General features: G+C 44.9%; 2 protein-coding genes across 3 annotated transcripts in view; both read left to right on the forward strand.

The window, feature by feature from the left end:
* Positions 1–10317: 10317 nt before the first annotated feature.
* rasgrf1 (Ras protein specific guanine nucleotide releasing factor 1) lies at positions 10318–112385 on the forward strand. 2 transcript variants are annotated; one of them, XM_043677099.2, is made up of 27 exons: positions 10318–10767; positions 45367–45473; positions 51101–51248; positions 52866–52958; positions 55206–55459; positions 57585–57664; positions 62047–62240; positions 76721–76830; positions 78801–78919; positions 79200–79360; positions 81175–81238; positions 82676–82812; positions 85649–85731; positions 86918–87166; positions 89470–89840; positions 91798–91923; positions 92958–93128; positions 93685–93791; positions 98405–98517; positions 99345–99405; positions 99500–99594; positions 100423–100507; positions 103032–103229; positions 103327–103406; positions 104721–104838; positions 106987–107055; positions 110806–112385. In XM_043677099.2, exons 1-27 carry the CDS (start codon positions 10492–10494, stop codon positions 110896–110898), a joined length of 3762 nt encoding a protein of 1253 aa, XP_043533034.1. In that variant the 5' UTR covers positions 10318–10491; the 3' UTR covers positions 110899–112385. The 2 variants fall into 2 exon arrangements, with proteins under 2 accessions (XP_043533034.1, XP_043533035.1); XM_043677100.2 differs by having other exon boundaries at positions 10319–10767; positions 89470–89696.
* Positions 112386–138469: 26084 nt separating this feature from the next.
* Positions 138470–144179, forward strand: part of ctsh (cathepsin H) — a 40787-nt gene continuing 35077 nt past the window's right edge. Inside the window, exon 1 of the mRNA XM_043677101.2 lies at positions 138470–138644. Within this exon, the coding sequence (XP_043533036.1) occupies positions 138566–138644 (79 nt within the window). The 5' untranslated portion in view covers positions 138470–138565. The remainder of the gene's footprint in view (positions 138645–144179) is intronic.

Below are 144179 nucleotides of genomic sequence, written 5' to 3' on the forward strand. Positions count from 1 at the left end.
TCAAGTTTTTCAGGAAAGGAAAATGGTGATGGGATGGTGATGTTGGTTAAGGAGCGTATTGCAGTATGGCAAAAAGAGATGTTCCAGAGGGTTTGTGGGTAGAGTTGACTTGGCTAAAACTAAGGAACAAAAGAGGTGCAAATATGTTGTTTCACTATAAACCTTTTACTAGTGAGATGGATGGTGAGGAACAAATCTCCAAGGAAATTACAGTGAGCGGCAAACACCATCAAGTAATTATACTGGGGGTTATTAGTTATCAGAATGTTGACTGGGATCACGGTGGTGTAAGGAACAGTAAGGGGGAAGTGTTCTTAGATTGCTGCAGGAAATTCTCCTGAACACAATGTGGGTCCTATCCAATGAGAGAGGAGTTACTGCTGCATCTGGTTGTTGGGAGTGAGCTGGGCCAAGGAAGATCACATGTCTGTGGAGGAACATTTAAGAGACATTGATCATCGTAAGGTTTAGGAAGACGGTGGAAAAGAACAATGGACAATAACAGGCAGAGAGTTGACTTCAATGGGGAAAGAATGGGACTCATCTGGATAGCGTGGAGCCAAAGGTTGGCAGGAGAAACTGCAGTGAAAAGAAAGGGTTACATTTAAAGAAAAGATAATTTTGGATACCACCACTTTCTCAAGGGCAACTAGAATCACAATCCATAGAGTGTGGAAGCAGGCCATTCAGCCCAATGAGTCACACTGACCCTCTGAACAGCATCCCACTGGGACTCACATCACTAGCCAATCCCTGAAACCCTGCATTTCCCACGGCTAATCCATGATGTTGTGCCAAACATTAAGCCAAATTAAACCATTCCTTGTGCCTGTCCTTGGCCCATATCTCTCCATTCTTTGCATATTTGTGTGTTTATCTGAAAGCCCCTTAAATGTTCCTATCCTCTCTGCCTCCACCAGCACCCCTGGTAGCACATTCCAGACCCCTACCAGTCTCTGTGTAAAAACAAAACGTGTCCCTCGCATCTCCTTTGAACTTTTCCCTCTCACCTTAAATGCATGCCCCCTAGAATTAGGTATTTCAGCTCTGGGAAAAAGATTCTGACTGTCAACCCTATCTATGCCTCTCATAATCTTATAGATTTCTATTCAGTCTCCCCTCAGCCTCTGCCACTCCAGAGAAAACAACTCAGTTTTTTCTAACTGCCCCTTATAACTCATGGGCCTTAAAACAGCGTCACAATTCAGTGATTCTGTGCTTGCTGAGATGCAAGGTAGGAGTTCTATCAAACATTATATTTCAATGGTTTTATCAGAAATTGGATAATAATTATGAAAAGCCCCAAACATATATAATTGATAACATGGTGACTTAAACAGGAAACCCTGAAAATTATTTTTACAAACTGGAGACAAGATGGTTCGGGGAAATGTAAAACTGAACTGCAGGGAATAGGAGAGAAATAACTAGAGCTTCAATATGTTTGAAAGAATGTCAATTCCACTGACTGAAGTGGTCTGCAAAGTTTAAAGATGTCAAGCATACTTGAAGGCCGTAAGGAGCTGACACAAGCTGATATTGATGGATGATGACTGGGTTAGCCTTCATTTCAAATGCAAAGGGGTTAGTTCCTTCAAGCACCTACTGTGTCCATCTGCAATTCCAGATTAACCACTTTCCGAATTCACCAAACAACAACTCTCAAGGAGTCCGTGATTAAAGAGTCTCTGATCTTAATGGTCATGGAATTTGTGATTCCAAAAAGAAGCAACTGCTGTTTCTGTGAAAATGATCAAAAGACAGTTGTCACACCCACCAAAATGAAAGTTTAAGGAAAATTAAGAATGATGAAAAACTTCAAGGTAGCTTTTAACTCTATATAGTTTAAATTAAAAACTCCCTATATCATTGGGCATTGCAGGTTTTGACAGAACAGAAAAGGCCCCTATTAACAGAATCTCCATACCCAACTGGGAAAGGAAAGTATAACAATTATTGTAAAGAATAATTGGGCTCTGCAATCAAACTCGAGTGATTGAACCTATCAACCAGAACTGAAAGTTTAACCATTAACTCCTCTAGCTTCGGTGGATTGTGTGTATTCCTCGATGAGATTCGTTGTGAGACTGTTGGTGTAAACTCTTCTGTCTTGAATCTGTTTTCATGAACTTACCACTTTGATTCGATGTATATTTGCGTGATTTGCCAATATCTCAAAATTCCTGCTTTCAACCTGAAATAGGTGTGACCTGAGGAGAGAGGAGTGACATTCCCAAGGATGTTTCAGTGGTTGCAAATCTCTCTCTGATTTGAGGTTATGCTTTCAATGTTTGTGTTTCCAGTTGTTTACCACCCATGGATAATTCATTCCCTCTGAAAGGACAGAGCAGTTGGAATATTGTTTAATATGTGATCCATTCAGAATGATTCTCCAGCTGTTCAGTGGTAATATTTTATTTAATATTTTCTGGACTCCAACACTCAAGTGCAATGCTGTACCTCGCAGTGAGACAGGAACTATATTTAAGGGGTGAGCAGCAGTGCCAGTGCAGAGGATCACAGCCTCGTGTGCAGGCTGCACCTAATCATTGCACAAATATGCAATTTACAGAAAGCCTCACCGTTGTAACATTTGATTTACCTTGAAATGTGACCACATGTTGTCCCATGGCAGGAACTAATGTGCAAACATTGCCTCAGATAATATTTGTTTCTGTCTTTCCTTTAATCCTCTCGCCATTGAATGGTGAGCTTTTCTGGTTTTGTTTAGTTCTGTTTAAGAACAGTGTAAACATTTAGAGTACAAAAGGTACTTTTTGCACATTGAATATTCCAATAGGCAAAATTTCCAAGGAATTAAAATTGCAAACCTCTGGATGTTATCTCCATGTCTGGAATTGTCCTTTTTTAAATAATTTAATTATCTGTATTTAGTTTTCCTTCACATTTTCAAACCTATCCCAGCTGGTTATTCATTCTCCTCATTTTTAAAGTCCCTTCCCACACAGCAACTAACTCTGAGAGAATACATTTATACTTATCTGTAACCTAGTGTGAAGCCTGATTGTTTTGTTTAAATGTCCTTGATTCTCATAATTATATTTGAAATTAGTAATGCTTTATTATTAACAATTAGCTCATTTTTCTAATAACAGCAATTTTATTATTGCTTTAAAGTCTATTGAAAGACAAGAAAGAATTGACATTTTCCAACAAAGCAGCTAATTCAACATCAAAACGCTTTGCCATCCTGTGATTACTGTGTGAATAAACAACATATATGGACAGAAAATGACCAATCACTCTCACAGCTGGCCCACATCCTCGGACAACAGAACAAAAGCACTACAGCCCTCCCTTCCAATCCTTCCTTCCACCCCTATAGCCTGTGAGAGATTTCAAAAACGTAGATTATAAGGGAGAAAATGGGAAATGAGAAACTCAGCAAGTCAGGCAGTATCTATGGAGAGAGAAACAGACCTTCTGCTTGAAGCTGAATATAATGCTGCTTCAGAGCCATGTGAGACATGAAATGGTAACTCTTTATCTTCTTCCACAAAAGCTGCCTGCTCTGCAGATTGTTCTCAGCATTTCCTGTTTTTTAATCTTGACATTTTTAAAACCCAGACATTGCTGGAGAAACTCAGCAGATTTGGCAGCATCCAGGGAGAGAAATCAGTACCAACATCTAGGGTCTTCAGAACTGGACACAGGACCTGAAACATTAACTCTGTTTTTTTCTCTCCACAGATGCTATCAGATCTGCTGAGTTCTCCAAGAATGTCTGTTTTTGTTTCAAATTTCCAGCAAGCAGTCCAGGAGATCACATTAATGAGCCTAATCCTATCAGCCTATATGTGAAGTGATCCTAGATCCTGAAATATCTTTATGTCTCAATCCCAATTTCACAATTTTAACTTGTCCTCCAACCTGAAGATTAAGGGTTTATACTACGGTGCACTCTGTTAAAAGTAGGCATGATAATACACCAGCATACAGATGCTGAGTCTGGTTCAAGAGGTGCAGATCAAGTGGTTTGTCCTGGATAGTGCTGAGCTTGGTTGTAGTGGGCAGTATTCCCTCACACTTTGGACTTGCATCATGGAGAAAGACAGTTTGATCATTTCAGAAGGTCATTTCAGTATTCCAGAGGAGGCCACACTAAGGTCATGTATAACCTCAACATGACATCCCAACTCCTTTACTCAAAGGTCTGAGCTATGAAGGCAAGCATGTTAAAGGCCTTCTTAACCACTCTGTCTACATGTGACTCAAATTTTGAACAATTATGTCACTGAACTCCTAGGTCTCTTTGTTTGATAACACTACCCAAGGCCCCACCATTCACTGTATAAGTCCTACCCTTGTTAGTTTTACCAAAATACAATACCTTGAATTTATCCAAATTAAACTCCATCTGCCACTTCTCAGCCCATTGACCCAATTGATCAAGATCTCATAGTAATCTTAGATAACCCTCTTTACTGTCAATTTGGTGTCATCCACAAACTTACTAAACATACCTCTTATACTCTCATCCAAATCAGTTATATAAATGGCACAGAAAAGTGAACCCAGCATTGATTCCTGCGACACACCGGTGGTCACAGGCCTCCAGTCTGAAAACCAACCCTCCACCCACCACCCTCTGTCTCCTACCATAAAGCCAATTTTGGATCCAGTTGACAAGTTCACCCTGAATCCCATGTGGTCTAACTTTATGAAATAGTCTATCGTGCGAAACCTTGTCAAAGGCTTTACTGAAGTCCAAGTAAACGATGTCCACCACTCTGCCCTCATCAATCTTTTGGTCACTTCCTCCAAAAACTCAATCAAGTTTGTGAGACACAATTTCCCTCAAACAAAACCATGCTGATTATCCCAAATCAGTCTTTGCTTCTGCAAATGCATGTAAATCCTATATTTCAGAATCACCACCGACATCAGGCTCACAATTCCCAGGTTTCTCCTTACATCTTTTCTTAAATAAAGGCACAACATTAGACACTGTCCAGTCCTCCAGCACCTCCACTGTGGTTATAGATGATACAAGTATTTCTGCTAGGAGCCCCACAATTTTCTCCTTAATACACTTGACCAAGTTCTGGAGATTTATCCACCTTTATGTTTTCTCACGCCTCCAGCACTCCCCCTCGAGAACATGAACTGTTTTCAAAATATCAATATTTATTTCCCTCTATTCCTTCCTCAACAGTAAAAAGTGACACAGAATATTTATTCAATATCTCTGCCATCTCCTGAGGTTCAAAGACAATCTCATTGACCTTTAAGGGGCCTTCCTTCCTCTCTCTCGTTGCTCTTTTGCTCTTAGTGTACTTGTAGAATCTTTCTGGATTATCTTTAATGTTATCTGCCAACGCTATCTCATATCCCCTCTTTGCCTTCCTGATTTTCCTCTTCAGAATGTCCCTACATTTTTCAGACTCTTCAAAAGACTTATCAGATCCCAGTTGTCAATATCTAATATATAATTCTTTTTCACTCTTGACCAGAACCTTAATATCTTTATTCATTCTTTGTTCCCTACTCTTCCCAGCCTTACCCTTTCACTCTAACAGGAACATAGTGCCTCTGAACTCTTGTTATCTCACTTTTGAAAGCCTCCCATTTGTCAGTCATCCCTTTAACTTTGAACAGTCTCCTTCAATGAACTTTTCAAAGTTTTTGTCTCCTACCATTAAAATTTGCCTTACTCCAATTAACAACTTGAACTTTTATTACGAGTTTTTCCATAACTATTTTAAAACCAGCAGAATTCTGATCACTAGTGCCAAAGTGTCCACATACTAACAGTTGAGTCACTTTCCCTGCTTTATTTCCCAAAAAAAGGTCAAGTTTTGCTCCTTCTCTACTGGGAATTTTTGCATATCAATGAAGAAATTTTTCTTGAATACATTTAACAAATTCCTCACCGTCCAAACATTTAACGCTATGGCAGTTCCAGTCAATGACTGGGAAATTAAAATCCCCTGCTTTTACAACATTATTATTCTTACATCTTTCTGAAATCACTGTATATATTTGCTCTGCAATTTCCCTCTGCCTATTGGGGAGCCGATACCACAAAGCCATCAACCCATTTCAACCCATTTATTTTCACTGGATGATGTCTCAGAAATATCCTCTCTAAATACAGTAAGAATTTTTTCCTTAATCAAAAATGCCACTCCCCCTTCTCTCTTGCCTCCTGTTCTACCCTTCCTTTAGCATCTAAAACCCAGAATTCTGTCCTGCCTTCAGCCAAGTTTCTGAAAAAGCTATGATGTCCCAGTCCCATGTTCTGATACATGCCCTGAGTTCACCAGCCTTACCTGTTAGACCCCTTGCATCTAAATAAATGGTTTAATTCTTCAGAGTTACCTTAATCTCTGACTTGCTTTTGTCTGTCTTTTCTAATGAACTTGTTATTTTCTGATTCCAAACCATCGTCCCCCATCTTTCTATTTTCAATTAAACTTAGGACCCCCCCCCTCTCCACTCCTCTCTAATAATTTACATCCTCTAGAAATAGAACTAGCAAATCTCCTGACCAGGACATTGGTCCCTTTCCAGTTCAGGTGAAACCTATCCTTTTGCACAGGACTTTTTGACCCCAGAAGAGATCCCAAAGATCCAAGAATCCGAGTCCCTACACATTGTGCTGCCTCTGCAGCTGTTAATTTATTTGTCCTGTCCTTTTATTGCTTCCTCCAGTAGAGGTTGGTACCAGGAGTAAACCAGAGGTTACATTATTTTTGTTCTGTTTTTTAACCTTCTACCTAACCTCTTATATTCACTCTCAGTGATATTTCTGCATCTCCCTCTCCCTTCCCCATGTTATTATGAAAGCTACATTCTATCCTAGATTTACACTCACTGCTACAGAACCTCCCGCCTGTGCCCCTGGCAGGAGAGTCCCCTATCACATTTATTCTTTTAAATCTTGACAAGTCTTTACCTGAAGTCTTTACCCGAGGGCTGTAGAAACTCAGTCATTGAGTTCAAACCAGAAGTTGATGGAATTTGAGTAATTAATCACATTAAGGGTGATGGTTAGTGCAAGGAGATGGTTTTGAGGTAAATGTTCAACTATGATCTAAACTGGCAACATAGGCCCCATGGACTATCATGCTCACAATTTTTTTTTTAATCTCTCCTCACTCTGTCTCTCTCTCTCTCTCTGTCTACCTCTTGCTCTTTAGTCCTTTCTCCATTTCTCTCTCTCACCCTCTCTATCTCTCCCTCTCTATCCACCTTTCTGTCTCTATTTCTCCCTTATTTTCAGTCTTTCCCTCTCAAGGGAGACATAGAAAGATAGAGAGGGAAAGACAGAAAATACCTTTCCCTCTCTGCCCCTATTGCTCCCTCTGCATTCTCCTCCCTGTCTCTCTCTCTCTCTCTCTCTCTCTATCCCCCACTGTCTCTAATTCTCTATCTCTCCACCTCTATATCTCCCTCTCTATCCTTCTCTCCCTTTCTAACCTTCTCTCCTTCTCTCTGCCTCTATCTCTCACTCTCTATGTCTCTCATTGTCTCTCCTTCTCTTTCTCCCTCTATCTCTCTCACCCTCTCTATTCCTCTCTCCCTCCCTATGCCTGTGTCTCTCCCTCTCTATCCCATCTCTCCTGCTCCCTCTCCCTATTCTCCTCCCTGTCTCTCTCTCTCTCTCTCTCTATCCCCCACTGTCTCTAATTCTCTATCTCTCCACCTCTATATCTCCCTCTCTATCCTTCTCTCCCTTTCTAACCTTCTCTCCTTCTCTCTGCCTCTATCTCTCACTCTCTATGTCTCTCATTGTCTCTCCTTCTCTTTCTCCCTCTATCTCTCTCACCCTCTCTATTCCTCTCTCCCTCCCTATGCCTGTGTCTCTCCCTCTCTATCCCATCTCTCCTGCTCCCTCTCCCTATGCATCTATCTCTCATTCTCTATCCCTCACCCACTCTATTTGTCCCTCTCTATCCCTCTTCCCCTCCACCTCCCTCTCTCTCCTTCTCCCCAACTCTATCTCTCCGTCTCTATCCCTCACTGCCTCTATCTCTACCTCTCTATCCCTCTCTCTCTCTCCCCCTCTCCCTCTCTATCTCTCCTTTCTCCTCTCCCTCCATCTTTCCCTCTCTATCCCTATCACCCTCTATCTCTCCCTCTCTATCTCTCTCTTTTCCCATTCTGCCTTTATCTCACCTCTCACCCACCCTCTCTATCTGCCTCCATCTTTCCCTCTCTATCCCTCTCCCCTCCCTCTTCCCCTCTATCTATCCTCTCTCTCTACCTCTCTATCCCTCACCCCCTTTATCTCTTCCTCTCTGCCTCCATCCCTACCCCTCTCCCCATCTCCCTGCCTCTCTCTCTCTCCTCTCTCCCTCTCCCTCTCCCCATCTCTCCCTCTCTATCCCTCTCTTCCTCCCTCTCTCCCTCTCTATCCCTCTCACCCCACATCTCTCCCTCTCTATCCCTCTCTCCCTCCCTCTCTCCCCATCCCTCCCTCTCTATCCCCCTCTCCCTCACCCCTCCCCATCCCTCCCTCTCCCATCCCTCCCTCCCTCTCTCCCTTTCTCCCTCCCCCTCTCCCTCCCTCTCTCTCTCCCGACCCTCTCTCCCTCTCTATCCCTCTCTCTCCCTCTCTCTCTCCCTCCCTCTCTATCCCTCCCTATCCTTTCCCTCTCTCCCTCTCCCTCCCTCTCCCTCCCTCTCCCTCCCTCTCCCTCTCTCACTCCCTCTCCATCCCTCTCTATCCCTCTCTATCCCTCACTCTCCCTTTCCCTCCCTCTCTCCCTCTCCCTCCCTCTCCCTCCCTCTCCCTCTCTCCCTCCCTCTCCATCCCTCTCTATCCCTCCCTCTCCCTCCCTCTCCCTCTCTCCCTCCCTCTCTATCCCTCTCCCTCGCCGCCTTTCTCCCTCCCTCCCTCTCCCTCCCTCTCCCTCCCTCCCTCTCCCTCCCTCTCCCTCCCTCTCTCTCTCCCGACCCTCTCTCCCTCTATATCCCTCTCTCTCTACCTCTCTCCCTCCCTCCCTCTCCCTCCCTCTCCCTCCCTCCCTCTCCCTCCCTCTCCCTCTCCCTCCCTCCCTCCCTCTCTCTCCCTCCCTTCCTCCCTCCCTCTCCCTCCCTCTCCCACTCTCTCTCTCTCTCCCGACCCTCTCTTCCTCTCTATCCCTCTCCCTCTCCCTCTCCCCTCTCCCTCCCCCTCTCCCTCTCCCTCCCCACTCTCCCTCTCCCTCTCCCTCTCCCTCTCCCCCTCTCCCCTCTCCCCCTCTCCCCTCTCCCTCTCCCCTCTCCCTCCCCCCTCTCCCTCTCCCTCCCCCTCTCCCCCTCTCCCCCTCTCCCCCTCTCCCCCTCTCCCCCTCTCCCCCTCTCCCCCTCTCCCCCTCTCCCCCTCTCCCTCTCTCCCTCTCCCTCTCCCCCTCTCCCCCTCTCCCCCTCTCCCCCTCTCCTCTCTCCCTCTCTCCCTCTCCCTCTCCCTCTCCCCCCTCTCCCCTCTCCCCCTCTCCCTCTCCCCTCTCCCTCTCTCCCTCTCCCCCTCTCTCCCCTCTCCCCTCTCCCTCTCCCCTCTCCCCTCTCCCTCTCTCCCTCTCTCCCTCTCCCCCTCTCTCCCCTCTCCCCTCTTCCCTCTCTCCTCCTCTCACTCTCCCTCTCTCCCTCTCCCCTCTCCCTCTCCCTCTCTCCCTCTCCCCTCTCCCTCTCCTCTCCCTCTCTCCCTCTCCTCTCCCTCTCCCCTCTCTCCCCTCTCCCCTCTCCCTCTCTCCCTCTCCTCTCCCCTCTCCCTCTCCCTCTCCTCTCCCCCTCTCTCCCCTCTCTCCCTCTCCCCTCTCCCCTCTCCCTCTCCCCCTCTCCTCTCCCTCTCCCCTCTCCCCTCTCCCCTCTCCCTCTCCCCTCCTCTCCCCTCTCTCCCTCTCCCCTCCTCCCCTCTCCCTCTCCCCTCTCCCTCTCCCTCTCCCCTCTCCCTCTCTCTCCCTCTCCCTCTCCCCTCTCTCCCCTCTCTCCCTCTCCCCTCCTCTCCCCTCTCCTCCTCTCCCTCTCCCTCTCCCCTCTCCCTCTCCCTCCCCTCTCCCCTCTCCCTCTCTCTCCCCTCTCCCCTCTCCCCTCTCCCCTCTCCCCTCTCCTCTCCCCTCTCTCCCTCTCCCCCTCTCCCTCCCTCTCCCCTCTCCCCTCTCCCCCCTCTCCCTGTCCATGGTGCTGAAATTAACTTGCAGCCTGTGCCACGTGATGCGCCGAGCCAGCCCCAGGGACAGGGGCTGAGCTGGAGTTTGGAGGCGCTTCAGTGAAAGCGGTTTCTGTTCAGTTTATTCTTGGAGCAGGAAGGGCCCCGGGCCGGGGGGGTGGGGGTGAGGGTGAGGGAAATGCTTGAAGAGCAAGAGACGGCCACCATGTAGAGACTGGACTTTGAGGAGGGGAGCGCAGCGCTTGGTCTGCAGAGACCTTGATTGTTGGAAGTGGCTGGGGATTGAATTCGAGTTTGTGTCAGTAAGTTCGTGTTGCAGCTGAATCGGGGAGACTGAGGGAGATGTGAGGATCGGGACTGTGGCTGCGGCAAAGATGCAGAAAGGAATCCGGCTGAATGATGGGCACCTTTCCTCCCTGGGGGTTCTGGCCAAGAAAGATGGCACCAGGAAGGGCTACCTGAGCAAGAGAAGCTCGGACAACACCAAATGGCACAACAAGTGGTTCGCCCTGCTCCACAATATGCTGTTTTATTTCGAGAATGATTGCGCCAGCAAAGCGTCTGGTCTGTACTTACTGGAGGGGTGCGTATGTGAGCGGGCACCATCCCCCAAACCATCGCTTACAGCCAAGGAATCCCTGGAAAAGCAGGTAGGACAGCCAGAGCCAGAGTGTCCAGTCACCAATATCCAGTGGCCAGTCTAAACGTTCACCCAGATCTCCCCCGACCTGTGTTATTTTAATTAAAAATGCGCCCAATCCTCAAATGATAAATCAAAGAGCGGTCTTTCTTTGATCTATTGGAACATCCACGCCTTGGTCACACCGTTTGTATTTAATAAATCCCAGCGCAAGGACAGACCAATCTCACCAAGTAAACAGGAGGGAAAACGGTGCAAAATGCAACATTTTTGGTGCATTGGGAAATCAGGAATCGAATCTCGGAGTAAAATCCCCGCGGTGATAAAATTACTATCGATGTCACCATTAAAACCTACTTTTGTTTTATGTTGATCCAAACCTGCCTTATTTTTCTCCTATTTTGGTGGAATCTGTTGATGCTGAAATTATTAATCGGTAGTTGGGTTTATTAAGACGATGTGTGATTCTATTTTTAACAGTTAATCAGTCACAGCAGGAACCTTTACAAAAGGGCGAGAGAGAGACACATTTCTGCCTCTCAGATTTGAACAGATCATTGTAATAAAGTCGTTTCTTGCAGAGATGTCAATTTCACGGATTCGCAAAACAATAAATTATGCAACATGCCAGATGCATTGGTTTATGAAACTAAATAAAGTTATTTAACCGTTGCATAGACAGTGTGGCTGGAATGACAGCAGTGAGTGAAGCGGTGAGATCTCAGGGTTATTTTTATAACGTGGAGAAAGCTCTGGTCCAGGACATTCTGTACTCAGTGTCTCCGCCCCACGCATCGAGAGGGAACTGCAAGCCCCCTCACACTCCAGTTATTTCTGACATTCAACGCTTTAATTATCTTTAACTCCACAATTGCTTTGTTTCTAGTCTTTTTTACTGACATGAAAACACGTAAATCAAAAGCAAAGGCAGTTTTTTTTAAGTGGGCGAATTTCTGCGGTTTATTTAGGCAGAGGGAATATCTTAATGTCAAAATATGCACTGTATGGAAGTGGATTGATCCCCAGATACCCACAAATCCAGATGCAAGTCCCTTTGTCACAGATTAGATATTACTGATGCCCTAGCATCATGTTACTAAGTGTGCAAATGGCTTCCTGAATGAATCGTTCTTTTCTCTGCTGTCTATCATTCTTTATATAATCTCCTTATTTCATCCTACAACATTTATGTCAATATCTGACCCATTAATGTCCCGCAGTATCAATGCAATAGTCAAACTACCTCCTGCACCATCTGCCACTCAACAACTGCGCTGACTCACTCGTCACTCTCATACAACTCAAGATTTTTTTAAAAATCTACTGGACTCAACTTGTACATGTTTGTAAATAAATCCAACTGCAATATTTGAATGTGAAAACCAATGGGCATGAGGATTTCTGGCAAATTGGCTGTAGGGAGACTTCAGATCACTGCTGGAGTATCCCACTGCCTGTGAAACAGTCCTGAACAATAATCAGCAAAACAGGGTAACATCTTCCTCTCCGAGGGACTTTTAAACCATACATACCCATGCACATTCACTACCATCGAACTCACAGACAGGTATAAACACGCATTCATAGACATACACACACACTTATACACATACACAGAGAACATGTGTACACACACACTCTCAGACAGATATACACGCTCACTCACTCAGACATGTATACGTACACACACATACACACACATGGACAGTCCCGGTGCTATTGTGTGGCCTGTATTAAACCAGTTGAGCTATAAGGAATGCTGCAGGTTGCTGTTATCTGAGTATGGAGTCTCTCCTTCTATCTTCAGGGTCAGGGCTCAGTACCTTGCATTTTTGGAGGGGAGGGAACTAACTGGAATGTCCCTGGCCCTGGGCATGATCCTGGGAGTGAAAAATAGGACATTCCCCAATTATTGCAATGTGTGAAATGTACCAGAGAAATAAACCTGGATTTCTTTGCAACAACACGGAATTTGAAAATCTGGAAAAAATGTCTGAGCTGAGGATGTGCTGGTCTGAAATGGGAGCTGGGAAAGTGGGCTTGTGGGGAATGGGAGCTGGGAATATGGAGGTGGGTATAGGGTCTGTGCTCAAGGGTATGGGATGCAGGAATGTGCGAACTGGGGCGTGGGATGGTGGGGGGGTGGTCTGGGAGGTGGGAATATCAGGGATTTGGGAAGTGGGAGCTGGGATTATCTGGGATTTGCAGTCTTGGAGCTGGGAATGTCAGGGTGTGGAATCTGGGAGCTGGGAATGTCAGGGTGTGGGGTCTAGGAGCTGGGAAGTAGGAGTTTGGGATCTGGGAGCTGGGAACGTCAAGGTGTGGAGTCTGGAAGCTGGGAATGTCAGGGTGTCTGGTGTGGAAGCTGGGAATGTCAGGGCATCTGGTCTGGCAGTTGGTAATATCAAGGTGTGGGGTCTGGGAGTTGGGAATGTCAGGGTGTGGGAATTGGGCTTAAAAATGTGTTGCTGGAAAAGCGCAGCAGGTCAGGCAGCATCAAAGGAGAAGGAGAATCGATGTTTCGGGCATAAGCCCTTCTTCAGGAATGAGGAAGGTTCCTAAAGAAGGGCTTATGCCCGAAACGTCGATTCTCCTGTTCCTTTGATGCTGCCTGACCTGCTGCACTTTTCCAGCAATACATTTTTAAGCTCTGATCTCCACCATCACTTTCTCTGTGTGGGAATTGGGGACTGGGAATGTCAGGGTGTGGGATCTGGGAGCTGGGAATGTCAGGGTGTGAGAATTGGGGACTGGTAATATCAGGGTGTGGAGCCTAGGAGCTGGGAAGTGGGGATTTGTGTTTTGGGAGCTGGGAATGTCAGGGTATGGGGTTTGGGAGCTGGATAGTGGGTGTTTGGAGTCTCAGAATTGGGAATGCGGGGATTTGGAGTTTGTGGTGATGGGGACTAGGGTAATGGATTGAGAAATGAAATTCAAGAACGTGACTGGGACAGTATCAAGGGAAGACCTTAGGACAGAATCCACTTTACTGTAGATTCTTTCTTTGTTCTTATTCTGTGGGCCCCACTGGAAAGGCCAGTACTTATTGCCCATCCCTAAATGGCCATGAGAAGATACTGGGAGGCCATCCTCTTGAACCACTGCTGTCCAGAGTGCACTCACAGTGCTGTTAGCAAAGGAGTTCCCTGGGGTAGCACCCACCCCAGTGAGGGAATATTTCCAAGTCAGGATGGTGAGCGGTTGGAGGATGATGTTCCTATGTACAGGCAAATGGAGTGAGTTCAGTTTAGGAACATCGTCAGGATGGATGATGCTATGACTCTATCTGCAGCCCATTTCCTTCTGGATAGTGGAGGTCACAGTTTGAAAGATGCTGTTGGAGGACCTTACTGAATTTCTGCAATGCATCGTGTAGATGGTACCCACAATTGCCTCCATAAATCGATGGTGGATGTTGTGCCAATCAAGTGGGCTGGTTTGTCCTGGATGGTGTCGAACCTCTCGAGCATTGTTGCAGCTGCACCCATCTAGACAAATAGGGAGTATTCCATCACACTCCTGACTAGTGCCTTGTATGTGATGGACAGGCTTTGGGGAAACAGACAGTAAGTTACTTGCTGCAGGATTTCCTGTTTCTGACTTGCCCTTACTAACGCCTGCATGACTACTGAAAAATAAACTTATATTTATTTATGCAACAAGTTACTGTGGCAAGAAATTTCTAATGTATCCACTTGTCCTTCATTTGCTTACAAAGAAGTTTATTATTCCCCCCATTTTCCCAATTGCATCCACATTGTTGAGAATGGAGGTGAATTAATTAAGGTGTGAAGATGATTGAAGGGAATGATAGGGTGAACAGAGACTAACTGTTTGGGACTCCTGAACTATACAGCTACCCTTTAACTTAGAGCATGGCCATCCAGAATCAACACTGGGAAGCACTTCTTCACACCAAATCCTGATTCCTTATCCCAAAAAAACTGAAGCTGGAAATTAATTGAAAATTTCAAAACAGAGCTTGATAGATTTGCATCGGCAAGGACTTTCAGTGTGATGGAACCAAATTAGTAAAATGGAGTTAACAGACAGATCAACCATGATTTAACTGGGTGATGGAACATACTCCAGGGGCTGAACAGCATCTTCTCCTTTCACTGACACATGGGGTTCTACTGGGGCCCATGCTGAGCACAGCCCATCCCCCTGGAGCTGTCATGGGTTAGTAGCTGGCAGTGAAAGGCTCAGTTGTTCCCTGTTCTCCTTCCCAGAAAGGTCATTGAGGCCCATTACAGTTCCCACATTGCTTCAGCTGGGACCAGGAGCTCAGCCAGATCTGCACCAGCCTGAGCTTTGTCTGATAGAGCCAGAGTTACCGGGGCACTCCAAACCAACCGTGGGGATCAATGTTTGGAGGAGTGAGTTCTCCCGTGTCCTGGCCATTAGTTAGCCCTCAGCAAATACCTCAACCAAATGACATGTCCGGAAGTGCATCAGTGTTTGTGGCAGCTTGCTGTGCACAAAACAACAGCTGTGCTTCTTGCAGTGAATGACAGTGACTGCAATTCAAAGAATACATTATTGGCGTTATAGCAATTTGGGACATTCTGAGGTCTGGAAAGGTGACAGTGAATTGCAATTCTTCCTTAGATTTTTGTAATTAAACATGGTAAGAATTGTCAAATAATAAACAATTTACATTTATGTGGAAACTTAATGTAGTATTATAATCCAATGCAAATATAATAATGGAATATAGTGAATAAGAAGAGCAGTACTTGCTGAAACAGGTAACGGGAACGATATACCAATGCACAGAGGCAAGTAATTCTTCATCACGGACTCGCTTTCCAATAGCATCAACAAGACGTGGGAGAAACAAAATATTTCCAGGCTCCCAGTTTCCATCCTCAATATTCAATGCTTGCAGGGAACCTTTAAAAGTCAGAATCAATACCTATGATGTGCTGGTGCGTTAACACATTTTGTAGCTTAGAAGGGATTTTTTTATAAATGCATTTCCTTCATCATGAATCAGAGTGCAGGAGACATTTACCTGAAGGTATTGGGGAATTTGAGACCTGTGTTAGCTACAAGACTGGGGAAGCTGCTCATTTGGTTCAAAATCATCAGGAACTTTAAAGGAAGTGAATAAAGAGAAGCTGTGTCTAGCGGCAGGAGGGTCAGTAACCAGTGGGACTCGGATTTGAAGTGATTGTAAAAGTGCCAGAATGGAAACATTAGGGTTGGAGATTTTGTGTCTGAAAGGCCTGAGATTCAATCATAGTTTTTGAAGGAATTTGGAGATGTACACTGGATTGGAGGAATCAAAAGCCACACTGCCCATCGACTCATTAATTGATGCACAGGAATGTTGGATATGGGTGTACAAAATCAGGTGGCCAACTTGATACTGACCATTTTACAAAGTCACAAAAAGTTCAAATTAGCAACCACATCTTTTAAGCTTTCCAGCAATGTGTTTGCATCAACGGTAAAATGTGACTAACTTTCATCTAAAAAACAAATGAAGATGTTTTATTTTCAATTTCAAGAAATGATGATGTTGAATATGATCAATGGCCATGATGTGAATTCTGTTTATGAAATCAATGCAACAGGGAATGATGTGAATCCTGCGGGTTCCCCAAGGTTCTGGGCTGCAGGTAGCCTCTGCTCGAAATGCTTGCAGTCTCTGTGGCCTGATTGCTTCTAATCAAAACACAGAACAGAAGCGTTGAGCACCCTTATGTTTAGGAATTAAACTGATCAACAACTCATCAGAGGTACAACATCTCGGGTGAAGCAAAGCGAGACTCTTATTCAATACACTCTCCTAATAGATGGAAGATAATTACAAAAGATAATGGCAATAATTTGACTTTAGGCAATAATATCTTTAATAAAAATGGTCCTGCAGAGAGGTTTAAACAGACAGCTGAAGGGTGTTCTATCTCATTGGCTAAGTCAGAATTATTCGGACTGAATGTTTGACATGGACAGGACAATTTCCTTCAGACCAGAACATGGTCAGCAGCACCAACCGTACAAAACCCAACAACACGTGGCACTTCTTTACGCCTCTTCCAGTTTCTCTGTCTGTCTGTCTATCTGTCTATCTGTTTGTCTATTTCTTACTTTCTTTCACTCTCTCGTACATAAAGGAATTACCACTCCTCCGGGATTGTGCTGTCCTCTCCAGGAATTAGAGATTAGTCTCCAAGACACTGTTTTGAGCAAAAAAATGTCACTGGAAGATAACGCACAGGGTTATTAAAATAAATTGCGTGGGATTTGTTCCCTCAATTTTTCTGAACAATTTTGTTTATTAGTTTTAGTACATATTGAAAGGAAAAGGAAAAGCTGTCTAACTGATTTGGGTATTGGAGGTGGGAGTTCCTGTTATGAAACCTCCAGGAATATGTCCAGTCAGAGTGTGCATATCTTATTAGTTTCCTCCCTTGGATATTTAAGATGTCTGAAGTTAGGAGTGTTCTTATTGTAATGTCATTCTCATATACTATTATACACAACACAGATTAATGGTGAATTGTAACCATATCTCACATTATTTGCATGTGCAACTAAATGTTCATTAAAGGCTTTCCCCTCTGTCAGGCAGGTGTTGGAGACAAAAACTGTGTCAGACAGTGTTCTTACAACAATCTGATGTCATGGAGTTATCTTGGGGGCTGGTCGGGTGACTTATATATTTGATGGTAAGGTCCTGGGGAGTGTTGCTGAATACAGAGACCTTGGAGTGCAGGTTTGTAGCTCCTTGAAAGTGGAATCTCAGGTAGATAGGATAGTGAAGAAGGCGTTTGGTATGCTTTCCTTTATTGGTCAGAGTATTGAGTACAGGAGTTGGGAGGTCATGTAACGGCTGTACAGGACATTGGTTAGGCCGTTATTGGAATATTGCGTGCAATTCTGGTCTCCTTCCTATCGGAAAGATGTTGTGAAACTTGAAAGGGTTCAGAAAAAATTTACAAGGATGTTGCCAGGGTGGGAGGATCTGAGCTATAGGGAGAGGCTGAACAGGCTGGGGCTGTTTTCCCTGGAGCATCGGAGGCTGAGAGGTGACCCTATAGAGGTTTATAAAATCAGGCATGGCATAGATGGGGTGAATAGATAAGGTTTTTTCCCAGTGTAGGGGGTTTCAAAACTAGAGGGTGAGAAGGGAAAGATTTAAAAGGGACCTAACGGGCAACTTTTTCACACAGAGGGTGGTGCATGTATGGAATGAGCTGCCAGAGGAAGGTACAACTAAAGCATTTAAAAGGCATCTGGATGGGTATATGAATAGGAAGGGTTTAGAGGGACATGGGCCAAGTGCTGGCAGATGGGATTAGATTTGGTTAGGATATCTGGTCAGCATGGTTATGTTGGACCGAATGATCTGTTTCCATGCTGTACAGCTCTATGACTTCTATGAATTTAAATACCTGGAAGTTTTTCATGAAGATCTCAGGACTATCCATGTGCCAAGGCCACCTTGCATATTGACCAGGAAGCAAATCCATGATTCTACAAGGCCCACCCAGTGCCATTTTCCTTATGGGCAGAAGTAGAGGCAGAAACCACAAGACTGGAAAGTGAAGGAATGATCAAACCAGTCCAGTATGTGGAATGGGCAGCACTGTTCATACCAACTGTGAAGCCCTATGGGTGGGTTCGTCTTTGTGGGGGTTTTATACAAATGGTAAACCGTTTATCACAGCTGGATAAATACCCAATCCCTTGCACAGAGGATTTATACAGCGAGCTGGCAGGGGGCTGTCCTTCATGAAGCTGGAGATGAGCCACATTTACTTGTGATTGTGATTAGATGAGGATTCCCTGAAATATGCTACAATTAATACCAATAGGGTTTGTGCCAAATATATAAGGCTGCCATTTAGGGCATCGTCAGCCTGTGCAATTTTTCAGCAGATGATGGACAACATTTTACAAGGTCTACACCAGGTCACTATTTATTTGGACAAGTCAACAAGCCCAGGTTATACCCATCTGAGGCTAAAGTGAGGACAATCAAAGGTGCCCCAGCTCTCACATCTGTACTGGAGCTTAGGTCTTTCCTTGGATTAGTGAATTACGATGGAAAGTTCATACAGAACCTGGCCTCCATCCTGGCACCTTTGCCTTAACTCCTAAAAAAGGGTCAGCCTTGGAAATGGTCACGTAGCCAAGCCATAACTTACTGGGAATTGAAGAAACAGCTGTCATCCTCTAAGGTGTTGACACACTATGATCCAAGGCGAGATCTGGTAGGGGTAATATTAACTCGTAGGTGATCCAATGGAGAGGAACGCTCAACAGCATATGCAACCAGGACTTTGGCTAATGCAAAATGTAAATGCATCCAGATAGAGAAGGAAGGTTTGGCGGTCACATTTGGAGATGGAAATGTGTTGCTGGAAAAGCACAGCAGGTCAGGCAGCATCTAGGGAACAGGAGAATCGACGTTTCGGGCATTAGCCCTTCTTCAGGAATGAGGAAAGTTGGTCCAGCAGGCTAAGATAAAAGATAGGGAGGAGGGACTTGGGGGAGGGGCGTCGGAAATGTGATAGGTGGAAAGAGGTCAAGGTGAGGGTGATAGGTCAGACTGGGGTGGGGGCGGAGAGGTCGGGAAGAAGATTGCAGGTTAGGAAGGCGGTGCTGAATTTGATGGATTTGACTGAGACAGGCTGGGGGGAGGGGAAATGAGGAAACTGGTCACATTTGGAGTCAGGAAGTTCCACCAATATCTTTGTAGATGTAAATTTGTAATAATAACGGACCACAAACCACTGCTAGGTCACTTACAGAGGACAAGGCAGTGTTGCCCATAGCGTCAGGCTGCAGTTAGTGTTGGGCATTTAATTACAAGTTGGAACACCATCCAGGAGGCCAAGTAGCCAATACAGATGCATTGAGCTGCCTCCCACTGGCAGATACACCACTGGGGGTACTCTCACTGGAAGAGTCTGTAATGGCTTTACATTTTCTGGACACACTTCCAGTCACAGCTGACAATTTCGGACTTTGGAAGCAGAAAGATCTGGTCCTGGCTAAACTGAAACAGCTGGTGGTGATGGGGGAAGCGAAAGGGCCATCACAACCAGAAGTGAAACCTTTCTGGAGCCTGAGAGACCAGATCACAGTAAACAGGAGTGAGAGAGGTTCTGTTCACTCTGAGAGCTGGCTCTGAGGGGGCTGGATCATTGTCAAGGACACTCCATGTGTAAGGGGGAGTTTGTGACAGGATACCGGCCTCGGCGGAGTTATTTTGAGGAAGAGATTGGAAATACAGGTAAAAGAGTGTTTTTCTTCAGCTTTTTCACGTGCCCTGTCTAAGTGAAGGAAACAGGAGTCTATCCAGATATGGTCAGCTTAAACTTTAAGATGATTGAAAATGATCAAACGTTGCAATTGACAGAACAATGGGAGAAATGTAAGAATATAATCTGAGGACTGAGGAGGTAGTGAGACTGAAGGTGGGGAGATGGGCAGGCTCATCCCAGACTGGAGGAGATTGAGAGTTAAATTGATAAGAAATTATAGCACTGACGTTGACAAAGACATGAAGTCAATTTCCAATCCTGTAAAAACACAGACTCCAAATGTCATACTGACACTTTAAAGGTTTGTGTGTTAATTCAGCAATCAGTGATTCGAAAGGTGAGATTCTCATTCCTCCATCAAATAGGGAAATCAAGAGAGAAATTGCAAACAAAATCATCGAGAGTAAACAGCTGGGATATCAACATTTCAAAAGAGAAAATGCAGCAAATATTCCAACTAGATCCTTCACTGGAAACTAAAGGAGTGAACCTTTCAGATTTGGAAGTAACTGGTTCAGCATTCCCAATTTTGACTTTGTGTCTCACTGGGTAAAGGAATTGGTCAAAGGTGAGGCTTATCACTGTTGGATTTTACAGGTAGAATTCCCTTGAAGTGCAGATATTGCCTGTAACTAGGTTACATTTGCGGTTTGTGCACTGCTTTCGCTGCTATAAACGAGACATTGTGTGACTTGTTTGCTGTTCCACCAGATGGTGTTCTCTTCAGTGCTGAATCTCACCCAATCTGTTTACTCCTCCTCCTGAAAAGGACTTGTTTTCAATTAACACAATCCTACAACTTGTCACTGAACACAAATCTCCACTTGCTGTCTTCATTTCCTTTGACCTTTCTCTCCTTCCCCTTTCTCCTTTTTAAAGACTAAGTCTTTGACATGGCTTCACAAGTGTTGGCTAGTGTTGCCAAAGCTCCAGGATTACTCTTAAAATTAAAGATAAATCACTAGGATGGCATCTGTTAGCATAGAAAACACTGCAAGAAAATCACAGGAGAATGAAAAATTAGTCGTGTTTTTCTTTCAATTTTCTTTGAACACCTTTGTTGATTAGTTATAAACATTTAGGGATGTAGGGAGAAAAGACTGATAGACAGTCAATAGTTCTCCAATCACTTCAAACAGTGTCTGTTAACTTTCTAATTGGTTGTAGCCAAGAGTCACTGTGAGGATCAGCCTATCTCCTTCATGACAATCATCAATCAGTGAAGTGGCCATCATTCAGAAAATGACATCTCCAAACAGGAATTACAAATTGTGATGATACTGAATGGGATATGGGTATCACGGTGGCTCAGTGGTTAGCACTGCTGCCTCACAGCGCCAGGGGCATGGGTTCGATTCCAGCCTCAGGTCACTGCCTGTGTGGAGTTTGCACATTCTCCCCGTGTCTGCATGGGTTTCCTCTGGGTGCTCCAGTTTCCTCCCACAGTCCAAACCTGTCCAGGTTAGGGTGGATTGGTCCTGGTGTAGAATAATGTGCAAGGTTATGGAAATAGGTTAGGGAGATGGGTCAGGATGGTATGCTGCTCAGAAGGTCAGTGCAGACTTGAGGGGCTGAATAGCCTCTTGCTGTAGACACTTTTTGATTTTATGCAAGTCTACAGAAGGCCAGTCTTGCAGATGGCCTGCCATCACTATAGACAGCTGGAGACAATGTGTTGCTGTGATAACTGGCCTTATCCAGTGCTGTCTGTTCTGATCATGGACTAAAACTTTGAGTGGTAGGAATTTCCTGGTGCATTGCTTTAGTTTTCACTATGCTAATCAAAAGACTAAAGTTCTTACACAGATTGAAGGACAAACACATGCTGTATTCGTGGTAAAAACAATGACTGCAGATGCTGGAAACCAGATTCTGGATCAGTGGTGCTGGAAGAGCACAGCAGTTCAGGCAGCATCCGAGGAGCAGTAAAATCGATGTTTCGGGCAAAAGCCCTTCATCAGGAATAAAGGCAGTGAGCCTGAAGCGTGGAGAGATAAGCTAGAGGAGGGTGGGGGTGGGGAGAAAGTAGCATAGAGTACAATGGGTGAGTGGGGGAGGGGATGAAGGTGATATGTCAGGGAGGAGAGGGTGGAGTGGATAGGTGGAAAAGGAGATAGGCAGGTCGGACAAGTCCGGACAAGTCATGGGGACAGTGCTGAGCTGGAAGTTTAGAACTAGGGTGAGGTGGGGGAAAGGGAAATGAGGAAGCTGTTGAAGTCCACATTGATGCCCTGGGGTTGAAGTGTTCCGAGGCGGAAGATGAGGCGTTCTTCCCCCAGGCGTCTGGTGGTGAGGGAGCGGCGGTGAAGGAGGCTCAGGACCTCCATGTCCTCGGCAGAGTGGGAGGGGGAGTTGAAATGTTGGGCCACGGGGCGGTTTGGTTGATTGGTGCGGGTGTCCCGGAGATGTTCACTAAAGCGCTCTGCTAGGAGGCGCCCAGTCTCTCCGATGTAGAGGAGACTGCATCGGGAGCAACGGATACAATAAATGATATTAGTGGATGTGCAGGTAAAACTTTGATGGATGTGGAAGGCTCCTTTAGGGCCTTGGATAGAGGTGAGGGAGGAGGTGTGGGCGCAGGTTTTACAGTTCCTGCGGTTGCAGGGGAAAGTGCCAGGATGGGAGGGTGGGTTGTAGGGGGGCATGGACCTAACCAGGTAGTCACGGAGGGAACGGTCTTTGCGGAAGGCGGAAAGGGGTGGGGAGGGAAATATATTCCTGGTGGTGGGGTCTGTTTGGAGGTGGCGGAAATGTCGGCGGATGATTTGGTTTATGGGGCATTCTGTCCTTGTTACGGTTGGAGGGGTGGGGTCTGAGGGCGGAGGTGCGGGATGTGGACGAGATGCGTTGGAGGGCATCTTTAACCATGTGGAAAGGGAAATTGCGATCTCTAAAGAAGGAGGCCATCTGGTGTGTTCTATGGTGGAACTGGTCCTCCTGGGAGCAGATACGGCAGAGGCGGAGGAATTGGGAATATGGGATGGCATTTTTGCAAGAGGTAGGGTGGGAAGAGGTGTAATCCAGGTAGCTGCGGGAGTCGGTGGGTTTGTAAAAAATGGCAGTGTCAAGTCGGTCGTCATTAATGGAGATGGAGAGGTCCAGGAAGGGGACGGAGGTGTCAGAGATGGTCCAGGTAAATTTAAGGTCAGGGTGGAATGTGTTGGTGAAGTTGATGAATTGCTCAACCTCCTCGCGGGAGCACGAGGTGGCGCCAATGTAGTCATCAACGTAGTGGAGGAAGAGGTGGGGAGTGGTGCCTGTGTAATTACGGAAGATCAACTGCTCCACGTAGCCAACAAAGAGACAGGCATAGCTGTATTCATACCTGGCTGTAAACCAGCACGGTCAGTGACAAGCAGGAATTTCCAATACTCAGCCTGGAGAGTTTGGCCTTTACTTAGAGCTCTCAGTTTGAACAGCTTCCAGCACGCTCCATTTCAGATTTCATAGAATGGCCAAGCTATTGTGATGGATTCCTCAGGACAAATGGTTTTCTCTATTACCTTCCAAAGGTAGGTAATCATAGCATAATTTTTTGATGCATTGTGAAGATTTCCTTCACAGTAAATTTGTAGCATTTACCTCACGATTGTTGACTGGTGATTGGCTTGTAGTTCTCTTTCTCTCTCTCTCTTCCCTTTTTTAAAAAGTGGTATATTATTTGCCATTTTCCAAATTGGGGAAGGACCATTCTCAAATCTGAGGAATTTTGGGAAATCACAGGCAGCACCCAATCTCTTGGCAGCTCTCTCTTGTAGAGCAGCAGAGTGTAGCTCACCTGGTTCTGGGGATGTGTGGGATTTTAGCTCCATACATTTCTCCAAAACCTTTGCTCTGTTGATATTAATTTCTTTAATTTCCTCAGTCTTTTTCAGCCACAGGTTGTCAACTATTTCTGGAATGAAACTTATTTTGTGAAGACAGATACAGTTTGTCAATGCTTTCTGCCATTTCCACATCGCCTGTGAACATTTCGCCATCTCTGTCCCTCACAGCTGACAGGGACAGAAGCATTGCTCAGGCCGGTGAACGTGGTGCTGAGCTCCATATCTGTCTAATGGCATTTCTCCTGGAGCTGTCTAACTGCTAACTCCAGATCAGCAATTCCTTGATCTCTTCTGGAACTGTCCTGAGTGTCTGGGAGCAGATCCTGAAACATGCAGCAATGTGGTAGTGAATGGGTTTGCTCAGCTGCACCATAGGGTGTTCAATAGAAAATCCTGGCTATTGTTAGGACTGGACCGACCTTTGGAAGGGTATCAGGAGGCAATCATCTGCCCATGATGTGGGGCAGGTACAGGGCAGAGTGACTCCATTACAATAAACTTGCTGATTTGCTGCCAAATGATCAAGTTGGACAACACTGGATTGAATCAGGCTGTTGCCATGCAGGGTTCCTGTACATGTTTCACCATAGCAACCACAATGACATGGATTTCACTGTACTGGATGTAATTAAAATAAACTAGTCAGATTAACATTCTCACCACGGAGCGCTGGTTAATACTGCTCTGTTAGCACAATGGTTATGAGATTGAAATTACTGTGGGGACAGATATTCAAAAGTTTCTCAGTTTTTTTGGCTCTGAAGCCTATTTTCAAAAAGGAGAGTTCAGGTTGGAATCCTCCAGCTCTGATGGAGGCCATTCAGCCCATTGTAACTCTCTGATAGAGCTGTCAGTCTGTCCCACCTCCCTCCTGCCATAGCAGTCTCCAGGGTTCCTGCTTCCAATCCAAAAATCAAACACTGCCGGAAATGGCACTCTCCAATTGCAGATAATGACAGTTTTATTTCTATAATACCTCTCCAGTAATAAAAATGACCCAAAGTGCTTCACAGCAGTACTCACCTTCCGAGAAAACCTGCTGAATTTCACAGCAGTTTACTGAGAAACAGCATGGGAGGCCATTCACCCCATCATGCTTGTGATAGCTCTTTGAAGACATCCTATCTTTTGCCCTTTCCCTGCAGCCCTAGAAATGTTTCCTCTTCAAATATCTATCCAACGTCCTCACTGGATCTGTCTCCACCAGCCCTTTAGGAAGTGTGTCCCAGATCATCTTCCCTCCAAACCTCTTAGATCATTACCTTCTAGTAATCCAGTAAAACATCCTCTGCACCCTCTCCAAGACCTTGATGCCCTTCCTAAAGAGTTAAGATACATCAGAAAGGGCAGTGTAAAGACCCCTGAGGGGCCACCGTGTACACGCCTGAAAAACGTCCCTTAAAAACAACTACCGCCTCATTTATTAGAATTTTATTCTATTTATGAAGAATTAGTTTTGCTTGATAGAGCTTCAAAAAAAACAACAAACCGTTTTGTGTAACTGTCAGTTTAAATCCACATTAATTACAGTGTTTGGAGTTCCTGTAGGTCTCCCCTCCCCCTCTTTGACTCCACTGGTTTTTATATAAATAAAAGACAAAGAATGCAGCTTCGCATTGCCAAAGACGTGTGTTTTAATCTTGGAACTCCTGGGACAAAAGAGGAAGTCTTTGAGGAAGGATTGTGTAGAATAGGCTGGGGCAGTATAAGAGGTAATCTCATTGAAATACATCAGATTCTGAGATCTCCTGACAGAGCAGGCTGTTTCTTCCTGTGTAGGAGAGTCTAGAACAAGGGGCAAAGATTCAGGAGAAAGGGACAGTTTGGTTGGACTAAGATGAGGTAGCTTAAAAATGTGTTGCTGGAAAAGCACAGCAGGTCAGGCAGCATCAAAGGAGAAGGAGAATTGACGTTTCGGGCAGAAGCCCTTCTTCAGGAATGAGGAGGGTGTGCCAAGCAGGCTAAGATAAAAGGTAGGGAGGAGGGACTTGGGGGAGGGGCGTTGGGAATGTGATAAGTGGAAGGAGGTTAAGGTGAGGGTGATAGGCCGGAGAGGGGGTGGGGGCGGAGAGGTCAGGAAGAAGATTGCAGGTCAAGAAGGCGGTGCTGAGTCTGAGGGTTGGGACTGAGACAAGGAGGGGGGAGGGGAAATGAGGAAGCTGGAGAAATCTGCATTCATCCCTTGTGGTTGGAGGGTTCCTAGGCAGAAGATGAGTCGCCCTTCCTCCAGGCATCGTGTTGCCATGGTCTGGCGATGGAGGAGGCCAAGGTACTGCATGTCCTTGGCGGAGTGGGAGGGGGAGTTAAAGTGTTCAGCCACAGGGCGGTTGGGTTGGTTGGTGCGGGTCGTGGCTGAACACTTTAACTCCCCCTCCCACTCCGCCAAGGACATGCAGGTCCTTGACCTCCTCCATCGCCAGACCATGGCAACACGACGCCTGGAGGAAGGGCGACTCATCTTCCGCCTAGGAACCCTCCAACCACAAGGGATGAATGCAGATTTCTCCAGCTTCCTCATTCCCCCTCCCCCCACCTTATCTCAGTGCCAACCCTCAGACTCAGCACCGCCTTCTTGACCTGCAATCTTCTTCCAGAACTCTCCGCCCCACCCCCTCTCTGGCCTATCACCCTCACCTTAACCTCCTATCGCATTCCCAATGCCCCTCCCCCAAGTCCCTCCTCCCTACCTTTTATCTCAGCCTGCTTGGCACACCCTCCTCATTCCTGATGAAGGGCTTATGCCTGAAACGTCGATTCTCCTGCTCATTGGATGCTGCCTGACCTGCTGCGCTTTTCCAGCAACACATTTTTAGCTCTGATCTCCAGCATCTGCAGTCCTCACTTTCTCCTAAGATGAGGTAGAATTTCATCACTCTGAGTGAATTCTCTCCCAGTCAGTCTGAACAAAGTTACTCAGCATTCCCACTGACGGCATCATGGAAGCTGGAGATGCTGAGAATAAAACTCTGTTTGGAGGTGTCACGGAGACCTGAGAGAACCAGTCCATGCTCCACCTGATGTGGGAGCACGTGCTGCCATTTGTTTGTTCCCTCTCCTTTTCTCACTGTGTAAGGGGAATAGCAGCAGGCCATTCGGCCCCTCCAGCTGGCTGCAACATTCGATTAGATCCTGGCTCCAAACTACAATCCTGCCCTATCCCTTTGACCATCCAGAAACCTTTCAATCCTAGCCTTGAATCTACTCAACATCTGAGCACCCACCTGGTAGCAACTTTCACAGATTCACCAGGCTCTGAGCGAAGAAAATCGTCCTCAGCTCAGTCCTACAGAACTGACCCCTTCTCCTGAACCTTTGCCCTGTCTTCTTGACTCTCCTACACAGGGAGACAGCATCTTAGAGTCATAGAGTCCTACAGCACGGAGACAGCCCCTTTGGCCCAAACTGGTCCATGCCGACCAAACTATCTGCCCACGCTAACCCCATTTCCCTGCACTTGGCCCATATCCTTCTAAATCTTTCCTTTCCATGTATTTGTCCAAATGCCTTTTAAATGTTGTTAATGTACCCACCTCAACCACTTCCACTGGCAGCTCATTCCATATGCCTACCATCCTCTGTGTAAAAAAGTTTCCCCTCAGGTTCCCTTTTATTCTTTACCCTCTAACCTCAAACTGATGCCCTCTGGTCCTCGATTCCCCAACCCTGGGAAAAAGACGGAGTCCATTCACCCTATGCCTGCCTCTCATGATCTTATACACCTCTATAAGTCTCCCTTCAGGTTCCTACCCCAAAAGAAATAAAGTCCAGCTTGTCCAACCTCTCCCTGTAACTCAGATCATTGAGTCCAGGCAATATCCTTGTAAATTTATACTGCACTCTTTCCAGTTTAATAACATCCTTTCTATAACAAGGTGACCAAAACTGAACACAATGCTCCAAGTGCAGCCTCACCAACGTCCTGTATAACTGCAACATAACTTCCCAACTTCTATACTCAGTCACCTGACTGATGAAGGCCAGTGTGCCAAAGCCTTCTTCACTGCCCTGTCTACCTGGGACTCCACTTTCAGAGAACTGTGCACCTGAACTCCAAAGTGCCTCTGTTCCACTACACTCCTTAAGGCCCTACCATTCACCATGAAATTCCTATCTTGATTTGACTTTCCAAAATGCAAGAACTGACACTTATCTATATTAAGCTCCATTTGCTATTTCTCGACCCACTTCCCCAGCTGATCAAGGTCCTGCTGCAATTTCTGACAACCTTCCTCACTGTCCACGATATCATCTATCTTAGTGTCATCTCCAAACTTACTAATCATGCCTTGTGCATTTTCGTCCATATGATTGATATAAACACTAAACAATAATGGGCCCAGCACCGACTCCCGAGGCACTAGTTACAGGCCTCCAGTCCGACATCTTGGCATCTACTGTCAGGAGATCTCTGAATCTGGTATGTTTCAATTAGATCACCTCTCATTTTCTCTAAGCTTACTTTATAATCCTTTCTCAAAGACAGTCTTTTACCTCAGGAGTTAATGTTATAGTGACATGTGGAGACCATTCATTCTGGGCTTTAACCCTCTCTGTTGTTTAATTAGATCATGGCTGATCTGCTTCATACCCTTGGATATCCTTACAATTAAAATCTGTTTCTCCACATCTGCAGTCCTTTGGGGGTGAATGTTCCATAATTTCGTATTGATGCTGCCAATGAACAAACTAAAATATATCAACAGGGTGACAGTATGAAGGTATTGGCGATAAATCTATATAAAATGTTTTGTACTCATTATCAAACACTAACAACAGCTCCAGAAGTGAACAGGAATACCAGTCTGTTTTGATCAGCAGTTGTGACTGGTTTTGCCAGAACCACATGCAAGTGATGGGAGAGCTCCAAAACATTGGGAGAAAACAGGTGATATTTCTCCTCCCCTTCATTAGCTGCTTGTCGAGTGAACTTGTTTGTTGCCACACCTCCAGACAGGACTCAGCTTAGGGTGTCCCCAGGGATGAGGAACTCCTCCAGTCACTACCACCTCATCTTGATGGTACAGATACAGAGAGATCATTACCCCATTTGGGGCACCCCAGAATATTGGGTGGGGTGGGCACAGTCTCAGGATGATGGGCTGTCTCTAAATAACAGATGTGAAAGTGTCTGTAGACATCACTAGCCAGCATTTATTGCCCGTCCATAGTTGCCCTCAGGAAGGTGGGGGTGACCTGCCTTCTTGAACCACTGCAGTCCATGAGTGCAAATAGACCCCACAGTGGCCTTAGGGAGAAAATTCTTGGATTTTGTCCCACTGACATTCAAGGAACAATGATATATTTCCAAATCAGGATGGTGTGCCTTGATGAAGATGGTGATGTTCCCCTGTATCTGCTGTCCTTGTCCTTCTAGGTGGAAGTGGTCGTGAGTTTAGAAGGTGTTGTTGAAGGATCTTTGGTGAATTTCTGCAGAGCACCTTGTAGATAGTACACACTGCTGCTACTGAGCGTTGGTGGTGGAGGGAGGGGATATTTGTCGATCTGGTACCAATCATGGGGGCTTCTTTGTCCTGGATGGTGTTCAAACGTTTTGAGTGTTGTTGGAGCTGCACCCGTCCAGGCAAATGGGAAGTAGTGTTTCTGCCTTTGAGCCAGGAGCTCCCATTCCATCTCTGCCCTGGGGCTTGACAGCCAAGGAAGGTGCCATTGTAATGTGGACCAAATTGATTGAGTATCGACATACCATTCTTTCCAACACATAGCAGTCAGAATGAGGGAGGATCTTGGTCAGCTATTTGGTGGTGAGAAATCGGAATTTCTATCTCCATAATGCAGAGTTCCAAACATCATTGAAACATTCAAGATTATGGAGTGGTGCATGGCAGAGTAGATACTGAGAGATCATCACCCCATTTGGGAGAAACTAGAATACGGGTGGGGGGGCACGGTCTCAGGATAATGGGCTGTCTATAAATAACATCAATGAAAGCGTTTGTCACCACAGTGCCGCAGACCTGGTGGGGTAAGTTGGATCATTCAGCTGGATGCTGGTGGCGGTCAGATTGATGGCAACAGCATGGTTTCGGTTCCTGTTCTATATGCTCAGAGTTCAGGCCCTGGTGCCTTTTCCCCTTGCTGTGGTGGAGATCATGGGACTGCACCGTTGCAAACAGACCTCAAGGAGAAGCTCGATGACATTCTGAATAGGGCTCTTCAAAATAACAATGGGACTTGACGAGAGAAATGGTTTCATTTGTGGGGGAGACCATCACTATGAAACTGTCACAAATAAGTCCCAGTGAGCAAGTGGTGACAATGTGGAGCACATTCCCACAGGAAGCAGCTGATATGCAAAGCCATGATGTGTTGAAGGGAGAGGTGAAATAAACACAGGAAGAAGGAAGGACTAAAGGATATAACACTGCGTTAGTTGAAATCATTTACAAAGAAGCTCATGTGGAGCAGTTGGACTAGCATTGACTTGTTGGGTCAAATAGTCTATTCCTGAACTTAACTTCAATACAAAACGCCCACTGCCGATCAAATCTCATACAGGAGCAAATTCAGTGTGAAGGAGAGGAGTGCAGGGATATGGGTAACTCTCAAATGCTTTTCCTTGCTTCCCAGTAGTTATTAGAACAGTGAGCCATCTCCAAGGAGCTGGTCAAATTCACAAGGATGCCCTGTAATGCTCAGGAGCCAATGGCTGATTCCTGTCAGGGTTTCCAAGGCTGGCCCCTGGACTGAGAGGATTAGATTACCTACAGTGTGGAAACAGGCCCTTCGGCCCAACAAGTCCACACTGACCCTCCGAAGACTAACCCACCCAGACCCATTTCCCTCTGATTAATGCACCTAACACTATGGCCAATCCACCTAACCTGCACATCTTTGGATTGTGGGAGCACCCGGAGGAAACCCACGCAGACACGGGGAGAATGTGCAAACTCCACACAGACAGTCACCTGAGGCTGGAATTGAACCTGGGACCCTGGCGCTGTGAGGCAGCGGGGCTAACCACTGAGCCACCATGCCACCCCTTGTTGTCCTATGAAGACAGGCTGAATTATTTGGGTCGACATTCCCTGGAATGTAGCAGAATGAGCAGCAACTTTGCTGAAGCATTCACAATTACAGAGTGGTGAGAATTTCTTCAGTGAGAGGATTGTGACCGTTTGGAATTTTCTACATCACAGCTTTGTGGATAGAGTCATAGAGATGTACAGCACGGAAACAGACCCTTCGGTCCAACCTGTCCATGCCGACCAGATATCCCAACCCAATCTAGTCCCACCTGCCAGCACCCGGCCCATATCCCTCCAAACCCTTCCTACTCATATACCACACAATACTGAATATATTTAAGGCTAAGACAGACGGATGTTTAACAAATAAAAACTGCAATTGCTGGAGGAACTCTGCTGGTCTGGCAGCATCTGTGCAGAGTTAGCGTTTCAGGTCCAGTGGCTCTTTGTCAGGGATCTGAAATGTTAACTCTGTTTCTCTCTCTGCAGATGCTTCTCCAGTAATTTCTGTTGTTGTTTGTTTCAGACCTTTAGCATCCGCATTGCTTGGTTTTATTACTGGCAGATTTTCGCTGTCTCAGAGAATCAAGGGATATACAGGATGGTGGGAAAGTGGAACAGAAGCCTGTGTTCGGCCTTGGTCATGGACATATCGAACGGCAGAGTGAGTGTGGTCGACTCCTGCTCCGATTCTTGCATTTCTTAAATTTTTGCGCTGCTGTTTCGTAGGCAGGCACGATAACCAATCTGTGCACAGCAAGATCCCATAAACAACATGGCCAACCAATCACTTTTTGATGATGTTAAGTAATGGTCAAATATTTGCCAAGATGCTGGGAGAATGCTTCAGTGACCCTTCAAAGAGTCACCACCTGTGTTTATACTGAACAATTACAGAGGGTCTCAATTTATCAGCTCACCTAAAAAGTGACATCCTACAGTGCAGCACTCCCCCAGCACTGACCCTCCGACAGTGCGGCACTCCCTCAGCACTGACCTTCCGACAGTACAGCGCTCCCTCAGCACTGACCCTCCGACAGTGCAGCGCTCCCTCAGCACTGACCCTCCGACAGTGCGGACTCCCTCAGCACTGACCCTCTGACAGTGCAGCACTCCCTCAGCACTGACCCTCCGACAGTGCAGCGCTCCCTCAGCACTGACCCACCAACAGTGTAGCACTCCCTCAGCACTGATCCTCCGACAGTGCGGCACTCCCCCAGCACTGATCCTCCGACAGTGCGGTACTCCCCCAGCACTGACCCTCAGACAGTGCAGCACTCCCTCAGCACAGACCGTCCGACAGTGCGGCACTCCCTCAGCACTGACCCTCAGGCAGTGCAGCACTCCGTCAGCACTGACCCTGTGACAGTGCGGCACTCCCTCAGCACTGACCCTGTGACAGTGCTGCACTCCCTCAGCACTGACCCTCAGACAGCATCCGAGGAACAGGAGACTCGACAGTTCGTGCATTAACCCTTCATCATGTAAGGCAATATTGCCAACTGCCTGGATGGGTGCCGCTCCAACAACATTCAAGAAACTCAACGCTACCCAGAACAAAGCAGCCCGCTTGATTGGCACCACATCCACAAACATTCACTCTCTGCACTGCTGATGCTTAGTCACAGCAGTGTGTACCATTGACAAGATGCACGGCAGAAACTCACCAAGGCTTCTCTGACAGCACCTTCCAAATTTATGACCTCAATCATCTCCCTCAATACTGACTCTTATACAGTACAGCACTCCCTAACTATTGACCTTCCACTAGTGCAGAGCTCCTTCAGTACTGCCTGTCTGACAATACCATGTTCCCTCAATACTACCCTCTGATAATGCAGTGCTCCCTCAGTACTGACCAGAAGACTAGAAGATATAGGAGCAACCCTATAATTTTTATCCCCCTACTAATCAAAAACCTAACTGCCTCTGACTTAAATACACTCAATGACTTGGCATTCACAAATTCACCACCCTCCAACTGAAGAAATCCCTCCCTTAGTGGGCGGCACGGTGGCACAGTGGTTAGCACTGCTGCCTCACAGCGCCAGAGACCCGGGTTCAATTCCCGACTTAGGCGACTGACTGTGTGGAGTTTGCACATTCTCCCCGTGTCTGCGTGGGTTTCCTCCGGGTGCTCCGGTTTCCTCCCACAGTCCAAAGATGTGCAGGTCAGGTGAATTGGCCATGCTAAATTGCCCGTAGTGTTAGGTAAGGGGCAAATGTAGGGATATGGGTGGGTTGCGCTTCGGCGGGTCGGTGTGGACTTGTTGGGCCGAAGGGCCTGTTTCCACACTGTAATGTAATCTAATCTAATCTAATCTCCTCTTCTCAGTTTGAAAGGGTCATCCTTTCACTCTAAGGCTGAGTCCTTTGGTCCTAGTCTCTCCTGCTAGTGGAAACATCATTTCCACCTGACCTCTGACAGTGAAGTGATCTCAATACTGTACAGTACTTTGTCACTCTGAATTACCCATTCAAGTCTTCATTTTGTAAATGGAAGCTTCTAGAATTTGGACTAAGCAGTTTGAGTGAACACTATCATTTAAATAAGTCAGATTAAAGATGATTTGTGGATAATCTAATGCTTTGATCCAGAAAATGCTGAATATAAATACTGGCTTATGTATTTAAAAATAATATCATGTCGATTCGCCTTAGTCTGAACAATATGAGAGAAAGTCAGGACCGTTCAGTCTAGTGAAAGTATTCTGTCCTAACATGTCCCACTTCCATCAGTGAAAATGAATCATCATTATCTGATTTTGTGGAACATTCTATCAATATTATTCAATTAATAGGACCCAGAAGAACACACTCCATTACAAGAAAGTACATTTAAGAAATCTTTAATTGGTTACCAGGGAAACCAATCATCAGCTCTATAATTAGCTAGAACATCATGTAACTGAAATAAATAAATTGTTTTGAACCAACCTGCTCATTAATATTTGCAGAACTACAGGAAGTAGTCTTCACATTTTTTTTAGAATAGGGAGAAATTACTTGAAGAAGTTGCAGTTTGGAATTTGGTCTCTGGAATGCTTTGCCTATTGCAGGACACAATCAGAGTGCTGAATCACAGGCTCGGGGTGTGGAAATGCTAGCCCAGCTCACCTAAAAAATGACATCCTACAGTTCCTTCCTGAAGAAGGGCTTATGCCTGAAACGTCGATTCTCCTGTTCCTTGGATGCTGCCAGACCTGCTGCGCTTTTCCAGCAACACATTTTCAGCTCAGTTTCAGACCACATCCAGGACTAGAAGTGTGTGTTTAATGTCACACCACGATGGAGTGTATTATAGAGGGAGAACAATGTTGTCAGAGTTCTGGTCTAGCTGTATGTGTCAATGTTAAAGTTTATAATGGAAGGGGGTTGGACTATCTGTGTTCAGGTAGACAGATGTTAGCTAAAGAAATCTTCATCTGATCTTATCAATTATACACGTACCCGTGCCTGCAGAGCTTGCACTGGGTGAAGTTAGACAAGCTTGATTCTCTGAGAATTGGTACATGGCCTGACTTCAATGTACACACACTCTCACACATAAAATACAGTGGATGCAGTAGGCTGGAAATAAAACAAAGTGCTGGAGAAAATCAGCAGAGCTGAAAATGTGTTGCTGGAAAAGCGCAGCAGGTCAGGCAGCATCCAGGGAACAGGAGAATCGACGTTTCGGGCATAAGCCCTTCTTCAGGAATGAATGAAGAAGGGCTTATGCCCGAAACGTCGATTCTCCTGTTCCCTGGATGCTGCCTGACCTGCTGCGCTTTTCCAGCAACACATTTTCAGAAAATCAGCAGGTCTAGTAACATCTGTGGATAAACTAACAGAGTTAACATTTCAGTATGAGTCTTCTTAGGAACTGAAAAAAAGAGGGAAGACTCATGGATTTGATATGAAACAAAAGGTCAACAAAGAGAAACAAATGGACCAGAATGGGTGCCTGAAGCAAAAGACAAAGGGAGTGTTCATGGTAGCAGAGAACAGATACAGAGGAAGACTAGGTGATATTAATAGGTGTTAATAGCAGGAGATAGGTCAGCTCTGTTGACAGCAAATTCATTCAAACATTGCAATGATGGGTGGGAGTGGGAGAGGGTCTAATCAACATGGAGGACAGAGTTCATGTTCTGAGGTTGTTGAAATCAACGTTGAGCTGAAGCACAAGTTGAAGCCCTGACATCAACCCCTGTGGAACACCAATTGTTATATCCTGCCATTCTTAAAACGACCAATTGTTCCCTCCTACAGTGTGGAATCCGGCCCTTCAGCCCACTAAATCCACACCAACCCTCTGAAGGGCCACCCTCCTACGGTTCCCATGGCTAATCTGCCTAACCTACACATTCCTGGACACTATGAGCAATTTAGCATGGACTATGGGAGGAAACCATAGCACCCGAAAGAAACCCACACAGACACGGGGAGAATATGCAAACTCCATATAGACAGTCACTCGAGGTTGGAATTAAATCCAGGTCCCTGATGCTGTGAGGCAGCAGTGCTAACCACTGAGCCATTGTGTATTGTTTGTATTCTGTTAGGCAGCCAAGCTTCCATTCCTGAAGAAGGGCTCAAGCCCGAAACGTCGATTCTCCTGTTCCTTGGATGCTGCCTGACCTGCTGCGCTTTTCCAGCAACACATTTCCAGCTCTGATCTCCAGCATCTGCAGTCCTCACTTTGTCCAAGCTTCTATCAATGCCAATATGTTACCTCCTACACTGTAAACATTCATTTTTCACAATAAACGCTGATGTGATGTTATGTCAAATAATTTTTAGAAATTTAAGTACAGATCATCCATCAGTTCTCTTCATCCAAAGCACATGTTATTTCCTCAAAGAATTCCAACAGATTGGTCAAATATGACTTACTTTTCACAAACTCATGTCAAATCTGCCTGATTATCTGAACTTATGATTAGCCTGCCAAAATTTCTTTAAAAACACCTGTTAATAATCTCCCTCTGAAGGATGTTAAACTCGGTGACCTATAGTTGCCTACTCTCTGTCTTGTACTCTTTTTGAATAAAAGAGTTACATCATTCACTCCATTCTGATCGAAGAGGGGAATTCCTGAATCAAAGGAGCTTTGAAAAACTAAAATCAATGCATCAACGATCTGACTAGACACTTCTTTTAAGACCCGAGGGTGAAGTCCTGCAGAACCTAGGCACTTGTTGGTCCACAGGTCTAACAATTTACTCTGTCCCACTTGTCCAATGATTGTGATTTTCCCGAGTTCCTTTCGCCCTTCCCTGAATTATCACCTGCTTCTGGCAAGTTACTTTTGTTCTCAACTGTGAAGACTGTTATAAAATACCTCTTCAATTCATCTGCCATTTCTTTATTTTCCATTATTCATTCTCCGGTCTTACCTTTGCATTGTTAACTCTATTTATTTTAGAAACAATAACAGAAATTCATTATTTGCATTTATATTTCAGGTTAGTTTTCTCTCAAACTCTAATGTTTCCCTTCTTTCTGGTTTTTTGGTTATTCTTTGCAGTTTTGTACAGTCTGTCCAATTTTCTGGTTTGTGACCTGTCTTTCCTTTTCCTTTTCTTTAACGCTGATACTATCTTTACCACAAATAGTAAGACTGTCCCTTGGAATCTTTCTTACCTTTTGAAATGTATCTACTCTTTATATTTTGAAATATCACGGTGGCTTAGTGGTTAGTACTGCTGCCTCACAGCATCAGGGACCCGGGTTTAATTCCAGCCTCGGGCAACTGTCTGTGTGGAGTTTGCACATTCTCCCCCTGTCTGCGTGGGTTTCCTGCCAAAGTCCAAAGATGTGCAGGTCAGGTGAATTGGCCATGCTAAATTGCCCATTAGTCAGAGGGAAATGGGTCTGGGTGGGTTACTCATCAGTGGGGCTGAAGGGCCTGTATCCATACTGTAGAGAATCTAATCATCTCAACTCATCTGTCGGATTTTGAAGGTTACATGCATTCAGAAACAAACTCTTTAGAGTTATCCTTTTATTCTTTTTGTAACTTCTAGTCTTATCTGTTAGCCTTTTCTTAGATTTGCACTCTCTATTTCTTCCTGCCACTTTCTTTTTATCATTTCTCATATGAATAACTATCTCTTTAGTCTTAACTCCGATTTACTATATCATTCCAGACTTGATCCCTTGCCTCCAGTATAGTTTAAAATCCTATCTAGCTCCTTATATATTGTGGCAGAGACTATCCCATCAGTATAGATCCCATTGTCACTATTACTGGGGTCAGTGTCTCTCAAACCAGAACTTACTTCACCCATGACAATCTTTAAACCACACTTCATCTCTCTAATCTGATTTGCAAATATCCCCATGGCTCAGGAATAATCCAGAGATTATAATCATTGAAGTTCTGCTTCTCAATTTGGTGCCTGGCTCCTCATAATAGCTACATAGAAGCACTTTCTGTGTCATGCCTATGACATGGGTATCTATATTCACTATGATGACTGGATTCTCTTTCTCCCACTGCAAGTTCCTCTTCAGCCCTGAGCAAATGTCCCAAAACCTGACACCTGTAGGAACATAATGAGTTCCCCTTGCTATACTTTTCCTTTTTATTCACTTATGGGACATAGATGTTGCTGGCTGGGCCAACATTTATTGTCCATCTCTAGCTGCCTTTGAGATGGTGATGGTGAGCTGTCTTCTTGAACATCTGCAGTCCATGTGCTGTAGGTAGATCAACAATATACTGTAGCTGAGGAGTGAACTCCAGACTTCTGACCCAGCAACACTGAAGGAACAGCAATATATTTCTGTTAGGATGGTGAGTGGCTTGAAGGGGGTGGTCTTCCCATCCATCTGCTATCCTTGACAACGGAAGTGGTCATGGGTTTGGAAGGCACTGTCTGAGGATCTTTGATGAGTTTCTATAGCACATCTTATAGAAGTTGGTGAGGCCGCACTTGGAAGTATTGTGTTCAGTTTTCATAGAATCCCTACAGTGTGGAAACAGACCATTTGGCCCAACAAGTCCACACCGACCCTCCGAAGTGTATCCCACCCAAACCCATTCCTTATTACTCTACATTTCTCCTGACTAATGCACATAACCTACACATGCCTGAACACTATGGGCAATTTAGCATGGCTAATTCGCCTAGCCTGGACATCTTTGTGACTGTGGGAAGAAATCAGAGCACCTGGAGGAAACCCATGAAGACATGGGGAGAATGTGCAAACTCCACACAGATAGTGGCCTGAGGCTGGAATCAAACCCAGGCGCTGTGAAGCAGCAGCACTAACCACTGAGACACCACAGTGGTTACCTTGTTATAGGAAGGTTGTTATTAAAGTGGAACATGTGCAGCAGTTACTTACAAGGATGTTGCCTGAACTCAACAGTCTGAGTTATAGAGAGAGGTTGGACAAGCTGAGACTTTTTCTTTAGAGTGTGGGAGACTGAGGGGGGATCTTATCAAGGTGTATAAGATCATGAGAGGCATGGATAGGGTGAATACACTCAGTCTTTTCAAAGGGTTGGGGAATTGAGGACTAGAGGGCATCAGTTTGAGGTTAGAGGGAAAAGAATAAAAGGGAACCTGAGGGGCAACTTTTTTACACAGAAGGTGGTACGCATATGGAATGCACAACGGAAGTGGTTGAGGTGGGTACATTAACAACATTTAAAAGGCAAATACATGGGTAGGAAAGATTTAGAAGGATATGGGCCAAGTGGAGGGAAATGGGATTAGCGTGGATGGATGGACACTTTGGTCGGCATGGACAAGTTGGGCCAAAGGGCCTGAGTCTGTGCTGTAGAACTCTATGACTAAATACATACTGCTGCTACTAAGCGTTGTTGGTGGAGGGAATGGATTTGGTGCCAATCAAGTGGCTGCTTTGTCCTGGATGATGTTGAGCTTCTTCAGTGTTGTTGGAGCCGTACTCATCCAGAACAAGTGGGGAGTATTGTGCCTTGTAGATGGTGGACAGGCTGTGGGGAGTCAGGAGATGAGTTATTCACCACAGTATTTCGAACCTCTGACCTGCTGGTGCAGCTGCTGTAGTTATATGATTAGTCCAGTTCAGTTTCTGGTCACTGATAACAGCCAGGATGTTTATGGTGGAGGATTCAGTGACACAGGGAAAGATTATAGCTGTTTCCAATAATTGGTATGGTAAGCCAGGCTACAGCGGTGTCGGGAAGTGAATGGGTAAATGGTAGATAATCATTTAAGGGTAAGCCAAATAAATATGTGAGGAAGATAGTGCTAAGATGATATGCTGGTAGGTTGAGATGAACATTTGTGGGAGAACACTGGGGTGGAGTATAAGCATCAGCATTGTCTGGTTGGGCTGAATGGCCTGACCTGTGCTCTAATTACTTCATAAAATGCAAAAGCAGCATTAATTCCAAAGTGTTTCCAAAAGCAGAGTTAATTCCGCTATTGGATCGATGTGGTACACAATTTTTGTGCAGAAAATGTCAGTTTGGATTCAGGCCAGTTGTTGAGTTACCTTCCTTTGTGAGTAGAGTTTATTAACTCCTCAGTCTTTCTGCTCCTTCCACACACACCAGTTCCACCCTTCCCTCATTAATATTGACCCAATCAATTCACAAATCATTTAACCTGAATCTCCTGCTTAACTGCTTGCTATGTTACAATAAAATTCTCCATTTTTGTTTAAAAAATAAAAACTCCTGAAGATATACAAACAATCTTTGAACAAAACTAATGAAAAGTAAACATTTGTTTCCTTTACACCTAAGGGTCCCTGAAGTCTCAATTGCAATCTTTTTTGGTTTAATTATCAAGTCACAAATTCAATGGGACCACCCACAGAAAATCTTTGATATTCATCGTAAATATCCTTCCAGTTTCTCATTCTGATACCAGTAGAATGTTGAAGGGCCTGCTTTAAGCTGAATTCACCTTACTTTCAGTAAGTCAGACCTAATTGAGAATTGCCAAACTCTGACTGCATCGTTCAATCTTTAAACATCTTTGTATAATTTCCATGGTTTCACTTCTATATCACCTGCTGCTTGAGGTGGTTTCAAAAGTGGTTCCCTTTGAAATGTTCCACCCTGAGAAAAGTGCAGCTTTTATATTCATTCACTTACCTTCCCAGGAGTATGTTTCTAAATGAACTAAGAAGTACTTCCAGATGGGTGGCACAGCACCTCACAGCATCAGGGACCCAGGTTCGATTGCAGCCTTGGGTGACTGACTGTGTGGAGTTTGCACATTCTCCCCATGTCTGTGTGGGGTGCTCCGGTTTCCTCCCACAGTCGAATGATGCGTAGGTTAGGGTGGATTGGCCATGCTAAATTGCCCATAGTGTTCAGAGATGTGCAGGCTAAGTGGGTTAGCCATAGGAAACACAGGGTTACAGGGATGGAGTGGGTCTGGGTGGGATGTTCATCAGAGAGTCAGTATGGACTCAATGGGCTGAATGGTCTGCTTCCATTCTGTAGGGATTCTATTCTATGATCACTTTTCCTGCATCTTGATGAGTAAATTTTTTTTTCAAATCCCATGTCTAGTCTGGTGTTAGCCACATGCTTCAAATCCAGCAGGACTTTCTCTCTGTGTGTTCCCATCTGTATAATAGGGTGGCCTGCTCCTGTCTAGTACCTCAGTATAGACACCAAATTCTTTTCAGTTCTTAGACTCATTTTATTTTGCATCTTTTATCGAGTTGTCTTCTAATTTCTTTCTAGCAGCCAACTCACTTCAATGTAAAGGCTTCTCCTACTTTGTTAGAATCCCAACCTGTCGCACAGTTCCTGTTTATATCAAACCATGAGCTCCTGTCATCCTCTTATCTCCTGCTGAGACATGATTATACTCAGGAATACTGCTTTAAACTTTCCCCTGTCTCTATAAGAATTCCTTTCGCAGATTTGCAGTCTTTCCTTGGGGATATATTCTCTTCCAGGTCCATTTTCAGAACCTGTACAATGTTTTCAGGCCTTCCACACCTTTACCTTCATTTGCTAATCAATGCTTCTTACCTCATGTCCCTCACCTTGTACATTGAGTCAATGTTTGTTTCTGCTAATGGCTTTCCCTGCTCTCTCTATAATGGTGACATTTCTCATGTCGTGGCTCCTTCTGGAATCTATGTTACTCTGGTGTTAATTCTCAGCTGTTGCCCTGTGGGGCAAATAGCTTTGTCCAAACAGCACTGGCATATTTAGCCAGCCCTTCATCTGCCAAACTCTGGTGCTCAAACTTGACCAACATATGCATTTACAAAGTGTCTCATTCCTCTTTACTTTCTATAACATTTTAAAATTAATTTTGGGATGTGGGCGACACTGGCTGGGCCAGCATTTATTGTTGCGTGGAATTTTCCACAAATGACTATTGTTAAATGATGGAAAGGCAATATCCTATTCCCGCCTCAGGCAACTGTCTGTGTGGAGTTTGCACATTCTCCCCGTGTCTGCGTGGGCTTCCTCTGGGTGCTCCGGTTTCCTCGCACAGTCCAAAAATGTGCAGGTTAGGTGAATTGGCCATGCTAAATTGCCCGTAGAGTTAGGTGCATTAGTCAGGGGTAAATGTAGAGGAATGGGTCTGAGTGGGTTACTCTTCGGAGGGTCTTGTGTAGACTTGTTGGGCCGAAGGGCCTGTTTCCACACTGTAAGTAATCTAATCTAATGGTATTATTGCTAGACTAGTAATCCTGAGGAAGGGCTTATGCCCGAAACGTCGATTCTCCTGTTCCTTGGATGCTGCCTGACCTGCTGCGCTTTTCCAGCAACACATTTTCAGCTCTGATCTCCAGCATCTGCAGCCCTCACTTTCTCCCAGTAGTAATCCAGAGACTCAGGTAATATTTTAGGGACATGGTAGATGGTGGAATTTAAAAGCAATAAAAATCTGGAATGAAGAGTCTAATAGTGAGCATGGAACTCCTGCCAATATTGAGGAAAATGCTATCTGGTTCACTAATGCCCTTTAGGCAAGTACATGTTGTCCTTACCTAGTCTAGCTACATGTGACTTCAGACCCACAGCAACGTGGTTGACTTTTAATTGCTCTCTGCGTAATTAGGAATGGGTAATAAATGTTGGCCTAGCCAGTGATGCCCATATCCGTTCAATGAATATATTTTTAAAATTATAGCAATGATTGTAATGATACAAGAGTAATAGATACTGGTCAAAAAGCCAGAGAATTGCAGATGCTGGAAATCCAAAACAAAAACAGAAATTGCTGGAGAAACGTAGCAGGTCTGACAGCATCTGTGAAGAGAAAAACAGAGTTAATGTTTCAGGTCCATTGACCCTTCTTCAAAACAGGTTCTGAACAGTTCTGAAGAAGGGTCACTCGACCTGAAATGTTACCTCTGCTTTCTCTCCACAGATGCTGCCAGACCTGCAGAGCTTTTCCAGCAATTTCTGTTTTTATTGTAATAGATTTGGCTGCTGCTGATGAGGAAATATAAACCAATAAAATCACTTTATCCATTCATAACTTCTTTCTTTTTGTACACTTTCAGCTCACAAGATGTGTAGCCTTGTGTTATAAATATGATCTGCCTTGACTGAAATCTGCTATTATCACTTTCTGTAAAAAGCCCTGCTAGCATTTTTATTTCCACTATGAAGTAGTGCTCACTTTGTTGATGAGAAAATAACACATCTCTGAATGCTAGACCAACAGTTTCGTCAATAATGTGCGTCCCACATATTCTCATCTCGCAGCACTATTCTACTTTCTCACACTCCAAATTTGGAAATGCTTTTCCTCCCCCTTTCTCTCTCTGCTTGTCTGCTGACTTTCTTGGGGAAAGAATTATATTGGCAGAATTTTTTGTCCTAGTTTATTTAAATGGATTTCAATGATGGCTGAATGGAAAAATGTAAATTCTAGGTTAACAGGAGCTCTTTCAAGGTGTGCCAAGGTAACTATTGGGAAGCCTCCATGAGAGTTTGAAATCGTAGATGAAAACAGCCACAGATTATCTTTCTTCCCCATTGCTGTAACCTTGTCCAGACCCATAATGCTTCAAGAATTCCCGATTCTTTCAATCCTGGTCTTCTCTGCATCATCATTTTTATTTGCTTCACTGTTGGGAATTGTAGTTTCTTGCCAAAGGCATTCCCTCCTGAATCCTCCCCACCCCTCTATCCCCATGTAAGTTGGTCTTTAAAACCTTTCTCTTTGACCAAACCTCTAGACACCAGTCTGAATATCATTTTATGTGGCTTGGTGTCAGATTTTCTCAGTGTATACTGCTGCAATGTGTCTTGAGATGTTTTGACTCAACTAAAGTTGCTATATAAATCCAGGAGATTTCCCTCCACAATAAACACAATGATGGGCACTTGGATAAAATGTGACAATCACCAACAAAACTCATTTCTAGGGAGGCAGGAGGACTTTCCTGCTCACTCCCCAAGGAACAATGTCACTTGAATGAAATAAGCAGGTCAAGGAGGTAAGAGTATCAGTGCTCTCACTCACACGACATTCCTGATGAAGGGCTTATGCCCGAAACATTGACTCTCCTGTTCCTCGGATGCTCCCTGACCTGCTGTGCTTTTCCAATGCCACACTTTTTGACATGGAATACATGTCCATCATGTGATTTCCTGCAGTACCTAACGGGTTACTGTCAATAGTGGGTGACCGGTATTTTTGGTTTAATACAAGTTATGTTTTTCTTTCAACTTAGTCTGAATTTTTTCTTCCATTCCAGAATAAGATAGCATCCATTTTCTCCAAATGACATTCTTTAACTAAACTTAAAGCAATTCAATCCACAAAGTGGTGACTTCATACAGTCCAGGTTACATTTTCTAACAACTACTTATGCAGAAACGTTTCTCAGATAAAGCTATTTGATATCCTGCAGCACCGACCCACTTTCTACATCCACTCTATCCAGTTCAATCGATTTCTTTCTGTTTGATTTAATAGAGTCCCTCTCTCCCTCTGTCTGATTGGTTTTAGGTGAGAGTTTCCTGATGCTTTGGTCTTGCAGGTGCCTGAAGTTGTCCAACGAAGAGCTGTTAGTTGTAGGATCACCTTTGGTGCCACATGCTCTGTAGCTGAGAGTCTCCTCTGATGGATCTGTGTTGATGAATGCTGAGAATAGAATCCTTTACCCATGACCTGCCAGAGGATAGAAAGAGACTGGCTTTGGTGTGGGATGGCTCTTTGTGTACATCTCCTCTACAGTTCAGTTATTCTGTAATGACGGGAAATCCATTTGAATGACCTTGTGTCAGCTTCCATTTCCCAGTTAGTTTCCTCTCCTGGCTTAGAGCTCTGTCTTCATATCTGCTTTAACACACACATTGCATCTGTACAGGAAGAGCTGATCCAGGCTGGGGGACAGAGAGAATGAGAGTTTGCTTTGGGCAGTAACACTTTTGTAAGATTCGACTTTCGACCAGTTCAAAACAGCACCACCATTAAGAGAATGGAACCACACTGGGTGACTTGGTTAACCTAGTAATAGAATTTGCCTCTGACTTCACCCCAAGGTTGTAATTGTTTCCTGAACCTACTAAGACTGCATGCTTCAATGGATTTCTGTGGGAATTATTTTGCATTTCCACCACTTGGTGAGTTCCACTGAAATGTTCTTCTCATTCCTGCTTTGGTTGCTTTGATCTCATTGGATTGCTGTGCTAATCCTTCCAGTGTTCCCAGCCCTCCAGGACTGACCTGCAGTTCACAGCTAAAGGTTAAGTTCTTGGATAATATTGTAAGCAATAGCCCTGAGACAAAACCAGAAATTGCAGGAGAAACTCAGCAGGTCTGGCAGCATCTCTGAAGAGACAGTCACAAAGTTTTGGATCCAGTGACCCTTCTTCAGAAGAGGTACAGGGGCATTAACTAACATTGTAAGCAATTCCTTTCATGTTTGCAATGAACAGTTTTGTTTATTAATCATAAACAAATGGAAACAAAGGAGGGACAAGAAAGCACATGATCAACAATAGACAATAGGTGCAGGAGTAGGCCATTCTGCCCTTCGAGCCTGCACCACCATTCAATATGATCATGGCTGATCATCGTTAATCAGTATCCTGTTCCTGCCTTATCTCCATAGTTGAAACTTTATTGCTGGAACAGCACAGCAGGTCAGGCAGCATCCAGGGAACAGGAGATTCGACGTTTCGGGCACAGGCCCTTCTTCAGGAAAAAGAAGGGCCTGTGCCCGAAACGTCGAATCTCCTGTTCCCTGGATGCTGCCTGACCTGCTGTGCTGTTCTAGCAATAAAGTTTCAACTTTGATCTCCAGCATCTGCAGACCTCACTTATCTCCATAGCCCTTGATTCCACTATCCTTGAGAGCTCTATCCAACAGTTGAGAATCATCTAATCACTTTATGAAGAGATTGCCCACTTTCTGATTGGCTGTGGTAAGACAAATCACTGTGGGGATTGGTGTATCAGGTGACCAAGGGTGAGTGTGTGGGGATGGCGTTGGAAGGTTATGCTTTGAAATCACCTCCAATATATCCAACAAATAGCAGTAGACAATGACTGCGTTTAAGAGTTATGTGATTTTTATGTTTTGACAGTATTACTTCACAATAAACTTTGGCCATGATGCTCAGAAAGCCCTGGACCTGAGGACAGAGGATGTGAAAGAATGTGATGACTGGGTTGCAGCAATTGGTCATGCAAGGTAAGGCTGGGCTTAACTATTGTAATACATCTTTAGCAAACCTCACCAAATACAGTCTTGGTAAACTTGAGTTTATCTTAGTCTTTGCTGTCTGTACCCTGACTTCACAGAGTCCTATTCACTCATACCTTTCCATGCCCATTGATCTACATTAGTCTGCAATCTAGCAACACCATCAACAGGGGGCTGAGTTAGATGATCAGCCATGACCAGCCATATTGAATGGTGGAGCAGGATCAAAGGGCTGAATGGCTCCACCTGTTTTCTACGTTTCCATGTTTTATTGCTACCTGCTCAAGACCCTGGGGATGGAAAATGAATACTAGCCTTGTTAGTGGAGCCAACATCAAGAATTCATCTAAATATTTCATTCTCAACACATTTAGATTTGACGATTCCCATCCTTGTTTCTGATTCCCTCCACGGCTTTGTTTCTCCTGATGTCTGCAATCTCCTCCAGTCCTACAACACTCGGAGATATCAGCTTCACTCCAATTTGTCCCCCTTACCAGCCTGGAGCGAGGTTACCTATCCCCCCTCACCCCTGGGGTCAGCGCACACCCAGTGTCCGGAGGAATGCCCAGCGTCTGCAGGAAGAAGATCAACGTCCTTCTCCACTCCACCAGGGTAACTGGCACCATCTTCTCCCCAATACCTCACCCTCACTCTCTCTCTCTGCCCCTTTACCCACCTCCCACCGAGCCTCATGCTCTATCCCTGTCCCTCTCTTTCATGCTCTTCAACCCCATCACAGTCCTCAGGCCTTCCTCTACACCTCCCCCTGCATTGCCCTCCCTGACCCCAATGTGCCCTCCCCTCCCCTGACCTTGACACCCTCACCCTTTTTGACAGTGATTTCTCTTCCTTCTCCACCCAATCCTCTCCCCCCTCCCCCACCCCTGCCTCGAGAGATACACCTCTTGCCCATCCTGATGAAGGGCTTTTGCCCGAAACGTCGATTTTGCCTGTCCTCGGATGCTGCCTGAATTGCTGTGCTCTTCCAGCACCACTAATCCAGAATCCATCATTGCACACTCCCCGCCCCATGATTAACAGAGGGCACCCACCCCCACTCCTCCCACAGGACTGTATTCAGCTCTGACCGATTGCAAGTAGCCTCTGGATATGAGTGACCAGAGCCTGACTACTGTCCCTAATGATCCCACTCGATGTCCCTGCACTGTTTCTGATGGCCAGACACAACTGACCACTGCCCAGTCCCCAGATCCCCCTGACCATGAGTGGACCAGCTACCATCTAACTGCAGTGAAGCCACTGGTTGGTTTGAAAATTGTGCCTGTGATTGACAGTACCAGGAGCTCCTGACTATCAGCTTCACAATTCCCCCCACCTGAACCCCTTTCCCTTTCACCGGACTAAGGACTAAACCCGTTTACTTTCTGACGTGACTGTTAGGTTGAATAGACACAATGTGTTGCCCATGTATACAGTTGGCACATACTGTAGCTGTCCAATTAGTCCCACTGCCCTGTATAATCTGTGGACATGTAATTATCTAACTCCCCTTTTGAAAGATCCCATTGAATCTGCTTTCACTGCTCATTCCTTCTGCATGTCCCAGATCACCACCACCTGCTGTGCAAGCAATTGTCTCCTCATTCTCCCTCAATCCACCAATCGTTTTTGCCAATGCAGGAGTTTGTAATGTTTAGCAAAACAGACAGAAGGAAATCTCTCTCGGGGCGTTCGCTGGGTTTGCAGAGTCAGTCGGGCATTAGTCACCAGAGAGAGGTTTCCTCTCGTTCCACTTCAAGAAGATCCCTCTGGGAAGATTATGGTTTGTTTAAAAAGTGATGTCTTGTTGGCTTCTCCTGCAAATCGACTACAAGTAAGAACATTAACAACAGTCATTTGGGATATTTGAACGAGGTGGCAATCCTGCTCAGGTGTGAGAGTGACCGGAAATGCATAGTCTCTGTCCCAATGTTTCACAATGACCCCAGTGTGTGGTACTGGAGGGTTGTTCCCCTTTAAAGAGGCGACAAGGATGGCTGGTGTGCAAGTTTCCTGAAGAGGTCACCAACGGTGTTATAAATGACAACAGACTGGACAAGAGGAAGCTTTTCGGTGCATCTCTGCCCCATGAGAAATTAATCAAAAGGTGCTTGATACTCTAACCCTTTTGTGTTTGTGTTTTTATTGCTGTCAGTCAAGCAATTCACTTAAACCTCTGCAATTTTTATCTCAATAGTTCAACGCTAAGCCCTGCCTCTTGAAAGACATTAGACCCTGCAGAAAGCTGTCACAAAGCTGAGTGCTCCAGCCCGCTGGTTTAGGCAGAAAACCCCTTGACGTGTTTATGAAATTGTGAAGACCTACCTTGGGGACCTGACCTTGATAACCTCTGGTTTCCATAGCTACTAAAAGCATTTTTGGATATAGTTAGTCATGTCTGAAAATAATTGGCCACTTGACTATATAGAGTACATTTCCAAGAGAGAAGCTGGAGCTGACCTTGAGGCTTGACTTTAACGCTGTGTGTTCATAAACTCTGTTCCTTAAACCTTTGCTTAAAGCTACTTAACTTGATGAACGTCATTAAACAAATTCTTCAATATGTGTTAAGAATGAAATATTGAGATGAGTTCTGGGTGTGAGCTTCACTGGTGAGGCTGCCATAATCCACCCCCAGAGACCCCAGCAGGTAGCCATGAAACAGAAATAGAGAAACTCGGAACAGGGGTAGGCCATTCTGCCCATTGAGCCTGCTCTCCCATTCAATATGGTCATGGCTGATCATCCAACTCGGTTCCCCGTTCCCACTTTTTCCTTTGATCCCTTTTATTGTTAGGATCTACATCTAACTTCTTCTTGAAATCATTCAATGTTTTGACCCCAACTGTTTCTGACAGATGGTTCCACAGGCATGCCACTCTCTGGGTGAACATATTTCTCAGCCGTTATCCTGAACTGCTTGTGAGAATTGGCTTGCCAGGCTAATTCACAGGGTCAGTTGGGACTGGGGTCACATATACACCTGGACCAGGTAAAACTGACTGATTTCCTCCTGGGAGATATCAGCGAGTGAGGGGAAAGGATGATCATGGGGGTTTACTGCTGCACCGTCAGGAGGGGATGTAATTCGAAAGGAAAGACACTTTATTGAGCATCAGTGACAGCAATCCAGCAGGTGGCAGGATGATTGCACCATATGGGTCGTTAATGTGCCAATACTGTCTGTATGAGGTTTATAATTAGCACAATTAATATTTGTGTGAATTTGATTACTAGCCTGGGAGCAGCTATGAATGCAGCTACCAGTAGGTGTAAATGAGATGACAGTGTGAGGATGGCAGTGTTATAATGAGGTGATGTGTTGCTCTGCATATTTCTGCTTGGCTGTTTGTACCCTGCCATAGAGAGTAATTGCTGGTTTAACACAACATTGAAATTACTAGTCAAAGAAAAGCCAAAGTCCATCTATCATCCTAATTGGATAGTTTTTTTATAGAGCCAGTACCGGCACTGTGCCCAAGTGGCCTCCTCCTTGCTGAATTTAGTCGGTTTCTATCCTGACCGTCATGTGGCTAACAGCCACAATGGAGTTGTTGACTGATCACAATGATCAATTTCTCTATGAATCTATAACAGACACATGAGAAGGGAGAAAGCCCCCCCAGTGATGGACAGCTTTCAAAACCCCAGGCCCGAAACTCACCTTTTGGTCTCAGATACGTCATATCTCAAATTACTCTCATACCAAATTCCAAGGTGTCATTCCCTGAAAGAAATCAATGTAATCAGTGTTTGAATGGATCAATACTGTCTGCTTTCACAGCTGCCCTTGGGGCCTGTCCACTCATTGAAGTTCCTGTAGATTCACTTTGTTACCACCCCAGTGAGAATAGCTCATGTCTCCTGGATCAACTGCTGCAGACAAGGTATCATAGCTCATTCAGACAATATTTATCCTTCAGTCACTTTATTTTAAAAATACTACATTTCATCATTTACATAAATGACTTGGATGTGAACCTTGGAGATATAGTTAGTAAGTTTGCCGATGACACCAAAATTGGAGGTGTAGTGGACAGCAAAGAAGGTTCCCTCAGATTACAATAGGATCTTGATCAGATGGGCCAATGGGCTGAGAAGTGGCAGATGGAGTTTAATTCAGATAAATGCTAGGTGTTGCATTTTGGGAAAGCAAATCTTAGCAGGTCTTATACACTTAATGGTAAGGTCCTAGGGAGTGTTGCTGAACAAAGAGACCTTGGAGTGTGGGTTCATAGCTCCTTGAAAGTAGAGTTGCAGGTAGATAGGATAGTGAAGAAGGTGTTTGGTATGCTTTCCTTTATTGGTCAGAGTATTGAGTACAGGAGTTGGGAGGTCATAGTGCAGATGTATAGGACATTGGTTAGGCCACTATTGGAATATTGCGTACATTTCTGGTCTCCTTCCTATTGGAGAGATGTTGTGAAACTTGAAAGGGTTCAGAAAAGATTTACAAGCATGTTGAACTATCGGGAGATCTGAATAGGCTGGGGCTGTTTTCCCTGGAGCATCAGAAGCTGAGGGGTGACCTTATGGAGGTTTATAAAATCATGAGGGGCATGGACAGGATAAATAGATAAGGTCTTTTCCCTGGGGTGGGGGAGTCCAGAAATAGATGGCATAGTTTTAGGGTGAGAGGGGATATAAAAAAGATCTAAGGGGCAACGTTTTCCACACAGAGAGTGGTACGTGTATGGAATGAGCTGCCAGAGGAAGTGGTGGAGGCTGGTACAATTGCAACACTTAAAAGGCATTTGGATGGGTATATGAATAGGAAGGGTTTCGAGAGAATTGAGCCAAGTGCAGGTAAATGGGATTAGATTTGTACACCCCAGTTCAACACCGGCATCTCCAAATTGGGATTAGATTAGGTTGGGATACCTGGTCGGTATGGATGAATTTGACCGAAGGGTCTGCTTCTGTGCTGTATATCTCTATGACTCTATGACCTGTTGAGGGCAAACCTGGCTGGGTAGCATTTATTGCCCATCCCTAATTGCCCAGAGGGCAGTTAACAGTCAACCACATAGCTGTGGGTCTGGAGTAACATGTAGACCAGATCAGATAAGGATGGCAGTTTCCTTCCCTGAAGGGTGTTAGTGAACTAGGTGGGTTTTTCTAACAATCAACAATGGATTCATGGTCATCATTAGACTCTTAATTCCAGACTTTTTCCTTATTGAAATCAAATTCCAACAGAGATTCAAACCCAAGTACCCCGAGCATTACCTGGGTCCCTGGATTAACAATTCAGCGATTAGGCCACTACGCCATTGCTGTATGTGGGAACTTGCTGATTAGAATTTGGTTGCTGTGTTTCCTACATTGTAAGTGACTACACTTTGAAAGCCCTTTGTTAACCATAAAGCATTTTAAGGCGGGGGAAGTGGTACTGGGGACGTAAAAAAAAATTATTGAAAGTACAAGTCTTTCTTTCTCCCCTATGACTTTGCGAATGATAGAAGGCAAACAAAATGGACTTTCGTTTTGTTTTGTGTCTAGTGCATCCTCACTGAGCCGTCCTGACGTCTCTGTTTGAGATGAGAAACTCGAGCTCTACTCTCTGCTTTTTTAAATCAGTCGATGGGTAAACAGTTATATTTTTGGAACAGTTACAGGAACCTGGCGACAGAACATGAGTCCCTGATGCAGAAATATCTGCACCTACTGCAGATTGTAGAGACAGAAAAAACAGTTGCTAAACGACTTCGACACCAAATTGAAGACCAGGAAATTGAAGTGGAGCGGCTCAAATCTGAGGTAGGATAATGTGCGAAGCAGGTCTGATCCTTTCCATTTAGATTGAAGTGAGGAGGTCACCCTGGGAGGGGGTGTGGGGTCATTAATCCAGGGCTATACTGAGGGGGACTTAAAACAGTTTATTTACTAGAATTTCTCCCCAATTGCAGGGAATAGTTTCAATCAGAGGTGAAATCAGGAATCTATTCCTGGGACAGTAAGATGTATTCAGTGATCCTGCACTGTACTAGAGGGACCAATCTGTGTGGGAGAGGGAGCTCCTGCACTTTGAGCTCCATTCCGAACTTCTCCTAGTGAGGCTCCTAACCCCGAGCCTAGGAGAGCCGTGAATTCACCCCAACGCATTTCCCCGGGGGGAGCAGAGACGTGAGAAAGGGACTCAAATTGCAAAGAGCTCTTATCGTCGTTTACCTTTTATTCATTAATATTCATAAGGAAGTGGGGACCTCTGGGGCATGAAAGGGCGATTTGTCTCACCAACTCCACTCCATCCAAACAGAGACTATTCTAGAATCGACTTCACTGTCCTGAGCACTCCATCCAGGAACCCTGCACTACCCCTGTCCCCTGCCCCCAGGAGGACTGTCCATTCTAAACCTGTTGTTTCCCAGTTTAAGGAACTCTAGATTGTAAAACTCTGATGCTGGTGGATGAGTGTTTCCATCCTAGCTGCATTTCCAGGGATGGATTGCTGATTGTTTTGGGTGGTTTTGTTGACATTCTCCCATCCACAAGAAACAATGGGCCCACAGCACCCACTCCTTGGAAATGGACATGAAGACATAGAGTCTTCCCAAGCTGCTCTGTCGCTGTGAAGGCCTGTCTAGGAGAGCCATAGTGTTACTCGGGAAGTTGTCGACTGACTTCACAGTTTGCTGTTTATGGCCTTGGTTAAATTGCTGTCGCTCCTGGTTGCCATGGTGGTGGATGTCAGGCAAGCTTCACCATTTCCCACTTTCATCAGCAAGTAACTCCCAGGAACGTGTGAGTCGGTATTTCCGGCCTTCCTGCAAGGCTTGCACATGTCCTTGGGTACTCCCCCCTACCCCCTCCGACCCCACCCTGTCACCTGGCTCCAGTTGCCTGCCTTCACCCAGAAGGACAGGATGTGACTGCTTTCCATTCTCTGGGTGTGTCCAAATCCCCAGAGCCAGCCAACCCCCTTTGGAAGCTCTGCCTTTGGAAGGGCCTGCCACATTTGTCGCTTGATGCTGTGGGCATTTGCCTGAAGTGTGTCAGACAGCAATGAGAGGAACTATTCAGCTTCTTTCCCCAAGATTGCAGGCACCCAGTGAGGTGCCAGGAAGATCGATTTCAGAAGGTTCTAAGGGTCAGCTTGATGGTGCTGCACAAACACTTGGTGAGTCAGCCGAAGGGTTTTGAGTGAAATTGAAACCAAGTCCTGGAGGCTGTTGCATTGTCTTTTAAAACTGAACCAGTTCCCGAATCCCTTCCCAGGAATGGAGGTTACTGGCTATACCCAGTCTGACCTGTAAATAACATCAATCAGTGTGGAGCTGTGTAACTGTGACTCCCGTGAGCTCACTCCACTCTCTCTGAATGCACCTCTGTGTCAGCAGAACAGGACACTGAAGATATCCTCTTTATTTTAAACAGATTGCTTCACTGCTGAAAAATAACGAACGTATCCAATTAACACAGCCTGCAGCACAAAACGATGAAGACGTTGACATAAGGAAAATCAAAAAGGTAAAGTCAACATGCAGATGAGACACTAGCAGCACTGAGACACCCAGGCCTACACTTCCCAGAGCTGATAAACTTGGTCTTTCCTTTGCACCCTTTGGGTAAAACTGTTGTGCCTCGTGCAAAAGATGGGGGAACCTTCCAATGTTCAGTGCAAACTCTGGTTTCCATGATCTTTTGGGCCAGTTAATGAACAAACAAATCCTAACCACAAACTCTCTATCTGAATTCCTAAACTCTGATTGCACTTGTTTGTATCATTTAGGGAGCGTCCACACAGGGGACCCTGACTCACAAACACAATCCCAGACAGGGCTGTAATTTTTACAATCTGGGACCTGGGCAGAGGAAGGGTGGCAGGAAGGAGGGAGCTGTACATGGGGAGGGGGGCAGGAAGGAAGGAGCTGCACACGGGGAGGGGGGCAGGAAGGAGGGAGCTGTACACGGGGAGGGGGGGCAGGAAGGAGGGAGCTGTACACGGGGAGGGGGCAGTAAGGAAGGAGCTGCACACGGGGAGGGGGGCAGGAAGGAAGGAGCTGCACACGGGGAGGGGGGCAGGAAGGAGGGAGCTGTACACGGGGAGGGGGCAGTAAGGAGGGAGCTGTACACGGGGAGGGGGGCAGGAAGGAGGGAGCTGTACACGGGGAGGGGGCAGTAAGGAGGGAGCTGTACACGGGGAGGGGGCAGTAAGGAGGGAGCTGTACACGGGGAGGGGGGCAGGAAGGAGGGAGCTGTACACGGGGAGGGGGGGCAGGAAGGAGGGAGCTGTACACGGGGAGGGGGGCAACAAGGAGGGAGCTGTACACGGGGAGGGGGGCAACAAGGAGGGAGCTGTACACGGGGAGGGGGGGCAGGAAGGAGGGAGCTGTACACGGGGAGGGGGGCAACAAGGAGGGAGCTGTACACGGGGAGGGGGGCAACAAGGAGGGAGCTGTACACGGGGAGGGGGGCAGTAAGGAGGGAGCTGTACACGGGGAGGGGGGCAGTAAGGAGGGAGCTGTACACGGGGAGGGGGGCAGTAAGGAGGGAGCTGTACACGGGGAGGGGGGCAGGAAGGAGGGAGCTGTACACGGGGAGGGGGGCAGGAAGGAGGGAGCTGTACACGGGGAGGGGGGCAGGAAGGAGGGAGCTGTACACGGGGAGGGGGGCAGTAAGGAGGGAGCTGTACACGGGGAGGGGGGCAACAAGGAGGGAGCTGTACACGGGGAGGGGGGCAACAAGGAGGGAGCTGTACACGGGGAGGGGGCAGTAAGGAGGGAGCTGTACACGGGGAGGGGGCAGTAAGGAGGGAGCTGTACACGGGGAGGGGGGGCAGGAATGAGGGAGCTGTACACGGGGAGGGGGGCAGTAAGGAGGGAGCTGTACACGGGGAGGGGGCAGTAAGGAGGGAGCTGTACACGGGGAGGGGGGGCAGGAATGAGGGAGCTGTACACGGGGAGGGGGGCAGTAAGGAGGGAGCAGTACACGGGGAGGGGGGCAGTAAGGAGGGAGCTGTACACGGGGAGGGGGGCAGTAAGGAGGGAGCTGTACACGGGGATGGGGGCAGTAAGGAGGGAGCTGTACACGGGGAGGGGCAGTAAGGAGGGAGCTGTACACGGGGATGGGGGCAGTAAGGAGGGAGCTGTACACGGGGAGGGGCAGTAAGGAGGGAGCTGTACACGGGGAGGGGGGCAGTAAGGAGGGAGCTGTACACGGGGAGGGGGGCAGTAAGGAGGGAGCTGTACACGGGGAGGGGGCAGTAAGGAGGGAGCTGTACACGGGGAGGGGGCAGTAAGGAGGGAGCTGTACACGGGGAGGGGGCAGTAAGGAGGGAGCTGTACACGGGGAGGGGGGCAGTAAGGAGGGAGCTGTACACGGGGAGGGGCAGTAAGGAGGGAGCTGTACAGGGGGAGGAGGGCATGTTCCCATGGGAACTATTTCATTGAACAGCAGTTCTCCTTTAGCTCAGTCTGTTTTCAGGGATTCTGGTTCTTTTGACTGTTTTTGTGGGATCTTGTTGTGCACTCATTAAATACCGTGTTTGCTACCAGAACAGAAGTGACTAGTTTTGAAAATGATTCTATTGGCTGTAAGGTCCCTTAGCATGTGCTGGGGCTGGCAATGCTATGGTATTAAGGGCACGTCCTCCTTTCTGATAAATGGCATGACCAACAACCCAAACCGCCTGCCAATGTGGGAATGGCTTTGCTACGGGCCTGTCCAGCAGGATTTTGTGAGGTTGGCTGACCGTGTGATTTTTGCCCAAACTAGGTGCAGAGCTTCTTGCGAGGCTGGTTGTGCCGAAGGAAATGGAAGACGATAATCCAGGATTATATCCGCTCCCCTCATGCCGAGAGCATGAGGAAGAGGAACCAGGTGGTGTTCAGCATGCTGGAGGCTGAAGCAGAGTACGTGCAGCAGCTCCACATCCTCGTCAATTGCTTCCTACGGCCCCTGCGTATGGCAGCCAGCTCCAAGAAACCTCCCATTGGCCACGATGATGTCAGCAGCATCTTCCTCAACAGGTATTAGCACCAGCTCGGTCACTCCTCCAATAGCATGGCCACTCCAATTCACCGTAACATCTCTCATTGCGAATTACTTTAAGATATTTCTGAGATGCATATGTGTCAGACTTTAATTATGTCATAAAGGTATAATCCTCTGGATGCTTGAGAGAGGTGTATAACATGATAAGAGCAAATAGTCAGAGACTTTTGCCCAGGACAGAAATGGCTGTCACAAGGGGTCATAATTTCAAAGTGATTGGAGGGAGGTATAGGGGAGATGTCAGAGCTGGGCTCTTTACACAGAGAGTGGTGGGTGTGTGGAATGCACTACCAGCAGTGGGAGTAGAGTCAGGGACATTAGGGACATTTAAGTGACTCTTGGATAGGCCCATGGATGACAGTACAATGAAGGGTGTGTACGTTAGTCTGATCTTAGAGTAGGATAAAAGGCTGACACAACATCGAGGGCCAAAGGGCCTGTACTGTGCTGTACTGTTCGATGTTCTATGCTGGGAATTTGAAATAGAAACAGAAAATATTGGAGAAATTCAGCAGGTCTGGCAGTGTCAGACAAACAGCTCTTGAAAGGAAAAATCAATTGAAACCAATTAAAAATAGTAATTGTGTGTTAACTGCCTTTAGTAGGATTAACTAACTGAAAACCTTCACTGAATCCCATACAATCACTACTCAGGGAATTATCATAGACGAGAACCTGAACTGGCCTCACCATATAAACACAGGCTACAAGGGCAGATCAGAGAAATCCTGCAGCGAGTAACTCACCTCCTGACTCTCCAAAGCCTGTCCACTGGACCAGGCACAAGTCAGGAGTATGTTGGAATACTCCCTACTTGCTGGGATGGTTGCAGCTCCAACAACACTTGAGATGTTTGAAACCATCCAGGAGAAAGCAGGCCACTTGATTGGCATCGCATTTATCATTTTCAACACGCAACCCCTTCACAATGGCACTTTCAGCGAGTTCTACCTTCTAGAAGGACAAAGAATGAGAACACCACCCCCTGCAAGTTCCCCTCTAAGTCAGCCACTGAAGGAATGGTGTCACTGGATCAAAATCCTGGAATTTCCTTCCAACAGCATAGTGGGTCAGCCCATAGCACATGGACTGCAACAGTTCAAGAAGGCAGCTCACTAACACTGTCTCCAGGGCAACTGGGGATTGGCAATAAATTTTGGCCCAGCCAGTGACACTCATATCCGATGAATGAGAAAAGATTGTGTCAAGCAGACAACCAAGTGAGCAACTGGGAAATCCAAAGAAAAATCATTTCATCATGTTTCAAGTTCAATACAACAGAGTTTTTCCAGCTCTTTGTTTCTATTTGAATAGGTCACATTTGGAATGTTGTGCATACGTTTTGAGCATCTGTTATGTTTCTGAGGCTTTCAATTTCTTCAATTCCTTATTCTGTTCAAGACAGAGATTTGGATATGAAGGGAATCAAGGGACATTGTGACAGGGTAGTTAGGTGCTCTGTAACACGTGAGTGTGAACTAGATGGAGGAGGAGGCTGCTTGACCCCACTGCCTGCTTCATCAATTGGTAAGGTCATGCCTGATCTGATTGTGCCTCAGCTCCCCATTCCTACCCACACCTTCGAATCCTTCATCGGTCAAGAATCTCTTTAGTTCTGCCTTTAATGTTCAATGATCTTCCTCAATCTAGCTCACTCAGCTTGAAATCTGTTTTAATGACCGGCACTGCTCAGTGGGGGAGATGGTGGTGTGCTGCCACTGAATTAGTAATCCAGGGGCCCAGTGCTCTGGGGACACAGTTTCAAATCCACCACAGTTAATAAATTAGAGATTGAAAGCTAGTATCAATAATGACAACAATTAATTATTGCAAAAACCCCATCTGGTTCAGTAATGTGAAGGAAGGAAATCTGCCATCCTTCCGTGGTCTGATCAGGCCCATGTTGACTCGAAACCACCCTCTGTAATGGGTTAACAAGGTTCTCAGTTCGGGGGGGGGGGGTGTTAAGGATGAGCAACAATTGCTGCATGCATTCTGAGAATGAACAGGTAAGAAAAGGGACAAGTATAAGATAATTATACATATAAATGCACATTCTATTCAATCTTTCTATATTTAATTTTGTTTTCTCTCTTGCAGTGAAACAATCATGTTTTTGCACCAGATATTTTACCAGGGACTGAAAGCTCGTGTTTCCAGCTGGCCCACGTTAGTATTAGGTAAAGTATGAAGACCCCATCACTAGTCACTGTACAGCCAGAGGAAGGTCAGTGTTAAACCAGTTAGAGGCTCCTTTCCAAGGGTGTGGAAGCTATTTGACATTTGTTGTGTTGTTAAGATGGAACCATATGTTTTTCAGAGTCGGAAGTCAAGTCATTATCTGGCAAAAAAAGCTTCATTTTTAAAAAAACGATTTATTTTACAATAAACCAACAGCGGTACACTATCTAGAAAAGTGAACATCAAAAAAACCCAACATAGACAAAACTATACTCATGTACAAGATAAACAGTCCAGTAGCAGAAATAAATAAATAACACTTCTCAGTGCCACAAAACAATAGCTCCAACCTTCAAGAGCATTGAATATTACACCCGCATTTATATGGAAATCTTCCTCTCGGGGTATCAAGTTCGTGAAATCAGATCGTCATGGCGACACAAAAGCCCTAATTAAAATGGCAGACAAATCTGTGCCTAGGTAATCCAAATAAGGCTACCATGTCTTATAAAAACTTTCAGTTTTTTTGGTTCCCCATATTTGTAAGAAAGTCCAGGGGATATGTCCCATGATTAGCTTACACCAACCCAAAGCTTTGTTTTAATCAGAACTCAGTTGTTCTTCTGAACAAAGATCTGCACCAAGGGTGAAATGTGCTTTATAGAAACACAGATGATAGGAGCAGGAGGAGGCCATTCGGCCCTTCGAGCCTGCTCCACCATTCATCATGATTATGGCTGATTGTCCAACTTCCTGAAGAAGGGCCTGTGCCCGAAACGTCGAATCTCCTGTTCCCTGGATGCTGCCTGACCTGCTGTGCTGTTCCAGCAATAAAGTTTCAACTTTGATCTCCAGCATCTGCAGACCTCACTTTCTCCTCGAAGTGTCCAACTCAATAGCCTCATCGTGTTTTCTCCCCATGACCTTCGATCCCATTCGCCCAAAGTACTGTATCTAGCCCCTCTTGAATACATTCAATGTTTTGGCATCAGCTTCCTGTGGTAATGAATTCTACAGGCTCACCACTCTTTGGGTGAAGAAATATCCCCTTGTCTCCATCCTAACTGGTTCACCCCAAATCCTCAGACCATGACCCCTGGTTCTGAATGCATCCACCATCCAGAATATCCTCCCTGTATCTCCTCTGTCCAGTCCTGTTAGCATTTTATAAGTCTCTATGAGATCCCCCCCTCATCATTCAAACTCCAGTGAAAACAATCCTAACCTGGTCAATCTCTCCTCATTCATCAGTCCACCATCCCCGGAATCAGTCTGGGAAAGCTTCACTGCATTCCCTCGAGAGCAAGAGCATCCTCTGTCAGAAAAGGAGACCAAAACTCCACACAATATTCCAGGCGTGCCCTCACCAAGGCCCTGTATAACTGCAACACATCCCTGCTCCTGTACTCCAACTCCCTCGCAATGAAGGCCAATATACCATTTCCCTTCATTACCGCCTGCTGCACCTTCATACTTACCTTGAGTGACTGCACAAGGACACCCAGGTCCCACTGCACACTCCCCTCTCCCAATTTACACCCATTCAGGTAGGAATCTGCCTTCCTATTTTTGCTTCCAAAGTGAATAACCTCACATTTATCCAAATTATACTGTACCTGCAATGATTTGCCCACTCAGCCAACCTGTTCAGATCATACTGAAGCATCTTTGCATCCTCATCACAGTTTACCCTCCCACTCAACTCGGTATCATCTGCAAACTTGAGATATTACATTTTGAAGATGAGGTAACAATTAAGAAACCATTAGTACAGGGAATGGTGGAATGTGGTCACATGGATTTAGGCTGAACTTTGAGGAGAAATCAAAGAGCAGCTTTAACAGAAGCATTACCCAAATGGAATAATCTGGTCAATAAGCCTTCAAAAGCAATGGCAGTGTGGTTGCTCGGTGATTAACACTGCTGCCTCACAGCGCTAGGGGCCTGGGTTTGATTCCAGTCTCAGGCAACTGTCAATGTGTGGAATTTGCACATTCTCCCCGTGTCTGCATGGGTTTCTGCTGGGTGTTCAGTTTTCTCCCACAGTCCACTAAGATTAGGGTGGATTCGCCATGGGAAGGGCTGGGTCTGGGTGGGGTGTTCTTCAAAGGGTCAGTGCTACCTTGATGGGCCAAATGCCCTCTTTCCACACTTTGGGGGTTCTGAGATACTTCAATGATACAATGTGTTGGGATTGCTTACCTATATGAAAATGATTAGGGTTTAGAAATGTTTAAGGACAGAGCAAAGCATCCTGCTTACACACCTGCCCAGGAGCTGTCTGGGTGAGTAATGAATGCTGGCCTTGTCAGCAATCCTCATATCCCATTAAAGAATTTTTTAAAATCTGGGGAGTGTCAAAGTGAGCAGAACTGTAGTACAGAGATAAGTGATGGGTGGCAACTGCAATTCTCTGTAAATAAATCTGAAGTAATAGAGATGGACATATGTTTTGGGGAAACAGTACTCTTTAAATGACAAAATGTTTTTTAAAAAAATGCAATTCGTGTTTTTGCACAGAACACAAAACCAAGAGGTAATGTTGAATTTGTACCAAACCTTAGACAGGCCACAGTTGGAGTACTGTGTGTCGTGTTTGTCACCAGTATGGGACTAATGGAGAAGTTGCAAATGAATTCATTACAACATTAACCAGGCTTGACGGATTACAGTTAAGCTAAACAGTGATAGTTGAGAAAATACCACTGAGGTCGGGATAAATTCAAAGTGTTGTAGTTTGCAGTTGAAGATGACCTGGAGCCTACATGGATTGGTGTCGTGATAATATGATTAGGCCAGTAATTCAGAGGCTCAGACTAAAGCTCTGGGAAACCCCACAGGTTCCGATCCCACCATGGCAGCTGATGAAATTTAACAACTCAGGCTGGTTAGTACTTGGATGGGGATCACCTGGGAATACCTTGCAGTGCATGGGAACAGGAAGAGGCCATTCAGCCCCTCAAGCCAATTCTACTATTCAATGAGATCATGGCGAACATATGGCTGATTCTAGAACTAGGGAGAATTAGGGCCAGACCGTTCAGGAGAGATGTTAGGAAGCACTTGCACACACACAAAGGGTGGGAGAGGTTTGGAACTCTCTTCCACAAACAGCAGTGGGGGCTGGATCAGTTGTTAATGTTAAATCGGAGATGGATAGATTTTGGCCCATGTCCCTTAAATATTTGCTGAACAAAAATATTATCTTCAATCTAGTTTATCTTTAGTTTATCTTTATCTGCCCTGTTTTTTCCTGTTAATACCTTGAAGACGTCAATCAGATCACCCTTTCACCTTCTAAATTCTACTGAAAACAAGCCAAATTTGCATAATCTCTCCTCATCTTGAACTTCAAGGGCAAGCTTTCATTCTTGTAAACCCACATTGTCCTCCCTCCAAGACCAATCTATCCTTCTGAAAGTGTGGTGCCCAGATCTGCTCACGGTGCTCCAAGTTGGGTCGAACTGGGGTTTTGTAGAACTGCGGCATCACTTGTCCTCCAATCCGCTGCATATAAAGACCAACATCCCATTAGCTTTCTCGGTTATTTTCTGCTTCGGAGCTTGTGGAGGTGTGGTACATAAGATCAGGTAGGAATATGGGTGTGTTGCAAAGATGGCTGGGAGTTCAAGACACCCCGTCACTGTAGACTCTACCTGACAAACAATGTTAATGCTGACCATGTACCCATCCTGGTGGTTTGCTATTTATACCGAATTAACGTTGGTCAAGTTTTTACAAGAATTTTTCAATGCTCCAAAGGTTGATTTTATACACTGACATCTACCGTAATCCGAGAGAGATTAGAAAGAATGGTCTTTATGCAGAGTGCTTCAAACGGAGCTCCAATTCTTTGCTACATAAGAATGGAGTGTTAACCTCCTGGCTGGACGAAGAGCTGCCCCTACCAGGCAGGAATGCTACACTGTCAAAGGCACCCTACTTCAGATGAAGGGTTAAAGCAAGGTCTCCTCTGCCCCCTCAGGTGAATGGAGAAGATCTTGTGTCCATGTGAAGGATAACAGGAGAATTTCCCCAGTCTCCTTGCACCAATATTTAGCTCCAAAACTAATGTCATTCTGATGGATCAGCTGATCCCTTTCTCTGTATGGAGGATTTTGTATGCAAATTTGCTGTCACATTCCCCACATCATACCAGTAATTACCTCCCAAAGATACTTTGGCTGTAAAAAGCTTGGGGCTGCCATTTAATCATGAAAGGTGCTACATAAATTCAATTATTTCTTTTTATCAATTCAGAGATAATCCTTTAATCTGACGTGTAATTATGTGGAAGCCATAATAAGAGTTTTAACCCCTTCCCTCCTGTGGAGATGCTAGTTCCAGGTGTTGACCTTACTTGTTCTGAACCTTCTTCCAGCTGACCTGTTCGACATTCTCCTCCCAATGTTGAACATCTACCAGGAGTTTGTGAGGAATCACCAGTACAGCCTGCAGATCCTGGCCAGCTGCAAGCAGAACAGAGACTTTGATAAACTCCTGAAGCAATACGAAGCGAAGCCGGACTGTGAAGAGAGAACGCTGGAGACCTTCCTGACCTACCCAATGTTTCAGGTGAAGCAGCAGGACTCCAGATTGGAGTCGGGTCACAGTAACGTTTAGGAGAGTGTTCACATCTTAATGCTACTTTCTGATTGGATTACTGTCTACTGTTGAGGTTGATCAGTGTTTAAGCATGGTCTTCATTTCCCAACTCTGTCAGCGATGGAGCAGAGATCTGATCTTCCACCAGTTCACCAGTTGTGAGTTGGTCGAACCTTGACTCGGTTGTAAGACTGGGGAAGGTTTGTCTCCAGGTGGACAGCAGCTCCCTCAGAGGGAAGCCACTATAACACAAACAGGACAAAAGGAACCGAAGGAAATGACTGCATTTCTGACCTTTTTAAAGATGCTAATTGGTGAATGGTTTAATTTTTTTCGCTGTTTCATCAAAATGAAAGATGAGTCAAATGTAGATGTTATAAAAACAGAATGCTGGAGAAACTCAGCAGGTCTGGAAGCTTCTGTAGAGAGAGAAATAGAGTTAATATTCCAGGGTGACTCTTGAGAACAGATAGATAACAGGTATTTATAATGCTCCTTGTTATGACCAGTGAGATTTTGAAAAATGGTTACAACTAGGTAGGGGGTCATTGGTTCCCTTCTCTTTAAACCCTATCTCAGTCAGTCACAGTAAACATTTTTAAGCATGAACATACAAATCAGAAGCAGGAGAAGCTATTTCAGAACATCACACCTGCACTGCCATTTAGTAAGATCACAGCTGATCCAAATGTAACCTCGGTATGGTCTCGCCAGTGCCCTGTATAATTGAAGCATACCCTCCCTACTTTGTGTTCAGTTCCCAACATGATAAATGTTCTCTTCCATTAGTTTTCCTAATTACATGCTGTGTATACGTACTAACTTGTTTGTAATTCATGCACAAGGACTCCCAGATCCCTCTGCATCTAGAGCTCTGCAACTTTTCATCATCTTGATAATAATTATTCTTCTTAACAAAATGGATGATCACATATTTTCTTACATTTTACTTTCTCCATTTATCATGAGACCAATATCCTTCAATCAAACTGTAGTTAACGAAATCCAGAATAGACAATAGGTGCAGGAGTAGGCCATTCTGCCCTTCGAGCCTGCACCACCATTCAATATGATCATGGCTGATCGTCCTTAATCAGTATCCTGTTCCTGCCTTATCTCCATAACCCTTGATTCCACTATCTTTGAGAGCTCTATCCAACTCTTTCTTAAATGAATCCAGAGACTGGGCCTCCACTGCCCTCTGGGGCAGAGCATCCCACACACCCACCACTCTCTGGGTGAAGAAGTTTCTCCTCATCTCTGTCCTAAATGGTCTACCCCGTATTTTTAAGCTGTGTCCTCTGGTTCGGCACTCACCCATCAGCGGAAACATGTTTCCTGCCTCTAGAGTGTCCAATCCTTTAATAATCTTATATGTCTCAATCAGACCCCCTCTCAGTCTTCTAAACGCAAGGGTGTACAAGCCCAGTCGCTCCAGTCAATAAGGGAGACCGAATTCCAGCGTTTACTTGAATGAAAGAGCATGGCATTGTATTACTCATTTAAACTTTTAAAAAGTAATAAAATATGATAGCTAACACACACAAACACACACACGCACACAGACACACAGACACGCACACACACAGGCACACACACGCACGCACACAGGCACACACACGCATGCACACAGACACACACACGCATGCACACAGACACACACACGCACGCACACAGACACACCCGCACGCACACAGACACACACACGCATGCACACAGACACACACACGCATGCACACAGACACACACACGCACGCACACAGACACACCCGCATGCACACAGATGCGCGCACACACACACACAGGCACACAGACAAACACGCACACAGACACACACATGACAAGTAATAAGCTTAAAAAGGGAGGAGGATGTGAATACATGCAGGAAGGTACAGGCAGTTGCAGGTTTAACTGATTTTAAAGAGATCTTGAATTGTGGGTGTGGAACCTGAATCCCAATAATTGAGATGTTACCCTGTTTCTTCCGGAGTGATGAAACATGCAGGAAACCTTGTGTTTTTTTCATGAACAGTGGTTTTTGTTTACCAGTCACTGAATTTTAGTTTGAGAGAGAATAGTTCTTCCTTATATTTTCTTTATCTGTGTTCTCCAGCTTTGAAGCATTGTTGATTAAGGCCCATTTGTACATTCCGAAGTCTGCTGCCTGTTTTTCCAGGCTGAATACTCCACAGATAACCTTCTATTTTTAACATGTAACTTGCAAAATGGTGTGAATCACCCAGGGGATACAGACCTGAATTTCATTGCCTTTAATAATGATGTTAATTTCAGCCCAGGCTGATCTTTATTTGTTGATAATTTCATGAGCTTGGATGAACCTAGTCAGATGATTACAAGTAACCATTTGGGACCAATATCTGTTCTTTCTTTTAAAAATATTTTCAGTCCAAGGAAATCTCAGGTAATCGGAGAGTTTTCAGATAGAATGACACTCGTAACAACTTTATCATCAACTGTGACAATCAAAGTCTCATTCCTTCAATATCCATGATTTGGCGATGCTGGTGTTGGACTGGGGTGGACAAAGTTAAAAATCACACAACACCAGGTTATAGTCCAACAGGTTTAATTGGAAGCACACTAGCTTTCAGAGCGCTGCTCCTTTGTCAGGTAGCTAGTGGGGCAGGATCATAGGACACAGAATTTATAGTAAAAGTAACAGCTGTATGACATGTTGATCTTTTGCTATAAATTCTGTGTCCCATGATCCTGCTGCACTAGCCACCTGACAAAGGAACAGTGCTCCAAAAGCTTGTACTTCCAAATAAACCTGTTGGACTTTAACCTGGTGTTGTATGATTGTTAACTTTTGATAGCCATGTCAGGATTAGTACTAGTTTATGGTAACTGTAGCCAAAAGAGACGCTAACCAGGTAAATAATGGTTGGCAAACTCCTAAAACAGTTAAGGTCAACCTTTGTACACAATAACAGCATTGACATTTCCAGCAACCCCAACCACTTCTCCTTGACCCATGAATTGCGTGAGACCATCTGATCATCAAAACATAGAATGTATGTTGAGAGAAACAAGACATGTTTACAGTATCAATAAATTTAATACACCAGGGGGTGGTGAAATTGAGCAATGTCTGAGTATTGTAGGGTCTAGTTCGATTCATGCCAGAATTGGGCTAATTGTGCAGTGAGACCCATGACCACATCAATAGCATCTCACCCCATCTTTAATTCAGCATCATTCGTGACTCCTCAGATACTGAAGCAGTCTGTGTTCAAATGCAACATGACCAAGACAATATCCAGGCATGAGCTGAAAAGTAGCAAGAAAAGAAGTTGACTGAGCTCAGACTTATTTCATTGGAAAAAGAAGGAAGAGAGGGGACCTAATTGAGATGTACAAGATAATGAGAGGCATAGATAGAGTTGATAGCCAGAGACTTTTTCCCAGGGCAGAAATTGTTAACATGAGGGGTCATAGTTTTAAGCTGTTTGGCGGAAAGTATAGAGGGGATGTCAGGGGCGGGTTCTTTACACAGAGAGTTGTGAGAGCATGGAATGCATTGTCAGCAGCAGTTGTGGAAGCGAGGTCATTGGGGACATTTAAGAGACTGCTGGACATGCATATGGTCACAGAAATTTGAAGGTTCGTACATTAGGTTTACCTTACATGAGGATCAATGGTCGGCACAACATCGTGGGCTGAAGGGCCTGTTCTGTGCTGTACTGTTCTATGTTCTACGCTCTAACATTCACATCACACAAATACCAGGCAATGACCGTCTCTGAAAAGATACAATCTAACCAGCACCCCTTGAAATTCAATGTTGTTACCATAATTGAAACTCTAGTATCAACATCCTGGGAATTATCTGTAACTAGAAACTGGAGTGGCTGTATAAATATAGTGGCTACAAGAGCAGGTCAGAGGCCAGGGATACTGTAGCAAGTAATTCACCTCCTGACTTTCTAGTGCCTGTCTGTCATTCACAAGACACAAATCTGATGGAATATACCCCACTTGCCTGGATGGGGGCAGCTTCAACAATACTCAAGAAGCTTAACACCATCCAGGACAAAGCAGCCTGCTTGATTGGCACCACATCCACAAACACCCACTCCCTCCACCACCGATGCTCAGTAGCAGCAGAGTGTACTATCCACAAGATGCACTGCAGAAATTCACCAAAGATCCTCAGACAGCACCTTCTAAACCCATGCCACTTGCATTTAGATATACAAGTTAGGTGGATTGGCCATCCTAAATTCCCCACAGTGTTCAGGCATGTGTACGTTAGATTGTTAGCCATGGCAAATGCAGGGTTACAAGTATAGGGTGGGTGATTGCGTCTGGGTGGGACCCTCTTCGGAGGGGCAGTGTGGACTCGTTGGGCTGAATTGCCTGTTGGGATTCTATGAACAAGAGCAGCAGATACATGGGAATGCAACTATCTCTCTAAGTTACTCACCATTTTGACCCGGGAATATTCATTGTCACTAGGTCAAAATCCTGGAATTCCGTCTCTAAGGGCATTGTGGATCTACCCACAGCAGATGGTCTGCAGCAGTTCAAGAAGGCAGCTCACCCTCACCTTCTCAAGGGCAACTGGGGAGGGGCAATAAATGCTGGGCCCAGCCAGTGATGTCCGTGTTTGAAGACTGAATTTTTTAAAGTTTGTTTTTTAAGTGGTGTGGCGATTTCTGGCATGGTAACAATGAGTTGCCAATTAAAGGGAATATTGCTTGTTAAAATGTCTTACCAAGCAAGCTGGACTTGAAAATATCTCAGCACGGAAATCCGAGCAGGTACCTTGCAAGCTGGTATGTCAGTGGGACACAGGAGAGTGATAGGCAGCAAGGGGGAATCATAAAGGTATAATGTCAGGGTTCAGGGGGCAGAGAGGACAGTTAGGGGCAAAGTTCAATGTGGTGAGTCTTCACAGAGGGGGTGGAACAGATGTAAATGCGTGTCGTGGTCGTGTGAGGTCAGAGGGGACATGGGTGATTGGGGTGGGGGATAAACAGTGGCCAGGCAGAGTCAGGGGCTGGCAGGTGTGAGTTGTGTTCCCTGGCATCACTTTCTCTAACGTAAAGCGTAATTAGAAAATGGCTCAGGCAGGAGGTGTTAGTATCAGTGTAAGTTTGATGGCTGAAAGTGAGAGATCCATGTTTGCTGGGTGCTGGGAGATTGAAACAACAAAGACATGAAATGGCTATTTGCAAAACTCAACGAGGTTTAATCTGCAACCATTTCTTCACCTGTTTGTTGTGAATGCAGAGGGAAGGTGCTTTGCAAGTTAGATGCTGCTCAGAGGCCATTGATGGCTGTGAATTGAATATCTCAAAGATGCTTGAGTTAGTAACAATGAGTTGAAAAGGGGTTAATGCTGGCCAATGCTAAAACATTATTCATGCAACCTCCGGGTGGGGGGGTGCTGTGGAAGGGGCAGACCCATCACTCCATCACCTGTTCTGTAATTTTAACAATGGCTTGCACTGAAGACAGTGGGAGACTGAAGGACTGATGTGGGTCTGGATTGTGAGAGGGCGAAGAGCACAGCAGGCTCAATCTCTTTCTGATGTGATGTGTTGGGGGCTCATTCAGCACCACCCCTTCACCGAGCTGGAAGCTGAATGAATGATGGAGACATGGCCTTGGTTATTGGGATTGGATGGAGGGGCAGAGGTGTAGGGTGCTGTGTGTGTCTCTGTCAGGACAAGGAATGTGCTTAGCCCTTGTGTGGGGTACAGTATCACTAAACCAATGATGTACTGGGGGGGGTGAGAGTAGTGTCCCGAGGAGGGGGATCAGGACAGTGGGAGGAGGAAGCTCCCCTTGTCCGGGGCACAGCCCAACCGTGTCAGAGTCACAACCAGACAAAACCTCATCGATATCTGCTTCCAGTCAATGGGAGCTGGGTGTAGCAGGTAACAATGGGCTATAAAACAGTCACTGGTCACAATGCCAACATTTGGTCTGCACTGTGGGGGGGGGTGGGGGCAAACTTCAACCTCTGCTCATTTTATTTGTGTCTAATTGTCCTGCCTGTAAATAAAGCTCATGTTTGTATTTGTCAGATCCCTTGCCTGAATGTGGTGATCCCGTACCAGGCTGTGGCAAATGGTGGGTCTACAGTGGAAACTGGGGACAGAGTAACACTGGGATAGAGTGTGTTCACTTAAGATGTAACTACAGACCAACAGACGATGTGTCATGGTTACACAGTGACTAGGGAGAGAGGATGTGGTTGGATGTATGAGGGAGTGGATTCTGGATCAGTGGTGCTGGAAGAGCACAGCAATTCAGGCAGCATCCGAGGTCTTTGGCAAAATCGACGTTTCGGGCAAAAGCCCTTCATCAGGAATAAAGGCAGAAAGTCTGAAGCATGGAGAGATAAGCTAGAGGAGGGTGGGGGTGGGGAGAGAGTAGCATAGAGTACAATAGGTCAGTGGGGGAGGAGATAAAGGTGATAGGTCAGGGAAAAGGGGGTGGAGTGGATAGGTGGAAAAGGAGCTGGGCAGGTCGGACAAGTCCGGACAAGTTGAGTTGCAGAAGGTTAGAAGCTAGGATGAGGTGGGGGAAGGGGAAATGAGGAAACTGTTGAAATCCACATTTATGCCCTGGGGTTGAAGTGTTCCGAGGCGGAAGATGAGGCGTTCTTCCTCCAGGCGTCTGGTGGTGAGGGAGCGGCGGTGGAGGAGGCCCAGCACCTCCATATCCTCGGCAGAGTGGGAGGGGGAGTTGAAATGTTGAGCCACTGGCCGATTTGGTTGATTGATGCGGGTGTCTCTGAGATGTTCCCTAAAGCGCTCTGCTAGGAGGCGCCCAGTCTCCCCAATGTAGAGGAGACCGCATCGGGAGCAACGGATACAATAGATGATATTAGTGGATGTGCAGGTAAAACTTTGATGGATGTGGAAGGCTCCTTTAGGGCCTTGGATGGAGGTGAGGGAGGAGGTGTGGGCACAGGTTTTACAGTTCCTGCGGTGGCAGGGGAAAGTGCCAGGATGGGAGGGTGGGTCGTAGGGGGGCGTGGACCTGACCAGGTAGTCACGGAGGGAACGGTCTTTGCGGAAGGCGGAGAGGGGTGGGGAGGGAAATATATCCCTGGTGGTGGGGTCTGTTTGGAGGTGGCGGAAATGTCGGCGGATGATTTGGTTTATGCGAAGGTTGGTAGGGTGGAAGGTGAGCACCAGGGGCGTTCTGTCCTTGTTGCGGTTGGAGGGGTTGGGTCTGAGGGCGGAGGTGCGGGATGTGGATGAGATGCGTTGGAGGGCATCTTTAACCACGTGGGAAGGGAAATTGCGGTCTCTAAAGAAGGAGGCCATCTGGTGTGTTCTATGGTGGAACCGCTCCTCCTGGGAGCAGATACGGCGGAGGCGGAGGAATTGGGAATACGGGATGGCATTTTTGCAAGAGGTAGAGTGGGAAGAGGTGTAATCCAGGTAGCTGTGGGAGTCGGTGGGTTTGTAGAAAATGTCAGTGTCAAGTCGGTCGTCACTGATGGAGATGGAGAGGTCCAGGAAGGGGAGGGAGGTGTCAGAGATGGTCCAGGTAAATTTAAGGTCAGGGTGGAATGTGTTGGTGAAGTTGATGAATTGCTCAACCTCCTCGCGGGAGCACGAGGTGGCGCCAATGCAGTCATCAATGTAGCGGAGGAAGAGGTGGGGAGTGGTGCCGGTGTAACTACGGAAGATCAACTGCTCTACGTAGCCAACAAAGAGACAGGCATAGCTGGGGCCCATACGTGTGCCCATGGCTACCCCTTTGGTCTGGAGGAAGTGGGAGGATTCAAAGGAGAAATTGTTAAGTGTGAGGACCAGTTCAGCCAAACGAATGAGAGTGTCGGTGGAAGGGTACTGTTGGGAACGTCTGGAGAGGAAAAAACGGAGGGCTTGGAGGCCCTGGTCATGGCGGATGGAGGTGTAGAGGGATTGGATATCCATGGTGAAGATGAGGCGTTGGGGGCCAGGGAAACGGAAGTCTTGGAGGAGGTGGAGGGCGTGGGTGGTGTCTCGAACATATGTGGGGAGTTCCTGGACTAGGGGGGATAGGACAGTGTCGAGGTAGGTAGAGATGAGTTCAGTGGGGCAGGAGCATGCTGAGACAATGGGTCGGCCAGGGTGGTCAGGCTTGTGGATCTTGGGAAGGAGGTAGAACCGGGCAGTGCGGGGTTCCCGGACTATGAGGTTGGAAGCTGTTGGTGGGAGATCTCCTGAGGTGATGAGGTTCTGTATGGTCTGGGAGATGATAGTTTGGTGATGGGGGGTGGGGTCATGGTCAAGGGGGCGGTAGGAAGAGGTGTCTTCGAGTTGGCGTTTGGCTTCAGCGGTGTAGAGGTCAGTGCGCCAGACTACCACTGCGCCACCTTTATCTGCTGGCTTGATGGTGAGGTCAGGATTGGAGCAGAGGGATTGGAGGGCCGCGCGTTGTGAGGGTGAGAGGTTGGAGTGGGGGAGCGGGGTCGACAGGTTGAGGCGGTTAATGTCCCGACGGCAGTTGGAAATGAAGAGGTCGAGGGCAGGTAATAGGCCAGCGCGGGGTGTCCAGGTGGATGCAGTGTGTTGGAGGTGGGCGAAGGGGTCCTCGGAAGGTGGGCGGGAATCCTGATTGTGAAAGTAAGCTCGGAGGCGGAGGCGACGGAAGAATTGTTCGATGTCACGGCGTGTATTAAATTCATTGATGCGTGGACGGAGGGGGACAAAGGTGAGTCCTTTGCTGAGGACTGATCGTTCGTCCTCCGTGAGGGGGAGGTCTGGGGGGATGGTGAAAACTCGGCAGGGCTGGGAGCTGGGATCTGGTGTGGGTGTAGAGCTGGGAGTGGGGTCGGAGCCAGTACCTGGAGTGGGTGTGATGGTGGGGGGAATGGGGGTAGAGTCATGAGCAGGGGTAGTGTTCCCCTCGGGGTTCTGGGGGGTGGGGATGGTGACAGTGGGGTCTGTGGGGGGCGTGTCAGCAGAATGCAGGTGAGTGGCGCTGGTGGGGGCAGAGGTGGTGGCAGACATGGCAGTAGGGGTGGCGGAAGTCACTGAGCGTGTGGCATCAGCGATGATGTGAGGGCCGGAAGTGGCTGTGGGAGTGGCCATGATGGGGGCAGAAGTGACATCATCAATCAGCGTGGGGGTGGTAGCTGCATCAGCCGCATGGCTAATGGTGTTTCCGAGGCCAGGGGAATCTTCTGGAATGTTTGAGGAGCGCTGGTTATGGAGGTGGGTAGATAAAAGTTTGTTGTACTTACAGTTTTTGATGTTTGAGATGGAATTGAAATACTGTTTGTTGAGAGTATGGATTCTCCTGAGGATGTAGTACAGAGTGGGTCCTTTGCAATTCTGAGAGAGTGTGGCCCTCAGCTGAGGCAGGGCAGACTGTAGAGAGGTTAGGTGCCGGCGCATTGCTGCAAGCGTGGAGCGGAGGATCTTGAAGGAGAACTGTTGCTGGTGTTTTTGAATCTGTAGTCTGTACTGTTTGTCCTGTTCGGGTCCGAACTCTGCTGGTTTAAAGGTGGTCCGGAGTCCGTGTGGGATGAGGTGGTTACGGAGACAGGCACTGAGGAAGCAAATGTGGCTGTGATAGCGAGTTTGTTTCAGAACTTGGTTGAAGAGCTTCAGGGCTGAGGAAATGACCTGGGAGTTGCAGTGAGAGAGAGACTCCCTGAGATTCTTGTAGAGAGAGGAGGAAAACTTCTTCAAGGCAGGCATCCTTGCAAGAGGATTCGCAGTAGGGTTAAAATCAACGAGGTAAAAACAATGACTGCAGATGCTGGAAACCAGATTCTGGATCAGTGGTGCTGGAAGAGCACAGCAATTCAGGCAGCATCCGAGGTCTTTGGCAAAATCGACGTTTCGGGCAAAAGCCCTTCATCAGGAATAAAGGCAGAAAGTCTGAAGCATGGAGAGATAAGCTAGAGGAGGGTGGGGGTGGGGAGAGAGTAGCATAGAGTACAATAGGTCAGTGGGGGAGGAGATAAAGGTGATAGGTCAGGGAAAAGGGGGTGGAGTGGATAGGTGGAAAAGGAGCTGGGCAGGTCGGACAAGTCCGGACAAGTTGAGTTGCAGAAGGTTAGAAGCTAGGATGAGGTGGGGGAAGGGGAAATGAGGAAACTGTTGAAATCCACATTTATGCCCTGGGGTTGAAGTGTTCCGAGGCGGAAGATGAGGCGTTCTTCCTCCAGGCGTCTGGTGGTGAGGGAGCGGCGGTGGAGGAGGCCCAGCACCTCCATATCCTCGGCAGAGTGGGAGGGGGAGTTGAAATGTTGAGCCACTGGCCGATTTGGTTGATTGATGCGGGTGTCTCTGAGATGTTCCCTAAAGCGCTCTGCTAGGAGGCGCCCAGTCTCCCCAATGTAGAGGAGACCCACCTCCATAACCAGCGCTCCTCAAACATTCCAGAAGATTCCCCTGGCCTCGGAAACACCATTAGCCATGCGGCTGATGCAGCTACCACCCCCACGCTGATTGATGATGTCACTTCTGCCCCCATCATGGCCACTCCCACAGCCACTTCCGGCCCTCACATCATCGCTGATGCCACACGCTCAGTGACTTCCGCCACCCCTACTGCCATGTCTGCCACCACCTCTGCCCCCACCAGCGCCACTCACCTGCATTCTGCTGACACGCCCCCCACAGACCCCACTGTCACCATCCCCACCCCCCAGAACCCCGAGGGGAACACTACCCCTGCTCATGACTCTACCCCCATTCCCCCCACCATCACACCCACTCCAGGTACTGGCTCCGACCCCACTCCCAGCTCTACACCCACACCAGATCCCAGCTCCCAGCCCTGCCGAGTTTTCACCATCCCCCCAGACCTCCCCCTCACGGAGGACGAACGATCAGTCCTCAGCAAAGGACTCACCTTTGTCCCCCTCCGTCCACGCATCAATGAATTTAATACACGCCGTGACATCGAACAATTCTTCCGTCGCCTCCGCCTCCGAGCTTACTTTCACAATCAGGATTCCCGCCCACCTTCCGAGGACCCCTTCGCCCACCTCCAACACACTGCATCCACCTGGACACCCCGCGCTGGCCTATTACCTGCCCTCGACCTCTTCATTTCCAACTGCCGTCGGGACATTAACCGCCTCAACCTGTCGACCCCGCTCCCCCACTCCAACCTCTCACCCTCACAACGCGCGGCCCTCCAATCCCTCTGCTCCAATCCTGACCTCACCATCAAGCCAGCAGATAAAGGTGGCGCAGTGGTAGTCTGGCGCACTGACCTCTACACCGCTGAAGCCAAACGCCAACTCGAAGACACCTCTTCCTACCGCCCCCTTGACCATGACCCCACCCCCCATCACCAAACTATCATCTCCCAGACCATACAGAACCTCATCACCTCAGGAGATCTCCCACCAACAGCTTCCAACCTCATAGTCCGGGAACCCCGCACTGCCCGGTTCTACCTCCTTCCCAAGATCCACAAGCCTGACCACCCTGGCCGACCCATTGTCTCAGCATGCTCCTGCCCCACTGAACTCATCTCTACCTACCTCGACACTGTCCTATCCCCCCTAGTCCAGGAACTCCCCACATATGTTCGAGACACCACCCACGCCCTCCACCTCCTCCAAGACTTCCGTTTCCCTGGCCCCCAACGCCTCATCTTCACCATGGATATCCAATCCCTCTACACCTCCATCCGCCATGACCAGGGCCTCCAAGCCCTCCGTTTTTTCCTCTCCAGACGTTCCCAACAGTACCCTTCCACCGACACTCTCATTCGTTTGGCTGAACTGGTCCTCACACTTAACAATTTCTCCTTTGAATCCTCCCACTTCCTCCAGACCAAAGGGGTAGCCATGGGCACACGTATGGGCCCCAGCTATGCCTGTCTCTTTGTTGGCTACGTAGAGCAGTTGATCTTCCGTAGTTACACCGGCACCACTCCCCACCTCTTCCTCCGCTACATTGATGACTGCATTGGCGCCACCTCGTGCTCCCGCGAGGAGGTTGAGCAATTCATCAACTTCACCAACACATTCCACCCTGACCTTAAATTTACCTGGACCATCTCTGACACCTCCCTCCCCTTCCTGGACCTCTCCATCTCCATCAGTGACGACCGACTTGACACTGACATTTTCTACAAACCCACCGACTCCCACAGCTACCTGGATTACACCTCTTCCCACTCTACCTCTTGCAAAAATGCCATCCCGTATTCCCAATTCCTCCGCCTCCGCCGTATCTGCTCCCAGGAGGAGCGGTTCCACCATAGAACACACCAGATGGCCTCCTTCTTTAGAGACCGCAATTTCCCTTCCCACGTGGTTAAAGATGCCCTCCAACGCATCTCATCCACATCCCGCACCTCCGCCCTCAGACCCAACCCCTCCAACCGCAACAAGGACAGAACGCCCCTGGTGCTCACCTTCCACCCTACCAACCTTCGCATAAACCAAATCATCCGCCGACATTTCCGCCACCTCCAAACAGACCCCACCACCAGGGATATATTTCCCTCCCCACCCCTCTCCGCCTTCCGCAAAGACCGTTCCCTCCGTGACTACCTGGTCAGGTCCACGCCCCCCTACGACCCACCCTCCCATCCTGGCACTTTCCCCTGCCACCGCAGGAACTGTAAAACCTGTGCCCACACCTCCTCCCTCACCTCCATCCAAGGCCCTAAAGGAGCCTTCCACATCCATCAAAGTTTTACCTGCACATCCACTAATATCATCTATTGTATCCGTTGCTCCCGATGCGGTCTCCTCTACATTGGGGAGACTGGGCGCCTCCTAGCAGAGCGCTTTAGGGAACATCTCAGAGACACCCGCATCAATCAACCAAATCGGCCAGTGGCTCAACATTTCAACTCCCCCTCCCACTCTGCCGAGGATATGGAGGTGCTGGGCCTCCTCCACCGCCGCTCCCTCACCACCAGACGCCTGGAGGAAGAACGCCTCATCTTCCGCCTCGGAACACTTCAACCCCAGGGCATAAATGTGGATTTCAACAGTTTCCTCATTTCCCCTTCCCCCACCTCATCCTAGCTTCTAACCTTCTGCAACTCAACTTGTCCGGACTTGTCCGACCTGCCCAGCTCCTTTTCCACCTATCCACTCCACCCCCTTTTCCCTGACCTATCACCTTTATCTCCTCCCCCACTGACCTATTGTACTCTATGCTACTCTCTCCCCACCCCCACCCTCCTCTAGCTTATCTCTCCATGCTTCAGACTTTCTGCCTTTATTCCTGATGAAGGGCTTTTGCCCGAAACGTCGATTTTGCCAAAGACCTCGGATGCTGCCTGAATTGCTGTGCTCTTCCAGCACCACTGATCCAGAATCTGGTTTCCAGCATCTGCAGTCATTGTTTTTACCTGTATGAGGGAGTGTCAGCCATGCCAGCTGTGAGCAGTAGGATGTATGGCCTTGAAGTGAGGGTGAATCCCAGATTGCCAATACTTGTCTGAGTGCCCATTAGCCTTCGAAAGATGGTACACTCACAAGGAGTACTGGTCCTTCAGTGGGTATCCATGGAATTGCATGTTGTTCAATGTTGCACCAGCACATGGTAACATCAGGTGAAACTCTGGTGAGAGGGCTGTCAGAGGGGCAGGGTAGGTAATCAATGAGGTGAGTTTGGTGAGATACAGTGAGAAAACTCACTAAGCTGCAAGAATCCTTCCAGAAAACTGAACACAACCCTTAGAGAGCCGAAACAAAATCAATGTAGGATTCAGCAACATGAGTTTTACACCCAGTCTGATTTTGTGTGGAACTAACAATGGTTAAAGTTAGGGACAGGCAACTTTATTATGCCCAGTAACACTAAGGTGTTAATTCATTATCAAGTGTGATGTGTTACAACCAATTTCACTCCCAAGTCAGAGGAGCTTCCTTGGAGCTTCCTTGTCCACTTCCAAAACCTGGTTCATCATGGAAAGGCTACCTTGTTGAATGTTTTTAGGGCAAAGAGATTTTTGAACAGAAAAGGAATTAAGGGTGATGGTGAGCAGGCGGGTAAGTGGAGCTGAGTCTATGAGAAGGTCAGCCATGATCTTATTGAATGGCGGGGCGGGCTCGATGGGCCAGACAGTCTACTCCTGCTCCTAGGTCTTACATTCCTTTAAAGTGAGCTCGCTTTTTCGAACCCAATCCCTAAAATTGGGCGGCACGGTGGCACAGTGGTTAGCACTGCTGCCTCACAGCGCCAGAGACCCGGATTCAATTCCCACCTCAGGCGACTGATTGTGTGGAGTTTGCACATTCTCCCCGTGTCTGTGTGGGTTTCCTCCGGGTGCTCCGGTTTCCTCCCACATTCCAAAAAGAAAATGTGCAGGTTAGGTGAATTGGCCATGCTAAATTGACCCTAGTGTCAGGTAAGGGGTAAATGTAGGGGTATGGGTGGGTTGCGCTTCGGCGGGTCGGTGTGGACTTGTTGGGCTGAAGGGCCTGTTTCCACACTGTAACGTAATCTAATGTAATCTAAACTGGTTTCTCTTCCTTTCTGTGCCAGATCCCCAGGTACATCCTGACGCTGCACGAACTGCTGGCCCACACGCCTCATGAACATGTGGAGAGGAAGAGCTTGGAGTATGCCAAGTCCAAACTGGAGGAACTTTCACGGTTAGTAGCCCAGCACAGCAGAATGGAGTAGTGCTGGCCCCTGCTAGGAGTTTCAATTCATTGTCCATCAGCAATCTCTGTGATTCGACTTGAGATGCTTGGTGTTTTAAACCCAGAGTTTATCACGTGTTTATTATGCTTTTCAATCATGCATGGTGTCAGACAGACCTGCAGCAGAGAATGTGTCTCTTAGCAAATAAAAATTGTAGTTCAAATGGACAAGACCAATTGGAATGATTCAGAAAGGTAAAGCAAAACACAATAGAAGAGAAATTACAAATGTGATGCCAGGAGAAGGAATTGTAAAGGAATGAATGTAAAGGACTTAACAAAGTGGTGCTCCTGATGCCTGGTGATGGATCAGTGTTGCTTCCTTTGTCTGTTGTACACGTGCAACAAGACAGACCAGAAGCTGCTGAGCTGCTGCCTTCCTATTGTGGCTCCAGATGAGGGAACCTTCATCATGACAGCTCAGGATAAATCTGAAAATCAGCGCACTGCTCCATCACAGCAGGGCTCAGGACATGAAAGGAAAACTGCCCCCCAGCATCAGTCACTTCTGAAACCTGTCACTGAGTGAGAAGGCATCTGGGGAAGAACCGTCCAAATAACAGAATCACGGATTTGTTACAATACAGAAAGAAAATGTTCAGCCCGTGATCTCTTCTCTATCTGAATGAGCAATTCACCTTGAGCTATTCATGTGCATTCTCCCTGTAACCCTGAACATTGCTCCTTTTACTGAGAACCAGCTAATTCCCTTTTTGTCTGAGCCAGATCCACCGCACACACGGAGTGGATTCCCATCCTGAACACCTGCTGCATGCAAACAATTTTACTTGTTGTCTTTGCTTCTTTTGCCAGTTGTTTTAGATTTGGGCCCTTTTAGTTTTGATCCTTTCACTATTGGGAACAGGTTCTTCCCAAATAACTCCGTCCAGAACCTTCAAATTTCAACACTTCCTCTTACCTTCCCCAAGGAAAATAGTCCCAACGTTTCCAACCATCTGAATAATTGAAGTTTTCCATCCCACAATTCTTTCTTGTTAACATTTTCTGCATCCTCACATATCCTTCATGTCCCCCCAAAAGTGCATCACCAATTTTCACAGTTCAGGGCGGCTCAGTGGTTAGCACTGCTGCCTCACAGCACCATGGACCTGGGCGACTGTCTGTGTGGAGTTTGCACATTCTCCCCGTGTCTGCGTGGGTTTCCTCCGGGTGCTCCAGTTTCCTCCCATAGTCCAAAGATGTGCAGGTTAGGTGGATTGGCCACGCTGAATTGCCCCATAGTGTTCATGGATGTGTAGGCTAGGTGGGCTAGCCATGGGAAATGCCGGGTTACAGTGATTGGGTGGGATCCTCTTTGGAGGGTTGGTATGGATGGATGGGTGGGCTCAGTGGTCTGCCTCTGCACTGTAGGGATTCTGTGATTCTGTCTCTCCCCCTGCCTTCAGCCTCTCTCCAAATCACCATACCCCTCCCCACGCCTCCCCCTCCCTCAGGGGGAGTTGATTCCTCTTCATTTCTGGTTGCCATGCCAACATGCCAGCTGCCATTCTGAAGTGATGCTGAATGCAGACTGGCTATTCCACAAAGATCTCTTCTTTTATTCACTGCACCTCAAACAGAGATGGGGGGATCATGTTCAGGGTCACGAATCTGAAACTATTTCCCCCTTTGCAGCTGAGCAGTTGCTGTATTCCCTTGTAGCAGCCTCTCCCAGCTCTGAGTGAAATGGCCAACCTCAGCAGAGTCAAGGATTAAAGCTGAAACTGCCAGACTGTCGAAAACGGCTTACCCACCAGGGACCACATTCTGACACAAACCTGTTTGGATTTTATGATTGTTGACAGTGAATAGAGTTTGTGAATAGATAGTGAATGGAGTTTGAACACTGTCTCGTTGTGAAGTGTTGTTAGATGTGAGAGTTTGTCAGTGAGGATTCACCTGTTGACACTCTCCTTCAGAATAATGCACGATGAAGTCAGTGAGACAGAAAATATTCGGAAGAACCTTGCCATTGAACGGATGATAGTGGAGGGATGTGAGATCCTCCTGGACACCAGCCAGACCTTTGTACGACAAGGTAACATGAGATTGCTGGGGTTGTGTCTTGGTGAGATTTGATGATGGGTTTTGTTCCTTGATGGGTAGGTAACTGCTGTTGGCTTGGTTTGTGGAGATCCCAGCACATCATCTCTCCTTCAGACTCATTCCATATGAATACCTACTGATGGGTTTCTGCTATGATAAGATTCAACAGTTTTAAGAGGTGATAAAGCAAATTCTAAATCTTGTACTCAATTTCACCTTGACAACGACATTTTTCTCCCAATAACGACCTGATTTTTTTTTTCTTTGACCAGGGTCACTTATCCAAATACCAATGACTGAAAAAGGGAAAATTACCCGAGGCCGATTGGGATCGCTATCCCTGAGAAAGGAAGGAGAAAAGCAATGTTTTCTGTTCTCCAAACACTTGATAATATGCACCAGAGGATCAGGTGGAAAACTCCATTTAACAAAAGTAAGTGACCCCCCCCCTCCCACACTGTTCCACTCAGACCCACGGTTTCAGGCATTTAATAAAAGTCTAGAAATGATGTGGCAGTCTCTGCATTGGAATAAGAGAGAGAGAGAGAAGCCAGCAAAGACAAACTAAGCAATTCAGCCCTTCTCAGTTCAAACCTTTCACTTCTCCACCATTCCAGTTCAGACAATTAGACAATGCTGCAGCAGACAGAGGCAATCCAGCTCCTTCATGGCTGGGCAAGCTCTGTGACAACATCACCACTTACACCCCGTTTCCTTCTCCACAGCCATACACAATTTTCCTTTTGCAAGTGTTTATCCAATTCCTCTCTGAAAGTTACAACACAATGTGTTTCCACAGCTCTTTCATCTTGCCTCAGGTCCTTTTGCCAATTGCCTTAGCTCTGTGATCTCTGGTTACCAATCCCTCTCAATCTCTGATGTTGATGTGAGCAAAACATCCAGTTGCCCCGCTCGGGGATCTGTCTACCGTACCGTTCTCACAGTTGTTTTGTTTTCCCTTTATCAATTCTGTTTGACAGTAAAGCTGTGAGCATATCAGAAACAGCAAGGAGTATCCACCACTGGCTCTCTGGGTGAAGTGTCTCTGACCATTGGGGAGGCTGGTTGGGAGGCTTAAGGGAAATTGAGAGGCTGTGACAGAGTTCCTGGTCACTGTATTGTGTGGAATATGTGCAGGGTGTGTGAGAGACTGTCCTTCACAGGGTTGCATCTCGCCCTCCCCCATTTCTTTTCCATTCTCCCCTTTTCTGGAAGTGTGCACTGCCCTCTGGGATTCTGTCCCACAGCTCAATATTGACTTGATTTCCTTTGGTCCACAACTTGCTTCCATCGTGCGGTGCATTCAGACCCCAACGCCTGGCACTGTCTCCCTGCAGTTTACACAGAGCACACGCAGTCTGCTCCCCCTAGTGATGCTGACTCTCACTGAGGTGCAGCTCCTGGCTTCCCTCCTCTGTAATCGCCTCCTCTCCAGTGGATGAGAGCTGTTTATCCCTCAGGAATACTGACTGATTGAGTTTCTCCTTAACCATAGGGACCTCCAGCTAACCACAGCATATTTTGTTTTGCTAGTTCACTATCAGGTAATCCAACAACTAGTTGACGGCACGATGGCTCAGTGATTAACACTGCTGCCTTTCAGTGCCAGGTTCAATACTACCCTCGGGTGACTGTCTATGTGGAGTTTGCACGTTCTCCCAGTGTCTGTGTGGGGGGAACTCAGTTTCCTCCCACAGTCCAGAGATGTGCAGGTCAGATGAATTGGCCATGCTAAATTGTGTCCAAGGATATGCAGGCTAGGTGGGTTAGCCATGGGAAATGCAGTGTTATAGGGTAAGGGGGGTGGGTTTGGGTAGGATGCTCTTTGAAGAGTTGGTGTGGACTTGATGGGCTGAATGGTCCCCATCCACACTGTGGGGATTCTATGATTCAAATTGAACTTGAAGCCTTTTCTCATTTCTGTGACTTGTATTCTTTATCAGAGAAAGTATGTACCCACTAAAGAGGTTGGGCTTATCACTATCTTCACCAGTTTACAGACAGGATTGCTGAGCTCGCTCCTGCTGCAGCCCCTTTTAACATTGCACCATTTGGTTTATATTGTCTCTCTCCATTCTTCCTCCTGAAGTGCATCACTTCACACATCCCTGTAACATTTCGTCTCCCCAGCTGTGTCTCCAATGCTGGGCATGTGTCTGACACATTATTTCAGATGGGAGAAGGAGCGGAACAATTGTTTTTGTAGAACTTGGCTTCCTGTGTAATGTGTTTGGAACTGCCTTACAGAATGGAGTACTTTCACTTATCGACTGCACCTTGATGGAAGACACAGAAACCACAGAAGATGAAGGTATGTCAAAAATGTTTAGAGATTCATAAAGTTGCATTAGTATTTTGTGTGCATATGGTGTGTGTGAATGAGTGTGTCAGTATCTGTGTGCGTGTATGTGTCTGGGTGTGTGTACATGTATCTGGGGTTCTGTGCATATGCTTCTGTACTTGCATGTGTGTGTATACAATTGTGTCGCATATGTGCATGTGTGTGTGTGCATGTGTGTGTGTGTCTGTGTGCATGTGTGTGTGTGTGTGTGTCTGTGTGCGTGTGTGTGTCTGTGTGCATGTGTGTGTGTCTGTGTGTGTGTGCATGTGTGTGCGTGTGTGCATGTGTGTGCGTGTGTGTGTGTGTCTGTGTGTATCTGTGTGTGTGTGTGTGTGTCTGTGTGTCTGTCTGTGTGTCTGTGTGTGTGTCTGTGTGTGTGTCTGTGTGTGTGTGTGTGTCTGTGTGCATGTGTGTGTGTGTCTGTGTGCGTGTATGTGTGTGTGTGTCTGTGTGTCTCTGTGTGTGTGTCTGTGTGCGTGTGTGTGTCTGTGTGTGTGTGTGTGTGTGTGTCTGTGTGCATGTGTGTGTGTGTCTGTGTGTCTGTGTGTGTCTGTGTGTGTCTGTGTGTGTGTGTCTGTGTGTGTCTGTGTGTGTGTGTGTCTGTGTGTGTGTCTGTGTGTGTCTGTGTGCATGTATCTGTGTGCGTGTCTGTGTGTGTGTGTGCATGTGTGTGTGTGTGTCTGTGTGCATGTGTGTGTGTGTGTGTGTGTGTCTGTGTGCGTGTGTGTGTGTGTCTGTGTCTGAGTGCATGTGTGTGTGTGTGTGTGTCTGTGTCTGAGTGCATGTGTACTGTTATGCTCAGTTGGTAGTTTTCTTGCCTCTGAATCACAAATTTCTGGCTTCCGGTCCCTTCTAGGGCTTGAGCAAACCAAGTTGTGACAGACACTCTAATGCAGTCCTGAAGAAGCACTGCACTGTTAGAGGTGGCATCTTTCAAACACAGTGAAGGTCCCAATCCCTGCTGGGATTGATGTAAAAAAATCCCATTGCAGGATGTGGAAGAAGAGCAGGTTTTTCTCTGGCCAATTCCTATCCCTCCATCACCAGCTTTAACCACTGAGGATCCGGTCATAGTCACATTGTTCATTGTCATCATAAGAATGTTGGTGCAATATGAGCCTTAGTCTGTGACGCTAACACAACTGGAGTGTGAGGGTGTGGGGTGGAGGGTATGGGGGTGTGCATGTGGCTGTGAGTGGGGGGGATATAGGTATGAGTGAGGCATGTGTGCGTGTGAGAAGGGGGTGTGGAGGTGTGATCTGAGATCTTTCTGACAGGGAGATGGGGAACATTTTGAAGCCAATTGTGTATGATGGAGGTAGATCTCAAACTGAATGAGGACAGAATGCAAGATCTCCAGGAATATTATTGTTGGAAAATAGTGACTGTCTTGTTTAAACCTGCCAGCTCGGGGATTGGGACAGGACCTGGAACACCTCGACTTCAAAATTGTCGTGGAACCGAAAGACACCCCATCCTTCACCGTGATCCTGGTGGCTTCATCACGTCAGGAAAAAGCAGCTTGGACAAGTGACATCAGCCAGGTGAGTAAACTCTCATAAACTCTTCTAGTTCAGAAGATCATCCACCATCCCACCCATATCAACACAATGAGAAACCTCCTCAAATAGACCCCACTCCTCCTGTTCTTTCCGATTTATACGGCACATCTCCATTCAAGTATTTATCCAGTTCTCAATGTTACTCCATAAAGTCATAAGACGTAGGAGCAAATGTAGGTCATTCGACCCATCGAGTTTACTGTGCCATTCAATGAGATCACAGCTGATCTGATAATCCTCAACTCCACTTTCCCACCTTAATCCCATAACCCCTCATTCCCTTATTGAGTAAAATTCTACCTATTTCTGTCTGAAATACACTTAGTGACCCAATGTCGACAACCATAACTAATTCTACAGATCCACGACCCACTTAGAGAAAAAATTCTCCCCTGTTTCAGTTTTAAACAAATAACCCCTTATTCTGAGAAGATGGTTTCTGGTCCTCTCTCACAAACAGGAACAGCTCCTCCTGTAACCTGTCAAGCTTCCTAAGAAACTTGTTTGTTTTAATACAGTCACCTCTCATTCTTCTAAACTCCAATGTGTACTCCCTCATTCCTGTGAGGAAGGACCAGCAGTGATTATTACTAAATGCTGATACTGTCCATGACCTGAGAATAAAGAATAAAAGCCATAATGGCCAATTTTCACTCAGCATCTCCCATCATGAGCTAACGAGATGAACAGTCAGTTGTTCGGTACTGGCTGAGCAAGCGTTTACCGAGCAATGACTCCCTTCTCGCCTTTGTGTTGCCATGGGATCTTGTATATTCACTGAACTCCATTTAGATCAGAAGTCACATGACACCAGGTTACAGTCCAACAGGTATATTTGAAATCACAGGCTTTCAGAGCAGCTGGTGCTGTAACCCGGTGTGTGTGACTTCTGACCTTGTCCACCCCAGTCCAGTCCTGGCACCTCCACAAACATGAACTCAATTTAAACATTTCTGGCGATTTTACACTCCATCATTATTGCACAGAGCAGCAAGGAGATAGAAAATGGGATAACTCCTCCTGAATTAATTTTTAATTTGCTGGGCCTCCTGCTGAGATATTTGTATCATCGATAGTCACAGGTAAGGTGCCAGAAGACTGGAGATTGGCAAACGTGGTGCCACTGTTTAAGAACGGTGATAAGGAAAAGCCAGGGAACTATAGACCAGTGAGCCTGACCTCGGTGGTGGGCAAGTTGTTGGAGGGAATCCTGAGGGACAGGATGTACATGTATTTGGAAAGGCAAGGACTGATTAGGGATAGTCAACACAGCCTAGTCTGTGGGAAATCATGTCTCACAAACTTGATTAGTTTTTTGAAAAAGTAACAAAGAGGATTGATGAGGGCAGAGCGGTAGATGTGATCTATATGGACTTCATTCTAGATCAGTGGTGCTGGAAGAGCACAGCAATTCAGGCAGCATCCGAGGACAGGCAAAATCGACGTTTCGGGCAAAAGCCCTTCATCAGGCTTTTGCCCGAAACGTCGATTTTGCCTGTCCTCGGATGCTGCCTGAATTGCTGTGCTCTTCCAGCACCACTGATCTAGAATCTGGTTTCCAGCATCTGCAGTCATTGTTTTTACCTCTATATGGACTTCAGTAAGGCGTTCGACAAGGTTTCTCATGGGAGAGCATAAGAGGTACAGTTAGCAAGTTTGCAGAGGACACCAAAATTGGAGGGGTAGTGGACAGCAAAGAGGGTTACCTCAGATTACAACAGGATCTTGATCAAATGGACCAATGGGCTGAGAAGTGGCAGATGGAGTTTAATTCAGATAAATGCAAGGTGCTGCATTTTGGGAAAGCAAATCTTAGCAAGACTTATACACTTAATGGTAAGGTCCTAGGGAGTGTTGCTGAACAAAGAGACCTTGGAGTGCAGGTTCATAGCTCCTTGAAAGTGGAGTCGCAGGTAGATAGGATTGTGAAGAAGGTGTTTAGTATGTTTTCCTTTACTGGTCAGAGTATTGAGTACAGGAGTTGGGAGGTCATGTAACAGCTGTACAGGACATTGGTTAGGCCGTTATTGGAATATTGCGTGCAATTCTGGTCTCCTTCCTATCGGAAAGATGTTGTGAAACTTGAAAGGGTTCAGAAAAAATTTACAAGGATGTTGCCAGGGTGGGAGGATTTGAGCTATTGGGAGAGGCTGAACAGGCTGGGGCTGTTTTCCCTGGAACGTCGGAGGCTGAGGGGTGACCTTATTGAGATTTACAAAATTATGAGGGGCATGCATAGGATAAATAGACAAAGTCTTTTCCCTGGGGTTGGGGATTCCAGAACTAGAGTGCATAGGTTTAGGGTGACAGGGGAAAGATATAAAAGAGACCTACGGGGCAATCTTTTCACGCAGAGGGTGGTATGTGTATGGAATGAGCTGCCAGAGGAAGTGGTGGAGGCTGGTACAATTGCAAAATTTAAAAGGCATTTGGATGGGTATATGAATAGGAAGGGTTTGGAGGGATATGGGCTGGGTGCTTGCAGGTGGGACTAGATTGGGTTGGGATATCTGGTCGGCATGGACGGGTTGGACCGAAGGGTCTGTTTCCATGCTGTACATCTCTATAATTCTGTGACTCTATGTTGAAGATATTGTGTGTTAGAGATTTTAATCGATATAGTGGATTAACACTTCCATTGAAAGATCAGGGAGAATTTGGCAACAGAGGTGGTAATCCAATGGAAGAGCAGGAAGTCATTCAGCCCCTCAAGCCTGTTTCACAGTATTCTGATAATAACATTAGCAAAAAGTAATTATACGTTTTTAAATCTCCCTAGAGTTCTGCACAGCTTACTGAATTCTTTCTCTCTCCCTAGTGCATAGACAACATTCGATGCAATGGTCTGATGATGAATGCATTTGAAGAAAACTCAAAAGTCACAGTTCCTCAAATGATTAAGTAAGTGCATTTTTGTTGTGTCTTTTCCCCGGCTTTGCCCTTACCTCAGTAAATAAGGGAAACAGTCCAGAGTTCCTTCTCCTCATTGGATTAACAGTCTATCCCAATAAACTCCTCATGGGCCTCAGAAACTCTGTTATAAAATCTCTATCCCTGATAAATGCAGAGATGTATCATTTCCTGAGAGATGGTAGTTTATTTTCCCTCCCTGTCGTTAGCATTGAGCAAGCTCAGGTCCTACAGGTGGTGGATTTATCGCAGACTGTTCTTAGCTATAGTGACCTACAGAGACCAGTGCCACTTTGATCAGAGATACATACAGCACAGAAAGACATCATTCAAACCATTGTGCCTCTTTGAGAAAGTTGTACCATTTTTGTTGCTCTCCTGTCTGCACCGATATTTTCTCTTATTTATGTGAATTTGTACTTGCACAGTTACAACAAATGTGTTTCCACCACTCTTTGGGACAGTACAATCACTGTGTAAAAATGAGTTTATAACTATTTCTTGCTGCGTTAGTCATTGATTTCCTATCTTCCAACTATCCTCCGTGAGTCAAGGCTTTGAATACAAGAGCAAGGAGGTTATGATGGAGCTGGATATAAGCTAAGTTAGACTGGAAGACTGTGTGCAGTTCTGATCACCACACAATAAGGATATGATTGAACTGGAGAGGAGATTCACCAGGATATTGCCTGCACTAGGAAGAGGAATTAGGTAGGCTAGGGTTGCTTTCCTTAAAACAGAGAAGGCTGAGGCCTGGGGAGAGATCCAAGTGAGGTGCACAAATTTCTGACGGGCATGGACAGGGTGGATAGGGAGAAAATTTTCCCATTGGCCAATAACCAAGGTGCACAGTGATAAGGTGAGGAGCAGGAGGTTGAGAGGGAATTTGAGGAAATGCTTTTGCACCCAGAGGGTTGTGGGTATCTGACATTCACTGCCTAAAAGAGTGGATGTTTAAAAACTATTGAGATGAGCACTTGAAATGCCCGGGCTTCCAAGACAAGGGCCAGTGCTGGGAAATGGAATTCAAATGGATTGATGTTTGATGATGAGCTGAACACGATGGGCCAAAGGGCCTCAATCTCTATCACTCTAGATATGCCTTTGTAAATTCTACAGATAATCTTAACATGCTTTCCTGACCACATTACTAATGCTGTTATAACTCGATTGGCAGGTCTGACACAAGCCTATACTGTGATGATGTTGATATACGATTCAGCAAAACCCTCAATTCCTGTAAAGTGCTTCAGATTCGTTATGCAAGTGTGGAACGCTTGTTGGAACGCCTGACTGATCTCCGCTTCTTGAGTATAGACTTCCTCAACACGTTCTTGCATTCATATCGAGTTTTCACTACAGCTGGTGTGGTGCTGGACAAGCTCATCACCATCTACAAGAAGCCGATAAGTGCAATACCTGCAAGGTGTCCATTTGTGTGACAGTTCCCTGTTCATGTGTTTTGCATTTTAAGTCACATATGTCTGAGAGCAAATGTGTGATTGTCAGGGTGCACATGTGTGTGACAGCAACTGTAGGAAGGGCCATGAGGAAATGTGGGATTGGTTGTCTGTCTTTGACAGGGAGTGTGTGAGAGCACACTGTACTACAGCAAATGGTAAACAGCAGGACTACTCTGGTCACCTGGGAGTAATTTTATCAATACTTCCGTGAAGATTTCTGCTGATCAATTTCTCTGTCAAACTGGTTGATTTCTTGTTTCATTGTCAGCATTCATTAATATTTTTGTTAAATTTGCTAACAGTATAGAGTCATAGAGTCATAGAGATGTACAACATGGAAACAGACCCTTCAGTCCAACCTGTCCATGCTGACCAGATATCCCAACCCAATCTAGTTCCACCTGCCAGCACCCGGCCCATATCCCTCCAAACCTTTCCTATTCATATACCCATCCAGATGCCTCGTAAAAGTTGCAATTGTACTATCCTCCACCACTTCCTCTGGCAGCTCATTCCATACACATACCACCCTCTGCATGAAAAAGTTGCCCCTTAGGTCTCTTTTATATCTTTTCCCCTCTCACCCTAAACCTATGCCCTCTAGTTCTGGACTCCCCAACCCCAGGGAAAAGACTTTGTCTATTTACCCTATCCATGCCCCACATGATTATATAAACCTCTATAAGGTCACCCCTCAGCCTCCGATGCTCCAGGGAAAACAGCCCCAGCCTGTTCAGCCTCTCCCTGTAGCTCAGATCCTCCAACCCTGGCAACATAAAAGATAATGTTTTGCAGCATACTTTCTCTCTGTGTAAATTGCATGGTTTTCTTTCTATCACAATTTTCTGATTTAAAATCAGCAAATGCTTTATGATGAGCAATCTGAGATTGTGAGTGAGCTGTGTGAACACCCGAGATATGGGCAACAGCCATTCCACTTAGGTAGCCTGCAAACAGAAAGATTTGTTCTAACCCTGATTATTGATCCATTTTAACTCCTTCCATCCCTGAACAGAGTGGGTTGCTGCCCATTTTCAGATATTAAAATCAGAAGTGCATCCAGACCAATATCATGCCTCAGCCACTACAAATGTTGGTGAGCCAAGGCTAGCTCATTTTCTACTGGCTTGAATCTTTGACTGTCCACTTTATGGATGGGACACAGAGCAAAGTGCGAGGAAATGGAAGGAGAAGCGAGGGAATCGAAAGTAGCAGCCCTGGGCTGCCCATTCCTTCCCCTCTGAGCTCCGCGAGCTCCTTGTGAAACTAGGATTCTCTTTGGATGGAGATGGCTGAGGACAGCAGAGCTGCCCATTCCTGCTCCCTGCCACACAAACAGGTTTCCACACAGCGGCCCACAAGATATGCCAGCCCTTACGTTTAGTAACAGGAGAGTTTTGAGCACAGAGGGTGGCCATTCAGGCTATCATGTCCACACTGGCTGTAAAAAAAAGACACTGACCTTTAACATCAGCTTCAGCCTTCTGCTTCATATTCTTGGAGATTATAGCATTACCTACATATCAAGCATGCTGACAATTTCTGCCTCTTCACCATTTTCAGGCATTGAGTTCCAGACTCCCTCCCCGTCCCGCACCCCAATGCTGGGTGGAAAATATTCTCTTCAATTCCTCTCTAATCCTTTTACCAATTATGTTAAATATATGCCCACTACTTATTGACCTCTGTGCAGAAGAAAATGGGCCCTTCATAATTGTATGGGTCACAATTTAATCCTGTTTCAGTTCCAAAGAAAATCACCAAGCCATCCTCTCCTTTATAACTAAAAATTCCCAGAGCTGGCAACGTGCTGCTAAACCCAGTCGTGTGTGACCAAGGAGCCAAACACTTCGGGGTGACCTGCAAACTGATTCCATCTAAGCTTGACTGAGTCATTTTTCAGGGTCCCATCAGACTCGAGTATTTTTTCCCATTAACAAAACCTGGGGCAGCAACCTTAAATTTCTGCGTCAGTAAATCCTTCCAAGTAATGTTCCCATATTGGGAAGGTTCATTATCATCCAGCCCAAAAAGGGAGAATATGGATGAAATTTCCCTTTTAAGGAAAGTGAGGCTTTTCATTCCACAGAGCAATCTATTCATGGCGTTATGCTGATAGTTAAATGAAATGGTGAAATGTGCAGAGTTACAAGGAGAAGGCAGGAAAGCCAGTGCAGACACAGTGGACTGAGTGATCTGCTCCATAAGGATTCTGTGAATTATACCTCAGCAATCAGATTAATGTTTGATTTCTTCTCAAATCTAGGTCACTTGAACTATTTCTTGCAAGCAGTCAGAATAATAAACTTCTGTACAGGGAACCCCCGAAATCCCCTCGGGCCAGTCGGAAATTTTCCTCCCCACCACCTCTCTCTATCTCCAAGTCATCGTCGCCCATTCGGAGGAGGAAGCTTTCCCTGAACATTCCCATTATTACTGGGGGGAAAGCACTGGATCTTGCTACGATGACCTGCTCAGCCAATGGCTATGCAAGTATGTACTCTTCCTCATCGTCCTTCAGCAAGACCGCCCTAGATATCAATAAACTGTATGTGTCGAGTACTTATTCCAACAAACTCCCTGATGAGCCAGAAACCAAATTGGATAAGCATGAAGATATTGGTCTTGGCAAAGGAGGTGAGCTGTTGACATGATTGTATTGTGTTACTCAGTAAAAGTAAAGTTGCCAGAGGACCACTCTCTTGTTAGTGAGAGACAACTGGTGATGGTTTAACCCGAGAGTCACCAATACCTCAGGTGAGGGGAGAGTTTGAGAAGGAAAGATCATCATTGTAACCTCAACCAGTGCATGAATTGAACCCACACTGTCAGTCTCATGCTGCGTATCAAACCAGCCATCCACCCAACTGAGCTAACCAACTCAATGAATACAAATCAGGTAAAAAGGACAATGCTACATCAGGGTCAGGTCCTGAATTAAACTGTTATTTATTCTTAGGATGTGAGTGTTGGTGACAAGGCAAGCAATTGTTGCCCCATCCATAATTCTCTTTGGGAAGATTACAGTGAGCTGCCTCCTTGTTCTGCTACAGTCTATGTTGTGTAGGTAGACCCACAATGCTCTTACAGAAGAAATTTCAGGAATTTGACTCAACGACACTGAAGACATAACTATATAATTCCAAGGAGAAAGTGAGTTCTGCAGATGCTGGAGATCAGAGCTGAAAATGTGTTGCTGGAAAAGCGCAGCAGGTCAGGCAGCATCCAGGGAACAGGAGAATCGACGTTTCGGGCATAAGCCTGAAGAAGGGCTTATGCCCGAAACGTCGATTCTCCTGTTCCCTGGATGCTGCCTGACCTGCTACACTTTTCCAGCAACACATTTTCAGCTATATAATTCCAAGTCAGGATGTTGAGTGCCTTGAAGGGAACTTGCAGGTAGTGGTGTTCCATGTATCTGATATGCAGTGAACACCAGGTGACAGGAAATAGTTAATTGCAGTTGCAGACATTAGTCATTGAAGTTATTTGCAGACAAATTAGCAAACATGCAATTTACCTGGGTGCTCCTACATTTGAAAAATACATCCAGAATTCTGATGAGCTTGCTCAAGTATAGTTAAGCAGTGACCTTGGGACTGAGGTTACTGACGCCAAGTCACCCTTCATATTTAATCACCAGAAATGAATAAATATATTCATTCTGAAGTCTATTCTAGTCGCCAAGCATTTAAGTGAGGCAATACTAATCAAAGAATCCTGGGAAACTCAAGACCCAGTGTGGGAGCAGGCAAGCAGACAGAGGATCAGACCCTGAAATTATGACAGGCACCAGCGGATGATAAATGAACCTGGTCATTTTTTGCTATCTCCATTACAATCCCACAGACATGTGTTTATATTGTAATAAGCTACACCTCTCACTTCTCAGCTGCACTGAGTCACCTTTGACAGGCTAGACTCTGTTGTGGTAGAATGGTAGTCTCCCAACCTTTGAGCCAGGAGACCTGGGAGGGCCCACCTGCTCCAGGTATGTATTGTAAGTTTTTTGAACTGGTTGATTAGAAAATATTTAGACTCCAACGGCTTCAAATAATTCTGGACAGGAAAGAAGTCACAAGTTTTGAGACCCACCTGCTCCAGGTCAGTCAGCAAACATCTATCTCTGCAATTGATGGCAGTACCATTACAGCTGGCAGTGCACTTTCAGATGGTAGTGATTTTGGTTCCAGTCCACTATCTGTAAAGTTTAGGATAATATTCTGTTCCCAAACAACAAGACAATCTGTTTACCCTGTATAGGACGAGTTTAAATTAGCTCGTGTGCAAATCTCTTGACCTATATCTTTAAATAAATGGACAGTAGGTAAAATGGACAACTCATCATCCAAAAAATATAGTTATGATTCTTTTTGTATTTGCAGCCAAATTGAGTGCCATATTTATGTACAATAAAAATGGTCTTTCTCTTACAAATGCTGACGATCAGAGGCTAATCATTTCAGGATGACTCGCAGTTGAAAAGAGGATTGTTTGTTTTACCTGGATGTGAACAGGAATCTGCTCCAAAGAGCTGAATGGATGGAGAGGATTACACCCTCCAAACATTTGATTAATGTCTTGTTCCAATCAGGTGCTGGCAAAACAGTTAAGGAGGATTCTGAGAGTGAGCAGGCTCTTAGTGATGAGGCTGAGACTGAGACTTCACCCCCAAAATCTCCTCCAACGCCAAAAAAACTGAAAGGGAAGAATCCCTCAGGTAAGGAAGAGCAACTCCAGACCAATTACTCTTCTCACCTCTGTGATCACCTACGGCCCTGAGAAATCTCTGCACTCTTCCCTTTCACATCCCTGATTTTTGTTTTCACTCCAGATTGCCGAGCCATCAGTTGACTATGATCTGGAATTCCCTCCCTCCACCTCTCTGCCTTATTATTCTGTCCTCCTTTACACTGCTCCTTCAAACACAAATCAGGTGCTTTAATATCTCCATGTATGTCTCAACATCACGCTTTCTCAATGCACTGTTGTTGTTATTTACTCTAAACATATTCAGACATTTCTTCATCTCTTAGAATAGCTCTGTGTTGTACCTTAATCCTTCTTTTAGAACACTTTGCATTTCTTTCAGTTTAACCAAACTGTTAGAATGTTCGGGTTAGAATGTAGATCTTGTTTTTGAAGCTTTCTTCATCCTGTGTTTAAGTAATAAAAGTGTTGAAATAAATATATGAGCACTAATTCAGTTGATTAAAATTACTATTTGTTGACAGAATAGGCTGATTAAAATAACAATGTAAATATTGCCTATAAAATTACAGGGCAAATAATGTACAATAGAATGTACAATAACAATCACCCTTTATTATTCACATCCCATCATCATTGTTCTACAGTTCGATAATTCAGACACCTGATGTCTAAGAAATCGGGAGAATGAATCAGGAACAATTCTTTATCTATTTCTTCACCCAATTGATTTTCTTCAACTCCCTTCCCACAGTCTTCTTAGGTCACACGGTCACTGTATTATATAACTTGTCATGAAAATAATACCACACAGAAAGACAGTCTTTATACAGTTATATAGTTATTCTTATCTAGAAAGATAATGTCACTAATATAGAAAATTATAAAGATACTGTACTGTATAGAGAATGACAATCTATAGAAGATAGAAAATGTGACAAACAAATTACATCAAATGTCACAGCTACTGTAAGCGGCATCACATCTGAAAATTACGACTTTGTAGAATTGAGATTACTATAATGATCATTCTTGACTCCACAGAATTCTCCCTGTTTTCCTACAATAATGGAGTGGTGGTCACATCCAGCCGGGAAATGGACAATAACCGCAGTGCACTTTCAGCGACCTCAGCTTTTGCCATCGCCACAGCGGGAGCCAATGAGGGCACTCCCACCAAGGAGAAGTTCCGGCGGATGTCCCTGGCCAGTGCAGGTACAGACCACACTTTGGCACAGGGGATTCTTATTGCTAATAATTCTTGGTAAATGATTCTCTAAATGTGATGATGTATTTGAGCCAGATTAATTTATCAATGTTAGGACTGTAGGGACCAACAGATGGATTGTCTTTTTATTTTATGAAACAAGCAGCAACAGCATAAATGAAGGAAATAAACATTGGAATACAGCCCAAAACAAATTAATCAATTCACCCAATAGGTCAAGGAACCCCAGGAATTCCAACTTTGATATTTTCTTCCTATTAATTAATGTAATATGGAGAATTATATCTGAAACTGTGATCTATCAATATTAGAATAATTAAAATATTCAGTATAGAAGCAGTCCAAGCGTTCCATCGTGGCTGTGCTAGCTCATTGGAAAGTGATATTTTGAGGGATCTATGTCATAAACAATGCAGTGTATATAGCTCTTTAAGGGAGTGTGTGAGAAATCACATATTAGATTATATATCACTGTATGTCTAACACAACTGGACCATTCTCTGTTTACTTATTTCTGAATTAATTTTCTTCTGTTGATTCTAGGCTTTCCTGCTGATCAGAGAATTTGTGACAAAGAGTTTGTCATTCGAAGAGCAGCAACTAATCGCGTACTCAATGTACTGAGGCACTGGGTCTCAAAGCATTCCCAGGTAGTGTTTAACTATTACCCAGCAAGTCGATGTGATAATCAGTTCAGTGTGTCCCCCAAGCTAACTACTACTGATAGGATGTGCCCCACACCAATGTGACTTGGTTGATCCCATACTTGTGCAGTAATTAATTAGCTGAACTATATGGTGAGGCAAAATATGGTGAGGCTCAAAGGTAGAAGGCAGAGGGTGGTGGTGGAGAGTTGTTTTTAAGACTGGAGGCCTGTGACCAGTGGTGTGCCACATGGATCGGTGCTGGGTTCTCTACTTTTTGTCATTTACATAAATGATTTGGATGCGAGCATAAGAGGTACAGTTAATAAGTTTGCAGATGACACCAAAATTGGAGGTGTAGTGGACAGCGAAGAAGGTTACCTCAGATTACTTTTCACGCAGAGGGCAGTACATGTATGGAATGAGCTGCCAGAGGAAGTGGTGGAGGCTAGTGCGATTGCAACATTTAAGAGGCATCTGGATGGGCATATGAATAGGAAGGGTTTACAGGGATATGGGCCGGGTGCTGGCAGGTGGGATTAGATTGGGTTGGGATATCCGGTCGGCATAGACAAGTTGGACCGAAGGGTCTGTTTCCATGCTGTACATCGCTATGACTCTATGACAACAGGATCTTAATCAGATGGGCCAATGGGCTGAGGAGTGGCAGATGGAGTTTAATTCAGATAAATGTGAGATGCTGCATTTTGGGAAAGCAAATCTTAGCAGGACTTATACACTTCATGGTAAGGTCCTAAGGAGTTTGCTGAACAAAGAGACCTTGGAGTGCAGGTTCATAGCTCCTTGAAAGTGGAATCGCAGGTAGATAGGATAGTGAAGAAGGCATTAGGTATGCTTTCCTTTATTGATCAGAGTATTGAGTACAGGCGTTGAGAGGTCATGTTGCGGCTGTACAGGACATTGGTTAGGCCACTGTTGGAATATTGCATGCAATTCTGATCTTCCTATCGGAAAGATGTTGTGAAACTTGAAAGGGTTCAGAAAAGATTTACAAGAATGTTGCCAGGATTTGAGCTATGGGGAGAGGCTGAACAGGCTGGGGCTGTTTTCCCTGGAATGTCAGAGGCTGAGGGGTGACCTTATAGAGGTTTACAAAATTATGAGGGGCATGGATAGGATAAATAGGCAAAGTCTTTTCCCTGGGGTTGGGGAGTCCAGAACTGGAGTGCATAGGTTTAGGGTGAGAGGGCAAAGATATAAAAGAGACCTAAGGGGCAACCTTTTCACGCAGAAGGTGGTGTGTGTATGGAATGAGCTGCAAGGGAAAGTGGTGGAGGCTGGTACAATTACAAAATTTAAAAGGTATTTGGATGGGTATATGAATATGAAAGATTTGGAGGGATATGGGCTGGGTGCTGGCAGGTGGGACTAGATTGGGTTGGGATATCTGGTCGGCATGGACAGGTTGGACCGAAGGGTCTGTTTCCATGCTGTACATCTCTATGACTCTAATGAGGCATAAGCCATAGTCTTAATAAAAAGTAATAAATGTGGCTATTTGTGCAATTGAGTTATTTAGAAAGATGAAAGAATGTGATGAGATAGCTAGAAAAGAAAATATTTCCTGTAGCTGGGGACTGTCTGATGGAGGGGAAGTTTTGAATAAGGGGGCATAGCCTATATTTCGAGCCGATCAATGAAGGGTGATGTCAGGAAGCATACGGAAATGCTAGAAAAGGAGTTAGCCTCATTTTACTGGGGTTGTAGGGATGGACGATAAATGTGACCTCTTCCACTTCAGCTTTATCCAAAGAATAGACATAGAAATATGATTTGAGAACAATTAGCAGACCATTGAAATGGACTGAATGGCTTTCCTCATCTATATTTATTTCATAACTTTTCTCTACGAAGCTCTAGACTTGGGATTATTGATGATACGATGCATGAAAGAAGATTCAATGAGATTTAAGTTGAAACAGGGTTATTGGACAAAAGCTCGAGGTTATGTTGCAAAGCAAACTCATATTAAGAAGTGGCTCTGAGGCTTCAAACAAGAACTCTCCTTTCATGTTTCAGTGCAGCTGCCACAACGAATTGATTTGGAATTCCAATTACTGCTTCAAGTGTCCAGCTGACAGCAGATCGCAGCCACTGAAGCATACTTCCCACATCAGGAGAATGATGTAGCCTAGATAAAGAGCCAGTGGCCAAATCTTTTGAATTGTTATGTTGATGTAGCCCATTTAAAATGCATCAGTTATTGTTATTATGCTAATTGGAACATCAAAGCTCTTGCATGGACTTTTTGGAGAAAGAAAGATTGGTGGGTGGATTAATTGATTGGTGGAATGTATGGCATAGATATGTTCTATATCAGCCTGTTCAGAGATGTTATGACACTCATCTATAGCAGGTGAGACTTGAACCCAGGCCACCTGGCTCAGAGCTAGGGACACTATCACTGCCACAAGAGATCCCAAAGCAATCGCAGCAGGACCCTAACTTGCTGATCAATCTTCTGATAGCGTCATGAACAACACCGTATTCTTTAGGTCATACCATGCCACGTCTTTTTCCTCATCATCCTGTTCAGAGATGTTATCCTGTACCTCTCAAGCAGATTGGACTTGAACCCAGGTCTCCTGGCTCAGAGATAGGGAAACTACCACAGTTCCATATAGGGTCCGTACAGAATGTATGACATATCAATCTCTTCAAGATTAGTCATGGGGAGTTCATGAGGTAACCATTGCTCCATCTTATCTAGGTGTCTTGTGTTTCTATCCCTGAGTTAGGAGGTTAGAGTTCAAATCCCACCTGCTCCAGATGGGTGTCATAACATCCCTGAACAGGCTGATATAGAACATAGCTATGCCATACATTCCACCAATCAGGTTGATTAGAAAATGTAGCTGCATCCTGCCAAGGGCTCATGTGGTACAATGGTAGTGTCCCTAACACTGAGTCAGAAGGGCTAGGTTTGAGTCAAACCTGCTCTAGAGGTGTTTTATTACATTTTCAAAGAGGTTGATTTAAACAAAACTAGCTCCTTCCTGAGTATCCATGAGGATTATAATGTAGCTCACAGAACTAACTACAGATGAGGGAAGTCTCAGTTTATAGACCCTGTGAACCTTGAGCAAATGATGACTGTTGCCCTTTTCTGTTACTCGTCTTCCATAAGCATAGATTATTTGCTTCTTTTGGTGTTGGCTTGGTTCAGTGCTAGGCCACAGGTCTCTCCTGTTAAGAATTCTGGTTCAAGTGTAAGTCCAAGATCGGAATCATTAGTTCTAGGCTGATATTTCAATGCAGGTCTGAGGGAATTTCAGACTGGCAGAATTTTGTATGCGACACCATTCAGTTATCTCAACTCCTTAACTGATTTATTCTTTCATGGGCTATTGCTGTGTCCACTGACAAACTGGCATCTGTTGTCCATCCTTTAAAGGTCTTGAACTGAGTGAATTGGCTGGCTCAGAGAATAGGCAGGAGTCTCTGCTTTCTTTGGTTTGGGGTCACATGGAGGCCAGAGCAGATAAGGATGGTAGATTCCCTTTTCCAAAGGATTTCAGTGAACCAGATGGATCATTGTTAGTTTTGGGATCACCATTACTGAGACTAGATTTCATCTCTAAATATTATTAATTATACTTCAATTCCACCTGCCACCATACTGGGATTGGAACCTGTGACCCTAGAGCATATGCTTCTAGGTTGCCAGTCCAGTAACATTTCCTTCAGCATTGAAGATCCTCATCATTATTTGTAAATCGTGGCTAAAATGTATCATTTAAGTAGTCTCACCAAAACATTAGTGTGGCTAGTCATTTCTGATTGTGGGACATTCCTGTGTGCAATTTGAATGCTGCATTTCCTACTTTATAACAATGAGTAAACTTCTAATGTACTTCATTGGTTGAGAATTGCATTGGGACCCTCATGGATGTGAGATTTTTAATAAATGCTTACTGGTGCTTTCAGAATATGATGACCAGTTGCAATCAGTTGCACATTACATTAATGAGTTGAGTGTCTGAGCAATACAAATGAATGGGTTAATAACAAAAACCTGAACTTAGGGAGCATCTTGAATTTCGCTAAATCTCTCAAAGTGCTTCACAAGAACAACAAACTGATACCAAGCAACATGAGATATTGGATGTGTGACCAGAATCATGATTAAAGAGGTTGGTTTTCAGGGGGGTCCTTTTTTTGAAAGGCAGTGATACGGAGAGATAAGTAAATTTAGGGAAGGAATTCCAGGGCTTAAGGCTGAATCAGCTGAAGATAGGTCTGCTAATGGAGTGGTGTAATTGGGGTTCTTGAGGGGCTAGTATTGGAGAGACATTCTGGAAGGAACAAAGTTGTGGATACGAATTTCAGCAGCAGGTGAGTGGGCAGTAAGGGACTTGGGCAGTGGACAGAGGTGAGAAGCAGTGTCCATGGTAAAGGAAAGTGTGGGTTTGGAAGCTCAACTTAACATCAAATTAACATCAAGGTTACAAACTATCTGATTCATTGCGATCCTGTCCTTTGAACGAGAGGCCATTTTATCTTCAGTCCACCAAGAATGTAGGGAATGTCATGGTTTACGTTAGGTACGCAAACAGGGTTATTGGAAATGCTAATTGTTATTCCCTCTTCATCTACAGGATTTTGAAGCAAACGCTGAATTGAAGAGTCAAGTGATTAGTTTTCTAGAGGAAGTCATTCATGATCCTGAGCTGCTAACACAGGAGAGGAAAGCAGCAGCAAACATCATCAGGCAAGTTTTCCTGAGGAGCTTTCTCTCTAGCTAAAAGAATGATGGGCCAAAAGCTGGAAGGTGGGATTAATGTGGTCAGCTTTTTGTTGGCTAGCATGGACATGATGGGTTGAATAGCCTTGTTTGAGACTATGAATCAAACCTTCTCCCACCTCTCTTCATCTCATTTGATCAGTTTTCCCCTCCATTCCTTTCTCCCCTGTGCATCTTACTAGCTTAGCTTCAAATACATCTGTGCTATTCCCCTCAGCCAGGTTCCATATTCTAACCCATTCTCTGGTGAAGAGGCTTTTCCTGAATTCTCTTTTAGAGTTACTAGTGCTGAATATATGTTGATGACCCCTAGTTTGCGATTCCTATACACACGCAAACAGCTTCCTATCATGTAATCTACCAGGATTTTACAGACCCCTCTCAAAGTCATCCATCTGCCTTCTACATTCAAGAAAAACAAGACCTTGGTTGTTGAGTTTCTTCTGATAGCCATTTCTTAGAGAGTATGGAGCTTGGTAGTGATACGTTGTTCGTTACATACCAGTGTCTTTAAGGTCACTGTTTAGTATTACTCATGGGAACCCAGACCATGAAGCTGTTTAGAAATCACTGAACTGAATGTGGGTCAGTAAGTTGTTCATAAATCACTATGTGCTGGAAAACACAGATTGTGTTCTGTTCCTTGCCTGTGAATATTGTACCTCTATACTCTAGTCCTGTGCTGAGTGTCACACAGATGCTTACTTCAGTTTATTTAAACATCAAATATTTTAAAGACCTCCTTCATATTTCCTCTCAGTATCATTTGCTAAATAAATGTTTCCAACTTCCAGGACTTTGAACCAAGAAGACTCAGTTGACCATCAAACAATTTTGGATGAGATAATGAATGTGGTTGGTATCTATTTTTATTTGAAGTTTCAACTGAAGGCGTGGCTTAAGAATGTTCTTTTTTAAAGACCCATCTTCTTCCTTCTCTTTTGGTAAGGTGGAGGAAGAGACATTTGAAAACCTCTCTGCTTTGGAGATAGCTGAGGAGTTGACTTTGTTGGATCATCTCATCTTCGGGTGTATTCCATATGAGTAAGTCATTGTTTAATCTGCTTTTCATAGGATGGTACTGAATGTACCAAACAGAACAGATCAATGTTCTAATGTTTATGCTCCACTCAGGCCTCCTGTCAATCTTACTTCATCTCATCCAATGACCTTAAACTTCTATTCCTTTTTCCCTCATTTACTTATTTAGCTTCCCATTAAATGTATCAGTACAATTCATCTCAAAACTCTGTGATAAAGAGTTTGGCATCTTAGCCACTCTGTATATAAGACTTTCTCCTGAATTCTTTACTGGATCTATTGGTTACTTATGCAAATGGTAACCTAGTGGTTTTGTATGGAAGTTATAATTGAGAGGACGAGACTAATGATATCTGGAAATATCTGTTCAATCCCACTGTGGCAGCTGAGGATGTTAAATTAAGCTAATTGAATAAACAGCTAGCCTCAGTAATAGTCACTATGTAACTGTTGGATTGTCAGAAATATCCACATGGTTCCTGAATGTGTCTAGGGAAGGAGAACTGCCATCCTTGCCTGGTCTTCATGACCTGTATCCAACTCCACAACCCTTGGTTCCTTGGTATCTTCTGAAATTGCTCAGTTCACTCAGTTGTCCTCTTAATTTCTAAAGGGCATTTAATCGTGGGCAGGAAATGCTGGCATTGCCAGCAATGACCAGAACCTGTGAATAAAACTAACCAAAAATCTTACAACTTTGTTATAGCCTCTTTGACAAGTGGAAACCTCCTCTCTGAGGCTGGCAGGAAATGGAATCCCAGCCTGTCTAGCTGCTGTTAGCAAGCGATCCTTTTACACAGACAAATGTTGATTGGTTTATTCTCCCCACAGGGAGTTCTTCGGCCAGGGTTGGATGAAACCTGAGAAGAATGAGAGAGCCCCATACATTATGAAAACCACCAAACACTTCAACGATGTGAGTACAAACCACTCAAGATGGTAGCCAGGTGTTGAGGTAGGAAAATGGATGCTAACACTTTACTTAACCCTCAATTTATTTGCAGAGTACAGCAGTTCTGCCTCCTCTTCAGCCAATACCCAGTACTGCAGAAAGCTCCTTTTTATTTGTGTTCAAGGTACCTAATCAATCAATGCCCTCCACCCACATATTCTCAACTTGCACAATGAAATTAACATCCTGTTAACATGAGGCACCATGAATGTTGCGTAATTTCTTCCAGTCCTATAACCCCACAAGAAATCTGTGCTCTTCCTACTCTAGCCTCCCTCCATCCTTGCTGACTTTACCTTCATCTGTCAAGACACTGGACTCTGGAACATTTTTTCTAATCTCACCACCTTTATACTTTGCTCCCGTTATAACCAACTTTTTATCCAAGATTTTAATCATCTATCTTACTATTTCCTCAACTTGGAGATAGTAAGGACTACAGATGCTGGAAAGTCAGAGCAGATAAAATGTGGAGCTGGAAAAAGCAGAGCGGGTCAAGCAGCATCAGAGGAGCAGAAGAGTTGATGTTTCAAGCAGGACCTTTCATCAGACTCTAGTTGCTCAGTGTCCTGTTCTGTTTCATAATACCCCTGAAAAGCACCTTGGAACATCTTGTTACATTAAAGGGTAATACTTGTGTTTCTTCACCAACTATTGTGTCCCCAGTCTTCATTGCAATTTACAAGACTGTGACAAGTAGGATTTTTTGTTTAGTCAGGTATATGGTTCGAAAAGTGTGCAGTAGAGTTGAGGTATAGATCAGCAATAAGTGGTGAAACTGATTGAGTTGCTTACTCCTGCTCCTAAAGCATTTGAGAAGTAGGAGTTTCTAAATCAATCAAGTTACATTTTACACATCAGGTTCCAATAATGTGTCTTATTGATGTTCTCCCACTTTGAAGGGGATCAGCTTGGATCGGTCTGTTCTTCATCTTTGTTTCCAACATGTAACCGAACACCAAGCCCAGCACCTGCCCAACATACGCTCCACAAGACAATCAGTCCAATGCACTGAATCTGCCCTGAGTGCATCATGGGTTCTTTTTAGTTTTGTTGGTCATTTTGATGGGGGTCATTAGCCAATATAAAGTAAAATAAAGGACATGAGAGTTTGATTTGGCCTGCTTTCATGAGAAGGATAGCAGGATTGTGAGTGCCATGGAGTAACAGAGAGTTTGATTTGGGAGCCACATGAAGATGAGGAAATCCCGTGAGCATGGCAGGATTTTAAACAATTCCAGAAGGGTCTCCTCAGAAGTGCTTCAGCCTTTTTACTTTATACATTCAAGGGGCTTTCGTACCTGGCTGTGTCTACCAGAATGAGATGGGTTTTCAAGCATTTAGCAATGGAATCCGAGCCGTTGAAGTTTGTGGGATAGGCCATCCCAATGCACTTTCACTTACCTGCTCCAATTTCTGCTCCTCAGCTTATTGGACAGTCTCTCCCTGTCCGTACCCTATACCCAGCAGGGAGTCTGCTCCTCAGCTTACTTTCCACCTTACTTTACAATCCTCCTAGTCTCGATTAATCTAGAAAATTTGAGGTTGCAACTGTTTCCATTGGATTGTGCGAATTGGAATAAATATTAACAGCAGATGGTAAATGTGATACTAAAGTTAGAAGAATCTCACAGCACCAGGGTCCTGGGTACGATTCCAGCCTCGAGTAACTGTCTGTGTGGAGTTTGCACATTCTCCCTGTGTCTGCGTGGGTTTCCTCCGGGTGCTCCGGGTTCCTCCCACAGTCCAAAGATGTGCAGATCAGGTCAATCAGTCATGCTAAATTGCCCATAGTGTTAGGTACATCATTCATAGGGAAATGGGTCTGAGTGGGTGACTCTTCGGAGGGTCGGTGTGGACTTATTGGGCCGAAGGGCCTGTTTCCATATTGTAGGGAATCTAATCTAATCTAAAGAAGGACAGAAGGATAGCCTGAAAGAAAGGCTTAGGCAAACAGAGAGATTTCTAAGTAATCCCTTTTTTATTTCTCTCTCTGTTTCTTTATCTCTTTCTCTGGGCACCATCTCCCTGAATTCTATTTTACCAACCCTGCCATCAGTGTAAATACCCCCTCCCCCAGCTATTTTCAGTTCTGATGAAGGGACACTGGACTCAAAATATTAAATTTGCTTGTGTATCTACAGATGCAACCCGACCTGTTGAGTTTCACCAGCACTTTGTTTATGTTACAGAACTAAAAGAAGTTTTGCTGAGACCACACCTGGAGTATTGTTAGAGTTTTGGTCTCCTAATAATAGGAAAGGAATCCTTGTTATAGACAGAATGCAACTGATATTTGCCAGACTAGCTCTAAGGATTGCCTTATGAAGAAAGATTGAGAAAACTAGGTCTGCTTTCAAAGTGATTTCTTTGAAACATACAAACTTCTGACTGACTGTAGACAGTATGTTTCTTCTGGAAAAGTGTGGTGTCCAGAAATGGATTTAATAATTGGATGGCAAGTGACATTTTCTATTTGTCCCCCCAGATCAGCAACTTAATTGCTTCGGAGATTTTGAAGAGTGATGACGTTAATGTGAGAACAGCAGCCATCGAGAAATGGGTGGCAGTGGCAGACATTTGCAAGTGTCTCCACAACTACAACGCTGTGCTGGTGATAACCTCCGCCCTGAACCGAAGTGCTATCTTCCGGCTGAAGAAGACATGGCTGAAAGTATCAAAACAGGTAGGGTGGCCATTACTGGCTTGTTTTTTCAGCTTCCCTCATCTATCATTGGTCGGAACTCCTGGTACACACTTGATCACACTTCCTTTTGTTTCAGACCAAGGCATTAATTGACAAGTTGCAAAAACTGGTGTCTTCAGAAGGACGGTTCAAAAACCTACGAGAGGCTTTGAAAAAGTAAGTGTCAATTTCCTCTAGCAAAGGTTGAGGACTGGGACTGTAGAGAATGATAAGAATAGAATTCAGTCTTGGGCAGTCGTACTAAATGGGTGCCAACTCTTAGGATGCCTGTTACACCTCACTCGTCCTGTGTCTCCTGGACCTAGACTCACCAGGCAACAGAAACATCCCATTTACATTGAAATTTACAAACTTCTTACAGATTCATTGAGATCACCTCTCATTTTTCAAACGTTTAGAGAATGCAGACCCACTTCCCTCAATGAAACTGACTCTTATGTTGGCAGGATAGGTGGTGTGATTTTGCTATCCATGCACAACCATCCAAGTTTGGCTTCTACTCCATTTAATCTTGGGGCAACAGGACTGAACTATGACAGCAAACAACACAGCTAGCATGGAGCAGTTTTCATCATAGCGAATTTCAGTATTAGACTTGCTTATGTTTGAAAAAATAAATACTGCCAAGTGAGACATATGACATGGCCAGACTCCTGATCACCTTTGTCAATATAATCTTAGGCTTGGTTTGACTATACTGGGAATGCGTGTCCTGAGTAGCTCAGCTGCCAAATCATTTCACAAGTTTGGTCTGGATGAAAAAGAGCAGCAGAATTAGAGCTCTCTAGCACAGAGAATGCCAGTCAGTCCATCATGCCTGTATAGACCTTTGGAAAGAGACCTCCAGTTAGCCCTGCTGACTACCATTTAACAAGAGCCTTGGATGATTTTCATCCAATTCCCTTTTGAAGGTCTCTTGGTAACCTGTTCCTGACAGCTTCCCAGGCAGTACGTTCTAAATCATCATAACTTGCTACACAAAATAATGTCCTCATTTTCTGGTTGATCCTTTTGCCAATCATTTAAAACTTATATCCTCTGCTTAACAATGCTTCTACCAATGGAAACTGTTTCTTCTATTTTAACCTTTTAAAATCCTTCAGACTTCTGAATGTCTAGATTCTATCTTGCCCACAATCTTCTCTGCTTTAAGAGGAACAAATCCAGCTCCTCCAATCTCTTCAGATATCTGGATTTCCTTGTTCCTGTTCCATTCTCATTAAATCTGCACCATCTTTTCAGATCTGCATATCCTTTTGAAAATGTAGTGACATGTTTCTTTCATTATCAATCCAATTTGGACAATTAGCAAAACTTCTGGGCTCCTCACCATAATAGGTCCCAAACCTACTTCCTACCCGTGAATTTCACAAACACAGCAGCTGACACAGGATGCACATGCCCATGCTGGATTTAAAGTTATAAAAGGCAACATTTAACAAATAACCTCTCTCTTTTTGTTGCCTTAAGTTGTGACCCTCCATGTGTTCCTTATTTGGGGATGTACCTAACAGACTTGGCTTTCATCGAGGAGGGAACACCAAATTATACTGAAGATGGTTTAGTCAACTTCTCCAAGATGAGAATGGTAGGTCCATGGAGATTGGTTTGGTCTGTTTTTTCTCCTTGCTTAACCACTTTTTGTCCTTTTGCCACGTACCATTTTCTGACAGAGAGCTTGCAAAGGATCGTCCTTACAAAGGAGCAGTAAGATATGGCTTGATTCATCATGTAGAGTCAGTCACTCAAGAATATAATACATATTTCCAGATTTTCCAAAAACGTCATTTCCACAAGATAGCAGGGAAAGAAATTCACCACTGGCACAGACACAAGATGGATGCATGGTATCTGCTGCAAGTTTCCCCTCCTGATGGTTGGATATTAACTATCCATTTGTATCTCACTCCCAAATTGTGAATCTTCCTATGTAATGCAGGACAGTGCGTGGCAGGAGGCTGTTTGATCATTTAGGACATGGTGCTTAAGTCTGATCTTGTCCTCACCCTCACTTCCTGTAGTGGTCTCCCGATAGTGATCTTGATCAGGGTATTGGGATACTTGCTGTCCTTTGTCTAGCTAATTCTAGTATCACTGAGGCACCTCCATAGTTGTGACACTGAATGTGTCTATCAAACTGTACAGAAATGCTGATGAACTTGTAATTATTCTATTTGTATTTGCTTTAAGAGCTAAAAGTGCACCGTATTCATGAAAAGCTTTTCTTTAACCCTGACATATTGTAACCAGTGCACAGCCTGCTTTAATCAATACAATACAATATACGATACAATACAGCACAGGAACAGGCCCTTTAAGCCCACCAAGTCTGCGTCGATTCCTAGTCCTTATGTAGACCCATTACTTATTGTCCACGTGCAGTTTCTATCCTTCTGTCCATCTCCCGTTTGTGTGTCTATAAAGATATGCCTTAAACAATGCTAATGCGCCGACTTCCACCACCCCACTGGCAGTGCGTTCCAGGCACCCAGCACCCGCTGTGTGGAGAACTTTCCCCTCACCTCTCCCCTAAACTCCACCCCCTCCCTTCTACTAACCTATCTTTGTCTCTCATAACTTTGTAGGCTGACATCATATTTGAGGCTGATGTAGAAATGCATCATTATTCCGTATCCGAGCACAACTTAAATGAAGAACAGATTTTAACTCAGATACTTTAGATCCTTGGCAAAAGAAAATAATAAATATAAGGTCACCCCTCAGCCTCCGTCTTTCCTGTGAAAACAATTCGAGTTTATCCAACCTCTCCTCATACCTAAAATCCTCCAGACCATGCACCATCCTGGTAAACCTATCTTCAAAGAATACACATCATTCTGGTAGTGTGGCAACCAGAGCCAAAGGTGATCTAACTAATGTTTTACACAGCTGTAACATAAATTGCCAACTTTTATATTCAATGCCTCCACCAATGATGACAGCGTACTGTAAGCCCTCTTCACCACCTTATGCACCTGTGTTGCCACTTTCAGGAGTCTGTGGACCTGTCTGCCCAGATCCTCTGTATGTCAGTGCTCCTAAGGGTTCTCCTATTTATTGTATAATTCACACCTGAATTTGATCTTCCAAAGTGCATCACCTCACATTTGCCTGAATTAAACTCCATCTGCCATCAGACCTAGGAACTTCTGTAAGTGACAAGCTCTTACACTGACCATTAATTAGTTGATTATAGGGTGATGCTATGGATCAGAAATTTTAATACCAAGGAATGAAAAAGAGCTTTTACTCAATTTCTTTGTTTTTTCCTATTGTACAGAATTCCAATGTTGATTAGGTTCAGTGGCATTTTGCATGATGAAGCAGAATTGGAATGAACTGGGTGACATGGTCTGAGCTTTCTAAATTTTGTAGAGATTTCAAGGAGCAGGGAAGTTGTGAGAAACTGAGGAACTTCCAAACATGTGGGAAGTAGATAACTGAAGTACAAATGCATCATCATTCAGTATCAGAGCATAATTTAAATGAAAAACAGATTTTAACTCAGTGGGACACTAGATACTTGGCAAAAGAAAATAATAAAGGCAGTTCTTATACAGGGTAAAATATAGGGCAAACAAAAAACCCTTCTCATTGCATGTGTTATTTTACATAAATACATTGAGTAGACTTGCAATGGTGTCTCAATTCTGATGGATCTGTATTTGACTAATGGTGGAAATTCCCAACACAGTACATTGTCATGTCTGCTCTCACCCTGGATTTACATTAACAGATATCTCACATCATCCGAGAAATCCGTCAGTTCCAGCAGACTGCCTACAAGATAGAGCAGCAAACTAAGGTTGGTTCATTTTAAGTTTTGTGTAAATTCAAAGGTTTTGCAAGATTGTTCCAGAGTGGATAGTACTAAAATAAATTCTGATGTAAGTTATTTCTGAAAAGGGCAAATGCTGGTCAGAAAACTATGAAAGCTCCCTGCTTTAGGCTGTAATGGAACCATGGAATCCTTAATATCAATTTGAGAAGCAGACGCGACTTTGGTTTAATGTCCTGTTCAAGGATTGATACCTCTGACAGTGTAGTACATATGCGCTACTAGAGCAATTGTCTTTAATACACGTTTATTTGTTTCGATCCAATTTTTAGATTTTATTTTAAAGTCATTCCTTTTCAAGTTAGCTCCCATTGTTCAGATGGTCTTGTTCTCACCATCTGCTGCAGAAAGGACAGGTATGCTAACTCTTTTCACAACTTAACCAATGCTTCCTCCCTGAGTTTACACACCATCTAAACCTGAACATGTATTGGCCATTCCTTCATTGTCACTAGCTCAAGAGCCTGAGGCTCTCTCCGCATAATATCATTGTGGATGTAACTTCATCACATGAGCCACATTAATTCAAGAAGGTGACTCATCACCAACTACATGGGTTAGGAGAGGCAGCAATGAAGAATATTGAGCTGCAAACCTGGCTAGAGGGTGGATTAGCAAACAATAGGGTCCTGAGTTCAAATCCTATCAATCCACAATGGGAGACTGATTTCAATAGATCTTCTCATGAGGGGGATAGCATATAGATTGAGAAACTGCTGGAGTCATAGAGTAATTATAGCATAGAAGTAGGCTATTCAGCCCATTTAATGCATTCTTATTCTCTGAAAAGAAATCCAGTTTGGATACATTGTCCCACTCTACCACATTAGCTTTGAAACTTTGTTTCCCTCAAGTGCCCATCCAATCTTTAGGATTTTTTAAAGTTCATATATGGGATGTAGGTATTGGTGGCTGAAGCAGCATTTATTGCCCGTCCCTAGTTGCCTTTCAGAAGATGGTGGTGAATTGTCGTCTTGAACTGCTGCCGTCCATGATCTGTAGGTAGACCCACAATGCTATTAGGGAGAGAATTCTAAAAGTTTGACCCAGTGACAATGAAGGAATGGTGATACTTGGAAGATGATGAGGAGCTTGGAGGGGAACTTGTATATGGTGGTGTTCCCATGTATCCGCTGCCCTTGTCCTTCCAGACGGAAGTGTTTGTGGATTTGGAAGGTGCTGTCTAAGGATCATTAAAGAATTTCTGCAGTGCATCTTATCAATATTACACACTGCTGTTAATGAGTGTCACTGGTGCAGGGAGTGGATGTGATGCCAATGAAGTGGGCTGCTTTGTCCTGGATGCTGTCAAGCTTCTTAAATGTTGCTGGAGCTGCCCCCATCCAGGGCAAGTGGGGAGTATTCCATCACACTCCTGACATGTGCCTTATAAATGGTGAACAGGTTTTGGGGAGTCCAGAGGTGAGTTGCTCTCCACAGTGTTTCTCACCTCTGACCTGCTATGGTTATTATTTTTCAATTGTCTCCATTTACTATATTCATAGGCAGAATGTTCCAGGAAAATTATTCTTCCTCACACCACCCCATAAGTCTCTTGCTCAATATCTTAAATAGGTGTTCTCTCAACTTTATTCTGTCAGTTATTGGGAACAGCTTTTCTTTGTCTATCTTTACTAAACCTGCCATCGTCTTGGGTACCTCTGTATTCAGTCATTTCTGAATCTCCTTTGCACCAAGGAGAATAATCCCAGCTGTTCAGCATAACCTTAGAGTTAAAACCTCTCATCCCTGATTGTTATTGTTGAAGTCCTTTAATTTGTTGAAGTCCTTCACTTCATTGAGGTGGCTCAGGAAAGGATACCTGTCTCTGGCCTAGATAGGATTAGATTAGATTACCTACATTGTGGAAACAGGCCCTTCAGCCCAACAAGTCCACACCGACCCTCCAAAGAGAAAGCCACACCCCTATATTTACCCCTGACTAATCCACCGAACACTATGGGCAATTTAGCATGGCCAATTCCCCTAACTTGCACATCTTTGGACTGTGGGAGGAAACTAGAGCACCCGAAGGAAACCCATGCAGACACGGGGAGAATGTGCAAACTCCACACAGACAGTTGCCCAAGGTGGGAATTGAATCCAGGTCTCTGGCGCTGTGAGGCAGCAGTGCTAACCACTGAGCCACGGTGCCGCCCATTCTCATCCAGTATGGGACTGATATGGTTAACTAACTCCTAACGCCTAACCAGTCTGCACGAAGAAGGAAAATGATAGAAAGTGATCTCCAGGTATCAATGTATTTCCAACAGAAGATGTAACAATTCAAAGTTTGTGAGAAGATTTGTAGCTCGGGTGCTCGTTGTTGTGGTTCTGTTTGCTGAGCTGGGAATTTGTGTTGCAGACGTTTCGTCCCCTGTCTAGGTGACATCCTCAGTGCTTGGGAGCCTCCTGTGAAGCGCTTCTGTGATCTTTCCTCTGGCATTTATAGTGGTTTGAATCTGCCGCTTCCGGTTGTCAGTTCCAGCTGTCTGTTGCAGTGGTCGGTATATTGGGTCCAGGTCGATGTGCTTATTGATTGAATCTGTGGATGAGTGCCACGCCTCTAGGAATTCCCTGGCTGTTTTCTGTTTGGCTTGTCCTATAATAGTAGTGTTGTCCCAGTCGAATTCATGTTGCTTGTCATCTGCGTGTGTAGCTACTAAGGATAGCTGGTCGTGTCGTTTCGTGGCTAGTTGGTGTTCATGGATGCGGATTGTTAGCTGTCTTCCTGTTTGTCCTATATAGTGTTTTGTGCAGTCCTTGCATGGGATTTTGTACACTACATTGGTTTTGCTCATGCTGGGTATCGGGTCCTTCGTTCTTAGTGAGTTGTTGTCTGAGAGTGGCTGTTGGTTTGTGTCTGTTATGAGTCCTAGTGGTTGCAGTAGTCTACCAGACTAGACCAGACTACTGCGACCACTAGGACTCATAACAGACACAAACCAACAGCCACTCTCAGACAACAACTCACTAAGAACGAAGGACCCGATACCCAGCATGAGCAAAACGAATGTAGTGTACAAAATCCCATGCAAGGACTGCACAAAACACTATATAGGACAAACAGGAAGACAGCAAACGATCCGCATCCATGAACACCAACTAGCCACAAAACGACACGACCAGCTATCCTTAGTAGCCACACACACAGATGACAAGCAACATGAATTCGACTGGGACAACACTACTATTATAGGACAAACCAAACAGAGAACAACCAGGGAATTCCTAGAGGCATGGCACTCATCCACAGATTCAATCAATAAGGACATCGACCTGGACCCAATATACCGACCACTGCAACGGACAGCTGGAACTGATAACCGGAAGCGGCAGATTCAAACCACTACAAATGCCGGAGGAAAGATCACAGAAGCGCTTCACAGGAGGCTCCCAAGCACTGAGGATGTCACCTAGACAGGGGACGAAACGTCTGCAACACAAATTCCCAGCTTGGCGAACAGAACCACAGCAGATGTAACAATGTTGGGGGATCTGAGGCAGACAATGAAATTGGGTTCAGGTTGCAGCATCTCCATTAACCAAGTTATTTGCTTTCAATTTGACCGAAACTGCTATGCTGAACGTGAATGTGGTCAGGTTGTAGACGAATGCAGTACTTCATCCACACCCTTGTTAACTGCTATGTTCAACAACGTGCCATTTCAAAATCACCAGATCCTTACAGGTTCCTTCTTGTTTTGCTTCAACCAGGTGGCACGCTATTTACTGGTCCAGTCAAATGTCATGGATGAAGAAACTCTTTATGAAGCATCCCTGAGGATAGAACCAAAGCTTCTAACCTGAATCCCACCATCCCTTGCATCAGAAACCTTGCATAAATGATGATATCACTGCTCTCCTCCAACGTGCTGTGCATGGTGCCATCGCTGAAGAGTAGACACGACCAAAAACTAACTCAAGGAGTGCATCAACCATCTGTCTGCTCCACTGGGGAATTTGACACTAACTGGCTGCTGTACTTTTACTGCAGAGCAAACCTTTTCCAAAAACAAAACACAGTGCAGCAGTAGTAGGTTTTTTGTGGTACCAATTGAGTCATTTTAACAATCTTTAGAAAATCCAAGAAAAAAATCTTGAAAAATGTTGAAGAATGGAAGGTAAATGGGACAGAGTCTTTCAGTTCTAAAACCTGGTTTCCAATGCAGTCTGGAATACTGGGGATGGAAGACTGTTCTCCTGGGCAAAGGGTTGTGTGTTGTAGATGGGCAGCAGACTCCCTTCATCACTGGGATCTGAACTCCTATTGCTGAAAGATCACATGTCTGCCTCCTCTCGCGGCTGTGGGAGGTTAATGTGCTATCTTGTTGATGAAAGGTTGTGTGATATAGTCACCTGCACACTCTCCTTTTACTCACTCATGGGTAAAAAAGTTGAAACTCTTCCCTGAGTGGTGATGTGGATGTTCCCTCGCACTGATGAAGGGCAGTATGGTGTCACTGAGCAGCACACCATCCTTTCCTGTGAGAGTCTGAGAATATCCCAGAATATCCCAGAATAATTAGGTGAATGTTTTTTCCCTCTCCAACCAGTGACATGTCACTCCCTAAACCTCCACCTCAGGGTTCAAATTAAGTTCATACTAATCCATGAAATGTCTCCTTTCTGTGGCAAAGCTTGGGTTCACACTTCAGGTCCTTGGTTTGGATCCTGTCCATGCTTACCCTTTCCCTGAACGTTGAGGATCTGAAATGAAATGAGTCTGGGCCATCACAATCCAGTGTTGGTGGACATATGTCTCTAGAAATGACATCTATGATCAGTTAGCATTCATCAATAGTTTGGGAGCTGGAGATGTCACACTGATGCTGTGGGGAGTCCCTTTGGAGGTTAATTATTAAAATGGTGTAGACAGCATATTAACCTGCACCTACACCATGCTGTACTTAATTGTAGAACACTGAACACTAACAATTCTCAGCTATATTAATCCTCATTTTTATGAGCACAAATAAAATTTGCTACCTTGTCCCCAAATAAAGCTTCTCTAGAAATAATTCTGGAATCAAAATTATGTTGAAGCTCATCTCCAGGCCAATGCTTCTCTGTAGATCTCAAAGCTGCTTAAAGTTGCACAGGAGCTGTTTGACTGGAACAAGATTCCCTGTGCCCCTGTTGTGTTGGATGAGATTTGTTGTGTAAACTCTGTGGAGGCTTTGACTCACTTGTTCGAGACCCCTAAGCAGAGATGAGAACTGTGAAGCTAAGCCCAGAGCTTTGCTCTCCGTGTATTGGACATTATTTTATGAGTAAAGGCATTTTTCACAAATCTGTTAATAATTTCTCAGAAGTTGTATTTTTTTGAACTGTTTACTTATCGTCTGGTTAGTGTATGTGTACAAATAGTATTGAGTGAAAGGTCCACTCTGCTCACTATCAACATAAGCCTCTGGCTGTGTTATTCCCTGTTAGTGTCATCCACAGCACCCACAACTCTCCGATAGGCCTTACCATTGATTTGTCACAATGTGCCTCCTGTAACTACCACTGCCTCTGACAGGGGAGTACCAGGTCTAGGCATCACGTTGCTTTTCCAGACTGACTGTTAGTTCTGCATAAAGTTAGGTTTCTCAGTTAGAGTGTTAGAAAATACCGCCGACAGAATCGCCTACAACGTGTTTTACGCAACTTCTGCCCCCGCTGATCCCACAGTCACCACCTCCTCCATCCCTCCAACCACAACCTCCCCCCCACACCCCCAACTGATGCCTAGGGTGAGCGTCACCCTCGGTCTCTCTCATACCACACCCACTGCAGTTACAGGCTCCGCCCCACTCCCAGCTTCAGCCCGACACCAGGTCCTAGCTCCCACCCTTGCTGAGTTTTCACCATCCTCCCAACCTCCCCCTCACTAGGACGAATGATCCGTCCTCAGCAAAAGCCTTACCTTCATCCCCCTCCAGATCAACGAAGTCAACACGACATCGAACACCTCTTCCACTGCCTCCGCCTCTGGGCTTATTTTTTCAATCAAGACTCCCGCCCTCCCACCGAGGACCCCTTCGCCCACCTCCAACACAGCCCATCCACTTGGACACCCCGTGCTGGCCCACTACCCGCCCTCGATCTCTTCATTTCCAAATGCCGACGTGACATCGACCACCTCAACCTATCTACCCCTTCCCCCACTCCAACCTCTCACCCTCACAACACGCAGCCCCTCCACTCCCTCTGCTCCAATCCCGACCTCACCATCAAACCAGCAGATAAAGGGGGTGCAGTGGTAGTTTGTTAAACTGACCTCTACACCGCTGAAGCCAGTCACCAACCCGAAGACACCTCCTCCTACTGTCCCCTCGACCATGACCTCACACCCCATCACCAAACCATCATCTCCCAGACCATACACAATGTCATCACCCACAGCTTCCAACCTCATAGTTCAGGAGCCCCGCACTATCTGGTTCCACCTCCTACCCAAGATCCACAAGCTTGACCACCTGGCCGACCCACCGTCTCAGCCTGCTCCTGCCCAACCAAACTCATCTCAACCTACCTCAATACTGTCCTACCGCCCCCTCCCCCACCCCAGTCTAGGAACTCCCCACATATGTTAAAAACACCACCACACCCTCCATCTCCTCCAAGACTTCCGTTTCCCCAGCCCCCAATGCCTCATCTTCACCATGGGCATCCAATCCCTCTACACCTCCATCTGCCATGACCAGGGCCTCCAAGCCCTCTGTTTCTTCCTCTCCCCACATCCCTACCAGTACCCTTTCACTGACATTCTCATTCGTTGAACTGGTCCTCACCCTCAATAATTTCTCCTTGGAATCCTCCCACTTCCTCCAGACGAAAGGGGTAGCCATGGGCACCCGCATGGGCCCCAGCTATGCCTGTCTCTTTGTCAGTTATGTGGAACAGTTCATCTTCCACAGTTACATTGGCACTATTCCCCACCTTTTCCTCCACTACATCAATGACTATCAACGCCACCTCGTGCTCCCAAGAGAAGGTTGAACAGTTCATCAACTTCACCAACATATTCCACCCCGACCTTAAATTCACCTGGACCATCTCAGGCACATTCCTTCCCTTCCTGGATATTTCCGCCTCCATCAATAGTGACCGACTCAACACCGACATTTTCTACAAACCCACCGACTCCTCCAGCTACCTGGACTATTCCTCCTTCCACCCTGCCTCCTGCAAAACTGCTATCTCTTATTCCCAATTCCTCCACCTCCACTGCATCTGTTCCCAATTCCATCACAGAACACACCAGACGGCCTCCTTCAAAGTCTGCAATTTCCCCTCCCACGTGGTCAATGATGCCCTCCAGCACATCTCCTCCACTTCCTGCATCTCCGCCCTTGAACCTCACCCCTCCAACCGCAACAGAGCCCCCCCTTGTCCTCACCTTCCACCCCACCAACCTCCATATACATTGCATCAACTTCTGCCACCTACAAACGGACCACACCACAAGAGATGTATTATTTTGAGAAGATTTGTAGCTCAGGTTAAGGTTCTGGATATAAGTTTGCTAACTGAGCTGGAAGGTTCTTTTTTAGACATTTCGTCACCATGCTAGGTAACATCTTCAGTGAGCCTCTGGATGAAGCACTGGTGGTATGGCTCACTTTCTATTTATGTGTTTAGGTTTCCTTGGGTTAGTGATGCCATTTCTTGCGGTGACATCATTTCCGGTGGTGATGTCATTTCCTGTTCTTTTTCTCCGGGAGTAGTAAATGGGATCCAAGTCAAAGTGTTTGTTGACCGAGTTCCGGTTGGAATGCCATGCTTCTAGGAATTCTCATGCGTGTCTCAGTTTGGCTTGTCCTAGGATGGATGTGTTGTCCCAGTCGAAGTGGTGTCCTTCCACATACATATGTAAGGATGTTAGTGAGAGAGGGTCATGTCGTTTTGTGGCTAGTTGGTGTTCATGTGTCCTGGTGGTTAGTTTTCTGCCTGTTTGTCCAATGTAGTATTTTTTACAATCCTTGCATAGTATTTTGTAAATGACATTAGTTTTGCTTGTTGTCTGTATAGGGTCTTTCAAGTTCATTAGCTGATGTTTTAGTGTGTTGGTGGGTTTGTGAGCTACCACGATGCCAAGGGGTCTGAGTAGTCTTGCAGTCATTTCCGAGATGTCTTTGATGTAGGGGAGAGTGGCTAGGGTTTCTGGACGTGTTCTGTCTGCTTATTTGGGTTTGTTGCTGAGAAATCTGTGGACTGTGTTCATTGGGTACCTGTTCTTTTTGAATACATGGTGAAGTGGGCCATATCACCAGTGCTTCATCTGGAGGCTCACTAATGATGTTACCTTGTATGGTGACAAAATGTCTGAAAATGAACCTTCCAGCTCAGCAAGCAAACCTACATCCAGAAACAGAGATATATTTCCCTCCCAACCCCATCTGGGTTTCAGAGAGTCCATTCCCTCTGCGACTCTCTTGTCAGGTCCACACCCCCCCCACAAACCCGCCCTCCCCCCCCAGCACCTTCCCCTGCCACCGCAGAAATTGCAAAACCAACTCAGACACCACCCCCTCACCTCCATCCAAGGCCCCAAAGAAGCTTTCCACATTCATCAGAGTTTTACCTGCACTTCCACACATCATTTATTGTATCCATTGCTCCCGATGCTATCACCTCTACGTTGGGGACACAGGACGCCTACTTGCAGAGCACTTCAGAGAACATCTATGGGCCACCCGCATCAACCAACCCCACCGCCACGTGGCCAAATACTTCAACTCCTCCTCCCACTCCGCCAAGAACATGCAGGTCCTGATCCTCCTACATCGCCACATCCTAATCACCTGACGCCTAGAGGAAGAATGCATCATCTTCCACCTTGGGACCCTCCAACCCCAGGGCATCAATGTGGATTTCACCAGTTCCCTCATTTCACCTCCCCCCACCTTATCCCAGATCCAACTTTCCAACTTGGCACTGCCCTCATGACTTGTCTTACCTGTCCATCTTCCTTCCCACCTATCCACTCCATCCTCCTCTCTGACCTATCACCTTTCCCCCTCCACCTCCATCCACTTATTGCACTCTCAGCTACCCCCCTCCAAGCCCCACCCCCCTCCCATTTATCTCTCAGCTCCGGCCGACAAGCCTCATTCCTGATGAAGGGCTTTTTGCTGAAACATCAGTTCTCCTGTTCCTCGGATGCTGCCTGACCTGCTGTGCTTTTCCAGCATCACACTCTTAACTCTGATCTCCAGCATCTGTAGTCCTCAGTTTCTCCCTGTTAGAAAATACATCTTTACACAAACAGTGATGAAAATCCAGAATGCTCTCAACAAAAGGCTACATGGAGGTGGGAGGGTTTTTTTTTGTTAGGCATGGGAATTCAGAACTAACAGCAGCTTACAGAGAATATGCCACCATTTATACAGCTTGGGATGTTCCTTCACAATAAAAGTAAGATATAAATGCAAATTGTGTTCCATGTGACCGTCTACCAAACCTCCTTTGTCTCAGTCTATCAACTTCCAATCATTTCCCCCTCATGTACTCATGTGGTTTACCTGTTAGAATTTCACCACTGTTCCTCTCATGTGAGCCCCACAATCTCACCACTGCCCCCTGATAAAGGGGTTTCTCTGAATTCCCCACTGGACTCACTCGTGACTGCCTTAGTCATTGTTTTTGAATCCTCTAGAAGTGGGCAGACCTTCATGTTTGTACGACCAAACCCCGAGAGAATTTTAAGGACGGCTATCAGAGCATCACATAACCGTCTCTTTGGAAGTGTTGCAGAATCAAGGCAGATAAATTGTGTTAAGATGTAGACCAGCCGTGAACTATCTGGATAGCACAGCAGTCTCAAAGGACTGACAGCTTTCTCCTGTTCCTGCATTCCTGTTTCTAACGTCTTTCAATATCAAACAATAACATTATCTCAATTCCACCACCTTAAAGAATAATTGTTGTGTTAACGAAAAGTTATAATTTAAAAAGCGGTCGATCTCTGGTGCATGTATTTGAGTTTTACAGTGCTAATGGAGGGTAGTCAACTGACTTTTAACTTACTGTCCCCTTGTTTGCATTCTTGCTATTTCCCACCAATTATTTCTGTACAAGTGATTAATTTCACCACCTCGATTGTGAAAACGTTGCAGGCAAATTCAATGAGTAGGTGTCACCAAAACCAAAAAGAGACTGATTCCTGTTTCCTTAGTTGAAAACGTTATCAGTGATTCTAGTCTGCAGTTGGACACCTCACAGCTCCATAATCCAATCCCAAACTGTAGGCCTGGTTTGGGAGGTGAATTGCATCATTGTGTTCCTATGTTCCCATTTTATAGCCTTTACTCAGTAATTCAAAGGCCTCATGCAGGATGTTGAATGGTGGGGAATTCCTGGGTCAGCATGAAGGCTCCATGCAGCAATCTCAGAGACTGAAAAACTCCCAAAAACCATTTGTCACCACGCCACAGGTTTTTCCACAATCCTACTCACCGCCTCCCTCCACCCCCCTCCTCCACCCCCCAACTCTCCCTCTGGAGTTGCATCAATTTCCAAGCACTAAAATGGGATCACATATGAAAAAAATAGAAAATTACTAAGCTGTAACATAAAGGATATTTACTTAGAGCAAGCTCCATGCTCGTTTCCCTTCTAGGTGTAATACCAGACTATTCCACATGTGGCAGCACTTTCTGTGCCTGGCTCATAGTCTGTTTTTGGCTGTAAATCTCATTGGCGATTACATAGGGGCAACAACTCCAACAAAGGCTAATTATCACTTTGCAACTTTATGCCTGCATAGAACCCAGGAGATCTTAGTCAGAAAATCGTCTGTATGGCCTTTCTTGTTTTTGTAAATAATGGGATTGAGACCTCTCCTAAGCAACAGCAGTACAAGATCTCTGATGTTAGCCTTTCTTCATTGTTAACCTCAGGATCTATCTCACATCAAATATTTTAGGAGCAGCACCTTCAGACCCATACTCATAATCTTTGGCATGTTGTGCAGAGTCGAAAAGTGTAGCGCTGGAACTGCACAGCAGATCAGGAAGCACCCAAAGAATGAACTTATGCCTGAAATCTTGATTCTCCTGTTCCTCGGATGCTGTCTGACCTGCTGTGCTTTTCCAGCAACACACTTTTTGACTCTGATCTGCAGTCCTCACTTTCTCCTATGCTGTGCAGAGGATCAGAGTCAAGATTAAAGTGGTGCTGGAAAAGCACAGCAGGTCAGGCAGCAGCTGAGGAGCAGGAAAACCAACGTTTCGGGCAATAGCCCTTCATTCGGAATGAAGGCAGGGAGCCTCTGGGGTGGAGAGATAAATGGGAGGGGGGGTGGGGCTGGGGAGAAGGTAGCCAAGAGTACAATAGGTGGATGGAGGTGGGGGTGAAGGTGATAGGTCAGAGAGGAGGGTGGAGTGGATAGGTGGGAAGGAAGATTGGTGGGTAGGACAGGTTATGAGGATGGTGCTGAGCTGCAAGGTTGGAACTGGGTAAGGTGGGAGGAGGGGAAATGAGGAAACTGGTGAAGTCCACATTTATGCCATGGGGTTGAAGGGCTCCGAGGCGGAAGATGAGGCGTTTCTCCGCCAGGCGTCAGGTGGTGAGGGAGCGGCAGTGGAGGAGACCCAGGACCTGCATGTCCTCAGCAGAGTGGGAGGGGGAGTTGAAATGTTGGGCCACGGGGCGGTGGGGTTGATTGGTGCGGGTGTCCCGGAGATGTTCCCTGTGCAGGCTGACAATTTGGAGGACTTCCTAATGGGTATGCTCCTAAAACTGGCCAAAGCAACCACGCACAGGCCCAGGATGAACAAGGCCTGTGGGATGATCACATTTACTAGTCACCTCTCTCCTGTGGCCTGTGGGCACCGCAAGGTCTGCAAGGTATAGATGGCACGGATGATAATACTCTAACTTGTTGTTTCCTTTACCACTTTGAGAGATTTGAGTACACATTGGTTCTGCTGTTCAGAAAAGAGGGGACAATGTTAGATTATTTTTATTTGGGTTCATGATACTTGGCAAGTCAATGCATTTTCTCAGATTCAAGAAACTAAGAACCATTTGAATTAGCAGCATTTTGCATCATTTTCCATTAGTGCGACAGTATTTTCAATGGAAGATAAATATTTCTTAGTTTTTTTTAATAATGAAAGTAACAAACCATTAGTAAAGTCCAGGATAAACAGCTGAGAAATTCACCCTCAAAATCTGGAGCAAGCTTTCTTTCTACAGGGGAATCACGAGTGTGTTAAATAATGCAGTGGGATTTGTGGCGAAGATTTAAATGCAAAGTATTGCTTCCTACCACTGCAGTTGGAGTTCAGCGTCAGTACCCAGCTGTGAAAACACTGCAGAGTCTATTGCAATACTTGACGACTGTTTGTGTGTTATTTGCCGATCTGAACTTTGCATCATGTCCCGGACTGCCTTCTATTTCATGAAGCACGTACATAATAGAAAAGAGGGGCTACGGTAACAGAAATGCCAGGAATACATTCATGTACATAATAAGATTCCAGGTTTAGAATGACAAATTCTGCTATAGCAGATGCTGACTCCACAGAGATGTCCCTTGCTTTCAACTTAACAGACTATCCCAGAACCAGAATCTTCAGTTGTCATGGCAACAGAATGGTTCTGCCTTGAATCTGAGCTTTACAAATATCAGACTGTGCAATGTTACAGTTAAAGATTTAGTTTATCTTTGGCTGACTGTGAAATACTTTGAATAACTTTGCTAGCTCCAAATAATTATAACTGGTTAAAATGTTTTAATTTCTAAATTCATATGTTTTTCTTCTTAGAAATAAAATGTGATGTCCCAATTTCAATGCTTTCTTCAGCCATGCACTTCATATCTCAGGTATTTGTTCTGCCTGTCATTCCACTAATATAGGCTCGATGATCTGAACCCAGTCCCAAAATAACACTGACTTGCATTGATCCAATCAAGACCCACTTGTGTGGGTTAGTCAAAGGCAGAAGAGGAATGCGTTGGTAAGAGCAGTATGAGGCAAGGGGAGGTTTCTTAGCTGCTTTCTATAAGAGCAAAGGCAGAAAGCAAGCAGCCATTGCTGTTGGAAGGGAATTCTGAGGACAATGATACTGATATGTGAGGACTACATTTGAGCAGTAATGTGCTAGATTGAAGTGTCACCAGGCTCGGCCAAAACATACAATTAGAAGCTGTCTCTCAAAGGGAATAAGGTGGGGTTGAAAACAAGCACAGGGCCAGGCAGTAGGATAGCTATCCTACTGAGCTTTGCACGTTATCACCTCTCAAACACGGGGCCCTGTGCTTTCTCCCTGCGGTGCCAGGTGAGGCAACAAAAGAGAGTTGTGGGGTTTCCCAACTGTCACACAATGATCACTACAAGCAGTGACACAGAAGTTCGACATATGTATCGAATGCTAATAATAGGTTGTACTTAATTTAAAACAGAATTTTGAATGGATTAAAATGGGATGCTTTTCTCCATCATATATGGTCTCACTTCAGTATTTTATACACAAGTGTGGAATATATTAATGACAGTGTTAATTTTTGTATATCTGAATCATTGTAAAGTATGTAAGCTTCAATTGGATTCAAGGGGCAGATGCACAGAGTAAATGGGCCCATTCAGAAAATTACAAGTTTTCTGCTGAAAAATGCCTTGAGATGTAGTGGTAAGACTTTAAGCCTGAATATTTCCAGTGATTTTTGGTTTGCCATTTTGTAACCATCCACATATCCTAATATCTCTTGACAATCAATCTCTTTTATCTGTGGGTGATATCCATGAGTAAGGATACTGGTGATAGTGGGTCATGTCTTTTGGTGGCTAGTTAGCGCTCATGTATCCTGGTGGCTAGATTCCTACCCGTCTGTCCAACGCAATGTTTGTTGCAGTCCTTGCAGGGTACTTTGTAAATGACATTAGTTTTGCTGGTTGTTGGTACAGGGTCCTTTCTTATGGCTGATCAAATGGCTGATGAAATTCAATGTGAGCAAGTGCGAGGTTTTGCACTTTGGAGAAAAGAACACGGTCATGGACTATTTCATAAACGGTGAGAAATTTCATAAAGCCAAAGTACAAAGGGATCTGGGAGTGTGATTACAGGATTCTCTAAAGGTTGACTTACGGGTTGAATCCGTGGTTAAGAAAGCAAATGTAATGTTGTCATTTATTTCAAGAGGGTTGGAATGTAAAAGCAGCGATGTGCTACTGAGATTTTATGAAGCTCTGGTTAGGACCCTTTGAGAATACTGTATCCAGTTTTGGGTTCCACACCTCAGGAAGGACATACTGGCCCTGGAGCGTGTCCAGCGGAGATTCACATGGATGATCCCTGGAATGGTAGGCCTAACATATGATGAACAGCTGAGGATCTTGGGATTGTATTCATTAGAGTTCAGAAGGTTGAGGGAAGATTTAATGGAAACTTACAAGATAATACATGGCTTGGAGAGGGTGGACGCTGGGAAATTGTTTCCATCAGGTGGGAATACTAGGACCCATGGGCACAGCGTTAGAATTAGAGGGGGTCAATTTAGAACGGAAATGAGGAGACATTTCTTCAGCCAGAGAGTGGTGGGCCTGTGGAATTCATTGCCATAAAGCATAGTGGAGGCCGGAACGTTAAATGTCTTTAAGGCAGAGATTGATAAATTCTTGAATTCGCAAGGAATTAAGGGCTACAGGGAGAGTGTGGGTAAGTAGAGTTGAAATGTCCATCAGCCATGATTAAATGGCGGAGGGAACTTGATGGCTGAATGGCCTTATTTTCATTCCTATTTGTTATGGTCCTATCAGTAGCTGTTTCAGTGTGTTGATAGGTTTGGGGGCTACCATGATGCCAATGAGAATGTGTATAACGTATAAGCAGGTAGGGAAAGATTAAGTTTTGGGTTGCATGACAAAGGCGAAGCTGACATGACTTTGACCAGGTAAGAACTTGCAGTAAACAATGAGGTGCTGGAGGCAGGGGTAGTAGGTTAGCAAGGTAAAAAGCCTCGATTGTGTAATGCCAAATGGCTTAATCTTTACTGTTGATGCTCGTTGATTGTAACGGTCACCCAATCAATATCGATGTTGCTTTATTTGGATGCTGCTCCCTGTAAGTGACTATATAATTCCTTAAGAATCTGCTGTTCGAGAGAAGACTGAGAACTCATGTCACTGTCCACATGGCTGATCGTTGTCTCCCTCCAGGGCCCAGATTAAAGATGGAGAAGGTAAAGCCACACTGTGTCTGACTGATTGCTCCACCTGATATGGGGATAGGGAAACGGGACGACACCAAGAGGTTGGAGTATTCTGGTGGTCATCTCTGAGATGTCTTTGATTATGGTAGTGTGGCTAGAGTCTCTGGCATGTTATATCGACTTGTTTGGGTTTGTTGTTTATGAATTGGTTGACTGTGGTTATCGGGTACCCATTGTTCTTGAATACACTGTACAGGTATTTTTCTTCTGCTGCTTATAGTCCCTGTGTGCTGCAGTGTGTTGTGGCCCATTTAAACAATATCCGATGCAGCTCCATTTGTGGGTGTTGGGATGATTGTTCCTGTAGTTGAGTATCTGGTCAGTGTATGTGGCTTTCCTGTAAATGCTGGTCTGCAGCTCTCCATTGGCTTTTCGTTCCACTGTTAGAAGGGGAGTCTGTTGTTGGTCTCCTCCTCTTTGGTGAAATTTATTCCAGTAAGGATGTTGTTAATGATACAGTAGGTTTCCTCTAGTTTGTTCTGTTTCATGATGACAAAGGTGCCATCCAGTAGCAGGTCCAACCATCTATCAAAAGACATGACCCACTCTCAGTATAGTCCTTACACACAGATGAAGAAGGACACATTTTGACTGGGACAACACATCCATCCTCGGGCAGGCTAAACAGAGACAAACACAGGAATTCCTAGAGGCCTGGCATTCAAATTGGAATCTCATCAATAAACACATCAATTTGGACTCCACTTACCAACCTCTGAGAAAGAGAACTGGATTTGATATCAGCCACCTTAACAGACATAAACAGAAAGCGGGGCGGAACACCAGCACTTCACCAGAGGCTCACTGATGATGTTACCCAGCGTGGTGACAAAATGTCTGAGAACAAATTTACCAGCTCAGTGAGCAAACTTACAACTTGAACCTCAACCTGAGCTACAAATTTTCTCAAAAATGGTTAATTATTTTAAATACTTAAGTTTAAAAAATGTAGTAAATACAACAATAGAAAAATGAAACATGCATCAGGTTTCTCCAGGCCAGACCAGTCACTCAGCTGTGGCTATTACTCAGACTGGAGTGAAAAATGCTTCAATTGAAATTCATTAAACAAGGCTTAATCTTTTATGGGGTTTTGAACAGTGATATGCAAGTGGAGAAGGGACATTTTTAACCAGGTCAATTGATTTCTCAGAATCCTGGCTTGAGGGGGTGTTGTGGGGCACAGTGCAGCTGCAGTGAGGCAGTGAGTGACTGACCAAAACCTCAGGATTAATTTTTATTAATGTTAAATCCCGATGTTGTGGGCAGATTTAGAGGGGAAAATGTGGCTAACTGTGTCTGGTTGCTGTCATATATTCTTCAAATACCATGAGAAACTGTCAGGGACTCAGTGGTTCATTCTCTCAACCCTGAACCAGAGATTTAAAGTTTAAGACTTGAGCGCAAAACCAAGGGTGACAAACACAGTGCACTATGAAAGGAATGGTGCACCATTATAAGCACAGTACTGACAGAGTGCTGTATTGTCAAAGATTATAATCTTTTATAATTTGTACACAAAGGCATTACATAATCATTTTGGTTTGTATAGTAAAGGATTTGCAAACATCACAATTATACATGTTCAAATGGTTTTCTATTTTGCAAAAACATTCCACATCAGGTAACATATCGGCTTGAGGACAAAACGTTTCAAATGACAAATTATAAGATATGCCGTCTAAGTTCTCTGTACAACATGATTCATTCTGAGGTGCCTCAAAACCTTTTTGATAGTTATTCATGTGGAGGGACACAATGTGAGAGGCTTATGATCACAACCCCTTGGTACACTGTGACTAAATGGGTGAATGACACTCAGCAAACCAATGCATTTTCCCAAATCCCGTAGATTGTCTCATGAATCTTCTGAATTAGTAATATTTCTGTACCATTTTTTACTTACCCTGATATTACTGTCAATTAAACATATAAATATTGCTTAAAACTACTTTTAATTTCTTTAAGTATCAACCAATTTATAGCTCTTGAAAAAAGTGTTGGAGAGCTAAGAAATTTAGCCACAAAATCTGGAAGAGGATATACAATTACAGGGTAGACATAATGCAGTGGGATTTGTGGCGAAGATTTAAATGCAAAGTATTGCTTCCTACCACTGCAGTTGGAGTTCAGCGTCAGTCCCCAGCTGTGAAAATACTGCAGAGTCTATTGCAATTCTTGACAACTGTTTGTGCGTTATTTGCTGATCTGAATTTTGCATCATGTCCCAGACTGCCCTCTACTTCAATAAGCACGTACATAATAGAAAAGAGGAGCTACGGTAACAGAAATGCCAGGAACATATCCATGTACATAATAATATTCCCAGGTTTAGAATGACAAATTCTGCTATAGCAGATGCTGACTCCACAGAGATGCTCCTCGCTTCAACTTAACAGACCATCCCAGAACCAGAATGCTCAGTTGTCATGGCAACAGAATGGCTTTGCTTTGAATCTGGGCTTTATAGATATCAACATCTAATGTTTTTAAACTGAATGATACAGTAAAAAGCATAGTTTATCTATGGCTGATCTGTGACTGTAGTTATGAATTTATAGTTGGTGCACATATGTCTTATTAAAACATTTTCAAATTAATCCATTTTTCTAATATTAGAAATGAAGTGAGGTGTCCCTATTCTATCTTTTCTTCTGCCAAATCTTCATCCGTATGATATACAGCATGGGGACTGAATTCTCAAGAGTCCTCCTGCCAGTCCTTCCTTTAATATTAACTCTGAACGAGGCCATTGCTTTCCATCAACCTCAAGTTTTTCATCTCTAACTTAATACTACTTTGTGGGAATTGAAGTTAATTTTCTACTGTTCCAGTCTTCACCCACCATTGCTCCACCTACAGGTTACTGTTCATCCTCTGCTCCCTTTAACTCATCATCAGGAGGAGGCGGTAATGTCGTGGGAATGGCACAGGACTAGTAATCCAGGACTTTAGACTAATGATACGCAGATGTGGGCTTGAATCCTACCATGACAGATTACCTCCAGGGAATTAGGGATGGACAATAAATACTAGTCTAGCCCGTGATGCCCACATCCAGGTATAATAGCAAGAAATAATCCTAGCTCAGAAGATATAGAATCCATATGTGTACAGGTGAGAAAGGGAAAGAAGGCATTTTTGGGAGTGGTCTGTAGGCTCCCTGACAGTGGCTATGTGTAGAGAGTTCTGATAAGGGGGCATTTTCAGGTTGGCAACCTGTAAGTGATGCAGTGTCAGAGGAATCAGTACTAGGGCCTCAATCATTTACAATCTATAATAACGACCTGGATGAGGAAAGTGGATTTGTTCTCAAAATGTGGATGTATCAAAAATAGGTGGGAAGGCAAATGTTGAGGATGACAATAAGTCTGCAGAGGGTTATGGTCAGGTTAAGTGAGTGAGTTAAAACTTGACAGGTGGAATATCATGTGAGATTACATATTATGGCAGGAATAATACAGGAGGTGAATATTACTTTAATGGAGAAAAACTGCTGAAAGCTACAGCACAGAGGGATTGAATCATCCCTGAGTCACAAAAAGCTAACATCCAAGTTCAGTAGGTAATAGGGAAGGGAAGTGGAATGCTGGTCTTTATTTCAAAGTAAGATAGAAGTGGGAAAGTTTTATTAAAGCCAGTCAAGGCACTAGTCAGACCATAGCTGGAATACTGTGAAGAGTTTTGGGCTCATTATCAAAGGAACGATAGACTGGCACTGGAGGCAGGCCAGAGCAGGTTCACTCATCTGATAACAGGCCTGGAGGATGGTGTTGTAAGGACAGGTTGAATGGATTGGCCTGTACTCATTGCCATTTCGAAAAATGAGAGGTGAAGCATACAAGATTCTTCAGGGACTTGAAGGGTAGATGCAGAGATGCTGTTTCCCCTTGTTGGACAGTCTAGCACCAACGGGCATAATCTCAGAATAAAGGGTTGCTCATTTAAGACAGAGATGAGCAGAAGTTTCTTCTATTAGTGGATAGTGAATCTGTGGAATTTGTTACTGCTGAGGACTGTTGAAGCTAGGTCATTAAGAATATTCAAAGCCCACCTAGACAGATTTTTAGTCAGTGAGGGGAATCAAGGGTAATGGGGAAAAGGCGGGAAAGTGGTATTGAGGATGATCAGATCAGCCATGATCCCACTGAATGGTGGAACAGACTTAATGGGCCAAATGGCCTACTTCTGCTCCAACATCTTGTGGGCTTCTCCCATGAATGAGTGATTTAAAACAGACACTGTATTTCACAAACACATCGAAGATAGCAGCAGAAGTAGGCCTGTTCCACCATTCAATGGGGGTGGCACAGTGGCTCAGTGGTTAGCTCTGCTGCCTCACAGCACCAGGGTCCCAGGTTCAATTCCAGCCTCGGGCGACTGTCTGTGTGGAGTTTGCACATTCTCCCTGTGTCTGCGTGGGTTTCCTCCGGGTGCTCCGGTTTCCTCCCACCGTCAAAAGATGTACAGGTCAGGTGACTTGACCATGCTAAATTGCCTGTAGTGTTAGGTGCATTAATCAGAGGGAAATGGGTCTGAGTGGGTTACTCTTCGGAGGGTTGGTGTGGACTTGTTGGGCTGAAGGACCTGTTTCCACACTATAGGGAATCTAATCTAATCTAATCTGATAATGGCTGATCACTGAGCTCAATGCTCTAATCTACCCCCTTCATCTATTTAGCTATATCTACCTCCTCCTTTAAAAGAACACACAATGTTTTGGCCTCACTCACTTCCTTTGGCAGAAAATTCCTCAGTCTCACCAGTGTCTGGGTGAAGAAGTTTCTCCTCAACTCAGTCCTAAAAGATTTACTCCTCGTCCTTAGATTATGATCCGCTGGTTATGGACTCCCTCACCACTGGGAATATCTTTCTGCATCTAACCTATCTAGTCATGTTAGAAGCTTCTCAGTTTATATGAGACATAGACAATTTTCTCAAATCCAGTGATTACAAACCTAACTGTCTGATTCTCTCCTCATACTTCAGTTCTGCCATCTCAGGAATCAATGTGGTAAACCTTTGCTGCACTCTCTTCACAGCAAAATATCTTCCTCAGACAGGGAGAGCAAAACTGCACACAATATTCCAGGTGTAGCCTCACCAATACCCTTATAATTACAGCAAGGCATTCTTGTTCCTGTACTCGAATTCTCTAGCTCCAAAGGCCAACCTACAGTCTGCCTTCTTTACTAGGCGAAAGTGAGGACTGCAGATGCTAGAGATCAGAGTTTAAATTAGAGTGGTGCTGGAAAAGCTAGAGTCATTCTTCCTCCTGGAAATTCATGCAATGACATATGCTTATGTAAGGATTCAAATCAAATCTCTTTGGGTCAGGAACATTTCTAATGTGAACAACCTTCAGTAACAGTGTATAATTCTCTTGATACCTAGCCCAGTTTTTAACAAAACCAACTACCAGTTTCCCTCAACAAAAAGAAAACTGCAGATCCTAGAATCCCTACAGTGTGGAAGCAAGCCATTTGGCCTATCAATTCCATACCGACTCTCTGAAGAACATACCATCCAGACCCACCACATCCCTGTAACCCTGCATTTCCCATGGCTAACCCACCTAGCTTGCACATCGCTAGACACTACGGACAATTTCGCAAGGCCAATCTATCTAATCTGCCTATCGTTGGACTGTGGGAGGAAACCCACACAGACACAGGAAAAGTGTACTAGCTCCAAGCAGACAGTCACCCGAGGGTGGAATTGAACCTGGATCCTTGGTGCTGTGAGGCAGCAGTGCTAATCACTATGCCACCTCATGAAATCAGAAACTACAAGAGAAATTGCTTGAAAAACACAGGTCTGGCAGCATCTCTGGAGAGAAAATAGAGTTAACGTTTCAGGTTACCAAACGTCTCCTGTCTCTATGCAAGTGCATACTAGTCATACAATTGTCAAGTATGATTTCCCTTTTGTGAATCCATGCTGACTCTATCTGATACTACATCAGTTTTCTAATTGCTCTGCTGTGAAATCCTTGATAATAGATTCAAGCATTTTCCCCATTACCGATGTCAGACTCACTGCTCTATCATTTCCTGTTTTCTCTCTACCTCCTTTTAAATAATGAGGTTACATAAGCTACTCTCCAACCTGTAGCAACTCTGTTCCAGATCTAAAGAATCTTGGAAGCTGATCTCCAAAGCATACTTTATTTCAAAGGCCACCTTCCTTAAGTACGTGGGATATAGATTATCAGGCCCTAAGACTTATCAGCAACTGAGACAGATTTGTTTTACTTCCTCCCTCCTATTAAACACTTTGTCAGCCTTTTTTTTGCTGTCCATTATAAATTTGCCGTTTCTGACTAGGCAATCTACATTAGTTTTCACTGAGTGCCTCCTTTTTCCATACCAATAGAAACGTTTATGATCAGTTTTTACATTCCCTGCAAATTTACTCTCATATTCTCCCTTTCTTAGTCAATCCAACGGACCTCCCTTGCTGACTTTTCCCAATCCTCAGATCTGTTGATTTGCATGCCAATTTGTATGCCTCTTTTATGCCTTTCATTCTATCTCTAACTTTTCCCCTAAGCCATAGCTTGGTCCCTGTTCCCCTCAGCCCCACCCTCCTCCCATTTCTCTCGCAGCCCCCTTGGGCCTCCCCCACATTCCTGAAGAAGAGCTTATGCCCGAAATGTCAATTCTCCTGCTCCCTGAATGCTGCTGCCGGCTGTGCTTTTCCAGCACCACACTCTTGACTCTGATCTTCAGCATCTGCAGCCCTCACTCTCTCCCTGTTCTCCTTATACGTTTGAGCCAGTCAGGAAGAAATACATTTTTCTAGTTCATCCATTTGTTCTGGAAATGTTTGCCATTCCCAATCCACTGTCATTTTTTTCAGTAACATTTCCCAATCCATCATAAACAACTCACACCTCACATCATCATAGTTTCCCGTATTCAGATTCCGAACCCTAGTCTTAGAATCAACAACCTCACTTTCTGCCTTGATGAAGAATTCTATCATATTACGGTCATTCAATCCCATGGGATATTGCAAATACATCATCAATTATTCCTTTCCCTTTACAAAAAACCCAACCTCAATGTATCGGTCAATTGAAGGAATTCCTCCTCTATGGAATTATGACTAATTTGATTTTCCCAATCCATATTCAGACTAAAGTCACCCTTAATTACAGATGTTCCTTTATTGTATGCATCTCTAGTTTCCTGCTTAATGCCATTGTCAACATCACCACGAGTTTGGTGGTCTCTACTACTACCCCCACTAAGGTTTTTGCCCCTTCTCAATTCTACCCAACACTGATTATTATTGTCTAAGCTGATAATTTTCCTCAATATTGTGTTTGTATCCTCATTAACCAGTAGTGCAACTCCACCACCCTATCCTTTTTGTCTGTCCTTTCTAAATACTGAATACCTCTGGACGTCCAGTTCCATCCTGGGACTCATTATGGAGACATGCAGCTACGTCTCCATAAACCAAATTATATGATACCCATTTACATCTATTTGTGTGATTAATTCAATGCTTTGAGATATAGTTCTCGTAATCTAATTGCTTGACAGGATTGCTTTGATGGGCTGAATGGTCTGTTCTTGTATTCTTTCCGTGAAATACTATTGAAATCATTGAGTGCAAAATGACCTGTATCAATCGCACTGCTCCATGTGTCAGGACCATATTGTGAGTGAGAACAGAAAGATTGGCTGGAGCTGTGTAAACACAAGAGTGGAAAGGATCTAAGAAAATTTAAAAAGGAGAGGCAGGTGGAACCTGGGCATTAATGCTGAAAGAGAGTTCCAAAATAGAGCTAAACGTATATGATATTAGGCTGTGGATCTGAGCAGCAATACACTAGATCAGAGTCTCATGGGGTTACGCTGAGACATACATTTAGAAAACAGGGTGAAAATTAGGTCTGAAAACAAAAACTCAGCCCAAATAGTAGCTAGCTGAAAATGTGTTGCTGGAAAAGTGCAGCAGGTCAGGCAGCATTCAAGGAACAGAATTGATTCTCCTGTTCCCTGGATGCTGCCTGACCTGCTGCGCTTTTCCAGCAACACATTTTCAGCTCTGATCTCCAGCATCTGCAGTCCTCACTTTCTCCCCAAATAGTAGCTAGCCTACTGAGCTTGGCATATTGTCACTCTCAAACACGGGAGCCTGTAGTTGCCAGGTGAGACAACAAAAGCGAGTTGTAGGTTTCTGACTGACACATAATGATCACTGTAAACTATGACAGACAAATTCGATATGTGTATCAAATGTTACTAAAGGATGGTCAAAGTGGGAGGAAATGGGAAGCATAACTCAATTATATATAGTCTTGCTTCAATATGTCACCCAGGAGTGTGGAATTCAGTGCAAATTATACAAATATAGTATTCTTTATATATCTGAATCACTGTAAAGTATTTGGATTCAATTGTATTCATGTGGCAGTTATGGAGAGTAAAAAAGCCCATTTAAGAAAATGACAAGCTTTCAGCTTTGTGATACTTTGTGATATCTTGTGACATTTTCAGCCTGAATATTTCCCAGGGATTTTATTTTCTGAAGTTACTCCACTTTGTGTGACTTCTGATTTTGTCTAATTTGTAGCCAAATGCAAGTCTGATTACTTTGTGACAATAAATCACTATTAGATCTGGGTGAATTATCTGAGTTATCAATGCTGTTCAGATTTTGGTATCTCTCTGGCAGGATACAGGCAGCAGATCTGTTCTGAGATTCTTCCAATTCAATTCCAAGTATTCCTGTAATCTCAAGGCCCATAAATTAGTGTCAGTAGTGAAGTGATGGAAATCAATGGTGACATCGGAGAAAGCTGGATGAGATCTTTGCGGGGAGGACGTTTTCTCTCCCAATATGCAGTTGCCTGTCATATGGATATGGACTAATATGGATTCCTGGTCTTCATCCTCACTGTGGTCATTAAGCTATCTAATCAATTAAAAAATTCTAATAGACAGGGCTCAATTCACTTTTGAAATAATTTACAGAGAGCATTATAAAGGTTGCAACATATATTGCTCCATGGTTTAAAGTAGAGGTTGAAGTATGACAAACAAACTTAGAAAAATGTAAAAATCCATAAACTAATTACAGTGTTGAAATGTAACAACATTTCATCAAGTTTTCAGGGCTACGTCCAATGTTTAACAGTGATTATTACTCCTCTTATCTGTTAAAAACCCAATGAACCTCATTTTATGATGTATAAACCAAGAATAGGAAAGGAAACATATGAGCAGATCTCATACTCAGCATCAGGCACAAGATTACTAGCACCGAGAATGAATGAATGATTGAATTTGCTTTATTGTCACATGTACTCAAATGAATACAGTGAAAAGTTTACAGTCGCCACATTATTGCACAATCTTAGGTACAAACGTACCTAGGTACAGATATTTAAGATCTAATTCTTAGGAAACAAATAAAATTAGAAAAGTAAAGAAACAAGTAGTCCAGCATTATAGATCATCAGCATAAAAATAAGAAAGTAAAAAATTGAGAACATCAGCCTTTCCAACCGAGCCCATGCCAGCAGTTAGCCTCAAGGAAGACCTCCACCACCTCACTGCGCCTACACCAGACCAACCGATGTAAGAGTCACTCCACTCTTCACTGCTGGGCCCATATCATTGGCACTACTGAAGCAGTCCTTGGCTCTATAACGCTCAGATAGATCTCTATAAGGTCACCTCTCAACCTCCTATGTGACAGTGAAAAAAATCCCAGGCTCTCCAGCCTCTCCTAATTCAAACCTTCCATTCCCAGCAACATCCTTGTAAATCTCTTCTGAAACTTCACCAGCTTAATAACATCCTTCCTATAACAGAGTGACCAGAACTGGACAGAACCCACATCTAGGCTACCCCATTATCTAACAGGGAAACGTGGTACAACAGTTTTGGGAAAGCAGTCATTTGAACTTTGAACTGCACAAAATTTCTGGCTGCAGGTCAGCAGTCTTTTCAATGCAAATGCCATGAAAGATATATCTTGAAACTGTAACTGCTTCTCAGCAGTGAGACAAGAGAAAGGATTCCAGGCCTGTTGTACTGAACCAGGATACCAAGAACCACAGCAAGGTCTTAATGCAGGACAGGAAATGAGAAACAAAGGAGCCTGTAGTTACTCCAGGATCTGTCCTGTGGAAGCAGCCTCCAGCTATTCAACTACATTAACAATTACAGATGATCAACTCTGGCTTCAAACTATCAGTCCATTCACTTTGGAAACAGAATTTTCAATCAAAGCTCAGGCTTTCAACAAATTAGAGACTGTGAGAAATGAAGCTCACTCACTTCAATAATTTCAGTCTGAGACAAGATCTGAAGCAATCAGTATGTTTATTATACACTTACAAGCATGGTGCCTAGAATAGGGCACACAGAGTTTAGCAAGTACATCTCTTATATAGGATTCACTACTCCCAACCCGGTGCCCATTACTATTGTTTATCTCTTGATGTATCCGGCCTTGTGCATAACAAAGTACAAGTTTTACTCAGCCATTTCACCACATCCTGCTGTGGCCCATTGTTAGGTATATCCTTCTTCACTATTATCTACTTCCTCCACCTGTGACATTTCCTCCCTTTCCCCAACCATATTGATCCTTATGACCTTTAACTTGGGGTTTGTTTTTGTGTTTTTGCAAAGGTGGGAAACAGATGCTTATAACTACTGCTTGTACAAGCATATCTGGCTTAACCTACATCCTCACAGCACCTTATCTATTTGTCTGCCATTGTTAGCAGGCACGTTTCATTCTTGCATTCACATTTTAGCTAACACAAAAACAATTATATATTTCCTCCACATAGTTTTCATTCTTGTTGACTCAGCTCTTGGTTGAAACAATTACTCACTGGTGTGAGTGCATTTACCTCACATAAGTAATTATAATTGCAGAAGTAACACTACTTTACCTATATCCCACAGAGACTGATCTTACTTTCAATTAATAAAGGTATGCTTTATCCTTACTTTAAGGGGAAATGATAGCATTGTGATAATGTTATTAGCTCAGTAATCAAAAAACCCAAGCTGGATTTGATCTGTGGATCTAAGTTCAAATAGCACCATAGCACATTGTGAAATTTGAACTAAAAAAATCTGTAATAGAGAACGGGCCGTAATGAAGACCACAAAACCATTCTTATTGCTGAGCAGATGCTTCTTGATAGCACTGTTGATGACACCTTATATCATTTTACTGATGATCTAGAGTAGACTGATAAGGCGGTAATTGGCCAGGTTGGATTTGTCCTGCTTATTATTTACAGAACATCACTGGGCAATTTTCCACATTGTCGGGTAGATGCCAGTGTTGTAACTGTACTGAAACAGCTTGGATAGGGGAGTGGCAAGTTCTGAAACACCAAGTCATCAGTACTATTTCCAGAATGTTGTCAGGGCTTGTAGCCTTTGCAGTGTCCAGTGTCTCCAACTGTTTCTTGATAGCGTGTGGAGTGAATCGAATTGGCTGAAGACTGGTATCTGTAATGCTGAGGACCACCTGAGGAGGCCAAGATGAATCATTTAATCATACTTCCAGCTGAAGATTGCAGCAAAAGCTTCAGCCTTATCTTTTGCACTGTTGTGCTGGACTCTTCCATCATTGAGGAGGGGGAGATTTGTGGAGCCGCCTCCTCCTCCAGTGAGTTGTTTAATCATCCACCACCAATCGCACCTGGATGTGGCAGGACTCAAGAAGTTCAATCTGATCCATTGGCTGTGGGATCGCTCAGTTCTGTATATCGCTTGCTGCTTCGGTTTCCTCCTACAATCCAAGAGATGTGCAGGTTAGGTGAATTTTTTTGCCTGAAACATCGATTCTCCTGCTCTTTGGATGCTGCCTGACCTGCTGTGCTTTTCCAGTGCCACACTCTTGACTCATACTAAGTTGCCCATAATGTAGGTTATTAGTCGGGGTGAATACAGGGTATGGGAATGGATCTGGATGGGTTACACCTCAGAGGGTCGGTGTGGACTTGTTGGGTCGAAGGGCCTGTTTCCACACTGTATGGATTCTAATTCTAATTCTTATGCTGTTTGACATGCAAATAGTCCTGTTTGGTAGCTTCACCAGGTTCACTCCTCATCTTCAGGTATGCCTGGGCTGCTCCTGGCATGCCCTCCTGCACTCTCCATTGAACCAGGGTTGATCCCCTGGCTTGATGGTAATGTTTGAGTGGGGGATATGCTGGGCCATGAGGTTACAGATTGTGCTGGAGTACAATTCTGCTGCTGTTGATGGTCCACAGTGCCTCATGGGTGCCCAGTCTTGAATCTAGAACTGTATGAAGTCTGTCCCATTCAGCACAGTGAAAGTGTCATACAACGTGATGGACAGTATTCTCAATGTGAAGGTGGGACTTTGACTCCACAAGGACTGAGTGGTGGTCACTCATACCAATACTGTCATCATCTTCAGCTGGCAGATTGGTAATGATGAGGTCAAGTATGATTTTCCCTCTTGTTGATTCCCTCACCAACTGCCGCAGACCAGGTGTAAAAGCTTTGTCCTTTAAGGTCCGAATAGCTCAATCAGTAGAGCTGCTGCCAAACCACTCTTGGTGGTGGACAATGAAATCTCCCACCCAGAGTACATTTTGTGCTCTTGTCATCCTCAGCTCTTCCTCTAAGTGTTGGTGGCGTCTGGCACAATTTCTATAAGGTATGATTCCGTGAGTATGGCTATGTCAGGCTGTTGCTTAATTAGTCTGAGACAGCTCTCCCAAATTTTGCACTGGCCCCGCAGATGTAGTAAAGAAGAGTTTTTTGCAGGAAAAGCAGGGCTGTTTCTGCCATTGTCTTTGCTGATGCAGAGGTCAATGTCTGGAGACCTGTCTGGTTTCATTTCTTTGAAACTATGTCGTGATTGTTACAAATGAAGGGCTTGCTAAGCTACTTCAGAGGGCATCTGAGAGTCGATCACATTGGTGTGGGCTTGGAGTCACACATAGGCCAGACCAGGTGAAGATGGCAGATTTCCTTCCCTGATGGACATTAATGAACCAGACAATCGACAATGATTTCATGGGCATCAGTAAAATCTTTTGCCTCTGCGTGTCCGAATCCCTCTATCCCCTGCCTATTCATAAAACTGTCAAGATGCCTCTTAAATATTGCTATTGTATCTGGTTCCACCACCTCCTCTGGCAGCACATTTCAGGCACTTATCACCGTCTCTACAAAAAACCCTGCCTCTCACATCTCGTTTAAACTTACCCACTTTTACCTTAAACACATGCCCCTAGTAAATGACATGTCTAGCCTGGGGAGATAAAGACTTTGGCTATCCATTCTATCCATGGCTCTCATAATTGTGTAAACTTCTAATGGGTCGTCCCTCGTCCTTTGATCTTCAAGTGAAAACAAACCAAGTTTGTCCAATCACTCCTCATGACTCAATGAGAAATCAAGAAAATTGCATCTCTTGTTTTGCTCACATTTGTAGGATAAATGTATGTGTTGCGAGATGAAAGGTTGACAGATGCATACAATAAGTCAGTGTGAAATTAAACAATGACACAGACACCAGATTCTGCAAAGGGATGGTATATTAACAGTTGGCTTTGACCACCAATGTAAAGAGAAAATAGCATGGACTGATATTGGAAACATACTGAAAACTCTTCTCTCCTCCCTGCCTCAATCACTCTCAAGCTCAAAAATTAACTGAGGAGAAAGAAACTTGCAAACACCAACATCCAAAGACAAATCAGGTTTCTAAATTTTTGAGTTTCTAGTTTCAATACCAATAAATTTTGATTAGAGGGGCAGGAATGATGCAATTATGTAGAGCCTTGGTGAGACCATAATTAGAATACTGTGTGCAGTTTTGGTCTCCTTATCCAAGGATCAACAAAGGTTTACCAGACAAACAGCTTCATGGGACGGGCAGGACCGATTCATCAGCAAAGTTTGAATCAGTTCAATTTATATTCACTGGAGTTCTGAGGAATGATGGGGATCTACAAACTCACAACATTCCAAGAGAGTAGAAGGATGTCCTCCACTGTAGGTGAATCCAGACCCAAGGGTCACAGACTCAAGATACAAGTAAACAATTTAGGACTGAGTGAGGAGAAATTCCTTTGCCCAGAGAGTAGTGAGCCTGTGGGATTCACTATTACAGAAAGCAGTCAAGGTCAAAACACTGTATGATTTCAAGAAGGTGTTGGACATGGTTCAAGGGATCAAAGGTTATGGGTGAAAAGTGAGAACAGGATCTTAAGCTGGATGATCAGCCATAACCACAGTGAATGGTTCAAAGGGTGGAATGGCCTATATCCCTCCTATTTTACATGGTTTTAAATCCCAATTATCTGCAAGCTTTATCCCTCCTGAGGATCAGACAACAGCTATACCATTGGGATTCAGGTTTCACTCTCAGAACTCAAGAATACTGAAAACATTAAACTTGCATTGGTTTTACTTTACACTAAACATCCTTCCCATTCCCTCCTTTGTAAGCTTCATTACCTGGGCTAGCGTTTCTTTCTTAGTTAGTTTAACAGGTAATCAAACCCCACTGTCTGTCACTCAAAAAAAGCCTTCCAATTAATTTGCTCCTTCAATTAAAATCTAATTAGCTACATCAACATGAAGTTTGGTACCTGTGTGCTAAAATAAATTAAATATTGTGACTGACCAAGCAGGGGTTGAAAATAAGGAGACTGATTACCACTCCTTATCTAGCAGTAGCCACATTTCAGCTTGCAGAAATAGTTGCGTAATAAATGAACATTTTGTCACGTTTAAAACATAAATCTGTGCTGCAGGTTATTTTTAAATTGAGACACCGAAAACCATGAGGGATATCCCTAGGTTTCTGCAACTTCATTGGTTGATGGACCTCTCTGAGACACATGGTCATGCAGTTTTCTTGCAGCAAAACATTCACAAAAATCTTCCTGTTGCAATGTCCTTTTGAACTTAATTGGAATCCATATGAACACATGAGGGAAAAACAAAAGGTTATGTTAGTGGAGTCAAGTTTTGTAGCACAATGGTAGCATCCCTATCTCTGAGCCAGGAGGCTCAGGTTCAAGTCTTACCATTCCCCTCCCCTCCCTTGTCAGCATTCCACAGGGACCTCTCCCTCTGGCACATCTTGGTCCACACCCCCGCAACTCCCAACAACCCCCCCTCACACAGTCCCATAGCCCCACGGCATCATCCCCTACAACTGCAGAAGGTGTAACACCTGCCTATTTACTTCTTTCCTCGTCAGTACTGACGGTCCCAGACACTCCTTCCAGGTGGAGCAGTGTTTTACTTGCACTTCCCTCAATCTAGTCTACTATGTTGCCTGTTCACAATGTGGTCTCCTCTGGGGCAACGGAACACAGACTAGGTGATCACTCTGTGTGTGTGTGTGCGTGTGCGTAAATGACCCCGAGTTTCCTGTTGCCTGCTTCTCCAACACTGCAACTGTGTTCCCACGCCAACATTTCTGTCTCTAGCCTACTGCAGTTCTCCAGTGAAGCTCAACACAAGTTGGAGGAATGTCATCTCATCTTCCACCTTGGTACCTTACAGCCCTCAGGATCCAACATTCAGTTTAATAATCTCCTGGGATGACCTCTCTCCTCCATAATTAATACCCTCCTCCCACATCCCCAGTTCCTGATCTGCACCAGTTGCTCCCAGTACAGCCTCCCCACTTTCAACTGTTCACACTTTTCTGTTATCTCACTGCCCAACATTTCTCTTTCACTTATCATCAGCAATCATATTTTCGATCTCTCTGGACACCACCTCTATTTCTTTGACCCCTCAACCTCCCTCTTCCCCAAAGCATTCTTATTACCATTTCCCGCTGGCTTTCAGGTCTGACAAAAGGTCACCGGAAAGGTTAAGTCTGCTTTCTCTCTCCACAGATGCTGCCAGACCCGCTGAGTTTCTGCAGCAATTTATTTTTTCGTTTCACATCTCCCACAGTTAGTTTAATTCCAATTTCTCAAGGTTAGTTGACCTGGTAGAGCAGCCAGGATTATGAAGCAGTAATGTGTCCTGCACACCACTTGCAGGATGGGAAACAGAAATCTCATGGTTTTATTACTGTGCTCATTTCACAACTTTATCTCAAACGCAATTTGTGCAATTCGTCACTGACGATCTCCAATTGGAAAAAAATTGTTAGTGTAAACTTCCACTCTGACTAGTACAGTACTCTGTCCACTTTCACATCTGCTATAGGCAGCAGGAGGAGGAAGTAGAAGGCACTGAGTTCGAACAGGAAGGAGAGGGGCATTGCCTGAAAATGGGGCTGTTAAAGGCATTTATCCCAATCTGCCTCTTGTCGTACGCTGTCTCTAGCCTTCCACAGTTTTCTTTCGAGGGTAAGCGGACATTTTCTTCAAGAACACGCACAGAAATTTGATATGCTCGATTTAATAAGGCGCGGAGGGAGCCGTCTGCATTTGTGCAGCAAGAGTGATTTTAGTCAGGAGAGTATTTTGTGAGTGAGTTGCTGTGATCTAGCGGGCATTGCAGGCTGATCGAACCACATTCATTACTAACTCATGAAATGAAAGATATACGTTTGAAAAGGAACCATTTGCACGGGTATGGGGAAAGAACAAGGATATGGGGTGAAGTACAGAGCTCTCGCAATCAGCAATCAAATTAAACTGCCTCCTCACGGCTATGCCGTCTAGGATCAGACCATTAAAGGGATACGGACAATTTGTTTTCAATTCGTGATGTAAAACACTAAAGAGTTTGCTCAAACTGCAGCTGTCCCCTGTTTCTTCCTGTTCAAATGCTGACTGGCTTTGGGGCTCAGTTCCTCCGCCAGCACACGCCCTTTCTTCTCTCCCAAACCATCCTTTCAGTCTCTGCCCAGAGACGATGAATCTGGAGATTCCTCTTTCAGCCTTTTCCACCCACTCTCTGGTCGCCCCTGTGTGAAACCAGGAAGTGGGGTTCTGGGAATTAAAGTGTTAGGGGTGCAGAGGGCAGCACATTCTATTTGACACTCAAAGGTTGTGGGTTCACGTTTCCCTCCAGTTTGAGCACAAGATTCAGGATGCCAGTCTGGGCAGTACCAGAGGGCTATTCTCATGGAGTCACACAGCAAGGAAACAGACCCTTCAGTCCAACTAGTCCATCATCTCAAACTCAACTAGTCCCACTTGTTTGCACTTGGCCCATTATCTCTCCAAACCTTTCCTGTTCTTGTATTTACCCAAACGTCTGTTAAACACCGTAACTGTCCCCATATCCGCCACTTCCTCTGGAAGTTCAATCCACGTGTGACCCACTCTCTGTAAAATAAAATTGCCCCTCATGTCATTTTTAAAAATGTTTCTCCTCTCACCTGAAAACTATGTCCCCTGGTCTTGAAGTCTCCACCCAAGAGAAAAGACACCTGCCATTAACCTCATCTATGCCCATCGTGATTTCATAAACCTCTATTACCCGGAAACTTCTACCCTTCAGTGCAAATAGTCCCAGCCCATCCAGCCTCTCCTTATAACTCAAACGCTTCATTCCCAATAACATTCTGGTATACCTTTTCTGAACCCTGTTGTGTTGCCATGTCTTGAAGAGCTTGTTAACCTCAGGTTCCAACTGGCCTCTTGTGTAAATAATTTAATGGCATTCGTTTGAAGATGGGCACAGGAGTTCTTTCTGAAATCTGGTCCAGTAGAGCCAGAGAGACATACAGCACAGAAACAGACTGTTCAGTCCAACTCATCCATGCCGACCAGATATTCTAAATTAATCTAGTCCCATTTGCCAGCACTTGGCCCATATCCCTCTAACCATTTCCTATTCATATACCCTTACAGATGCATTTTAAATGTTGTAATTTTACCAGCCTCCACCACTTCCTCTGGCAGCTCATTCCATACACGCACCACCCTCTGTGTAAAAAAGTTGCCCCTCAGGTTCCTTTTATATTTTTCCCCTCTCACCTTAAACCTATGCGCTCTAGTTTTGGACTCCCCCATCCCGAGGAAAAGACCTTGTCTGTTCACCCTATCCATGCCCCTCATTATTTTATAAACCTCTATAAGGTCACCACTCAGCCTCTGACACTCCAGGGAAAATAACCCCAGCCTATTCAGCCTCTCCCTATAGCTCAAATCCTCCAATCTTGGCAACATCCTTGTAAATCTTTTCTGAACCCTGTCACATTTCACAATATCTTTCCTATAGCAGGGAGTCATTGAACAGAATTGAAAGCAATACTCTAAAAGTGGCCTAACTGATGTGCTGTACAGCTGCAACATGACCTCCCCAAATCCTATACTCAAAGCTCTGACCAATAAAGACAACTGTACCAAATGCCTTCTTTAATCCCCCATCAACCTGTGACTCCACTTTCAAGGAATCAAGTTTCTGCCCTCCAAGGTCTCTTTGTTCAGCAACATTCCCCAGGATATCATCATTAAGTGTATCAGTCCTGCCCTGATTTATCTTTCTAAAATGAAGCACCTGACGTTTATCTAAATTAAACTCCATTTGGCACAACTTGGCCCATCTAATCAAAGTCCCATTATACTCTGAGGTAACCTTCTTCACTGTCCACTACACCTTTAATTTTGGTGTCACCTGCAAACTTACTAACTGTACCTCCTATATTCACAACACAATCTTTATATAAATGACAAAAGCAGTGGACACAGCATTTGATCCCTGCAGCACACCGCTGGACACAGGCTTCCAGTCAGAAAAGCAGTCCTTTACCACCACCTCTGACTCCTATTGCCAATTTTGTATCCAAGTGATGTAACCTAGTTGACCAGCCTACCATGTGGAACCTTGTCGAACACTTTACTGAAGTCCATATAGACAACGTCCACTTCTCTGCCTTCAATCTTTTTTGTCACTTCTTCAAAAAAACTCAATCAAGTGAGACACTATTTCCCGCACACAAAGCCATTCAGACTATCTCTAATCAGTCCGTGCCTCTCCAAATGCATGTAAATCCTGTCCCTCTGAATCCCCTCCAACAACTTGCCCACCATTGATGTCAGGCTCACTGGTCTATACTTCCCTGGCTTTTCCATACCACCTTTCTTGGCACCACATTAGCCAACCTTCAGTCTTCTGCTACCTCACCAGTGGCTATAGATGATACAAATATGTCAGCAAGGGGCCCAGAAATCACTTTCCTAGCTTCTCACAAATTTCTAGAATACACCTGATCTGTTCCCAGGGATTTATCCACCTTTATGCATTTTAAAACATCCAGCACCTCCTCCTCTGTAATATGGACACTTTCCAAGATATCATTATTTATTTCCCCAAGTTCTCCAGCTTCCATATCCTTCTCCACAGTAAACATGGATGTAAAATACTCGTTTAGTATCCCACCCATCTCACATAGGCGGCTTTGCTGATCTTTATTCTCTTCCGAGTTACTGTTTTGCCCTTAATGTATTTGTAGAAACCTTTTGGATTCTCCTTAACCCTATTTTCCAAGTCTATCTCATGTCCCTTTTTTCCCCTCATGATTTCCCATTTAAGTGTCCTCGTTCTGATCTTTAACTCCCCTATGGACTCATTTGATCCCAGTGTCTGTATTTGATATACTTCCTTCTTTTTCTTGACCAGAACCTCAATTTCTCTAGTCATCCAGCATTCCCTACATATCTACCAGCCTTGCCCTTCACCCTCACAGAGATTTATCCCTCAACTAATATGAATAGATTCTTTGGTCATTATCACATTACAGTTTGTAGGGTCTTGGTCTGTGCTATTTGGCTGTCACATTTCTTACATCAGTGAAGCACATGGCGAGGTCAGTGCAGGAGAGAGAGAGAGAAAGAAACTGACACCACAATGAACCTGCACAGTTACTGCCTTTGCTGTTTGAATTCCTGTATCACTGGACATCGGAGTGCATCTGGGAAAATTAACAAACACTGAAATTCACAATTGATCTTGGAGGAACCTGTTTGGGTGAGGTCACGACACAGAGATAGATAAGTGAATAGTTTTAAGTGTGACCTACAGAAAGTCTGCAGTAGTGAGTAGAAAGGATTCTTTCTTGATTATATGTTTTTTGAGATATGTCTCTTGATTAAACTTAAAATATAAGCCATAACTATTAATTTAACCTGGAACAGTGTTTTATAGAGGAATAAGACAGTGTTATTTTCTGGGTCTGTAGATTGTGAAGGAGCAAAAATGGCCTTTAGCAGAGTGATATGTTCTTGTTGTCGCATGTGGGAGTTTAAGGAGAGATTACTGGTTACTGTGGATTATATCTGCAATAAATGCCATTGGTTGCGAATCCAATCAGATTGAATGGATTGGTTGGAAAGACAGTTAGAGGCAACGAGGAATTTGCAACAGCAACAGTATGTGATGGATGGCAGCTATAGGAAGGGGGGGATGTCTTAGATACAGTCACATAGATGGGTTAACTTCAGGAAAGGTAAGAGAGGTAGGCACCTAGTGCAGGAGTCTTCTGTGGCTATCCTCATTTCAAACAAGTATGCTGTTTTGGAAAATGTAGTGGGGGGGGGAATGGATTCTCAGGGGAACATAGCATGAACAGCCAAGTTTCTGGTTCCGAGACTGGCTCTAATGCAATGAGGAATACATCGGGTTCCAAGAGATCAAATGTGTTAGGGGACTGTCTAGTCCGAGGTACAGACAGACATTTCTGTGGCCAGCAGCGAAAAATCAGAATGGTGTGTTGCTTCCCTGGTGCCAGGATCAAGGATGTCTCAGAGAAGGTGCAGAATGTTCTCAAGGGGGAGAGAGGTCAGCAAGAGGTCATTGTCCACATTGGAACCAACAACATCAGAAGGTAAAAGGTTGAGATTCTGAAGGGAGATGACAGAGAGTTAGGCAGGAATTTAAAAAGGAGGTCCTCGAGAGTAGTAATATCTGGAATACTCCCGGTGCTACGAGCTAGTGAGGGCAGGAATAGGAGGATAGAGCAGATGAATGCATGGCTGAGGAGCTCAATAAATCAGTTCAATCTAGATAATGCTATCAGATTCAAGTCATTTTTATCCATTCTCTTATGAGCAACTTAATGTTTTATAAGTTGCTCATAAGAGGTCTTTCTTGAACAATTCTGACCCTGATCATCTTACCACACCCCACTCTGGCTCAGCCTCATCTGCTCCTAGGTATTCAACATAAGAAGCAAATCCTTCATTCAGCCACAGGTCATTCCACCACTTTATCGTTACCAGGTTTCCAAACCACTGAAAGAAAGAAACAGTTAACATAAATTTTCCCATAAACTGCTCTAATACTTCAGAAATGTAACAGACTCATTCTCAAATAAGAGGTGAGTGACAGTATCATTTTACAAGACAAGTGTGTTATTGCAAGAAAGTGTAGCTATATTACTGCACCCAAATTGGAAGGTTATAAATGTACTGGCAGGGAGATTTGCTAGAGCTGCTCGGGGAGATTTAAATTGGCAAGGTGGGTGGGACCCAGGGAGATAGTGATGAAAGAGGTCAATCTGAGACTGGTATATTTGAGAACAGAAGCGAGTCAAACAGGGCAGGCAGGGACAAGGTAGGACTAATAACTCTCTGTAATCTCCCTTCAGAATCTCAACCTTTTCCCTTCCGTGGACAATGACCTCTTGCTGACCTCTCTCCCCCTTGAGAACATTCTGCACCTTCTCTGAGACATCCTTGATCCTGGCACCAGGGAAGCAACACACCATTCTAATTTTTCGCTGCTGGTTACTAATAAATTAAACTGCATTTATTTCAATGCAAAAGGCAGATGAACTCAGGGCATGGTTAGGAACATGGGACTGGGATATCATAGCAATTACAGAAACATGGCTCAGGGATGGACAGGACTGGCAGATTAATGTTCCAGGATACAAATGCTACAGGAAGGGTAGAAAGGGAGGCAAGAGAGGAGGGGGAGTGGCATTCTTG

This window comes from Chiloscyllium plagiosum, unplaced genomic scaffold (genome assembly GCF_037043375.1).
Source record: "Chiloscyllium plagiosum isolate Xiang-an unplaced genomic scaffold, Cpla_swu_hap1 HiC_scaffold_39, whole genome shotgun sequence".
NCBI classification, from domain to species: domain Eukaryota; kingdom Metazoa; phylum Chordata; class Chondrichthyes; order Orectolobiformes; family Hemiscylliidae; genus Chiloscyllium; species Chiloscyllium plagiosum.

Coding starts and splice junctions, on each gene's coding strand:
- rasgrf1 (XM_043677099.2), top strand. CDS start 10,492: ATGCAGAAAGGAATCCGGCTGAATGATGGGCACCTTTCCTCCCTGGGG. Junction 57,665..62,046: donor CTGGCCCACGTTAGTATTAG/GTAAAGTATGAA, acceptor ACCTTCTTCCAG/CTGACCTGTTCGACATTCTC. Junction 62,241..76,720: donor TGACCTACCCAATGTTTCAG/GTGAAGCAGCAG, acceptor TTTCTGTGCCAG/ATCCCCAGGTACATCCTGAC.